At 42.8% G+C, this 142,982-nt stretch overlaps 10 protein-coding genes across 26 annotated transcripts in view; 5 read left to right on the top strand and 5 right to left on the bottom strand.

The window, feature by feature from the left end:
• smarcad1a (SWI/SNF-related, matrix-associated actin-dependent regulator of chromatin, subfamily a, containing DEAD/H box 1 a) overlaps nucleotides 1-20,243 on the top strand; it is a 30,572-nt gene extending 10,329 nt beyond the window's left edge. For 2 of the 3 annotated variants that reach the window (XM_060054672.1, XM_060054670.1), the window contains exons 19-23: nucleotides 1,505-1,693; nucleotides 3,637-3,755; nucleotides 5,298-5,480; nucleotides 5,859-5,968; nucleotides 8,687-9,860. In XM_060054672.1, the coding sequence (XP_059910655.1) occupies nucleotides 1,505-1,693; nucleotides 3,637-3,755; nucleotides 5,298-5,480; nucleotides 5,859-5,968; nucleotides 8,687-8,748 (663 nt within the window). In that variant the 3' untranslated portion in view covers nucleotides 8,749-9,860. Of the gene's footprint in view, nucleotides 1-1,504; nucleotides 1,694-3,636; nucleotides 3,756-5,297; nucleotides 5,481-5,858; nucleotides 5,969-8,686; nucleotides 9,861-19,092 lie in introns of those variants that run through there. The other variant, XM_060054671.1, reaches the window with a different exon arrangement.
• On the bottom strand, nucleotides 11,444-17,442 carry LOC132459849 (perforin-1-like). The gene is made up of 5 exons (XM_060054673.1): nucleotides 17,322-17,442; nucleotides 14,290-14,552; nucleotides 13,767-14,038; nucleotides 13,335-13,476; nucleotides 11,444-13,211 (listed from the first exon to the last, which is right to left on the bottom strand). Exons 2-5 carry the CDS (start codon nucleotides 14,545-14,547, stop codon nucleotides 12,312-12,314), a joined length of 1,572 nt encoding a protein of 523 aa, XP_059910656.1. The 5' UTR covers nucleotides 14,548-14,552; nucleotides 17,322-17,442; the 3' UTR covers nucleotides 11,444-12,311.
• On the bottom strand, nucleotides 19,332-24,252 carry prf1.5 (perforin 1.5). Of its 2 annotated transcripts, none has more exons than XM_060054676.1 (5): nucleotides 24,118-24,252; nucleotides 22,682-22,944; nucleotides 22,159-22,430; nucleotides 21,693-21,834; nucleotides 19,332-21,566 (listed from the first exon to the last, which is right to left on the bottom strand). In XM_060054676.1, the coding sequence occupies exons 2-5, from the start codon at nucleotides 22,937-22,939 to the stop codon at nucleotides 20,679-20,681; spliced, it is 1,560 nt and encodes a 519-aa protein (XP_059910659.1). In that variant the 5' UTR covers nucleotides 22,940-22,944; nucleotides 24,118-24,252; the 3' UTR covers nucleotides 19,332-20,678. The 2 variants fall into 2 exon arrangements, with proteins under 2 accessions (XP_059910659.1, XP_059910658.1); XM_060054675.1 differs by lacking the exon at nucleotides 24,118-24,252 and adding an exon at nucleotides 23,876-24,109.
• A 3,579-nt stretch (nucleotides 24,253-27,831) lies between these two features.
• On the bottom strand, nucleotides 27,832-31,514 carry LOC132459112 (macrophage-expressed gene 1 protein-like; the record flags this gene model as incomplete). Its single annotated transcript, XM_060053489.1, is given in 5 exon segments — nucleotides 27,832-28,048; nucleotides 28,050-29,084; nucleotides 29,086-29,531; nucleotides 31,202-31,253; nucleotides 31,255-31,514. Coding segments are annotated over 5 exon segments (2,010 nt in total), but the record flags the coding sequence as incomplete, so codon positions are not given.
• Nucleotides 31,515-37,518: 6,004 nt separating this feature from the next.
• LOC132459847 (macrophage-expressed gene 1 protein-like) lies at nucleotides 37,519-40,624 on the bottom strand. The gene is made up of 2 exons (XM_060054669.1): nucleotides 40,153-40,624; nucleotides 37,519-39,443 (listed from the first exon to the last, which is right to left on the bottom strand). The coding sequence occupies exons 1-2, from the start codon at nucleotides 40,594-40,596 to the stop codon at nucleotides 37,776-37,778; spliced, it is 2,112 nt and encodes a 703-aa protein (XP_059910652.1). The 5' UTR covers nucleotides 40,597-40,624; the 3' UTR covers nucleotides 37,519-37,775.
• Nucleotides 40,625-52,065: 11,441 nt separating this feature from the next.
• On the top strand, nucleotides 52,066-61,332 carry tspan36 (tetraspanin 36). The gene is made up of 7 exons (XM_060054668.1): nucleotides 52,066-52,367; nucleotides 55,150-55,341; nucleotides 55,478-55,552; nucleotides 55,970-56,065; nucleotides 56,472-56,618; nucleotides 59,542-59,625; nucleotides 60,191-61,332. Exons 1-7 carry the CDS (start codon nucleotides 52,308-52,310, stop codon nucleotides 60,269-60,271), a joined length of 735 nt encoding a protein of 244 aa, XP_059910651.1. The 5' UTR covers nucleotides 52,066-52,307; the 3' UTR covers nucleotides 60,272-61,332.
• A 4,399-nt stretch (nucleotides 61,333-65,731) lies between these two features.
• On the top strand, nucleotides 65,732-80,897 carry mapk4 (mitogen-activated protein kinase 4). 12 transcript variants are annotated; one of them, XM_060054657.1, is made up of 9 exons: nucleotides 65,732-65,960; nucleotides 66,236-66,282; nucleotides 67,799-69,493; nucleotides 69,788-69,963; nucleotides 74,590-74,734; nucleotides 75,240-75,401; nucleotides 76,049-76,271; nucleotides 76,611-76,779; nucleotides 77,251-80,897. In XM_060054657.1, the coding sequence occupies exons 3-9, from the start codon at nucleotides 69,124-69,126 to the stop codon at nucleotides 78,385-78,387; spliced, it is 2,382 nt and encodes a 793-aa protein (XP_059910640.1). In that variant the 5' UTR covers nucleotides 65,732-65,960; nucleotides 66,236-66,282; nucleotides 67,799-69,123; the 3' UTR covers nucleotides 78,388-80,897. The 12 variants fall into 12 exon arrangements, with proteins under 12 accessions (XP_059910640.1, XP_059910636.1, XP_059910643.1 ...); XM_060054653.1 differs by having other exon boundaries at nucleotides 67,796-69,493; XM_060054652.1 differs by lacking the exon at nucleotides 65,732-65,960 and adding an exon at nucleotides 66,541-66,604 and having other exon boundaries at nucleotides 65,983-66,282; nucleotides 67,796-69,493.
• An 887-nt stretch (nucleotides 80,898-81,784) lies between these two features.
• me2 (malic enzyme 2, NAD(+)-dependent, mitochondrial) lies at nucleotides 81,785-95,626 on the top strand. The gene is made up of 15 exons (XM_060054665.1): nucleotides 81,785-81,951; nucleotides 85,225-85,376; nucleotides 88,311-88,444; nucleotides 88,975-89,124; nucleotides 89,494-89,569; nucleotides 89,797-89,958; nucleotides 90,298-90,511; nucleotides 90,798-90,895; nucleotides 91,542-91,655; nucleotides 91,922-92,033; nucleotides 92,825-92,967; nucleotides 93,166-93,265; nucleotides 93,552-93,622; nucleotides 93,943-94,041; nucleotides 94,436-95,626. Exons 2-15 carry the CDS (start codon nucleotides 85,263-85,265, stop codon nucleotides 94,595-94,597), a joined length of 1,749 nt encoding a protein of 582 aa, XP_059910648.1. The 5' UTR covers nucleotides 81,785-81,951; nucleotides 85,225-85,262; the 3' UTR covers nucleotides 94,598-95,626.
• A 599-nt stretch (nucleotides 95,627-96,225) lies between these two features.
• On the top strand, nucleotides 96,226-99,610 carry elac1 (elaC ribonuclease Z 1). Its single transcript, XM_060054667.1, has 5 exons — nucleotides 96,226-96,490; nucleotides 96,650-96,856; nucleotides 97,161-97,219; nucleotides 97,374-97,584; nucleotides 97,915-99,610. The coding sequence occupies exons 1-5, from the start codon at nucleotides 96,334-96,336 to the stop codon at nucleotides 98,385-98,387; spliced, it is 1,107 nt and encodes a 368-aa protein (XP_059910650.1). The 5' UTR covers nucleotides 96,226-96,333; the 3' UTR covers nucleotides 98,388-99,610.
• Nucleotides 98,690-106,884, bottom strand: mier3b (mesoderm induction early response 1, family member 3 b). 3 transcript variants are annotated; one of them, XM_060054662.1, is made up of 14 exons: nucleotides 106,817-106,884; nucleotides 106,011-106,035; nucleotides 105,596-105,741; nucleotides 105,175-105,297; nucleotides 104,936-105,059; nucleotides 104,698-104,768; nucleotides 104,489-104,561; nucleotides 104,042-104,190; nucleotides 103,832-103,913; nucleotides 103,457-103,551; nucleotides 103,222-103,349; nucleotides 102,793-102,894; nucleotides 102,488-102,645; nucleotides 98,690-102,095 (listed from the first exon to the last, which is right to left on the bottom strand). In XM_060054662.1, exons 1-14 carry the CDS (start codon nucleotides 106,823-106,825, stop codon nucleotides 101,623-101,625), a joined length of 1,758 nt encoding a protein of 585 aa, XP_059910645.1. In that variant the 5' UTR covers nucleotides 106,826-106,884; the 3' UTR covers nucleotides 98,690-101,622. The 3 variants fall into 3 exon arrangements, with proteins under 3 accessions (XP_059910645.1, XP_059910646.1, XP_059910647.1); XM_060054663.1 differs by lacking the exon at nucleotides 106,817-106,884 and adding an exon at nucleotides 106,547-106,810; XM_060054664.1 differs by lacking the exon at nucleotides 102,793-102,894.
• Nucleotides 106,885-142,982: the final 36,098 nt, after the last annotated feature.

Genomic DNA, 142,982 nt, shown 5'->3' with positions numbered 1-142,982 from the left:
TTTAGACCTCAGGGGTTGAGACTTAGGTTTCAAAAGCACTTGCCCATTGGGCAAGTACAGGTCATGTTCAACTTGCCCGAATGTGATGTTCACTTGCCCAAATTAAAATGGGCAAGTGAACAGAATCGTGAACAAGCCTCTTTTTGCCAGGCACCCGGCCTGGTTTTTGGGGGCTCGGGAAAATTCATCCTAGCTCAGACTGAAGCTGAATGTTAGCTTACACACGTTGTGTTTAAAAAATAACAAACTTCTCTTCGTTTACTTATTTATCGAACGATCACATCGTGCTATGAAGTGATTTCAGTCCACTGTTGCAACCCATTAAAGCTATCGCCCAGTTATATGTAGACCTGCATGATTTTATGCAATTGTACATAACTAAATGTCCAAGGTAGTCGCAAAGATATGTCTTTTTTAACTTTCACGTTTCTTGTAGGTCTAACTGAATAATCACAATCGCGTTTCTAGTAGTTTTGTCAGTCATGATACTGGATTTTCTAACTTCGATACTATACCTGGAAAAATATCGATATTCTATACCATTTTTGATATCGGGGCGGAAAAGGTTTTTTCAGAAAAGAACGTACCCAAAGTAAATAGAGTATGTCTCCACAACTGCAAGGGAGATAATGTGATCTTGGTGCCAAAAGAAAGACACACCTCCTTGCACTGTTAAGCCACTCCTCCTCTTGCACTGTTAAGCCACTCCTCCACACACTGTTAAGCCACTCCTCCACACACTGTTAAGCCACTCCTCCACACACTGTTAAGCCACTTCTCCACACACTGTTCAGCCACTCTTCACACTGTTAAGCCACTCCTCCTCACACATTTAAGCCACTCCTCCTCACACTGTTAAGCTTATCCTCCTCACACTGTTAAGCCACTCCTCCTCACACTGTTAAGCCCCTCCTCCACACACTGTTAAGCCCCTCCTCCTCACACTGTTAAGCCCCTCCTCCTCACACTGTTAAGCCCCTCCTCCTCACACTGTTAAGCCACTCCTCCTCACACTGTCAAGCCACTCCTCCCCTCACACTGTCAAGCCACTCCTCCCCTCACACTGTTATGCCACTCCTCCCCTCACACTGTCAAGCCACTCCTCCCCTCACACTGTCAAGCCACTCCTCCACACACTGTTAAGCCACTCCTCCTCACACTGTTAAGCCACTCCTCCTCACACTGTCAAGCCACTCCTCCCCTCACACTGTCAAGCCACTCCTCCCCTCACACTGTTATGCCACTCCTCCCCTCACACTGTTATGCCACTCCTCCCCTCACACTGTTATGCCACTCCTCCCCTCACACTGTCAAGCCACTCCTCCCCTCACACTGTCAAGCCACTCCTCCACACACTGTTAAGCCACTCCTCCTCACACTGTTAAGCCACTCCTCCTCACACTGTCAAGCCACTCCTCCCCTCACACTGTCAAGCCACTCCTCCCCTCACACTGTTATGCCACTCCTCCCCTCACACTGTTATGCCACTCCTCCTGTTCCCCAGGAGCCGACCCACTTCGATGCCGATGCGGCGCTGATCCAGGAGGATATGGAGGTGATGTCAGACTTTGAGCTTCACCGGCTCTGCCAGCAGTACTCCTCCATCGGGTGCTACCAGCTAGACAGCCACCTGCTACTGGACTCTGGGAAGTTCAACCTCCTCACAGACCTTCTGGCCTCGCTCAAAGACGCGGTACGCACTACTGGTTCACTACAAGCTACTGGTTCACTATAAGCTACTGGTTCACTATAAGCTACTGGTTCACTATAAGCTACTGGTTCACTACAAGCTACTGGTTCACTACAAGCTACTGGTTCACTATAAGCTACTGGTTCACTATAAGCTACTTGTTCACTATAAGATACTTGTTCACTATAAGCTATGGGTTCACTGTAAGCTACTGGTTCACTATAAGCTGCTTGGCCACAGGTAGAGGGTAGATATCGGGGTTCTAACATTGGAGACTCCCCAGACTTTCAGCTGGGGAGTCAAACACCTCTAACAATTAGACTATCATGCACAGCAAGTTTGTGGACGCGTGTTCTGTTGGCTCGATAATATATGCAAAGTTTAGTACACAACTCTAATACTGATTGATTGGGTATACATTTTTAAGGGCATTTGGCAGCCACTTTTGACCAAAGCGACTTACAAGGGTTCATATACACATTCCAAACCGACGGCTGAGTCAATCATGCAAGGCGACAGCAAGCTCGTCAGGAGCAGTGTTAGGGTTAGGTGTCTAAGGTTAGGCTAAGGGACACCTCGACACTGCAAGGAGGAGCCGGGGATCGAACCAGCAACCTTGCAGTTAAAAGTAGTGATCGACCGATATTTGCGTTTTTTACGTGTATCGGTATCGTCCGATATTTTTTTCAGTATCGGCCGATTCTTATTTTATTTTATTTTTTAGGCGTGATTTACAGACAGTTCAATAAATGTTAATTTTTTTTAATTGAGACGTAACATTTGTTTTAGTCATTGTGTCATTTTTATAATGTAAATTGAGGGAGGCTTTGCCTTCAAATCCAGACCCACATCTAGGAAGCTGTAGGGTCTGGCAACGAGTAATGAAAATGGCCCAACTCGAGGGGCGGCACCAAGCATGCATTTGTAAATATCACTGGATAACACACATTGGATAACATTACTACCAATCAGAATAATAAAAGGGGTGTCGTATCCAGACTAGTGGAGCTAACCAATAGACTCCTGCCGTATCCGGTCGGTAAAACTGCAACGCTTTTGGCCTGCCTATATTGATACATCGATTTGATTGATTAATGTTCTGGGCCAGGGGAGGCCCAGAATATACACGAGTATTGATCGTTTCCAGAGTGACACGCTGAGCAAATTCAAATTGTGCTCTCGCGAGAGCTCTTGATTTCCATGGTATTATTGGCTTCAAATATTGGCTCAAGAAAATCGGCAGCGTAAGAAGTAATAGAGAAAGTCATGATCACTTTGCTAGGTTGATTCAAGGCTTTTTTCACTGTATTATTTTTACTTCACCATAAGTTATCGGCTAAGGCTGAAAAAAAATCGCTATCGGCCCGAAAAAATCCATGTCGGTCGATCCCTAACGCCTCATGCCCACTGCACCGTCAGTCAAAGGACGTCGGAAGGCTTGGCTGACGGATGGGGGAGCTTTCCGGGGTCGTAAGAGCCTGAGACATTGCACACATTTGCATACGCGATCTGATTGGATGACGGATCCGTTGCTGCCGAAAATGTTGAAAATTTTTCAACTTTTTGACGGAGCCGAAGGCTCTAACGGAGCGAACGGATCCACAATGCATCGCTCGTCCGTCCCCATTCAAAGTCAATGGGGATCAGTCAACGGACGGAGGCAGTGGGCCCGAGGCGTAAGTCACCCCACTCGCTCCTGAGCTCAGCCGACACATTCAACCCTCATCTTTCAAATACAATCAATGAATAATCTATTATTGATCACTACTGTTAGAATATCCAGATCTAAAACTTACTATACTGAAGTGGTTCACCATCAGTTATTCCAGGTTCCTCTGCGTCTGGTGGTAAATAAAATGGTGTCATGAGGGAGATGATGTCTCGCACCACGCCTTCCTTGTGGCTCTATGTGAATTTCTAACGTGGCTGTCCTCTCCACCCCTCAGGGAGACAGGGTGGTGTTATTCAGCCAGTTCACCATGATGCTGGACATCGTGGAGATTCTGTTGAGACACCTGAAGCATCGCTACGTCAGGCTGGATGGATCCACACCCATCGCTGACAGGTGTGTGTGTGTGTGTGTGTGTGTGTGTGTGTGTGTGTGTGTGTGTGTGTGTGTGTGTGTGTGTGTGTGTGTGTGTGTGTGTGTGTGTGTGTGTGTGTGTGTGTGTGTGTGTGTGTGTGTGTGTGTGTGTGTGTGTGTGTGTGTGTGTGAATCGAAAGTTTTTATTTTTTTATCTGTGTTGAAAAGTTACAATGGCATTTGTTGGAGATTCTTTTATGTAAATAATCGCGGCCCAGTCCCTATCTATGGCTAAACGAGACTTAACAATTTGATTGAGCCTATGGTCTGCTGTTGAAAGTCCTTGCCTTTAAAGTAGGGATGGGCATAATTAATCGATGCTCGATAATTGATCGTTAAGAAATGCGTCGATCAATTTATATTGTTATCGATTAAAAGGACGTTGTGTTGCATACTGTGAGTCTTGAAGCATTTAATTGAATATAACCCTGCCGACTGGTGGAAAGTGAATGGAAGAAGGTTCCCCAGGCTGTCAAAGTTAGCGCGACAATACCTCTGCATCCCCGCAACTTCGGTCCCGTCAGAGCGGGTGTTTTCTGCTGCTGGACTGACAGTTACAAGGCTGCGTTCGCGTCTGACCCCCGAGCATGTTAACATGCTTATATTCCTAAACAAAAATATGTAGGCTGGAGTTACTGTATGCTATGGACGACAGTCACCACCGTATGTGAGTCGCTCTTTTCTTTCTTAATGTGTTGACTCTCGCTCCGCTTGGTGCCTCTTGGAGTCGTTACATTTTGCCAAAACTGTGATATTTTAGCAACAAGTCCAGCCTTATATATGTTCAATAAGGTATTGCTTTTAGATAGACTAGTTCATGCAATTGTTTGTAAATGGGTGGCTCATCTTTTTGTTGCGAGCCTTTTCCGCGCGCCGGCTGCAGGCATTATATGTCGGCCTTTCCCCCCCCTTTTTTTTCATAACAGTTATACAGTTTAATGCCCACTTTTAGCCTACTGCCTTTGTTTGATTATTGTTGTCCGATAAATTCGCTACTTATTGTAATTGGAATAGGCTACAGATTTAGTCTTGTTGAATCGTTTCCAAACCTTTAAGAGCGCCTGTAGGCGCATTGTTCGGACTTTACGAGCGCCGCATAGGCCTATAACCTATAATGCCTGTATTTATTATTTTAAAACTGTTAAACAGTTGTAGGTCTTCAAGTTAACTGTATTGTATTAATTTTGGCCCATACATTATTGTTGGAATAAAGATTTTATTGATAAAAACATTAGAAAAAAAACATAGAAAAAAGTTAATGATTAATCGATAATTGATCGATAACTCTAGCGATGCTCGATCAAGAAAATTTCTTCAAATGCCCATCCCTACTTTAAAGTATTATGAATGTTGGGGTTCTATGGGAACAATTATGGGACAAACGTGTTGTAAGAGAATGAAACGGAAATCCTTGAGATTTCCACTTCCTCGAATAAAGATGATATTTATCAACACCTGCTTCCATCTAAAAAATGAACAGGTTGTTTCCATATGAAAACCCATGACACCCACTCCGTCCCACAGGATAGTGTTGATAGACGAGTACAACAACGACCAGGACATCTTCGTGTTCCTGCTGTCGACGCGCGCCGGCGGCCTGGGCATCAACCTGACGTCGGCCAACGCCGTCATCCTCCACGACATCGACTGTAACCCGTACAACGACAAGCAGGCGGAGGACCGCTGCCACAGACTGGGCCAAACCAGGTAGCAGGCTGCCCCCGTCACCTCCCCTTTAACAGGACCGAATACATACTGGCCCTGCATGATCAGCACTCACAGGGACTGCAACTCGCTGTCGCATCGAAATTCAATGGTCCTACTTTTGGATGTAAAATTATGAAAGGAATTAAATGATTTATAACCATGGTTTTAGTTTGCTGTTATTAGTTTATTTGACAGATGCTTTAGGATTATTTATTAAACTCATTGCAGATTCAATAGTATTACAAAACACACAAGGAGCACCTTTGTATTGATTGGAAATGAAAGAGAAACACGTAAAACATGAACACGATGCGAGGTCTTGGCTATAAGTTATGCAACATTCTATATTGTGTGTTTGTGTGTGTGTGTGTGATACAGGACGGTGAAGGTCATAAAGCTGATCAGTAAGGACAGTATTGAAGATAACATGCTGAGCCTGGGTCAGAAAAAACTGAAGCTGGAGCAGGACATGACGGCAGCTGACGCAAGTAAGCAAACACAAAATGGCGGTGCCATCTACATGACAGGTCTATTACACAATAGCTATCGTTTAAAGAGCCAGTGAACCCACTGTTTTAGAACGAATTCAAACCCTGTGATTTAAAACTGGGTTTTGGGCTGAGAGTTTTAGGAAAGAGGGGGGGGGTGGGGGAGTTATCCACATGGTTACGACCAACGCCAACTTTATAATACTTTTATAGAACCGCCTTTGTGTAAGTGTTAGAGCATAGCATTGTACTATAGGCGTCTGGGAAGCCTAACCCTCACTCAGACGCGGACATTAAATACATCGCTGCTCAGACAGAGCTCCACACAAACTGTACCACCGGTGCCCCTTGGTACCTCAGAAAAGGTACTCGGACATCCAGAAAGAACACTACCTGCGTTCGCTACAGGGTGGAACGTTCTCAGTGTTTTGGGGAGAATGGCAAAAACATAGGATTTTACCCCCTTTTTTCTCTAAATTGGAGTCAAATCTAAGTAATAATAATAATAATAATAATAATACATTTAATTTAGAGGCGCCTTTCAAGACACCCAAGGTCACCTTACAGAGCATAATGCTGATAAATAGCATAGATTACAATGTTGACGATCATGTAAGACAAATTGCCATGTTTAAAACAACAGTGGGTTCCCTGGCTCGTGGCTCTATATAAACGTTACAATTTCAAAATGAGAACGTTATTTGTATGGTCATGCGCTGAATAAATGCTGTGGTAAATCTGACTTTCGACACGCATTTATATTAATAATAATAATAATATTGGCAACAAAAATGGGGTGTCCTGCTTACGTTGATACTGGACTTAGTGTAGTTTGGGAAATGCACTAGCAGTCATCAGCCGAATAGGGTTTTCGATGATATATTATATATATATATTATCATATATACTAATGTTGCACGATACCATATACTAGTTACGAAATTACGACTTCGATACGATACCTGCCCGAAAATAGCTCGATACTGAACCGATACATGTAGAAAATCTAAAATATCTGGAGAAGAGATGAATAATGGTCCAGTTCGGTTTAACTTTCAGCAGCTTGGACCTTTCCTGCTTTTGGAGCAAATTACGTTAATACATTTATTCTACAGAGCAAGTATGGGCATAATCTCTTCTGATTTTCAACATAATTGCTTTTGCTTAATAAGCCACTTTTCTGTACAATATAAACTTTTGAACAGTGAACACATTAATGTCTGACTTACACATACAATTAAAATACTATTTTCTCCTCTCTATTAAAAACAAAACAAAACATGCCACTACATGGTACCTGCCATTACACTATGGTGGACATACGTCAGTCCGACAATTGCAGTGAAGTATTTAAACTTTAACACTCAGAATAAATAACTCAAAATATACTTGCTACTGAACATGTTTTAACAAAAATAAAATGATTGCTTTCCACCTGCTGAGCTAAAATAAAATGATTGTCCGTCTGTACTTTTATGCACACCGAACTAGACTGCTGTCAAGGAAAGTGAATTTTTTGCCTGATTCACGTCTTTCTTATCACTCCGCATTAAGTAGTCCGGTTACTAAGCGACGTCAACGTCTTTGGCTGACTTTTTCTCTTCTGATCAACACTACCAATGGTAATTGTAAAAAGACACACTGTGTGAAGATATTGTTTCGTTTTGGCAAGGAGCCGTATGATAAGCGGGATAATGTATAGGCCGCTACCGGTCATTATCAGGAAAATAATACCCTTCAGGGCGAAGCAAGACACCTCTGCTTCGCGTCAGGGTCCGGTTCGCCCTGTCGGGGCTCATTTTTCCTGATAATGACCTGCGTTCTGTACAACATTATCCCTTGCATATATCATATATTTCGCCATCTCGTTGTGTCTCACTCGCTCAGTGAACTGCCTGCTGCTGCTGCTGCTGTGGCTTAGTGCGAGATGAAGGCCACGCCCACAGTCTAGCCTCTACGTGCAAGGAGTAGGACAGAGTTGGAGCGGACCGCTGCACAGACACAGAACGTTATTTTAATAATTGCGAATCGTATCGTTTTTTGCATGAGGGTATCATGATACCTTTCTAGTATCGGTATACCGTGCAACACTAATATATACCAATATATATGATCCATGGTTTGATACCCATGGATCATGTATACCAATATATGATCCATGATTTGATACCCATGGATCATGTATACCAATATATGATCCATGGTTTGATACCCATGGATCATGTATACCAATATATGATCCATGGTTTGATACCCATGGATCATGTATACCAATATATGATCCATGGTTTGATACCCATGGATCATGTATACCAATATATGATCCATGGTTTGATACCCATGGATCATGTATACCAATATATGATCCATGGTTTGATACCCATGGATCATGTATACCAATATATGATCCATGGTTTGATACCCATGGATCATGTATACCAATATATGATCCATGGTTTGATACCCATGGATCATGTATACCAATATATGATCCATGGTTTGATACCCATGGATCATGTATACCAATATATGATCCATGGTTTGATACCCATGGCATGCATGCCGTGAAACCCTTGGTGAAATTGATCACCAAGCTGGTCAAATTAAATGATTTACTGGCTGCATTCTGGATTAGGACAAAAATGCAAGATCTCTGACCCAAAGCCCTGCTGCATTAAGAAGGCTAAAGGAGATATTAATTGATAATCCTTCTCTCAGGTGGTGAGGGGATCATTCCTGAGGACATGGCCTCTTTATTGAAGGCCTCACTGGGACTGTGAAACCTATTTGCATACTAACACACTTGACACAGTGTGCACTAAACTCCACACTGGCTGGTAAGGACACTCCAAAACGGGCCCAACTCTTATTGTTCGGACAGTATTCTCACAGAATCGTCATCCTGGGACAGGGTTTGGACCCCTGCTCCATACTTGATCCAGACAGTCATACTGAACAAATATTTCATTATTTTTAGTGTGACCTTTTTACAAATACTTGAAACCAGTACATAGTCGGGAGTGGTCAGGTTGTAAGTGTGGCTTTTCAACTGGACTCGTATGAGAAACTTGAATGCTCTTCCTTAAATACAAAGCTTTTAGATCTTGGGATCCATCCTGAGTTGTGATCCAACCATGGACATGATGCCATAAAGCTCCTCTGATATATATTTTTTTTTAATGGAGAACACGTTTACATGCTCCTGCACAGTAGCTACGTTTCCATACCCGGAGAACTTTAAAATAACCCATAGTATTTCCATGAGCCCCCCCCCCCCCCGCTTAGATTCTAGGGGTTGAGATGCCAACACACTGTTGGCATATATTGGACTATACTGAACATATTTTATGGTTTTGATATGAACCTCCTATCTGTCTAAAGTATAAAAAGCGGCTCAATAGAGTGTACATGGGGGGGATGAGAATAAGGCTTAGTGGGATACTTTGGCAGGTATTTATCCAGTTGGATACTGATGATTGATGACATGAATCGTCTGACCTGTATAAAAACATGATTATGTCTTTTATTGATGATTTGGAACAGTGTCACCACAACCACAATGACGCAACTGAAAGAATGAAAATGTAGACTAAGGGCCAATAAAGAATTAAAATGATCGTAAGCTTTGTTAAGCATTCGGGCGATGGAGTGTTTGGAGGAAACTGTATTAAGTTCTGCTGTCATCTGACTTAAGTTTTGCTGTCAGATGACCTAAAATGAGTAGGCTGTATCCCAGCAGAGCAGCTGTCTGAGGAGGGGTTGTTTCATGTACTGTAGGACTAGCTACTGTGCTGTATCTGTTCAACTGTGTTGCAACTTTTATCACGTCATTTGTATCTTTTTGTATGTTCTTGTTAAAATTTAATAATAAAAAAAACATGGAATATCAGAATTATTTGTCTTTGGTAACCGTTTCTTTTGTGACGTAGAGCATGAATAACCTCTTTTCCAACTCTTGTTTAACCCTCTGCTGGTTATATTTAGTTAAAAAGTAATAGTTTAGACTCATAATTTTTCTAAAATATCTTAAAAAAAATAGGTTTCCACAGAAGATGCTATATTCTGAGAAATGATATGAGGTAGCTTGTAACATCCTGGCATCAGCTTACTGCTCAAATACATCTGCTAGAATCTGCCGTGTCAAATGGTGCACTGGAAATGTTAGTCTTATCTTATCTTACCTTCAGCTCACAGACTCGCACAGCACGCGGAAACGCACACATGCACCGCACGCACGCACATACACACCGCATACACACACACATGTGCGAGCTGACGCAGACGTTTCAAGACAAAGGCAGCGCAGGACACCGCATTCACACGCGATTTGAAAGACAACGGCATGATCGATCCCGCAATGTCTTGCAATATTGATATCCCGCCCTCCCCACTTCCGTCTGTTTTAACGGTGTCGCCGTCGACAAACTCTCACAGGTAAGACGTTCTATCTAAAGACTTTAGCCATTGCGATAAAAGAAGTGTCGAGACAATTTCTCCCCTCGACATGCAATGGTAGGTCGTTCGTTTTGTCATATAAAAACCGTTAAATTCAAACATCCTGCCGACCGGCATATCAACACGCACGTCACGTGATCTTAAAAAGGCAGCGTCCCTATAACACAGAACGAAAACATAAAACAGTATGGTGAATTATGTCTATAGAGTCCACCACAAGACTACACTTTGTTGCTCAAAGTTAATATTACTCCCCTCCTTGAGCCTCCCGAGATGTCTTGCGATATTGATATCCCCCCTCCCCCCTACGGACTGTTTTAGCGGTTTCATTTTTCTCATGTTTTGTGCGTATGCTATGTGTGACTAGGCTACTGCTGCCTGTTTTGACCAGGACACTTGAAGAGATGTTTAATCTAAATGATGATTATTATTTTCAACTAACCAATGGTAGTTGCCATGCATTTTAAAATATCAATGCACTTTTCAGCCCTGAATAAAAGTAAAAGCTATTTAATAATGGATTTGCATGCATAGTATACGACACTTTCCATTGAAAAATCAAGTTATCCATAACTTGACTCATTTTATAATGTAATCAAATGCTCACACACTAGCTGCTTTCAGACACACCTGAAAGGCCTGTTATTCTCCTGATGGGCCGTATGTGTGAAGAACATATCCTGACATTTGTACCATGAAAGTCTCCTTTCATACTACCCCTGAGGTAGTATTTTCTCTGTAGGAAATGTAAATTACCTTATATGTGAATGAGAAGTTGAAAGTCGGTATTTCTCACACCACTTCAGTGGGCGTGTTGATGATGCTTCTACATGTCATTGAATGGCCCCCTAAATGATAATCAGCCTGATGCCTTTTGATTGTTGAATGGTTAAAAAAAAATGTAATGTTGGTACTGCTTTTAAGAGTCATTTGTGGTGAACGCTAAAAGATATGTCTTATCATAACCTTAAAAGTACACATCATACAATAAATGACAACAAATAAGTTCACAGCTGCAAGTGTTTAGAAAATGTTTTTTTTATTATTATTACTGACAACAGTCAGTAATAACTGAACATTATAAGGTCCCGTCCTTGCACTCCCTGTTTTCTCAGATAAACACAGAAATCAACTACATTTGTCTAAGTGTTATATGTGAAATGAAGCAAAAATATACGCTCCCTTTCTCCGGTAACGCAAGGTGTCGTTCGCGACACCTTTCTTCTTTGTCGTTACTTCTATTTGTCTCCAACTCATGCTCCAATCTTTCATCGATCGATGCTTCGGATGTTGTGAATGCAACGGACTATATGATGCATCATTTTAGCAACATTTAAAATGATGGCGATGAGTTCTGCCCGTTCTGCCTCTATTTTGTCTGCGGTCAAACAAACTACAGTGACAGCGGCCACACTTATCCCGCCTCTTGCGAACTTAGACCGTACGTCATATTCCTCTCATTGCAAGCCCACCCCCCTAAACCCCCCGTTGATTCTACTGATGTCTAACGACATCGATGTCCACGTATAAAGCAATCAGTGTCAATCACCCTCAGGGTAGAATCTTCCGATATACTAATGCGGCAAAAATTTGTGAAAACGGCTTATAGGTAGAAAATGATTATGCATGCTTAATAACGTGAGGAGACAATTATTATGCTTGCTTCTTACTTAATAGGTGAATCAAAATATTATGTTTTAACATTATAGCCAAAATGTTATTATATTCTGCGCTCAGAAATTTGTTTCATTATCGACTGGGGTTTCCACATTATTGTTATGGGTTTAATTACAACTTGAGGTTGAGCTTGCAATGCGCGTGCGGAAACTCTAGTATATATAATATACCAATAATCCCATAGATTTAAAAAAAGTACGAGTACATTCATCTACTCTGCATTGGGCGAGTAACGTCCGCACCTGTCGCCGATAAGGTGGGGATCACAAGTTGAAGTGTAGGTGAAGTACAGAACTCCCTTGTTTAATTGACAGCTCAGAGAGTGAGTGCCTCGCTCTGGGAAGACCACGCATCTCCCTGCCTCGTCATCAAAGAACACATCCCTCTCCCACACCTCGAACCGCAGCTGATAGCCCATCTCCACAGAGCCAAAGTCGTACTTGGCGTTCCACACGGGGTCATCGTCGTCCATCACCGTCACCGTCTCCTCATAAATGTTGTTGTAGAAGATCTTCACATAGGCGTCGGCCTGTGTGAATCGGTCCCCAATTAGACCTGCTGCTCGGTGAATCTCCAACTTCAGCGTCCCCCTTCCTGCCCGGAGCGGGCAGCAGTTGTGGTCCAGGTTTGGGCTCGGGGAACAGTTCTTAGGACCCAGGTGTTCTTCCTTAAGCCGGTTTTCCTTGATGTATTCCGTGACAAAACTCTTGAGGTTCTCCTTGACCTCTGGGTCTTCCACCAGATGGTGCAGAGGGAATATGGCATAGGAAACCACATCAGGATTGTCATGGAGGCTGTTGATCCAGCTGTGGTAGGACTCTGATGGATCTTGGTCATAGGGGATGCCTGGGAAATACCTCTCTCCACCAATGACTTCGATCTTGTGGGTCATGAATCCTTGGTAGAAGCCCATGTTCACGTTGCCCTTGATGAGGGTATCACATTTGTTGGAGAAGGTGTTGGAGAAGGAGGTGTTGGGGGGTAGGAAACCCAGGGACATCTTCAGTTCAATATTCAGGCAGTTCTTGATCTCAAACTCTGAGAAACCCTTCAATGTGGCCAGGCAGGTCCTGAAGGCCGTGACTCTCCTTACTGTACCACCGAGTTTCACCTTTTCAAGGGGAACACAACACTCGATTTTAACCATGCTATTTGCTTTTTTGACTAATATAAACATTAAGATGAGAGAATAACCCTTTAAGGTGTTTAGCAAAAAATTTGAAGCATTTCTGACCTGGTGTATGTAGTGTGTTCCGTAGGTGTCTATAAGTCGTCTGTATAGTGCTCTGTTCTTGGGAGAACCAGAGCTCTGTGGGAGGCGTCTCAGATGATTGGAGAACTCTTTGCTGAGCTGAGGGTGGTCAGCAAGTCTGTAGCTAAAATGACGAACAAAAACAGTTCCAAGTTAAGTTCAAAGGTAATGTTGCGTGGCTGGTCCCCTTAATAACATGACTTACGTCAATGATTTCGTTCATGTGCAACCATTCAAATGATTGAATATTTAAGTGACTATTATAATTATAGAGAAATACAATCTCTACATTTTTATTAGTCTATGTAGAGTAAAATAATATTTGTTTTCCCACATCAATTAAATGCATCCCCGGGAAGAACATCCATTGACCAACCCCAAATTTTAATAACCTAGCAACATCCCCTGCAGCACCTGTAGTAGGTACAGCTGATCTCGTGGACAGCGAACGTGGCCTTGTCCAAGCTGTTCTGCGAATGGGCGAACTTGGCCATTTCTGAGCGGCTACCGCCAAGCACGGCCTTGCCCACATCCTCCAGGCTCAGACCTACGCCCCAGGTATTTTTAACCATGGAGCTGGAGCTCTTAATCAGGGAGTCCACTGAGTGGTGCAGGGCGCCGGAGAGCTGCTTCCTGCAGTGTCTGAAATGCCGCCAGTCCAACACCACCGCTGGGAGCTTCTCCACCTGGAGGTGGGCGGAGGGTGCGCGTATCAGGGGAGAGGGTGGATAGGGATGGGGAAATGAAGTAGTGGAAGTGGAAGGAATGTTAGGAGGAGGTTCCAGACAAGGACATTCTAGAGGAACGGGCAGGAAATGAAAGAATTAAAGGTTTGGAGATTAATAGAAAACGCAATGCAAACAATAATAATGGCAGCCGGAGAGGACTGCAGTTTTCACGGGGTAGTTGCAGTTTTTGGCCGTTTTTTTCCTCTCACCTGTCCGGCGTGGAATCGATTGGGACAGAGCGTGCAGGTGCGATTGGCGCTCAGGTGATCTTTGACGTTGATGACGTACGCCCCGGTTCGACGCATCCGCACAACGTCAAAACCTTCACCGGCCAGGTTGTGGCCCGGGACGAAGGGAACCTTTTCACACTCGGACCAGTTGCCAACACGACAGCCCTCAGCCTCCAGGATGAACAGCGCCATCGCCGAAGCCAACAGACAGAATCGCCTGCTTGGTAGTGTGGCCATGGTAACTGAAATGTAAAATTATTCAAACTGATTGATGTACAATTCGAAGTGTACGAATGAGTGAGATAGAGTATAGTGTGATGTGGTTAATGGCTTAACTATGATGATCCCAGTAAGATTTGATCATAAATCAATCTATATGGGAGGTTTGTTTGAAAGTTTGTTCAGTGGTTGGTGTGCACAACATGACTGTAGGACGTGTCTATTTTAGCCTGCCTGTTGCATCCTTATGTGTCTGTTTTACAGTAGATATTTTAGACTTACTAGATAGAGCTGGAAAATACATCAATGCTGTGATATGAGACTAGATATGGTCTTAGATTTTGGGTATAGAGATATGGCATGAATTTACTCTGGGTTTAAAGGCTGCATTACAGTAAAGTGATCTGATTTTCTAAACTTACCCTCATTTTCTAGCTGTCCTATGATTTGCCTTTACCCACTTAGTCATTATATCAACATTATGATGATTACTTGAAAGCACTAATGGTCATCCCTACAATATTGTCGGTATGTCAACATCGAGGTACAGTATATGGTAAGAACATTGGTTTTTGTACATATCCAGCGCTAGATTAAAGATTCAAGAATTTATTTGTCACATGCGTAATTTCTGGAACAAAAAGCAGTGAAAGGGGATTGCGACTGCAACTCCCAGCTGTGGCAAGTTTAATAATAGAAAAGTACTAAGAAAAAAAAGAACGGGGTTGGGGATTAAATAAAATAAAGTTTATGAAGAGAGGGGAATCAGGCATTCATTGTCCGTATGGCTTGGGGGGGAAAAAACTTCTTAGTCTTTCTGTTCTGGCCTTTTGACATCGAAGCCACTTTCCAGGGGGCAACCATTGAAAAATGTTATGGCCAGGGTAATGACAGTCCTTTAAAATTATTTTGGCCCTTGACAGGCAGCGCCTAGTGTAGATGTCCTGAAGTCCAGGGAGTGCAGTGTCTGTGATTTTCTCTGCACACCTGTTAACTATGCAATGCCTTCTTATCCTGAGAGTTGCTATTTCCATACCAGGTTTTGGTATTTCCAGAAATAACCGACTCTATTGTTGCCGAGTATGTTTTCTGCAGCTCTTTGGATATTCTGAATTTGTTCAGCTTTCTAAGATGATACAGACGCTGTCTTGCTTTTTTCAGTTGGTTGGAGATGTGTGATGTCCATGGAAGGTCCTTAGAGATGACTACTCCAAGATATTTAAAGTAGCTGACTGTCTCCACCAGGACACCATGAATGTTCAGTGGTTTGTGATGTAGCCTCTGCTTGTCCCTTCTGAAGTCAACCACAAATTCCTTGGTTTTGGCAATGTTTAGTTCAAGGCTGTTGTCATTGCACCATGATGTCAGCATCTTAATTTCCTTTAGGTAGGCGGGGTGTATAGGGTGACTGTATTTAACATACAGCTCCCAATCTTCACCGCCTGTGGCCTGTCCATCAAAAAGCTGAGAACCCAGGAGCGGAGAGATGTATTAAATCCTAGAAGATTGAGCTTGGTGACTAAAAGGTTTGGCACAATGGTGTTAAAGGTTGAGCTTTATTTAATGAACAGCAGGCGTGCGTAATTCCCCTTCCCTTTTTCCAGGTGGGAGAGAGTGGTTTGGAGGACATGGGATATGGCATCATCATTACTTATATTGGGTCGTTAGGCAAACTGAAGGGGGTCTAATGAGCCAGGTGTTGACGAACATATAAAATCTTTTACCAGTCTCTCAAAACATTTCATCACCACTGATCTCAAGGCTATGGGGCGGTAATCATGTAAGCTTGCTGAGTTGGCTTTCTTGGGCACAGGAATACTGGTGGATGTGTTTAGGCACCTAGGAACTACAGTGTGAGCTAGAGACAGATTGAAGATTGTCTGTCTCAAGCTTGCACACTGGTGCAAGCTTGTCAGCACATGATTTTAACAACCGCCCAGGAATGCCGTCTGGGCCAGCGGGATTTCTGCTGTTCAGTCCTCTAAGTGCTCTTCTCACGTAATGCTCAGAGACTGAGATCAACTGGTCTTTGGGCAGATTGCACGTAGCACCGTTGTTAAAAATGGCTGCAGGGCTAACAGCGTTGTTTTGAAAATAATCATCACTGACCACAAAGCGTGCATAAAATGAGTTCAAGTCAATTACCAGTGAGGGACCACATCTGTTGAGTTGGCCGATCGTCCCTTGTAGTCAGTCATCATCTTCAGTCCCTGCCAAACACTCCTGCTGTTGCGATTGCCTAAGTGCGTCTCCACCTTTTCTCTGTACCGTTTCTTCGCCGCTTTCACTGCTTTACGCATTTGGTAGGAGGCCACTTTGTAGGATGTCATGTCCTACAAAGTTGTATGCAGATGCCATTGTTGTATGCAGATGTTCGTGCGTTCAAAGATTCAGCTATACTTGAAACGGTTTAATGTTTACTTTGATTTCGAACAATTTGCATATTGGAGGCTAGGCCCATATCTTTTCTCGATAGATTCCCATGAAACCTATGTCCATTTTACAGTAAAGGTCTTCGTAACATGAGAAAAAACTCGTAGGCCTAGTCACACAGGAGTAATCAAAAATAGGCTTTACCATGGGGATATTTTACTTTTACTTCATTTATTGAAATACCAGAAAACATGGTATATCCTGATATAAAATCAAGATATTTGATATTGCCCGGCACTATCTCTTATCTTATTTCTCACTCACACTAGTGAGTGCAACCTCTCGCCATAGATGGCTTGCCACAGTGGATGATCTTGGCAAACGTACATGGAATGACCTAAAATCAAAAGAGGTTTTACCTTGAATGGTGTTTTTTCTTAATGCCCTTTTAATGGTCTGTTCTTTCCTTTCGGACAGTATGACATCCTTCGCCGAGAAAATACGACTGGATGTTTTTTCATCGCTGGGCACGCCTCTGGATTTTTTTGTTTTTGTCTTTGCCCTTGTTTGTTTTTCGTCGTTGGGCACACCCTGCTCCAGGGTTCTGCCTATCCTTTCTTCCTTTTCTTATATCTCATCCTCTCTTTCTTTCCGTCTCTCGCTCTGGCTCGTTTTCCGTCTTGCACTACCCTAGCATGAACAGATTTATTGTTTAATTTCGAAACCACACGGTACAAATCCAACGTGTGTGTGTGTGTGTGTGGATTCTGAGGTGTTTTCATAGTCACAAGAGAAGATTCATTTTAGATTTATTTGACAGATGTTTGAGGATTATTTATTAAACTCGTTGCAGATTCAAACGTTTTACAAAAAACACAAGGAGCAGTTTTGTAATGATTGAAAATGAAAGAGTAACACGTAAAACATGCAGACGATGCGAGGCCTTGGCTATAAGTTATGCAGCATTCTATATGGACTGGTGTGTGTGTTGTGTGTGTGTGATACAGGACGGTAAAGGTCATAATGCTGATCAGTAAGGACAGTATTGAAGATAACCTGCTGCGACTTGGTCAGAAAAAACTGAAGCTGGAACAGGACATGACGGCAACTGACGCAATTAAGCAAAGAAAAGATAGCGGTGACATCTACATGATGGGTCTATTACACAATACCTATCGTTTACAGAGCCAGTGAACCCACTGTTTCAGACTGGATTCAAACACTGTGATTTAAAACTATGGGTTTTGGGCTGAGAGTTTTAGGAAAGAGGAGGGGCTGTTATCCCCATGGTTACAACCAACTCCAACTTTATAATACTTTTATAGAACCGCCTTTGTGTAAGTGTTATGAGCATAGCATTATACTATGGGTGTCTGGGAAGCCTAACCCTCACTCAGACGCGGACCACACGTCCACACAAACTGTACCACCGGTGCCCCTTGGTACCTCAGAAAAGGTACGCGGACATCCCGAAAGAACACTACCTGCGTTCGCTACAGGGTGGAATGTTCTCAGTGTCTTGGGGGGAAATGGCAAAAACATAGCATTTTACCCCCTTTTTCTCTAAATGGGGATCTTATATCAGAAATGGTGATAAATAGCATAGATTACAACGTTGACGATCATGTAAGACAAATTACCACGTTTAAAACCGCAGTGGGTTCACTGGCTCTTGGCTCTATCCGTTACAATTTCAAAATGAGAACGTTATTTGTATGGTCATATGTTCAAAGAATATAAATGTATTACTTTTTTTTAACTGTTCACTCTTGACCCTTACTTTATGCAATAAATGCTGTGGTAAATCTGACTTTAGACATGCATTTATATCAATAATAAGATTTGCAAGAAAAATGGGGTGTCCTGTTTACATTGAGCCTGGACTTAGTGTGGTTTGGAGAATGCACAAAAAGGCATTAGCCGCATGAGTTTTCGAATATATATATATGATCATATGATCCATGGTTTGATACCCATGGATCATGTTTACCAATATATCATCCATGGTTTGATACCCATGGCATGCGTGCCGTGAAACCCTTGGTGAAATTGATCACCAAGCTGGTCAAATTAAATGATTTACTGGCTGCATGCTGGATTAGGACAACAATCAAATGCAAGATCTCTGACCCAAAGCCCTGCTGTATTAAGAAGGGTAAAGGAGATCTTAATTGATAATCCTTCTCTCAGGTGGTGAGGGGACCATTCCTGAGGACATGGCCTCTTTATTGAAGGCCTCGCTGGGACTGTGAAACCTATTTGCATACTGACACACTTAACACGGTGTGCACTAAACTCCACCCTGTCTGGTAAGGACACTCCAAAACGGGCCCAACTCTTATTGTTCGAACAGTATTCTCACAGAATCGTCATCCTGGGACAGGGTTTGGACCCCTGCTCCATACTTGATCCAGACAGTCATACTGAACAAATATTTTGTTATTTTTATTGACCTTTTTTACAAATATTTGAAACCAGTACATAGTCGGGAGTGGTCAGGCTGTGGCTTTTCTACTGGACTCGTATGAGAAACTTGAACGCTCTTCCTTAAATACAAAGCTTTTAGATCTTGTGATACAACTATGAACATGACGCCATAAAGCTGCCATAATGCTCCTGCACAGTAGCTACGTTTCCATACCCGGGGCATTTTATAATAACCCATACTATTCCCATGATTCTCAGGGTCGAGATGAAGATGGCCAATTTATCTGCAAACTGTAAGGCTTTGAGATATTTTTGGAGCACTTCCAGTTTTTACATTTGTGCCATTTGAGATCTGGCCAGATGGCCAACACACTGTTAGCATATATATTGGACTATACTGAACATATTTTATGGTTTTGATATAAACTTCTTATCTCATTCTAAAGTATAACAAGCGGCTCAATATAAAGTGTCAAACTCCAAATCAAAACGATTGTTATTATGGGGATATTTTATCGTACCTGCGGTATCAGGAAGCTAAAAGTGTGTCAAATCCACCAATATGGTCTCACTGTTTCAACAATGACGCAACTGAAAGAATGAAAATGTAGACTAAGGGCCAATAAAGAATTCAAATGATCGTAAGCTTTGTTAACCATTTGGGCAATGCAGTGTTTGGAGGTAACTGACTTAAGTTCTGCTGTCACCTGACTTAGGTTCTGCTGTCTCTCCCCCGGGTACCCGGGGCAGCAGCTGTCTGAGGAGGGGGAGGCTGTGCTGTTTCATGTACTGTAGGATTAGCTACTGTGCTGTATCTGTTCAACTGTATCTGTTACGACTTTTATCACATTATTTGTATCTTTTTGTATGTTCTTGTTCATATTTAATAATGAAAAACACATGGAATATCAGAATGATTTGTCTTTGGTAGCCGTTTCTTTTTTGACGTAGAGCATGAATAACCTCTTTTCAATCTCTTGTTTAACCCTCTTATCCTCTTACACATATTTAACTTGGTGTATTTAGGATTTTCCCCACTATTTTTCATGTCTGTTCTTTTATGTATATCAACTGCTGGTTATATTAAGTTAAAAAGTAATAGTTTAGTTAGTCATCACTCATTATTTTTCTAAAATATTTGGATTTAATTAAAATCAGGTTGGATTCCACGGAAGATCCTATTCTGAGAAATGATCTGAGGTAGCTCGTAACATCCTGACGTCAGTTAACTGCTAAAATACATCTGCTAGAATCTGCCAGGTCAAATGGTCCACTGGAAATGTTATTCATATATATATATATAATATACCAGTAATCGCATTGATTTATAGAAGTACGAGTACATTAATCTACTCTGCATTGGGCGAGTACCGTCCACACCTGTAGCCGATAAGGTGGGGATCACACGTTGAACTGTAGGTGAAATACAGAACTCCTTTGTTTAGTTGGCAGCTCAGAGAGTGAGTCCCTCGCTCTGGGAAGACCACGCATCTCCCTGCAACGTCATTATAGAGCACATCCCTGTCCCACACCTCGAACCGCAGCTGATTGCCCATCTCGACAGAGCCAAAGTTGTATGTGGCGTTCCACACGGGGTCATTGTCGTCCATCACCGTCGCCGTCTCCTCATACATGTCATTGTAGAAGATCTTCACGTAGGCGTCGGTCTTTGTGAATGTGTCCGCCCTGAGACCTGCAGCTCGGTGAATCTCCAACTTCAGCGTCCCCCTTCCTGCACGAAGCGGGCAGCAGTTGTGGTCCAGGTTGGGGTTCGGGGAACAGTTCTTAGGACCCAGGTGTTCTTCCTTAAGCCGGTTCTCCTTGATGTATTCCGTGACCATACTCTTGAGGTTCTCCTTGACCTCTGGGTCTTCCACCAGATGGTGCAGAGGGAAGATGGCATAGGAAACCACATCAGGATTGTCATGGAGGCTGTTCATCCAGCTATGGTAGGACTCTGATGGATCTTGGTCATAGAGGATGTCTGGGAAATACCTCTCTCCACCAATGACTTCGATCTTGTGGGTCATGAATCCTTGGTAGAAGCCCATGCTCACATTGCCCTTGATGAGGGCATCACATTTGTTGGAGAAGGAGGTGTTGGCGGGCAGGAAACCCAGGGACATCTTCAGTTCAATATTCAGGCAGTTCTTGATCTCAGACTCTGAGAAACCCCTCAATGTTGCCAGGCAGGTCCTGAAGGCTGTGACTCTCCTTACTGTACCACCGAGTTGCACCTTTTCAAGGGAACACAACCCTAGATTTTAGACATGCTATCTGCCTTTGTGACAAATATTAACATGATGAAGATGAGAGAATAAGCTTTTAAGGTGTATATAATACTAAATTGCAGCATTTCTGACCTGGTGTATGTAGTGTGTTCCGTAGGTGTCTATAAGTCGTCTGTACAGTGCTCTGTTCTTTGGGGAACCAGAGCTCTGCGGGAGGCGTCGCAGATGTTTGGAGAACTCTGTGCTGAGCTGAGGGTGGTCAGCAAGTCTGTAGCTAAAAAGACGAACAAAAACAGTTCATAAAACCGTTTGAAGATAAGTTCAAAGGTAATCTTGAGCGGTTGGTCCCCTTAATAACATCAGACCAACGCCAATGATTTCTATAATTACCACTTTAATGCGCAACCATTCAAATTAATGAATATATAAATTACTATTATAATTAAAGAGAAATGCAAACTTTACGTTTTTATTGTTCTATGTAGACTAATATAATCATTGTTTTCCCATATCAATTAAATGCATCCCGAGAAGAAAATCCGTTGACCAACCCCAAATTATAATAACCTAAAAGCATCCCGTGCAGCACCTTTAGTACCTGTAGTAGGTGCAGCTGATCTTGTGGATAGCGAACGTGGCCTTGTCCACACTGTGCTGCGAATGGGCGAACTTGGCCATTTCTGAGCGGCTACCGCCAAGCACGGCCTTGCCCACATCCTCCAGGCTCAGACCTACGCCCCAGTTATTTTTAACCATGGAGCTGGAGCTCTTAATCAGGGAGTCCACTGAGTGGTGCAGGGCGCCGGAGAGCTGCTTGCTGCAGCGACTGAAAGGGCGCCAGTCCAACACTGCCGCCGGGAGCTTCTCCACCTGGGGGTGGGAGGAGGGCGCGCGTATCAGGGGAGAGGGTGGATAGGAAAGGGGAAATGAAGTAGTGGAAGTGGAAGGAATGTTAGGAGGAGGTTGAGGATGTTCCAGAGGAACAGGGAGGAAATTAAAGAATTAAAGGCTAAGTTATGGAGATTTATAGAAAACGCAATACAAACAATAATAATGGCAGCCGGAGAGGACTGCAGTTTTCACGGGGTAGTTGCAGTTTTTGGCCGTTTTTTTCCTCTCACCTGTCCGGCGTGGAATCGATTGGGACAGAGCGTGCAGGTGCGATTGGCGCTCAGGTAAGCTTTGACGTCGATGACGTATGCCCCGGTTCGACCCATCCGCACAACGTCAAAACCTTCACCGGCCAGGTTGTGGCCCGGGACGAAGGGAACCTTTTCACACTCGGACCAGTTGCCAACTCGACAGCCCTCAGCCTCCAGGATGAACAGCGCCATCGCCGAAGCCAACAGACAGAAACGCCTGCTTGGTAGTGTTTCCATGGTTACTGAAATATAAAATTACTTAAACTGATTGATGTACGATTCGAAGTGTACGAAAGAGTGAGTAGAGTATAGTGTGATAGGGGTCAATGGCATAACGCTGATGATTCCAGTAAGATTTGATTCATAAATCAATCTATAGGTTTGTTTGAATGGTTGTTCAGTGGGTGGTTTGCACAACATGACTGTGGGATGTGTTTATTCTAGCCTGCTTGTTGTTGCATCCTTATGTGTCTGTTTTACAGTAGATATTTTAGACCTAATACAAAGGGCAGGAAAATATATTGATACCGTGATTTGAGACTAGATTTGGTCTTCGATTTTGGGTATCGCAATAGGGCATAAATGTGCTATTTTACTCTGAGTTTAAAGGCTGCATCACAGTAAAGTGATGGGATTTTTCTAAATGTACCCTCACGTTCTAGCTGTCCTATTATTTTGCCTTTACCCACTTGTTCATTAGATCCACATTGCTGATGATTACCAGAAAGCACTAATAGTCATCCCTATAATATTGTCGGTATGTCAACATCGAGGTATTTGATTAAAAATATGAACATTGTTTTTTTACGTATACAGGCCTAGATGCTGCTAAACTTGTAACCGTTTAATATTTACTTTGATTTTGAACAATTTGCATATTGGAGGCTAGGCCCATATTTTTTCTCTATAGATTCAAGTGAAACTTATGTCCATTTTGCACTACAGTTCTTTACTATATGGATATTTAGACTTAATGTATTGAAGTACCAGAAAACATGCTATATCGTGATATAAAATCAAGATATTAGATTTTGCCCAGTACTATTTCTAATCCTTTCTTGCTCACTCTCACTAGTGATGCAATCTCTCACCACAGATGGCGTGTCCACAGTGTATGATCTTGAGAAAGCGTGCATGGAATGACTTATTAATTTAAAAAAAAAGAGGTTTTACCTTGAATGGTGTCTTTTCTTAATATCCTTTTAATGGTCTGTTCTTTCCATTCGGACAGTATAACTTCCCTCTCCGAGAAAATAGGACTGGAAGTTTTTCGTCGTTGGGCACGCCTCTTGATTTTTGTGTTTTAGTTTTTGCTCTGTACAAGAGTGAGCTACAATCTAGAGCTGGCTGGCTATGCTGAAAGCCTGCAGTGTGCACTCTCTTGTGTGTGTGTGTATGTGTGTGTGTGCGTGTACCCTGCTGGTGAAAGGGACCAGCTACCCTGCTCCAGGGCTCTGCCTCTCCTTTCTTCCCTTTCTTCTCTCTCAGCCGCTCTTTCTTTCTGTCTCTCTCGCACGTTCCTGTCTTGCACTACCCCAGCATGAACAGATTTAGTGTTTAGTTCCAAAACCACACCGTACAAATCCAACACTGTGTGTGTGTGTGTGTGTGTGTGTGTGTACAGGGGGATTCCGATGTGTTTTCATAGTCACGAGAGAAGACGTGGGATGGACAGTCTTTAGGCGCTGGGTGTGTGTGCTTTGCATGCTAGTGCTTTCATGTGTGTGACTGTTTGGGTAATGTCTGAGCCAGCCTGTCTGGGTTCTGATAACGGAACCAACCCATGCTTTCAGCCTCCCCATTGTTTATGTACTGAAAGGGTTGACATGTTGGTGGTTTGAGCATGGTGAGGATGGCAGTTCAACATTTATTTTGAGATCCTTCGCTTCAGCTTTCATTTTTTTTAATCATAATTTTTGTATTTATCTCCATTTCAGGCTGTAGTTTGTACCAGTATTGTCGTTCCTTTTGTAGCTCATTAAGGTTACTCTGGATATGTTTATAAAGAAATGTTTTTTTGCTATTTGGTCATAAAAACATTTTGGCAGGGAGGTTGAATGCTATTGCAAGGTACTGTCTGCATGTCACATTGTCATGAGCGGCAGAGCCCGCTTGAGGTCTGATGCTATGATCGCCCCTTCTTACAAATTGGCTCCAAGGCCTCTGGCTAGCAGATGAACCACACTCCCTTCAGAGGTCTACACCAGCGCTCTCCGTTCATCCACACATAACAAACACTAACATTGTTGTCACACAGTACATACCTTCTCAGTGGTTTTTCGTATGTACTCTGATATCCTCAGAGAACCATAGAGGGCTTAACAGACAACTCTCTGTGTATAAATAAACGTATTAAGTGCTGATTCTGGGTCTGTTTTTTCTTATTCAAATCTTAAATTGTTAATGCCTCGACATCTCGACCCCAAGATTTCTAATAGAACAATATGGTGATGGAGAATTTAGATTTTAAACTGCTAATAACTCATTTCAGATTAATCCGGGAATCTCTTTCCTATAATTCTGCAATGTAGAAGCAAATTCTATGCATGATTATCATCCAGTTTCCACAAATTTAAGTTTTATTAGATGGAGAAGTAATTGTTTGCATTATGTAGTCTCCAGCCTGATATAATTAGCTCTAGTATGAAATTGCAATATTATCTTTACATCTGTAAAAGCAATCGAAGAATAATGGTCAATTATAGCTCATTTTTATTTACAAAGAGTATACAGGGTCTATTTGAAGATACAGGCAAACATGGTAGATACAGATAGCATAATAGCATTCATTGATTAATATTGATGGACAATGGAACATTTATAAAACAAGAAATACTTATGATAAGATAATTAGTATTTAGTATTATTGTCAGTGTTCATTTAATCTTCATTTTTCATGTTCCCTATCTTTAATCTATTGTGTGTTACACCCAATAGATTATACTGCTATGTAGTTCAAAACCTTCCGGCAGCTGGAATCATGCTAGGCCCCTATGCGTGTACCTCTTCCTCTGGCAGCAGCACCGCTGTCTCACTCATTTGGCCCAAAATCCCTCACCCGCCCAGGACTTCTTCCTCAATATTGATGGTTCAATTGTCCCCTCCTCCACTTGCGTCCGCAACCTAGGTATCATCCTTGACCCCACACTCTCATTCCTCCCCAATATGAACCAGATTACCAAAAAAGCCTTCTTCCATCTCAAGAACATCCCTCCTGTCTGTCCTTCCCTATCACTCTCAACCGCCGAAACTCTGGTCCACGAATTAATTTCATCCCGCCTTGATTACTCTAACTCCATCCTATACGGCTCATCAAAACACATACTTATTAGACTAAAATATGGTCAAAACCCTGCAGCCCGTTTGCTGTCTTCGACCTGTCGCTCAGACATCACCTGTCCTGCACGACCTCCACTGGCTTCCCATCAAATACCGGATTGGTATCAAAATACAACTCATCTCCTTCAAAGCCAACAAAACAACCTGGCCCCTCCCTACCTCTCTGACCTTCTCCACCACCACACTCCTGCCCATTGTTTCAGGTCAACCTTCTCCACCACATCAGGACCAACCTCTGGTCCTTAGGAGACAGAATCTTTTCTGCAGCCTCCCCCTCCCTCTGGAATGCCCTCCCCAATGACATCCACAATGCCATAACTCTTTCAGCCTTCAGATTAGCCCTCAAAACTCACCTTTTCACCCTTGCTTTTAACCTTTAAACATTCTGTTAAGTTTTCGCGCGTAAGTTGCGCGCGCTCAACCTCTAGTTGTAATTAAACCCATAGCAATAATTTGGAAACCACAATCATAAACATTTTACAACGTATAACATTCGTTCACCACAAATGACTCTTAAAAGCAGTGGCAACATTACATTTTTTTTAATCATTCAGCGAACAAAAGGCTACAGGCTGATTATCATTTAGGGGGCCACTCAATGACATGTAGAAAAGGCATCAACCCGCCCACTGAAGTGGTGTGAAAAATACAGACTTTCTACTCCTCATTCACATATAAGGTAATTTACATTTCTACAGAGGAAATACTACCTGAGGGGGGGTTTTATTCAGGAGATTTTCAGGTTACAAATGTCAGGATATGTTGTTCAAACATACGGCCAATCAGGAGAATATCAGGATTTACTCGAATAATAATCATCATTGAGATTAAACATCTCTTCCAGTGTCCTGGCCATGACAAGCAGGTGTAGCCTACTGTCACACATAGCATACACACAAAACATAAGAAAAATAAAACAACTAAAACAGTCCGCAGGGTGGAGGGGGGGATATTAATATCGCAAGACATTTGGGGAGGCTCAAGGAAGAGGGTAATATTAAGTTTGAGCAACAAAGTGTAAAGAAATTTCGGGAGGCTCAAGGAGCAGAGTAATATTACATTTGAGCGACAAAGTGTAGTCTGGTGGTGGACTCTAGAAATAATTCACCGTACTGTGTTATTGACATGTTTTCGTTCTGCGTTATAGGGACACTGTCTCTTTAAGATCACTTGACTTATGAGTTGATATGCCGGTCGGTTCGATGTTTGAATTTAACGGTTTTTATATGACGAAATGAACGATCAGCCGTTGCTTGTCGAGGTAAGAAATGGTCTCTTCCCTTCTTTTATCTGTCTATAGACAGAACTTGTTACCTGGGAGTTGGCAAAGCCGCTATTTTTAAAAACATAACGTCTTACCTAGGGGAGTGTTAATGCGTTGTGTGCGCGTGCGTCATTACCTGCACGTGTGTCGATGGCGGAGCCGTTATGTTTAAAAACAAAACATCTTAACTGGCCGAGTGCCGCTGCGGTGTGTGCGTGTGTGTTCTAACCTGCGTGTGTGTCGATGGCGGAGCCGTTAAGTTTAAAAACATAACGTCTTAGCTCGGCGAGTGTGTCGCTGCCTTTGCCTTGACGTGCCGTGTGTGCGCGTGCATGTGTGTGTGTTTGTGTTTGCGTTTCCATGTATGTTCGTGCGCATGTGCGTGTGTGTGCGATGTGTGTATGTGCGTGCTTGCGTGTGTGTGTGTGTGAGCTGCAGGCTGATTGGCACATGCGCACATGAGTAACTTGAGTAACTGGTGTGACAGGCCAGCTATTATAGTAGTAAGATTCGTATGATTTAGCTGCTATTGCGAAGCGTCTTTGAGCATTTGGAAAAACACTATAAAAATGTCATGTATTATTATTATTATTTGTGGTTGCCCATCTATTTGCTCATAGCTGTTTCTGCTATAGTCCCTTTTTCTTACCAGGAACATCCCTCTTACAGCCGGAATCCCCAGCAAACCAATGATCTCAAAGGCCAATCCTGCCTTGGATTCTGCTGTCATCTCACAAGTCTCATTGGAGCTTCCGTATAACTGCCATAACGTTCTCTGACCGGACCGGTGTCCACTTCTTGTTCTGGCCCACTCTCACCCAGCTCTGCTCCCCCTCACTAATCACCTCCACCTCCGTACTCATACCCATTGTGCCAATCAACGGAGGCAGAGTGAAGGGAGGCAGGCGGATTGGCAGCAGTTGCCCACCAGTGAACAGTCCCGACTGGACGCAGTAGAGGACCTCGCAGCCGTCGCTGACTGTGGCGAGATGTTGGCTGAACTCTGCAGGGCAATGCCTCTGGTTCCCTGCCAGTGGGTTGGCTGACTCACAGCTGATAAGGCCCCCGAATGGCACAGAGTGTGCAATAGCCATCTCATAGTCGTTACTCACACAGATTATCAGGCCAGCTGACAGAAACCTTTGTGGGATGAAGTACAGAGGGCAGCTCTTGGATTTGGTAATGGGATTCAGAAGGGAGGGGCCGTAGAACCCTCCAAACAGACACCCATAATCCTCAGTGTGCTTTCCATCAAGAGAGCACCAGTCGGTATCGATCTTCGCTTTGCGCAAGTAATGTACGTAGTCACACACCTCGTGGTGGCATGTGAATAACAAATAGCATGTGTAAGGTCATATTTTACACTTGTATTGATTGTAACCCTCCTGCCTGACTTCTGAACGCAGTAGAGTGGGAAAGTATGGCAAAAGGCAGGAGAAGTTCCCTGTATCTATGTTATTCTGGGCTAGGGCCTGACACAGTGGATCTGCGTCATCAGTGAGCGGACTACACTGCTGGTAGAGACCACCGAAGCTGAGGTTTGTGGCCGGACCCTGGCACGACTTGTCATCCACGTTAGCCTGGAAGTTGAAGTTCTTGGAGTCGACGTCGACACAGCCCCGGCGTGTGTTGACTTCGTAGTAACGCTTTATGGCGTGACTCACCAATAGAGCCACCCTGCCGACCGTGGGCTCTGGCATATCAGGGAAGGTTTTGGGTTTTATAAAGCAGTGAAGTTGGAGCTCCGTGCGGTCAACGGCGACCAAGTTGTTTCTGGTGCTCCTGCCACTTCTGCAGGGTCATACCAGGGTAGAAGGGTACACCTCCAAGACTCTGGGTTACAGAATATGAAATGTTGGACTGATACGCCTGGAGCGCAGAGTTCCTTGTGGTGTCTTTGCTGCTCATGTCCAACTTAAGTGTGTCAAAAAAGTTCAAGCCAGCGAGTACTGAGACAGAGGTGGTATGCGACTGACTGTTGGCCACATATGACGACCGGAGGTAGTCCTCTTGGACTAGAGTAGCCCCAGCATCAACATCCGTTATAACATGGGTTCCATAATCAAGCACCATCTTCTCAGAAAGATATGCTGCATGCTTTGTCTGGTTGTTTTCCATGGCGACGGCTATCTGCTCTGCCTTCTGAGCAAAGCTCGAGTCCACAGCAAAATCAGGATAGGCCTTGGCAGTGTAGACCAAGTTGCGGACATATGAGAAACAGAGTTCCTTGCATATGGGTTATGGTTCAGGCAAATCATGTTCAAGTAAATGTGAAAAAAAAATTAGCCCTTACTAGCAGTGGATTTAGAATCTAGGGAATATTTCTGAATTGTTATTTGGTTAATTCTATTATTTGTAATTCAAAAAATGTACTGCTATCATTTAGCCTTAACAACTCCCCACCATTTAGCCTTTTGGGACATTGTCGACAATTTAACCCATTTTTTAACCCTGTAGCAAAAATACTTACTTATTTACTTTGTACAAATAGTTGAGTGATTAAAGGGATAGATCAAAAATGTAAATTATTGGAAAAAAATTGGTTACTTGGCCAAGTTATTCAAACCAACAATGACGCACAATATGTTGTAAAGGTTAGTAATTCATTTACTTTTTGTTGAAAGCCTACATTTGTTTGATAGCCTCAACAAAATGTGTTCAGTATCTAATTATATTAATATTGTTATTATTACAATAATAATATATCAAAAACACAATGATTTGCAATACTTTACAAAAATAATGATAACAAGAAATGTGGGAGGAGTAGCAAAAAGTCAGTTAAGCTGTTTTCGCTATTTTGCGTACATTTTTTACAGACGCAAATGGGCTTGGCCTATGCCAAAAGATGCAGCTGACTCCAGTGAATCTGTGCGTATAAGGTTTTTGACTGTGGGAGGTTCGGTGTGAGAGTTATAGCCCAAAACGCGTTTTCAGAACATTCCATTGGCCAATTAGGAGATATACAATGTCGTCGTTTTTGGCGCCGCCTTGTGGCGTAACTTTCCGAAGAGAATTTTCCTTTTCCAAATAACTCCCGCCCACATTAATAATTCTTGGCCATATTTATTATATAGACTCAAGTTGGCCCCTTGGTGGTTTCCCTTGAGTTTGAAGAACATTCCTTTGGCCAATTAGAAGTTAAACAATTTCCTCGTTTATTGCGCTCCCTTAGTGCGTAATTTTCCGATTTTTTTTCCGAACGCCATTAAGGGTCGCGCTAACATGTGTCTAAAATTTGGACTCGATCCAATGTCTAATTTTGTTTGTTTTTTCCGATTTTTGATTTTCGACTTTAAACGTAGCTAAACAACAAATATTCAAAACGCTACCGTTTCGTCGTCGACGGTCGGATCCAAAAAGTTTTTGTATTTCTTTTTTTGTGTGCGTCCGAAGATGTCGTGTGCGTGTTTGGTGTTGATTGGGCAAGAAATCTGCGAGGATTAGCGAAAAGGCAGTTTAGCGGTTTTCTCCATTTTGCGGAAAATTTTTATGGACGCAAATGGGCGTGGCCTATGCCAAAAGATGCAGCAGACTCCAGTGAATCTGTGCGTATAACATTTTTGACTGCGGGAGGTTGGGTGTGGGAGTTATAGCCCCAAACGTGTTTTCCTTGGTATAGCGCCACCTAGGGATTTTGTCGTCTGCGTAGTCCGAACAGATCTGGATCTAGTCATGCAATTGGCGTGTCTGCACCATTTACGGTTTGGGCTGTGGTTGCACTTTTAGGGGGGTTAGAATAAAAAACAATAGGGATCCAACCTGTTGGCTTGGACCCCTAATAAAATATTGTAACTCCAGAAAGCCAAAAGTGGCTCAATGAGGTCCATCAACTATTTTAGAAAGCTAATAAAAAACATGACATTCTTTTCTTTTTATCTTGACACAAAACCCACCTGTACTCTCGCTATGGTGGATGACTCTTGGATCTGGTGAGTTTTCATTCTTCACAGAAAACTTTGCGTTCAGCACAGACGGGAAAGATGCTTCCATGTTGATAGTATGAGACGTTGTGCTTTTCACCTCCGGCCAGGAGCTGAGGATCTCCGAGTTGGACGCCACACCGGTCTGCTTCTGGGGGATGACAAAGACCTCGTCTGGGAGGAAGTAGAGGCCGTCCTCGGTGGTCTGACACTGGGAGTTGCTGAGATTCATGACCCGACCCATGTCCATGTTCCTCGGGTTGTCCCAGCCTCCACCGGGCAGCAATTTGGTTTATTCAGGTCAAAAAATGTATAAACCAAAAAATGTAATCTGTTCTTAGCAGGAGTTAGCACTAGAACCTGGAAAACAGTTGTGCCAACCTTTTTTGCCACGTGACTCCATTTCAAAACCTTCATTGAGCCACTGAACCCACTGTTTGAGCTGTAATGGAAACACTATCAGATATAAAAATAATTGGTGAAGACAGCAAAAACAAAAATATGTGGTCATAATATTCAAACCCTGCAATTTGACCTTTTCAGAAACAAAGACCAAACCATATGGAATTTAAATGGTTTTATTAAAAATATAGAACAGGGAAAGGCTTGAAAACAGTTGAGACTGCTTGGGTGCAGGGTGAGGGTGCTGTCTCATTGCAGGGACCGGTTTAGCCAAAAGTGTTAATGATTCAATTTGTTTGATCCATGTCTTCTCCCTACGGTTTTGTGATTTAGAATTGTATCTGTTGTATGGTAGAAAAAGAAAAGTAGCAATAGAAGTCACACGCATACGCACACACACACGCACGCGCGCACACAAACACACACACACACACACACACACACAGCTCTGAATTTGTAAATGTGATCCTTTTCGCAGTTACTAAAAGTACATAGCATTCTACTGCAATAATCAAATCATTATAGTACTTTTCAGTATATTTCAGCATTCAGGATGCTTTACACCTAATTCAACATGTGCTTAAATGTACTACCAAAAACAAATGTAAACCCTTCAAATAAGTCTGTGGTTAAACTAAACGTACTGTATCAATTCCAGTCTATGTCTGGGGTCGGATCGTCATTCCTGCTTAGAAAGGTTCCTATACAACTGAAATGACCGGGAATTATTTATGTGGCAACCATGATGAGGGCTGTTTGAATTTTTTTTCATACACCCTCAGGGCCGTGATGGAGAGGTTGGCCTGACACTGGCTCAACCCGTTGGTCGGGCGACCAAGGGCGTGAAGGTAGCACAAGTGAGGAGAGCGAGAAGCAGTGGCGTTGCTCTCCATGCCATAGTTGGATCGGAGATGTTTTTTGGGGCAGTGTTTGTAGGGCATGGCCAGTTTCTCTTTCTGTTTGAGTTCTTAATAAATCATATTAAGGCATCAGGGGACCACAGGCCCGCCGCTCCCTATACGCAGTGTACGCAGAGTGTGTAGGGCACCAAGTACCTGAGGGGGGCACCAAAAATTAAGGTTTGTAAAAAAAAAAAAAAAAAACATTAATGAATTAAAGAAATATGTAAATTAGCTATGAAGAGGCCCACCGTTGTTTGTTCTTAATTGTATACAACCTATCACTCAATTTCGGCAAATTAGATGTTTTTACCTAATATAGAAAAAGGGGCTCTTTTGGGGTTTTATTGGTGTGTTGGGCAGAGATGGACCAAAGGACACAGAAGTTCGGGATTGTGGAAGAGAGAGAGAACAGTGGCAATTCTTCAGTTGTATTCATTAAACATTCAGTAAACATTGGAAAACAAGAGTTAGAATATACTCTTTCCAGCAGCTCAAATAAATTCAACCATAAAAAATAAATACATATAAACCATAGACTAATTAATTAAATACTCTCAATGGTAAAAATATATTCTGGTTCAAATAAAAGAAAAAAGGCTGAAAATACTAAATTAAGCAGTAGACATTCATACAGCACAGTTTTACAGTGTATCGGAATGATCGCCATGCAGGGACGTCGGTAGGCCTATTTTGGGCACCCAAGATGTTCAAAAGCCCCCCCTACAATAGGCCTGGTCGCCTCCACTCTGACCAGGGCAGGAACTTTGAAAGCAACCTCATCCAGCAGCTCTGCCAGATGTACTGCATTGAGAAGAGCCGTACCACACCCTAACTCTGCCCATCACCAAGAAGAGAGACTGGTCCAGCTACCTGCCCTAAATGACCTTTGCATAATACAACAGCACAGTCGACTGGTGAGTCTCAGTTGTTCCTGATGTTTGGCCAAGACCCACAATTACCTGTTGATTTTCTGTTGGGCAGAGTTAAGGAACCTGTACCTGGCCACCCTCATGATTGGATCGTGGAACACCAGACACGGCTACGTCATGCTTTTGAGAGTACTACCAGGCATCTGGAAGCTGCAGCTGCCCGGCGGAAGGAACACTATGACAGGCATGTTCGTGATGTCCCACTGCAAGAAGGTCAGCTGGTCCTCCTCAAAGACACCAGCGTAAGGGGCCGTCACAAACTTCAAGAAATCTGGAGCTCAACAGTGTATAAAGTACTGAAGGCCCCTGGCATGGTAGGGTCTGTGTATACTGTGGCTCCGGTGCATAACCCCCATCAGGTAAAGTATGTTCATTGTTCTCTCATAAAAGGCAAAGTGGATTGTGCTGCTAATTGTCCCACCAGTGAACCCCCTGAACAGATGGGATCCATCTCAGCAGATGAGTCATCGTTTGATAGCGACTGGGCTGTAGTGACCTCTGAAGCCATGGCTGTCCCAAGAAACCACCTATCAGCGCGGCCTGTCATCATCACCTTCTCACCAAAGCAAACTGATGCTGTTGCTACATCTCAGCCAAGCGACGGCCCAGCGTTTTCAACAACTAGCACTGAAATTCCAAGCACCAGTGAGGCCTCCCTGAGAAGAACAATCCGTCCAAACGCAGGCAGACACCCAAAACCTCCACCATCTTCCTCAGGTTGCTGGGAGTAGTGCTATTGGGGCTGCTAACTCTCTGATGCCTGTGCTTAGTGGCTGTGTCGTGTTTAGGCCATGACAGTAAATGTAAATCGTCGAGCCGACGATTAAAAACCCAGGGGGTAGATTGTAGTGAACCTCAGTAGGGGATGCGAATGCAACTCCGTCTTAGCTCCTCCCCCTGCACCGAGGTGCAAGATAAAAGGGCCAAGATGGCTGAACTCAGCCTCTGCTGGTTACCTCCTAGGGTGGTAAGTAGGGTCCCCGTCTTTTAACAGTTTTGAGTTCCCATTTGAACTTTTATTAATTAGTGTCCCTTGTTTTTTTTTAGGATTCCCTGCTGCTGTTTTGTACGGTTTTAGTTTTTGTTTTTCAGATAAAACATTAAGAACAGTTTCTTATTTACAATATTGATCTGGTCCAAGAGGCCCCACCAGGAATAAAAGGTCCAAATAACAAAATCACAAGCATGACTAATTTAGACAAATATAAAACGGATATACAAATACATAACCTATGTACAGAAAGAAAATAGAAAACACCAATGCACTATAAATAATAATAATAATTAAGATGGGTCAATGTTATATTGTGTGTGAAGGGTGTAATGCAAATGAGAAACAGTGGAATCAACAGGAGCAGGGGGGGTCTACTAAGACATAGTTAAGTTTCTGCTTGAAGGCAGACTGTGATATGAAAGCTGTAAGTTTGAGGGTGTCTTGAATTTTGTTCCAGTCAAAAGCTGCTGCAAAATGAAAGGAGTTTCGGCCGAAGGTAGTCCTGGTGAGTGGGTTGATGAGTTTGATAAGCTCAGATGATCTTGTGCGGTAAGTGCTTCTCGAGAGATGGAGAAGGGAGGAAAGGTAATACGGGGTCTTGCCCAGGAGTGTCTTATAAATAAACTGAAGCCAATGTCGGAGTCGACGGGTTTGGAGCGAGGGCCAGTCCACCAGTTTGAAAAGTTCACAGTGGTGTGTATTAAAGGGAGCATTGGTGGCAAAGCGGATAGCTGAATGGTGAAGAACGTCCAGTTTGTGTAGCGCTGTTTTTGAAGCCATTTTATAGATTGTATCACCATAGTCAACGATGGGCAGAATGGTCCTTTTTACAAGTGTAAGTTTAGCAGAGCGTGTGAAGGATGCTTTGTTACGGAAGAGAAAGGCCAATCTGGCTTTCACTTTAATCTAGTTCTGTTTTAGCTGTGCTGTTTTTTTTTGGTTTTGTCTTGGTTCTGTTTTGCTATTTTGTTTTGATTGCTTTAGTTCAGTTTGCTTTTGTGTTATTTCCCCTTTTTATGTTTCATTGTTTGACCATTGGATTGCTGGGTAACATAACTCCTGTTTTGCTGTTTGGTTTGGATTGGTTTTGTTCCAGTTTTCTTTATTTAGTTATGATTATTATTGTAATAAAAGAAACAGTTAGTATATTTATTTTCTCTGCCTCTTTAGTTCTCGAACCTGTGTCATTATTTCTGTAATATCATAGTTTAATTTTCTTTGTTCTATATTTCCTGGGGTGTAATTCCCCAGGTGTTGTCGGTCCCTCTTTAGTTATTTCCCCCTCCCCCCGTTCATATTAACTTTTACACTGAGCCCCGCCACACTTGTATGTATTTTAATCAATGTTGACCTTGTACTTGTATTGTCTTTTATATGGAACTTTGATTTTGGAATGAAGTATTCATTCATTCATATGGACTAAACAAACCGACCAGATGGGTGGTTTTAAATTTCGTTTCAACAAGATTGTGCAAGAAAAGTGAAACACCGCTCACCTTGTAATTCAGCAAAGAGTAAACATTGAAATACAATGGCGCTTTATGGAACAAACTTAAACTACGTTGGCGACATTCCATGCAAATCGCAGGAAAACAGCGATACAACATGGTGGCCTGTCTAGGCAACAACCTTACATGCAAATTTCATTTCCCAGGTGAATTTACTGATTAGATGAAGTTGATAATGGAGAAGAAGCTACAGCCGTGTGATTGTGTTCCTCTAACAAAGCTTGTTCCTCTAACAAAGCTTGTCTACGTCCAGTCTCGCCAGCGGCGTAACTGGACGTAGAAGCGCCACTGTGGATCATATATCTCTATCAGCAATCTCCTGCGACCCCGTATGCATAAAAGGAGACACCAAGTTGGGGAACCACTGCTGCAGAACCTGTTGAAAACCTATTTTGGTCCTCTCTGATAAATAGCAAAATATTACTTGCGTACTTGTATTTATGTATATGCATTATTACTTGCACTGATCATTTTAAAGCAAATATTTTACCTTAAATTATTCACGACATCGATCAACTATTTGATCATATTCTCCACTTGTAGACAAAGATTATTCGTAAATCTGGTTGCAGTGTCGACACCTGAGTGCAAGATTTTGTTGATTATTTTGTTGATTATGTTGTTGGTACTGGGAGATGATTTTGGCATGCGCTAATACATTTTCTTCCATTGTATTGGATGGAAATATTCTGTCAGGGGCGTTGAATGCTATCGAAAGGTACTGTCTGCATGTCACAATGTCATTGGGGGCAGAGCCCCCCTAAGGTCTGATCCTAATCACCCCTTCATACACATGGGCTCTAAGGCCTCTGGCTAGCAGATGAACCACACTCCCTTCATAGGTCCACACCAGCGCTCTCTGTTCATCCACACAGATAACAAACAATAACGTTCTTGTCACACAGTACTTCCCTTTTCAGTGGTTTTTCATACTTGTCTTCTCCTATCCGATATCCTCAGAGAACCATAGAAGGCTTAACAGACACTAATTCTCTGCTTATAAATAATTGTATTAAATGCTGATTCTGGGTCTGCGTTATCTTACTAAAATCGTCTTAAATCTTTAATTCCTCGACATCTCTACATCAAGATTTCTGATAGAACAATATGGTGATGGGGCACTTAGATTTTAAACGGCTTTTCTGATTAATCAGGGAATCTCTTTCCTATAATCCTGCAATCAAGAAGCAAATTCTACATATGGTTATCATCCAGTTTCCACGAAACTGGATGATAACATTTTACTTCTCCAACTAAAAAATTACTTTTTTAGTTGGAGAAGTAATTTTTAGCATTAAATTGTGGGAAAAGTAAACATTTTTAGAGCAGAAGACCGGGGTGAAAAAGATGCATCTGATTTTAGAGATTAATATGGTGAAAGAATTTTGTTTCAAGGTCAATCTCGTGAGTAAATAAACCTAATTCATGATTTTTTTTTTACAATAGCCACCTTTGGGTGCAGTACCACACATTTAAAGCGGCATAGGCTGCAGTATGACTTTTACAGAATTTGAGAAAAAAAAAAAACATTCCAGAAACAATAGGGGACCCCTAATAAGGTTAAATTATAGCTCATTTTTATTTAATTCAATAGGAATTATACAGGCAAACATGGTAGATACAGACAGCATAATGACATTCATTGATAATTATTGATGGACAATTTATAAAGCAAAGTAATAATTATGAAAAGATAATTTGATGGACGGTATTATTGTCAGTATTTATTTAATCTAACACCCAACAGATGATGCTGCTACTATACTTCTATGTGTTTCAAAACCTTCCGGCAGCTGGAGTCATACTAGGCCCCTATTCTTCTACCTCTTCCTCTGGCAGCAGCACCGCTGTCTCACTCATTTGTGGTTGCCCATCTATATGCACATAGCTGTTTCTCCTAGAGGCCCTTTTTCTTACCAGAAACACCCCTCCTACAGCCAGAATCCCCAGCAAACCAATGATCCCAAAGGCCAATCCTGCCTTGGATCCTGCTGTCATCTCACCAGGGTCTACTTGGAGCTCCCGTATAACTGCCATTAGGTTCTCTGACAGGACCGGTGTCCACTTCTTGTTCTGGCCCACTCTCACCCAGCTCTGCTCCCCCTCACTCATCACCGCCACCTCTGTACTCATACCCATTGTGCCAATCAACGGAGGCAGAGTGAAGGGAGGCAGGCGGATTGGCAGCAGTTGCCCACCAGTGAACAGTCCCGACTGGACGCAGTAGAGGACCTCGCAGCCATCGCTGACTGTGGCGAGATGTTGGCTGAACTCTGCAGGGCAATGCCTCTGGTTCCCTGCCAGTGGGTTTGCTGACTCACAGCTGATGAGGCCCCCGAACGGCACAGAGTATGCAGTAGCCATCTCGTAGTCGTTACTCAAACAGATCGTCAGGCCATCTGACAGAAACCTTTGTGGGATGAAGTATAGAGGGCAGCTCTTGGATTTGGTAATGGGATTCAGAAGGGAGGGGCCGTAGATCCCTCCAAACAGGTACCCAGAATATTCAGGGGCCTTTTCATCAACAGAGCACCAGTAGGTATCGATCTTTGCTTTGCGCACGTAATAGACGTTGCCACACACCTCGCGGTGGCATTTGAAAAACAAATAGCAGTTGTGAGATACTGTCTGACACTCGTATTGATTGTAACCCTCCTGCCTGACTTCTGAACGCAGTAGAGTGGAGATGTATGGCGAACGGCAGGAGAAGTCCCCTGTATCTATGTTCTTCTGGGCTAGGGCCTGACACAATGGATCTGCGTCATCAGTGAGCAGACTACACTGCTGGTAGACACCCCCAAAGCTGAGGTTTGTGGCTGGACCCTGGCACGACTTGTCATCCACATTAGCCTGGAAGTTGAAGTTCTTGGAGTCGATGTCGACACAGCCCCGGCGTGTGTTGACTTCATAGTAACGCTTTATGGCGTGACTCACCGATAGAGCCACCCTGCTGACCGTGGGCTCTGGCATATCAGGGAAGGTTTTGGGGTTTATAAAGTACTGTAGTGGAAGCCCTGTGCGGTCAATGGCGACCAAGTTGTTTCTGGTGCCTTCCTGCCACTTCTGCATGGTCATACCAGGGTAGAAGGGTACACCTCCGTGACTCTGGGTTAGAGAGTATGAAATGTTGGACTGATACGCCTGGAGCGCAGAGTTCTGTGTGGTGTCTTTGCTGCTAATATCAAACTTTAGTTTGTCGAAAAAGTTCAAGCCAGCGAGTACTGAGACAGAGGTGGTCTGCGACTGACTGTTGGCAACATATGAGGATCGGAGGTAATCCTCCTGGACTAGAGTAGCCCCAGCATCAACACCCGTGATTACATGGGTTCCATAATCAAGCACCATCTTCTCAGAAAGATATGCTGCATGCTTGGGCTGGTTGTTTTCAATGGCGTCTGCTATCTGCACTGCCTGCTGAGCAAAGCTCGAGTCCACAGCAAAATCAGGATAGGCCTTGGCAGTGTAGACCAAGTTGCGGACCTATGAGAAACAGAGTTCCATGCATACAGGTTAAGGTTCAGGCAAATCACGTTGATTAGGTGTCAAAAAAGGACCCCTTACTAGCAGCGGAATTTGTTTTGTAAGTCGGCTTTAGTGAATATATCTGAATAAGTCTGATACATTTTTATTTGGGTAGTTCAATTATTTTAACCTTTTCAAACAGTTTCAAATATTTTACTGCCATTAAGCTGCTATCGTTTAGCCTAAACACCTACTAATATTTTGCCATAGCACTGTAGCAAAAATACTTTGCTTTTTAATTTGTACAAATAGTTGAGTGTTGACAGGGACTGATACCAAACATTAAATTATAAAAAAAAATCTCTTAACTTGATCAAGTTATTCAAAAAATGGCTTGTGTGATAAGAGACTCACACCAATCTAACCACAATCTTGTGATACAAAGACGCACAATATGTTGTAACGGTTTTTCTCTGTAGTTCCGATTCGAAAAAAGCCTACATTTGTTTGATAACCTCGACAAAATGTGTTTAGTATCTAATTATATTAATATCGTTATTATAATAATAATATATCAAAAACCTAATGATTTACAATAATTTACTTAAGTAGGCCTATTGTAACAACTACTACTACAAAAAAGTTGATCAATGAGGTCCATCAACTATTTTAGAAAGCAAATAAAAAACTTGACATTCTTTTCTTTTTATCGTGACACAAAACCCACCTGTACTCTCGCTGTGGTGGATGACTCTTGGACCTGGTGAGTTTTCATTCTCTGGTTCTCCACAGAAAACTTTGCGTTCAGCACAGAAAGGTAGGATGCGTCCATGTTGATAGTATGTGACGTTGTGCTTTTCACCTCCAGCCAGGAGCTGAGGATCTCCGAGTTGGACTCCACACCGGTCTGCTTCTGGGGGATGACAAAGACCTCGTCTGGGAGGAGGTAGAGGCCGTCCTCGGTGGTCTGACACTGGGAGTAGCTGAGGTTCATGACCCGACCCATGTCCATGTTCCTCAGGTTGTCCCAGCCTCCACCGGGCAGCACCTCCAGGGCCGTGATGGGGAGGGTGGTCCGACACTGGTTCAACCCGTTGGTCGGCCGAGCAAGGGGGTGAAGGTAGCAGGAGTGGAGGAGCGAGAGAAGGAGGAGTGCTGCTCTCATTGCCATGGTTGGATCAGAAATGATACTATCGATGTTTTCGTGAGTATCTGTTTGTTCATTCTCACTTCCACATTCTATTTCAGTTGAGAATAAATCACATGATGTTGACAGAGGCATTAAGGGCCCTTCCTTAATGCCTTACTAGCCGACCTCAAGCTGACTTATCATTCGAACGACGTATTGAAAGTGAAATATGCGTCTCCTATTCATGTGTATTTGCCCTACTTGATAAAATTCCTTCGTCCTATGGTCCAATGTGGTTCCTTCAGGAATTCCGAAAAATATGTTCCAAGATTCAAGAGCATTGGTTATCATTTTGCATCTACAACTCCAGAACTGTAAAACAACAATTTACACAGTAACACAAGTCATACATAAGGCTGATTAGGAGTACATTATGCGTTTAATGTCCAAGGTTAATTTCCAGAATACAGAAAAAAGCTTTCACTTTCACAATCTCCTGCGACTCCATATGCATATAAGGAGACACCAAGTTGGAGAACCACTGCTGTAGAACCTGTTGAAAACCTATTTCAATCTTCCATGAAACCCTTGTGTTCACAATGTTGTATTAATAATTAATAATGGCCCCCCATATTTAAGGCTCTAATGTTAGTGTGTTTATCAAATTAAGGAAACAAATCCAAAAGAGAAGTGGTTTTCTCTGCCTGAAATCCCCTGATTTCCCAGCACATGCATTTGTGAAAAACAAATACATTGTTACGGTTGCTGGAATTTGAGGGAAATAACGTGTGCTGCCCACGCAATGAAAACCACTTCTCTGTGAGGTTTTTATCTGTATATCTATCTGTGAGTGAGGGTCGGGTGGGGGCCTACAACCCATAACACCAGGGCTGAACGGGCCTCTGGCAGCCTACTTTTTTTTTGGGTCGACAACACACGGGCATATTCTTTTGGGGTGTTTTCCTTGGTCTGGCCGGCCCATATAACAGGTAGATCTTCCCATTGTTTTATTTATTTTCTTAATTTACAGGGTCTGGCCCAATCACATCGCAGAGCCTTAAATCCAAGGACATGTGGCCAAGGCCGACGGAAATTGGATGAACAAGGTGAAGGTGAAAGGGCTTGGGGAGACCAAGCCAGAGGGGGGCCCGTGGGAAGTTTAGATTCATTTTTTTCAAGTATTTTTTGGTTGTTGTTCAAATAGTTTAATAACATAACTGAATTTCATGATGATTATCGATCTAAATGCAAGCTTAGCGTATTAGTTTAATAAATTGGTACAATATTGTATTCCAAAAAAGTAAACACTGCTGTGACTACTCTTTTAACGCCCCTTGGAAAAAGCGCAAAATGGTTCATTCCACACCGCTGATTTTACTGCGAATCGCATCTTGCTTACGGTGAGACTTTTTTATCTGGATGGAGTCGCGGCAATATGTTAGCTAGATGAATCTGGTTAAAAACGACTTGAGGTCCAGCATGTCTCTTGATAAACCCTCCATTGAAAGCAAATTTGCAAGAGCATTGGACCTCATCAGTGATTTTGCCAAAAAGAAAGAAGAAAGAAAGAAAAGCAATCAGTGGGCATTTTCTGCTGAGTAAACTTCTGTACTTTGTTAAAACTGGAATGTAAATTATGGATAGAATTGTACTACTATTATTTGAGGAATATTTGCGCAAATCTTTTTCTTTTTGTCTTCATTAACTTTACAGGAAAGTGACTATTGAGTCATACATCAGGGGCCGTATTCACAAAGGATTTTAGGGCTAAAAGTAGGTCCTAACTGGCGAATTTAGGAGTAACTCCTAAAAATAATGGGCGTGTCACTCTTAAATTTAGGACTCCTAACTTTTTTCACTAAGAGCAATTCACAAAGTATTTTAGGCCTAAAAGTAGCACCTAAGTCTAGGAGAGCTTAAAAGTCCTCAAGAGGACTCCTAACTCAGTTAAGACCTATTCACAAAGAATCGTAAATGCCTGCGAGACAAAATGTTAGGGTATGTTAGGACGTGTTCGTCAATAGGAAGAAAGTGCATTCCATCAACACACAGGTTGTTTTTGATGCAACATAGCCTACTGGATGTTGTTGCAAAGTGGCCTGGATCTTCAGCTACCCATGATTCGCGCATTTTAATGGTGAGCGGTCTGAGGCAGCTTTTTGAGATGTACCAGTTGGGTGTCACTTGCTGGGTGACAGTGACTATCCATGCAAGACGTGGCTCTAGACACCCTACCTTAATCCACAACCGGGAGCACAGTTAAAGTGTAACATGTAAGTGATTACGCAGATTACGCTTAGTCCTATGCGTAAAACACATCGTATTGGCTCTTTGCGAGCACACAAACATACACGAAATGTTGTGGAGAGAGGAATTGGGCAGATGAAACGTTGGTTTCATGTCCTCCACGGCGAAATACGCCTCACCCCAGAGAGGGCAAGCACAGTAATCGTATGTGCCATTCTACACAACCTTTGCAAGCGGAGGAACATTCCACAGCCAGACGATGATGATGATGATGATGATGATGATGATGATGATGATGATGGCGATCAACATTACAAGGAATTTGGCCGTGTGGAACCGAGTGGACAGGCATTTAGGGATCACTTTGAAAACACATTTTAGGTAAACACCTTGGCACAAATCAGTCAACACTTGGGTAGTTCGTAACATTTATTTTATTTTAGATTTTACGTATTTTTATTGTTTGCTTTCTCTCTCTCTTGAACGTGCAGGCTACAACGTCATTATCGTGGTCTGCACAAAATTGTCATCATGCGTGTATTCTGCTAACTGCACTATAACTACTTAATAGGAATTCATTTCTAGCCTAGGCTATTTCCTTGTTTTTCGGTGATTCAGTGGGCTCGTCTGAACAACCAATCACCGAACTGACTGCTTCTAAACTCGTGCATGAGAATTGACGTAATCCATAGCAACGGCGCGTCACTCTTAGTTCACTCTTTGTGATTTATCCTTAGTAAGAGTAGGTCTCAGCGGCTTTGTGAATAACTTTTAAGAAAAAACTCCTACGTAAAAGCGCGAGTTTTAGCGCGAGTTAGGAGCACTCCTAGCGGTAAGATAAAATGCTTTGTGAATACGGCCCCAGGATTTCTTGTTTATAGGACCCAGAATTTGGTGCTACGCACCTGCCTGTGGCACCTGATTAGCCTGGCAAAACCGGCGGCACAAATTGATCTTGCCGCGGCCCGAATTCCTGGTACATGCGGATTTTGAGTGATTCTACTCGCAAACAATTCACACAACTTCAACGCAACTCTGTTGTCCGCGGACGCAGACAACAGAGAATGAATTGAAGTAGAAGTTTATTTTAGGGAGGATGTGAGCAGTAGGGAAAAAACAGTAAAAAGTGCTGGGTTATTTTTTTTAACACATTGCTGGGTTATTTATGCTGGGTTAAATTTCTGGGTTGTTTGGGGCACTGCAAACACACTACTGGGTTGTTTGTGCAGGGTAAGGGGCTAATTCGCAGGTGCACATCTTGTTGGGTTATTTTGATCCAGCTGTGGGTTCGTTAATTTTCCCGCGATTCCATCGTTCCACGGTGGTGGTGGAACATTCTGGGTATTTCTTTGTGGTCAGACCAGACAACCGGCTGGCAGCAGGATTTCATGGTAGATTTTATTTATTTTATTGGTTTAGTTCAGGGACATTGCACACTAATCAACATTCAAAATGTAAGTGAGCCAGAGTTAGCCTAAGAGGCTAGTTTTCATCTGTTGTCCCCTGCCAGATATTCAAAAGGCAACCTAAAATTACAGAAATAAAATGCATATAAACAAAGATTAAAAAACAACATAGTCGTAAGAATGAATTGACGGACAATGGCAAACAAACAATAAAATAAGCAGACAATAAAACACAGTGTACATTAAACATTTTAGGAAAGTGCACAAAACAGTAGATTAGAGCAGGACAAACACACCTACAATAAAAACACATACAGCAGCATAGAACACAAACATGCAGCACAAACATATATAGCAGCATAAAGCACAAACATGCAGCACAGACATACAGCAGCCTAAAGCACAAACAAGCAGCACAAACATATACAGCAGCATAAAGCACAAACATGCAGCACAATTAACTTAGACACTAACATGACCAGCACAGGACAGGAGCACACAAGAGACAAGCAAGCAGGACACAGCATTTACCAAGAAGTCGGCAGGAGAAGCAATTGCAGTCCTAGTGTGTACATAATTGATTACCAATAAACCATATTTTCAGCTGTCCTGAAAAGGGACGGTAAGAACTAATTTCTCTAATATGAGCTGGTAGTGAGTTCCATTCCTGTGACGCTGTAACTGAGAATGCTGAGTGGCTAAAGGCACTTTTTCTAAAGGGTACTACACAGTCTCCCCGGGACGAGCCTCTGGTTGTCCGGTTTGTATTTGACCTCTGAGTGACTGTTGAAGTGGTGGGGGGGCTTTGTTGTGCAAAATTTTAAAAATAAGGCAAAGATTTGCATACTTTATTAGGTTGTCCCAGCTCAGAAGTTTATACTTTCTTAAAATTAGACAATGGTGGTAGGTGTTTGACTTCCGGTCCAAGACTTTCAGGGTTCGTTTATACAGTGTTTCAAGTGGTTTAAGTGCTGTCTTATTGGCTTGTGCGAAGCTGGTCAAACAGTATGTGAAATGTGACTAAATGTAATTAAATGTCAATACTTATTTACTTATATTTTCAATGAGTTTTAGTCAGCATTTATTGGCTGGGTTGAAAGACTGAACTGCTTAATCAATAGCTAATCGTTAGGTCTCCTGGTTTAATGTTTGCAAGCTACCCGTAAAGTTAGATCGTGAGTAGCTACGGTTGACTCGCTAGCCAACCGTAGCACTAATAGCTGTGTAAATGGTTGATTCGCGGGCTACCTGTTATGGACCCAAACGCTGGACACACAACCCGGTATCACGCGATTTCATGCTCATGCGCACAAACGTTAATCTATTGAATCGTGTCCAAGGGCACGATTGTCAGACTTTTTTCGTGCTACACAAAACGAAATGTTAACCAATGTATTCAGAATGGGAGCGGTTCTCCGATGTTTACGTGCTACAAAGAACGAAATGTAAACCAATGCATTTTGAATGGGAGTGTTTTTCAGGCGAGAAAGAGTGTGTGCGCAGACAGTACAGTGCACCCTCTAGTAGTCTAGTTATATATTTGTCAATATTTCCGATTTTTTTACGCAGACCTCCTCAAAAACTGAAACGAACGTGCTCCACAGAACCAATTTCTCAAACAATTAACGTGCTCGAAACGAGAGAGAGAGGAAGAGAGAGAGAGAGAGAGGCTTCAAAAGGGGTGTGCGCAGATAGTACAGTGCACCCTCTATTTACATCAATATTTCCATTTTTGCACTAATTTTTTTTGCATTTTTTAACCTAACCCTAACCCAAAAACTGAAAATAAATAAAAAATAACCATGCTCCACAGAACGAAATGTAAACCAATGCATTCTGAACGGGAGCGTTTCTCCGATGTTTTCGTGCTAAACAGAACTAAATGTAAACCAATGCATTTTGATTGGGATCGTTTTCAGACGAGAGAGAGAGAGAGAGAGAGTGAGCAGACAGCACAGTTCACCCTCTAGTTATATATATGTCAATGTTTCCGATTTCTTAAGCAGACCTCCTCAAAAACTGAAACGAACGTGCTCCACAGAATGCGTGTTTCTCAGACAATTATCGTGCTCAACAGAATGAAACGAGAGAGAAAGAGAGAGAGGGAGGGAAAGGGAGAGAGAGGCTTCAGAAGGGGTGTCCGCAGATAGTACAGTGCACCCTCTACTTATGTATGTGTAAAAACAACAAATGCATCAAAGGGTAAATGTAGTGTATTAGGGATACTCTGATTTCCCCGGTTTTTAGAGCAGACCTCCTCATAAACCTTTCGTTCTCACGGAAAGTAATCTATTATTCGTACTAGGGCCCGACCGATTCAATCGGCCTGCCGATTTAATCGGCAGATTATAGCCTTTTTGAAAATAATCGACATCTGCCGAAAAGAAGCCGATTACTTTTTTTTTCTTTTTTTTAATGTTATTGCACTTAGTATCCAGATTACGCTCCTACTCGCCTAGCTAACTAACAACTTTAGCTGGAGTAAAAAAGAAGAGATTGAATTTTACCGTACACAGGGACGCAGGAAGTGGAGGTGCTTAGGGTGCTGCAGCACCACCCCCCCCCTGGCGGCCTCTGGCTGTAACTGCAAGTGAGAAGGTTTTATGAACAATAAAAACTGTCGTTTTTATTGGTCGTCATGAAAAAAAACATAAGGGGTAAGACTGCTGTTTTTTATTGGTCGTCATGAAATAAACATAAGGGGTAACACTGTCGATATTTATCAAATAAAACATAGGGGGTAACACTGTTGTTTTTCTTTGGTCGTCATGAAAAAAACCACAAGGGGTAACACTGTGGTTTTTTATTGGTCGTCATGATGACTGATAAAAAACGACAGTGTTACCCCTTGTTTTTTTCATGATGACTGATAAAAAACGACAGTGTTACCCCTTATATTTTATTTGACAAAGACAACAGTGTTACCCCTTATGTTTTTTTTTCATGACGACCAATAAAAAACAACAGTGTTACCCCTTATGTTTTCTTTCATGACGACCAATAAAAAACAACAGTGTTACCCCTTATGGTTTTTTTCATGACGACCAAAGAAAAACAACAGTGTTACCCCTTATGTTTCATTTGATAAAAACGACAGTGTTACCCCTTGTGTTTTTTTTCATGACCAAAGAAAAACAACAGTGTCACCCCCTATGTTTTATTTGATAAATATCGACAGTGTTTTCCCCTTATATTTATTTCATGACGGCCGATAAAAAACGACAGATTTACCCCTCATGTTTTTTCCATGTTGACCAATATATAACGACAGTGGCACCCCTGTCTACGTTTTTGCTGGGATCGGAACATGAGCTGTTTAGAGTGTTAACCTCCGAACTTAACAATGCACCATCAAGACACTGGTTAAAGTCATCACAAAGGTTATACTTGACTTTATAATTCGCATGAAATAGAGAAAAGATACTTCCAACAGAGGTCATCAACCGGACTTGAACCCCGGTCTCCAGGGGTTTAGGCAGAGTGCACCCCACTGCACCACTGAGGCGATGACAATACACAGTAATCAATCATCAATAAAGAGGATATACATGACATTAAAATGTATGTGTGTATTTCTATTATTTCCCTTATGTTTTTTTTCAAGACGACCAATAAAAAACAACAGTGTTACCCCTTATGTTTTTTTTTATGATATATATATATATATATATATATATATATATATATATACGGAGAGGCCCTCTTAAGCCCATCAGTTACTTGACTCTAATTGGCTATAATTGAATTAAAGCGTGTAAGGAGGAAATTAGGCGATCTATTTGTGGGCCAGCAGAGGCTGAATTTGAACCGAATTCGGCCCATAACCTTATTTTTTTACATCGTTTTTATATTATGAATATTTTAATATTGTCTGTGTAGCCGCCTGAATAATTAAACTCAATAGTGACTTGAAGAATAGTTTATTTTACTGGGTTCTGTAAACATACAGACATTGCGACACATTTGCTAACGACACGTTCTGTCCCCCATGTCTCAACACTGCTCTCCAACATGTGTACGTTTTACTATGTCTGTTTACATCCTAACTAATTATTACACCGTTCACGAAAATACATATTAATGCACATGGTAATTACTAACAATGGAAATACATAAAAGAAAAGCACATTGTGGCTCCTGATAATATCCTCAGTTCTTAACCTTGGTATGCAAAGTAAACAAACACAATCTACATAAATGTACTGCCAGCGAACCCTAATGGCACCGGGAGAAGATTAGCTTAGCTGCTAGTTAAGAAGGTAACCAGCCAACTCTTCCCCACATATCTGTATCCTTGCCAAGCTCATTCTTATGTACATTGATTACTCTTATATTGCTTGCTTACCTGTAAACATACACAGACATTGCAAAACATTTGTTAACGACACGTTCTGTCCGCCATGTCTCAACACTGCTCTACAACATTAGTAGATTTCACCGGACAGAAAGTGCACCAATAGATCAAAGCCACCCTGTGGCGGAAATGGGGTACTTCATGCATTACATTATATGCCTGTGTAAGATGTGTATGTAAGTGGTGCACGATGTCAACTTCATGATGAAACAAATAACAAGAAAAATGACCGTTAAACTAATGATGGCAAAAATAAGGATTTCACACAATAAAATAAAATATGGGGGGTGTACTTATCTAATAGTCACTATTTTCACACCTGAACCACACTTAGACATTGGTGGAAGTGGATTTTCAACGGTCAGATAGGCTACAGATCTTGTTATAGAGTGGCGAAGTCACGCCCCTTCCGGTAGGGCTCATGGGACCTATGAGATCGAAAAATATGAATGGGTGTCAATGGAGAGAAAATAATTATTTTCTGGTCCCGGTCTTTATATGCCCTGGATTACACATATGTTGTTTGTGGATTTAAAGGATAATTTTTCATGCAAAGAGTTCGACAGTTTATTGTGCAATTGTTCAGATAAAGGCTGTAGAGAAAACACAACGAGAAAGACTACGCGGCTCGTATGTGACGTCACGCTCCCTGCGACTGGCGTGGAGAAGACCGACAATCTTCCCATCGGCATAACTGAAACTCTGCACGTGCCCCGACTTATAATGGTTTTCACCTCTTTCGATGCTTTTATCCTCCCCTTGGAAAAAGCGGTGAAGTGGGGCAGAGAGATTGCCATCTCTGTGCCGAGTTCCAAGGGCGGGTGTGGTGACGTATATCATATGCGTCGAGAGCAGCGAAGAGCTGTAGTTCACAAAGCGGCCTCACATAAAACCTAAAATTATCAAACTTCTTCACGAACATTTTTAGTTTTCTTTGCATGAAAAATTATCATTTAAATCCACAAACAACATATGTGTAATCCAGGGCATATAAAGACTGGGACCAGAAAATAATTATTTTCTCTCCATTGACACCCATTCATTTTTTTCGATCTCATAGGTCCCATGAGCCCTACCGGAAGGGGCGTGACTTCGCCACTCTATAACGATAATTGAATAAAAGCTACATGGTCTAAATATTATAACTAAATAATTGTATATTGATTTATATAATATATATTTAAATATTAAATTAATTCAATATTAAACCAATGCATTGCAATCTGGAGATTTTTTTCGACTTCAGAAAGGGGGGGCGGGCTGTGCACGCTCTAGCATACAGATCTTGTGATAACGATAATTGAATTAAAGCTACATGTCTACTTATAATATTATAACTAAATAATTGTATATTTAAAGAAAAGAAAAAAAAAAATATATAATATTTATTTTAATATTTATTTATCTTTTATATCAAAGGGGGTCTCAATGGACACATACGATGATCAACTTGTGGGCTCCACCTTTTTTCTCTAAGGGCTAGAACTCCATCTCGGATATGTCGTTCTCGGGACCCCGGGAAATGTGTGTACAGTACACTTTTTGGCATCTCTCGCTATCTCGAAAAGGCGGGAAAGGGGCGTGACCTCCAACAGTAGAATAAATGTACATAAGACAGAGGTTAGTTTCTATAGTCCCCATTTTTTGTGGGATGGAGGTGTACATTACTGGCTTAGGGTGTGTATACACAGCTGGCCTGTGGCCAAGTTTTTGAAGTCTGGGGTCAAAAGGTCAAAAGGAGCAGCCACCACGCCGCTTATGAGATAACAAAAAGTTAATGTGCATTTCTCTCATAACTTTTTGTCATTATTAAATCCTATGCATGTTGGATGGCTAGGGTGTAGGTCTGGGAAGAACTTTAGGCCCAAATCTTGCAAGCGAGCCGCTGGGTGAGGTGCAACGAGATGGAGCACTTGCTGAGTCATTTCCTGTAGGGCTGGAGTTGATCATCGTAGTCGCATCACTTCCTTTAGGGCTTCGGCCTCCTAATTGATCATTGTAGTTTATTTGAATGCCCTCTTTCATATATATGACACCACCACCACTGGGACGTGGCAACATATCCATATGGAGAGGGGGGGGTGCTTGTGCCCACGTTGATTGATGCATAGTTTAAATTTTCTACGGGACAAGCCCATAAGGTGAAGCCTACAGCTACGCCTACAATCACTAGAGTTATAATATCAACTATCGTTCTGACCGGTTCTGACCTGATTTGCACTGTTTCTTGTTGGTGGGCGTGCCCTTAACCTGCATCCACGTCCCAGTTTGATTGACATGATCGAACAGCCCGCCCCGCCCCCTGATGAAAGCCCTTACTGCTGTCTCCGAACACAGCGATTGGATAAAGTGCAGATTATAAAACACGCATTTCAAAAAAATAAATAAATCGGTTTGACTGGCTTTTTCCGGAACAACGTCTTAATTTGCGGGACGTGTAAAAAGTAATGGAAATGCGTGACAGTCCAGAACAAAGCGGGACATCATTGACCTCTTAAGGAAACATACAAGAAAGCATTAACAATCAACATAGTAGCTTACTACTTTATTATGCATTGACAAAGAAAATGCAAGTGTCAACATTTATGAACAATCAACTTCTTAGAAATGGCTATTAATTATATATGAAAATGTCATTCATTCCTTTGAAAACTGCTCAATGGCGCCCAATTCTTTAATCAGTTGTGGAAACGCGCCATTAGCTAGTCACACCCACTGAGAGGAGGACTTTCCTCCTTTCTCCCATTGCACCCCATGTTAATCACTGGCCGCCAACACTTTCAGGGAAATTAATGGGAGTCAATGGAGGCTGAGGGAGAAACGTGTATATATTTATGTGTGCATTTAATATTTTCTATATTCATGAGAGATGATGCCACACATAGCAAAAGGGATAGATCAGGGAAATCCTCATAGTAGTGAAGACAAAACTCGTTCCTGAGCTATGAACCAGAACCTAGAAATGTTGATGATCCAGTTTTTGTTGATTAATTTCTTCCTCCTTCTGTTGTGAGTAAATATTCACAATGTATCTGTTGTATAGAAAGGTTAAAAAAAAAGTAACAAGATAAGTAGCACACACACACACGAAAACACACACACGCACACACACACACACACACACACACACACACACACACACACACACACACACACACACACACACACACACACACACACACACACACACGCAGTAGTGATTACACACTGAGATTATCTTGAAAATGTGGTCATTTTTTCTCAGGGAGTAAAAGTACATAGTAGCCTACCTACGCCAATAATATCATCGTTGCAGTACTTTCTCAGGCCTCAGGGTATATATCAGTACTCAGAATGCTTCACACGTCATTGAACATTTGCTTAAATGTACAACCAATAACAACCTACAACAATAGGCTTCATAGCCTATTTGCCCTTTCTTCCAATTTAGATACTTCAAATTAATCTGTGGTTAGATTTAAGGACTGATTCTTAACTGTATGTAGCGACCCCAGGGAGCATGACTGTATGACGTAAGAGCGCTCATGCGTCAGGCGATAGGACCGGTCTATCACTGCCAGCTTCCTTTGAACATGTGACTGTTGTGTGTAAGCAAAGAGCAGTCACGCTGGAAGCAGTGCAGTCCGATTCTCCGAACTTGTGATCCAACCTCCGGATCACAACCACACCAGCCGGGACACCTATATATTGAAAGCAGAAGCCGCCCTTTATTCCTTCTCTCCATTCCTCAAAAGATATCGATCAAGATGGACTGCGGAATCATCACGTCGAAAACTGTGCTACTGCTTCTCAGTCTAATATTTTGGGTGAGTCTTCTCCGCCTTGAACGTCGTTATTGTACGTCGCATTTTGACTACCTCGGGGTACGGACGAAAACAAGGCTGACATTACTTCCGTAACCATCCGGATAATAACTTGGATTTTGTTTTTAAATGACATATGATCACTTATTTAGCTGAATCGCTGGGCTCATAGTTTCATTTCATGTCATATGTCGATGTTATGTTTTAAATCACACTGTTTATGTTTTTGCCATTTGGTCGCGTCTGTGTTCTGTTGCATTACTTAGGTTTAAAACTTTGGATTTCAGGGTGAAATGTCAGCTTTCGCTTCTACTGTAACAAAAAACAAGTAGGCATAATTCATAAAGTCCAGTAGCGGTAGGCCTGCGGACTTAACGTCATATTGCGTTTAGTCATAGCCATGCATTGACCTCCCTTGAAATTTAGTTTAATGGTTATTTGACCAGATTTACTGATTACTCATGGGTCGACCATGAACTTTTCGTAGTAGCCTTTGAGGGGCAAATTGAAGATCTTATAATATCAGACCATACCTAATTATATTAGCAGACTGTGTCAACTCTTGTTGTCACAGTCTTATTAGGTTGGACCGACATAGAACTCTCTTTGTATCTGTTAAACAAACTGTCCATGCCCACTGACTTTCAGTTCCTTATTTCTGTTTAAACATACAAATTGCCTATTACTCCCCCGCTCCCCCTGTTATGTTGGCGGGCATTCCCCCTTTCGCTACTAACTCACAACACATTCATATTTCATGAGTTCATTCTGAGTGAAACTCGGTTCATGGTGGAGTTTAACTTTAGTTAGTAAGTAGTTGAAGTTAACTGTGGAGGCCTTGAGCTTTCTGCTCACATTCCAGAGTAGGTGAACGTATGTTCTGTCAGCCACGTGGTCTAATTTCTCAGGCAAAAGATCAGAGTTCCAGGTCCGATTAAGAGGTGGGGGAGGAGATGGGAGGGCTGGAGGGAGGGAGGGGTGTGGATAAGGTGGAACTCGTGACTACTGGGTGATGATACATAAGTCATGCAAGAGATGGGGTTGGCTGGGACACACACACACACACACACACACACACACACACACACACACACACACACACACACACACACACACACACACACACACACACACACACACACACACACACACACACACACACACACACACACACACACACACACACACACACACACAGTGTGCTGAGATTACCTTGAAAAATGTGATCCTTTTCTCAGTGAGTAAAGTACATAGTAGCCTACCCCCCTAATATCATCGTGGAGCTTTATGAAGCTTATGGGATTCAGTACGGCAATGCACATATGGTGAAGAAATGTATAAACGTATACACTTTCCATCTGCTGCGATGTGCATCAATATCAAACACTTAGAAACTAAAAAGGATCAGCATGCCTATTCTTTAAAGTACTATTTGTTATCATAAATATATCTGAGGATTTATTTAGGCATTTTTTTGTCCGGCAGGATTAGACCTGTAATATATCCAACCCCTATCACGTATGATAGTCAAAGGAAAAAGTCGAAGCACAAAGTGACTGAAGCATTTGTATGTTTTGACCTTTGACTGTTCATGACTGTTTCCCAGGATGTCAAGCCCATTCCAAGCCGTCATCTTAGTGCTAATTCTCCATTAATAATAACAATTGTGCAACATGTTCCTTGTTTATTCTAGAATTGTTAGGGTCTTGTTCTTGGTCAAGAAGTACCAAAATGGTGGGCTTGAACTTTGTTATCTGTGGAACATCAGATCACATGATCGTAACCAACCCCCCCCATATGCTAATATTCAGGATATCATTACGTTAGTTCATAGCACTAGGCGTCCCGTTTTAAACATATTTACTCTTCGTATTGAGAAGGAATTAATATTATGTTGATCAGGTGAATGACCCATGATTATCACAATGTATGTTCTTACAAAAACAGCCCCACACTCTCTCCCGCTTAACAGTTGAGCCTGAATTTGAAACCAAGCCGTTATTCTTTCATCGTATATGTCTTTGCTTGGGTTTGTTTGATGTGTCCAAACAACGCTTTTAACGTTGGTTAAAGAGAACCTTAATAAAAAGGCCTGATCAATTCACGCTCCACTTAGAAAATAATGTGTTTCTAAAGAACAGCCCTGGTCTCACATGTCTTGGCCCCACAGCTCCTTGAATCCGTGTGTGAACTGTATTGCTCTACAATGCAAGGATTTTGTTGCTGAAATCTTGTGACCAGCAATGACTGTGATAGAATAGCCCGAAAATCTGATAACAGATGAAAACAGGACATTTGGGAACTAACTATTAAACAACTCTTAAAGATAATACTGTATGTGGTTACAATGCAGTCTATTAGAGATCCACCAATGGTGGTATCTATATAATGGTAACAACACTTGGCCGAAATTTGTGACTAAGTAGTGGGTGTATAACATCCTGAACTTATCTGACTTCTGTCTTCAAATGATTGCATCAGAAATATTTCTTGGCTTCAAGACCAGAGAGAACATGTCTGAAATGCAGCATTTAAGCTTTTTTAAAACAGCCTTTTCCCCCAAAATGCTAGAGCAGGATTGGATTATTTGAAAAATGTCAACACTTCTATCTTATACTGAAGATACCTGAAGATGTCGTAGGGTTGGGCCCTCACATGTGTGTGCCATTGAACCACTGGTAGTCGCACTTGCGGTACTCTCGTACATTTAGCACTCGCACTGATGGGTGCACACAGCTATTGAAAGCTTTAAAATAATACATTTTGCCCCCATATTTCCTTGCAGGCTGCGGGAGCCGCCTTAGCCTATGTGGGGGCCTACATCATCCGGAGCTACACCAACTTCGCGGCCTTCCTGGAGGACCAATATGTCATGATCCCAGCCGTGATCATCATCTGTGTCGGCGTGGCGATGTTCCTTTTGGGCTTGCTGGGATGCTGTGCCACAATCTCAGAGTCCAAAGTCGGCCTTGGCTTGGTGCGTTTGACCAGTGTTTGAGTTTCTGTTATTGATTATCGGTTATTTTGTGTGCGTTTTGTATGTTTTTGTAAGCTGCTATGAAATGTAAGATGCTTATTTGTGTCCTTTTCTCATGTCTGTTTCTTTTCCCCAGTTCCTGGTCGTCATCCTGGCGCTCTTCGCTGGTGAAGTTGCTGCTATGACCTTCTGTTTCATCTACCAGGGCAAGGTGAATCAGGAACCTTCATTCATGTATATCAACATGCTTACTCTTTTGTCTATTTAACCTTCTGTCCAGCAGCTGTGCTGAGATGTGTGTTTGAGTTGCACTGTGTTGATTCGCGAAATACTGTTGACCTTTCTCATTGCAATTAGTAGCCATCCCATCATCCCGGCTTCATATAACTGTTGCTTCTGTTTGTAAATGATACAAACACAACATGGCCTCTGATAATCGGTATTAAGGTGTGTTTCTGTATAGCTTCCCAAGAGGTTTTGCAAAAATACCTCCCTTGTATTTCTGCCATGTTTTTAACAAAGTTAAGTACGGCCTGCAATGCACCAAGGTATTTCCGTCTGTGACGGGTCTTGAGCTGCTTGTGTGAGCAGGGACTGAAGTGGATGGTCCGTCTGTTTGTTGTTTTAGATAACTGAGGACCTGCAGCGTTCGATGACCGACGTCTTCATGAAGTACGACAGCCAGAGCACAGAGAGCATTGCCGTGGATCACCTGCAGTCCCAGGTGAGGGCCTCAACACAGTTGTGCTTACAGCGGTTTTGAACTGGAAATGCTTCACTCCTGTTGCTCTCTACGACTGATATTTTGCATTCTCCCACACTGGTTTGCATGTTTCTTGAAGTTGTTGGGTCTGAAATATGTGTGTTTATCCTTCTCTTTCCTAGTCTTGCAAATGCCTTTGCATGATAAAGTAGAGTATTCATGTTGTAAAATCTGTGAAAGCTTTTGCCAACTGTTGGCACTGTTGATTACAAAGGAGAGAGAACGAGAGCTAAAATAAAAAAACGAGAGCTAAAATGTCTGCACACGGGTCAGGAGAAAGCTAGAGAAAGGCAACAGCAAAGGAGAAAGGGCGAGAGAGAGAGTTGGCCTGCAGTGATAATATCCTCTTCCCTCCCTCCCACGACAGTTGCAGTGCTGTGGAGTGTTTAACCTGAGCAGCTGGGTGTCCACCCCCTGGTACACCAGCCACAACAACACAGTGCCCGTCTCCTGCTGCAAGAACCAGACGGAGTGCACCGGCCAGCTCGACCAGCCTCAGTTCCTCTTCACAAAGGTGGGCTCCAGCCCTATCCCTCCCTGCTTGAGCTGTTGTTGTGAACTAACAATCAGAACGTTTACATGCACAGCTTAAAACGATTCAAAGCCATAGTTCAACTATGCTCCTCAACCGGACAACTGCAATTGTCAGAGTATACATGGCGGTCAGAAAAATTGATTAATTGGCCGAGCATGTCATGCCACGGTACGATAGGTGGCGTTGTACCCATTTCAACTAATAGAGCCACCGGCTGACCTGTTGACGTCGCTAGCAACGACAAACCCCGGCGGCATTCGAGAAAGGTGTTTTCAGTAGACAGCTGTCAGTTCACTACGGGTCCATGCCATTTCTCCGACGCTCCATTGTTCCAAACTCTCGATCGTATGTGGTCGTACACTGCCAGCGGCGGAGCAACTCATATGCAGAAACTCCGGGAGTCTGCATATGGCAACAATCCCTTTCTCCTCCATGTCGCGTTTCAATCTTGACTTCAGAGTGTCAAAGCCAACGTTCCTTTCCCCAATTCCATCGTCACCATGGCCGAGATAACCCCCAATATGAGTCTTTACTTGTTGCTGAAGTACCAGAGAGTTCGAGAACCCGACGCAGTCTTTGGAGGGGACATAATACGAAAACAACACTTTTCCTGGGATTTGGGGTGATTTTTTGGCTCTCTGGTGCTCCCACATGCATACAAACTTTGAAAACAGTCTGTACGTGATTTTTTGAGTGAGATATGCATCTCTGAAAGTACCCTCCCTACAGTTACCAAACGAGCAAGACAGTTTTGGCGCCCCCTCCTACGTAGAAAGGGGGCACAGTTGAATATTATCTCCCACTTCCCCACTCCCCTCCAATCAGAATATATTTACGATTTTGTGAACCAGCGGACGAGCAGCTCCGGCGGGGGGAACTCGGCGGCAGCTCAGCTCCGGGAGTAGGCCTACAATCCCTTTCTCTGCCGGACTGCAGTCCGGAGGAGGAGACATGGAGGAGAAAGGGATTGTTCTCCCGGAGCTGAGCTGCCGGACTGCCGAGCTACCCCAACCAGACTTTTCAGCTCCCGGAGGACACCAGCCGGAGCAGCTGGAAAGCTTCAGCGGTGGCTGGACGGCTTCGACGCCGAAGCTTCGGCGGCAGTTCGGCAGCTCAGCTCCGGGAGTACAATCCCTTTCCCCTCCATGTCGCGTTCATGGACTTCAGAGTCAAGGCCAAAGTTCCTTTCCCCCAATTATTTTCAACCATGGCCGAGATATCCCCCACTACGAGTCTTTACTTGTTGTGAAAGTGCCAGAGACGTCAGACGCAGTCTTTATGATTCATAATTTCATCAGAGGCGCACATAGCTTTTGGCCTTGATATTAGATATAATATTATATAAATACCCATATATAGTATAATTATTATATTATATAGATATAGAGCTCCAGGAGTCCGCAAACCTCAACAATCCCTTCTCCTCCATGCTGCGGTTCAGTCTGACAGCTCATTGGTCTATGGGCAGCAGCTCATTTGCATTAAATCTACAGACTCCAGAAACAGAATCCTGAAGGGACTGAAACTGAGGGGAATAGCGGTAGGCGAGACTTTCTTTCCAAAAAGCTATTTCCAGCAAACAGCTTCAAAAACATGTTTTCTGGAACTCAAATGCTATGTTTACTTGTTGTGAAAACGCCATAATATGTCTCCTTTAAGATTCATAGTATCATAATATCCCTATCAGTTTGGCCGCGGTTCGGGGGTAGCACCCTTCACTTTGACCGGCAGTGGGTCTGCTTATAAGTCGGAATGAAGCGGCCACAGAATCTGGACAGGCTGGGTACTTTTATTCATAGTTCAACTAACTTTACAGTACACGTTTGCACGGACACAACCGGACTCGTTCATTCACTAAACTGACACACGCTACCGCTCGCGCTCATCGCTCACCCACTCACTCGCTGAGGTCACTCAGACACACACTGCCATTCTCGCTTACACACATACGCTTCTCTCGTAACAGAAGCGTAGTGTGTACTGAATGCATGTTGATGATGATACACTTATAGGGGGTAACTACATTGTTACACCGCCTTCCTCAATCTTCTTCTACCTGTTTTAAGAAATCGCTGTTTCCCGTTTTCCGACGGCAACAACAACAAGAATATTGTCGCCTTATACTTACGCCTCACGGCCCCGGGAAAAGAGCTTGAGCATGCGTAGAACACATAATCCGATTCCAATCGAATTGAACATATACATGCACGCTTAATGCGACTATCAATCGAATAATCTAGGGGTCTTAATCCGAATATGAGTAACCCGATTTGATTTTAGTCAGACTAAGGTGTATACATGCATCTTAAAAATCCAATCATAGTTGGACTAAGCCAATAATTCGATTTTCTTGAGTGTCATGTAAACACACTAAGTCTAGATGTGGAGCGTGATGATAAGATCCTTTTGATTTTTATGTGGTTAGAGTATTATTTCAATTGTGTTTTCAGTGTTTATGATCAAATGAATATCAAATTATCCAAATCGGTGTTTGATCCAATGTGCTTGGTATTAATTTATTTTTTTCTTTCTATCACTTTTTGTTTTTGTTATTTTCTGATAGAACATGTCATGATGCCATTAGAGGCTTTGTAGGAGTTTTTGACTGCAACACGTTAAAACCCATAGATAAAAAAAAGAATACTTTATTTGCATTCGTTGTTCCCTGTATTCTAATGTCACTTCACCACCATTGTATGTTTTCGATTTTTGTTACTGGGTATTACCCCGGTCAAAATATAAGCCCCAATCCTTCTTCGTAAGCAGAAACCTGTGCAGGTTAGCATTAGAAGAGTTGAGGTCAGCCTGCCATGCAAAAAGTATATTTGTCGAGCTAGTTATGTGTAGCTTCATTATCATGCACAAACTTTGATAAAAGTAATAATAAAAATGTGTGTTTCAGGGATGCCAAGACCAGGTGGATGTGCTCCTTCAGAATGTGTTGAGTTATGCCATGCTGGTGAATTTGGGCTTCGCCATAATTATGGTAAGATGGTTATGACACTGAGGACCCGCAGACAGGGAGACCCCCATGGAATATTGTCAAAGCTGTATATCGCATTGGGGGGGAATAATACGTGGCACTGCATTTTTTGTTCAGTCCTGACTAACAAAAACGTGTGTGTGTGTGTGTGTGTGTGTGTGTGTGTGTGTGTGTGTGTGTGTGTGTGTGTGTGTGTGTGTGTGTGTGTGTGTGTGTGTGTGTGTGTGTGTGTGTGTGTGTGTGTGTGTGTGTGTGTGTGTGTGTGTGTGTCCCAGCCAACTCCATCTCTTGCGTGACTTATGTATCATCACCCAGTAGTCACGAGATCCACCTTATCTACACCCCTCCCTCCCTCCAGCCCTCCCATCTCCTCCCCCACCTCTGTGTGTGTGTGTGTGTGTGTGTGTGCGTGTGTGAAACTAGAGAAATTTCAGTTTTTTGTTGTCACTTATAAACTGGTCTCTAGAAGATGGACATTGTTTATTAAACAAATCTATACTAACAAGAATCTCAGGAAGCTGATTATGAAGTCCTAAATGTGTGTTTTGGTGTCTGTGTGTGTTTCCAGGTCTTCGGGATGCTGAGCGTGTGTGTGATCACCTGTAGGTGCAACGACAGGAGGAATGGCTACCATCCCATCTATAACTGAGGCAGTTCCTTCTCCACCAGGCATTTAGCTTAGATATTCTTCCTCAGCCTTATCCTTTCTCCTCTTTCTGACACAGTACCTGCTCTACCATGCATTTAGCTGAGTGAAGCTCCGTCAGTCTTAACCTTTCTCCTGTCTCCTCCCATGGCTGCCTGTTACGTCCCTGCGCCTCGCTATAGGAGTTCACACACTTCCCCAGAGTCACCGTTAGACTGCAATCAGAAGGGAAATGTTACCAAACCTTTTAGTATAACAGCCCTTTTTCTGGAACTTTCTTAAAATAATTTGATAATAATTGTAAAATAATTTGATGAATGAGGACACATGTGACATTTTTGCATTTGTCACACGTCTAAAACATGAATGTTTTTAAACGAAAAAACTTTAAAGCAAGGAATCAGTTTCTTTTCCAACTTGGAAAACAATTTTGGACACAATTCACAAAACACTTAACTACTAAGAAGACAATTCACGAAACACTTCACTTTATAAAAGTAACTTCACGAAACACTTAAGTATAAAGAGTTACCTAGGAACATGTGGCTCATCCTCACAAATCTTTTTTCGAACCGTACATTGAACATGCTGTGAAAAGATTTTTGACATTGAGCTTTACATATGCCCGGGCAGGAATGGTTTTCACAAAGCACTGATTCGACTCGTATATCCATATATCTACTGAACACAAAATAAATTGTTATTTTATTTAACACAATACAAGGGGTTAACCATTATTTGTTTTCTTCCTTGGGGTTTTAGTGAACGCCTCTGCGCTGCTTTTACATGACAAAAAGAAACCACTACTCCACCTATAGGGGAGCTAATATGAGGATGAAGTCACTCACATATGAGGTATTATATACGCTGTTTTGTATTGATTTTAAATGGGCATGATTCAGAGGCTAAGATTGTAGTTTGATAAATGTTTATCTATTTTAAGCCTCTTCCATACTAAATGCAAAGTTCTCCCTTATCGTATCTTTTCAAAGTTATGCATTGATGGGATTACTGTTGTGTATAATTGATTGCTAAAGTAATAAATTATACTATGGAAACAATGATGTTTTGTCTTATGTAATGGAATCCTTGCTGGTACATGAGAACTGCAAAGAACAAAAAAACGTAGGCAGAATTATGGAGTGATTCACTACCACAGAACTAGATTTTTTTATTTTCTTTAGTCTGAGCATTTGAATTATTTATTGCTGTCGGGATGTGAAGTATTTAAAAAAATATATATGACAAACGATGCTTATCAAATAAATGGCCTACTCTACCCTTTCAAAACCATCATTGAGACTGTAAGACATAAATGTTTAAGGGCTACCGATGAACCAAACCAAACCATAATTTGCATTAGTTTACAAAGGTTTCTGTTTCTTGTGTAGACTTTCTGACATTAAACAATGGTTAAAAGTTAGAACTCTATTGTTGGTTGCAGTGAATGAAAACAACCAACAGATGGTGCTAGATTTCAGTTATTTGCTAGGGCCATATAATCCCCCCGTGCATTCTGCGGAAATGTGTAAAAAGTTGACAGAGCCCAACAGGGAACTATGGGCTTCAAATAGGGCAGGCCAACCTTAATACTCCAATTAAGGATGAAAATAATTTAATTTGATAATTCATTGCCCAAATAATACTAAAAGCTATGATCGACTGTGTGTATAGCAATCCAGTAAGCACATTTGCTAGATAGGTTCCTGTGTGGTTCTGTTTACAAACATTAACATGAGTTAATAATTGGCGTTGTTACTAGATGCTTTGTTGATATTCAGCCGAACAGCCCAATTTTCTTTTTCATGAAGAGCTGTCTGAACCGGAATGGCCTGAAAAACCACCAGGGATGGACTTCTATCTCCGCTTCTCCTCTCTGGTGTGTGTGTGTGTGTGTGTGTGTGTGTGTGTGTGTGTGTGTGTGTGTGTGTGTGTGTGTGTGTGTGTGTGTGTGTGTGTGTGTGTGTGTGTGTGTGTGTGTGTGTGTGTGTGTGTGTGTGTGTGTGTGTGTGTGTGTGTGTGTGTGTGTGTGTGTGTGTGTGTGCGTGCATGCCTCTGTATGTGCATGTGCATGAGTTTGCATTTTTTTGAGAAGCATTCTTCTCAACTAATGCCTCTCAAACTTTTCCTGGTCCTTTTCTCGTTCTCCACCTTTAGTTTTTTCGCCTGACCTTTCTAGTGTTGAGTTGGTGGGCGGCGGCCAAGCCACCAGGTATCTGTTAGGGGCAGAGGGGTATGGGTCTGGTTAGTAATCAATAAGTTCTCCACTCACTCATTTTCCATAGAACACAGGCCTGCAACATTAATAGATAGGTCATTACATGTCAACGTAAATACGTTTATCCTACGAGAGATCGCTGCGAAATCTGGATTAGTGAACCTTGGGGAATTCAAAATGAATCCCAAGGGAAAGTCAATAGTTGGTGCAAGATAAAATACACCTAGTGACAGGGCCGGATTAACAATTTTCTGTGCCCTGGGCAACAAGGCTCAAGGCCCCCCCCCCCCCCAAACAATCGTAAAGTCGCTATCATCAGAACTTGGTGGCTTGATGAGTACTTATTGAATGTTTCAATTGTCTTGACAGCAAACAGCTAGGTAGGCCTTAACTTAAAACCATAGAACATTTTAAAAATGCAAAAATGTGAAATTATCACCAGCCATGAAGCAGGCAATTAGTGTGTTTTTAGTAAAAAATAAACCATTGGCTACACTTTCATGTAATTTCAAAGTCAAGATCATGTTTATTGTATCACAATTCAACATTTGATGTTGATTACTTCACTACTATATATCCTTATTATTTTATTTAAACAAATGGACCTTACAACACACACACACACACACACACCCACTCACTCTCTCCCTCTCACAAACACCTCCCCAAACCCTCTCGTAATCTGTCCTTGTCCCCGTATAATTCTTTATGTTTTGGTATATGTTACATGTCTGTCGCACGTATCTGGGTTTTGTCGTGTTATGTGGTGTCTGTAGATGTATGTTTGCACTTTGAAAAAAAAAAAACGTTGTCAAGGGCCCCTTTGATGTCACGGGCCCTGGGCAAGTGCCCAGTTGCCCTAATGGTTAATCCGGCCTTGCCTAGTGAATAAAATAATATAACGCTTTCTCTATGACTACATGATTTTAATATTGTGATGCACTGTAGCTAGAGATAAGCATTTTCAGACACACTATGTATACTGTTCTTGACGTATTAATATTTATTTTAACATAAACTAACGCACAAGCAAGCATGCGTGCGTACACACCCTCACACACTGTCAGCAGAGTCCGATGTCCTCAAAGGGAAACTTCAGACCTCTAATTTATTTAGTCTCTTGTGCTCGATAGATATGTTTAGGAGGGGTAATCTGAGGAGGACACACACGCTAACATTCACAAATAAACACTAATACATCAGCACGCAGGCAGACACACACTCGATCAGTCCCTTGTGTATGGCAGCGGGCAGCTGATCCGTCTAGTCTAGTCCATGGTGTGCGCTCGGGAACAGAGATATACACAGAGGGAGAATGAGAAGAGAGGTAGACGCAGATGTTTTTCAATTCTACTCGCTTCCTTTCCTCCGACATACCTACGTATATTCAATATGGCAGCAAGTTTTTTGTGTTTGTGTGCGTTGCTGTAAATAGCAAGCTACCAGAGCCACCAATGTCTCCATTTATCAACGCTAATTAGAGACAATATGGGGGATTGGGGGGTCAGAGATAACAGAAATATAACAGAGAACAGAGGAACCAGGTGAAATAGCTGAAACCATTGCAAGGGATTTTCAAACATACTTGGCTTCACTGATTTACTGTAAACCCTGTTGTTAATCCCTATTCATAAATAGAAGTGTTTATATATAATCACAAGCAGCATGGTAACACCCAAGTTGCTCATATCCTATACCGCCCCCCCAGCCCACCTACAATGCTTGGCTATTTTAGTATTTGGCGGCTTAGCGGATGCCTTTATCCAGAGCGACATACAGTGAGTTGTATATGGACGTCGATCAGGACGTCAGGACAGTTAGGCGGCAGACATAGGGCTTCGAACCCAGAATCTTTGAGTCAAATCCATTAATCATGACGAGATCCTGGTTGTGGTGACATTCTACCCTATGGTGCCACACGTTATACCAATGCTCTGCAGGGATTCCCCTGGCCCGCCACTTAGTTCTGGCTCCCCTGATCCCTGTCATTTGCAGATGCATGAGGAGTGGGTAGTAGGGGAGTCGTGTATTCTTCTTCTCTGATGGCCATTAATGAGGTCATCGTTGAATCATTCAGTGAATCTTAACACACTGTGTTGATTTGGTTGTTTAATCTCTCTCTCTCTCTCTCTCTCTCTCTCTGTCTCTCTGTCTCTCTCTCTCTCTCTCTCTCTCTCTCTCTCTCTCTCTCTCTCTCTGTCTCTCTGTCTCTCTCTCTCTCTCTCTCTCTGTCTCTGTCTCTCTCTCTCTCTCTCTCTCTCTCTCTGTCTCTCTCTGTCTCTGTCTCTGTCTCTCTCTCTCTCTCTCTCTCTCTCTCTCTCTCTCTCTCTCTCTCTCTCTCTCTCTGTCTCTGTCTCTCTCTCTCTGTCTCTGTCTCTGTCTCTGTCTCTGTCTCTGTCTCTCTCTCTCTCTCTCTCTCTCTCTCTCTCTCTCTCTCTCTCTGTCTCTCTCTCCCTCTCTCTCACATTCTCTGTCTCTCTCTTTCACACATTCCCTCCCTCTCTCTCTCTCCGTCCTTTACTCTCTCGTTCTCTCTGTGTGTTTCTGTCTGTGTCTGTCTCTCTCGTTTTTTTTCTCTCTCTCTCTCTCTCTGTCTGTCTGTCTGTCTGTCTGTCTGGATGTCTCTCTCTTTCTCTATTACATTTCCCTAAATCCCTGTAATTACAGGACCTCACCCATGATTATCTCATAACCTGCCAACTGTGCGGTATTCTCTCTCTCTTTGTCTATTGCTCTCTCCAGTTTCTCTCTTGGGTGAATCCTGGGTTCCAAGTTAGTCGTTATTTAGACATGATAAATGTGTGCATTCAGTTTGTTTTCAGCTTTAAATGAGTCTGAATTTGACATTATCAGGATGGTGTATCTGTTGCATGTTTCAATTTGTAAACCACTCCTTTGTCAGTTCTAAAATGTCTACATGTCCTTTATTAATATGGGTACTGTATGTGCTCTTCGTTCTTGGAAAGCATACGTTTTGTTTCTACTTTTCTTCAAGGTCCTGAGATTAAAACAATGACATAATCCAATGTAAATAGGGTTGGAGTTCCAATTTAGGTTTCTGGAATTACCTATAATCAAGTTAAGAGTTCTCAATGTCATTCATTGCCAATATCTAAAGTGACCAGTAACCAAGGGTCCATTCAGCTTCATAAATGACTATAAACGACCGGTCCATAAGGTATCCTGATAAGCAGCAGTATGCTATCAGTAGAACGGCCGGACAGTGGAACAAAAGTGACGTCAGGTCGGGAGTCCACGCGAGTCGAAGTTCCCTTCCAAAGAGGGGTTGAGCGGACAGGAGGGGAAGGGAGATAGACGAGGAGATTGGCACGTATTCATTCAGGGGGGGGGCAACCATCCGGAGAAAAACAGCAACTACGCAAGTACAGCACATGGATCCACATTTCTAAGACTTTGTTTAATCCCTTCAGAATTACGTGATCGCCAGGCGTAGGCATTAAGTGAGCTGTCCGGGTACGTGCACATACACACACAAACACGCACGCACACACACACACACACACACACACACACACACACACACACACACACACACACACACACACACACACACACACACACACACACACGCATACAGACCTGAATCCACCACGGCTTGCTATCTGTGCTTCTCACCCAACTGCCTGCTTCGCTGTTGCCTCGTTATCTCAATCAGATGCACTTTCTTTGTTGCTCGTCCATTGAAACCAGGGATTCTATCAAAAGCACCGATCTTTTTTTTCATTAAGGTGGGTTATTTTTGCGTGACGGGTGGCAGGCTGCGGCATATGCTCCGGTGAGTGTTGGCTGTTGTTGCTGTATCTTGCTTTGTAGTTTTCTCCCTGAACGGGGCGATCGGTTCAAAGATGAATAGATTGCGTTTCTATCACGATGGGTAGGCCTATCTAGATACTGCTGGTATACAGTAGGACTGCGTTGCTACTCCATGCTTTGGATTTGAACTTCACGGAGATATGTATCTCCAGTGTGGTAGCGTTGACTTAATGCGTGTGTACGTGAGGAGGGTTTGTTCCTGACACGGGCGGTTATACAGACACAAAGGCAGCTGGGGGAACCGGGCTGCAACACGACTCCCATCAACTACTGGAGACAGCTGTGTAACGTTGGACAGCTAAAATGCTTTTCATTAAGTGATTTCACATATACTATTGTTCTTTTTTAGGTATAACAAAAGAATGGAAAATTCCATTAATTTATACAATTGTGTGTGATTTCCATGAAGTGATTTCACATATAATATTGTTCTTTTGTAATGATAACAAATGAATGGAAAATTCCATTCATTTATACAATTGTGGAAAAAAACGACAACGGCCTCTCCAATGCCCTGCTTTATCAATCGCAAGTGGTCCATGGCCGTTCTTATTCGTGTTCCATTGCGTTAGAAAATAGACGACAAGGCAGAAGAACAACCAAAGCCCACATCCCAATGGTTATACATTATTTATAAAGTTAGCCCACCTTTGTACCGCCCACTGGCAATGCTCTCTTTCCCTCTCTGTTTCTCTTTTCCCCCCACTCTCTCTCTCAATCCCTCTCTCACTGTGTCTCTCGGTGTGTGTGTGTGTGTGTGTGTGTGTGTGTGTGTGTGTGTGTGTGTGTGTGTGTGTGTGTGTGTGTGTGTGTGTGTGTGTGTGTCTCTCTCTCTCTCTCTCTCTCTCTCTCTCTCTCTCTCTCTCTCTCTCTCTCTCTCTCTCTCTCTCTCTCTCTCTCTCTCTCTCTCTCTCTCTCCCCTCTATTCTCTCTCCCCATCTTTTAGACCAAGACGCACTGATTTGTAGGCTGCAAGGAAGAATGACTGTGTGGAGAGTTCCATGCAATACAGGAATAAACTAATCAATTATTTCTACAGAAAAGTTATCTGTCATCAACAATTACTTTACACACACACACACACACACACACACACACACACACACACACACACACACACACACACACACACACACACACACACACACACACACACACACCTGTAATATTATCGTCTGTTTTTCTAACCAATGCTTTTTACTTCCGTCTCTCCATCTTCTTCCCCAATTTTCTCTCCATTCTTAATTCCCCTCCCTCTCCCCCTCCCCCCCCCTGCCTCCCACACTCCTTCCCCTCTCCCTCCCTTTACCCTCCCTCCTTTCTCTCCCCCTCCCCTGCATCTCCCCTACCTCCCTCTGCCTCCCACACTCCCTTCCCCCACTCTCCCTCCCTCTACCCTGCCTCCCTTCTCTCCCCCTCCCCCTGCCTCCCACCCTTCTCCCCTCCCTCCCTTCTCCCTTCACTTCGGCTGACAGCAGGCAGGCCGCTGTGACAGAGGGTCCGCACGACGCTCCTCTCAGTGTCCCCCCACAGTGACCCACCAGGCTGAGGCCAGAATACCCCAGGTTGGCGAGAGCACAACAGGAGGCAGATTACCGAGGGATTACAAATGCTCAGACACACCAACGTGCGCCCACGCATGCACTCACTATCGATGTCCAGTGAATGGTGGGAATCGGATCCCCTATACTGTGAACGGGCCTTTCCGTCTGAACTGTCTGATTGAATGACTGATTGACTGACTGGCCGAAATCCTCATTGGTCATGGAGGAGGAGGGGAGCCCACAGCCAGCTGTTAGTGATTGAAGTGTATTTAACTCAATAATACCCATCACCACTAACACCCCCACCACCACTAGGCTGAATGAGCACGGAGGTTTTGAAACTTAACTGAGAGAAGGAGACAAAGACTGTGAGAGTTCAAAGAGAGCGAAAGATTAAAAGGAAAGCCTTGGATCAAGAACCACTGTCTGTGGTACCACGGAACGTTTACACGTGTATCTGTGGGATCCCGGCGTGCGAGAGGTCTGTTGTTGCCATGGAGACCGCTGGCCTGTGCCCCGGTAAGGAGCCACTATCGTCTCTGTGGTGTTTTTACAACTTTTAGTGTAGGCGCCTGCTATCTGCCGTGTCAGGTAGTTTAAGAAATCCAAAGAACCAGTGTATAACTAGCCTGAACACGGCGGCGTTGGTACAGCATCAAGAAAAACAATGTTACCCTTGAGACACGGGACCAACTACCTGAACCCACACCGTGGGACTTTTATTGTTAAAGGTCCACCCGCAGCACCATTGACGGAACCAAATGTTTGATTTCTGCCCTACTGGTTTTATTTATTTTGATCCGTTCTGATCATCCTGAGCAGCGAGATACGCTTTTCATCGAGGTTCACTCGAGAGGATGTTGACAATGTAATCCCAGGAAATCCCAGTGTTTTACTGACTTTATGGAATTAAAACAGGGTTAAGCTGGGAGGAAACACATGGCCTACTAAAACATGGCAGTCGGGGAATGAGTGCAGCAGAACCAATAGATGTAGATCGAGTTTCTCTCTTGCCTCCGGAGCACGGTTAAAAGTTAGCTGTATCCGGCTTTACTAAAAGCACTTTTTATTGTAAAACTGTATTTCCTGTGGAAAGCTCCTCTCTGATGTCCCCCCTGGGACCTTACCCTGGGGAGAGAAGGACCTCGGTACAATGCGAGACGGCAACACCAAGTCTGCTCCGTTCTTTTATATGATCACATTGAACCTGAAGTCGAGCAGCAGATCGCCCAACCCACCCGGCCCCCTGAGTGCCTACCATGGCACGATGTCATGACACCCCGCGCCTCCCTCACGGCTTTGACCTCGGGGGCCACTTTGTTGACCTTCGACCCCTGGGCGCCGGCGCCACGGGCCTGGTGCTGTCGGCGGTGGACCAGCGGACTGGTCAGCGGGTGGCGGTGAAGAAGCTGGTGATGCGCGACCCGGTGTCGGTGAAGCACGCCCTGCGCGAGGTCAAGATCACGCGGCGGCTGCGCCACGAGAACGTGGTGTGCGTCTACGAGGTGCTGGCCCCGTACGGCGTGCCGCTGCCCCGGGACCCCGCCCATCTTGGCGCCCTCTACATCGTGCAGGAGTGCATGGAGACGGATCTGGCCCGTCTGCTCGAACAAGCACCGCTACCCACCGGTAAACCGCTTTTTATTTCCTAAACTACTCCCATGATTATGTCCACCTTGAGTTTGATACACCATTGTTAACATGATTGTCTTCACAAGAATTCATGTATTTCTTTATTCTGATTAACCCTCAATTGAAATGAAAACTTTTGAGTTTAGTTGCTTAGTTGTTGAAGTCAAAATATGAATGTCTATGTAAATCAAAACCCCCATGCTCCTGCTTCTTTGCAGTAGACTCCTAATGTACCCGGTTTACCTACGTGGGCTAAAGAGTTTAGGCAGGTTCTCTGCTTCTGTGAACCAGGTCACGCTACTCTGCTGTTCTACCAGCTGCTCCGGGGACTGAAGTTCATCCACTCAGCCAACGTTCTGCACAGGGACCTGAAGCCCGCCAACATCTTCATCAATACGGACCAACTGCTACTGAAGATAGGGGACTTTGGCCTGGCCAGGATAGTCGACCCACATTACTCTCATAAGGTGATAATCAGCCGTAAAGGATAGCTGAAATACTTGTGTTTATTTATTTATTTATTTTTGTTGTTTTCTTTGCTCCGATTTAAACGTGGTCTCAAATCGATTGGTTGCATGGCCAGTGAACAAAGGAGAGAAATATCTCTGACAACTTGTGGAACTGGCCCAAAGTATTCAAAAAGTGCAGCCAAGTCACCTGATCACACTACTTCTGATCAGTGCCCTATGTAGCAAAAATAAATCGGATTTAGAAACTTTGACCGATTATGTGAGGTCCTGAAGACCCTCACACAGCCCTTCAACCTGGTAATCCACAAGAGTGTTAAGAAGTGTTTGTACACTCGTGCTGGACGTTGCAGAAAGACTTGTGTCTTTATAACTCCAATCCCCGTCCATACAATGATTTAGTACCAACAAGGTAAAGGTCGGCAAGGACACAAGCATTGACTGCTGTCACGCTAAGGCTGTTTGCACAGCAAACAGCCTTAAAGGAGATCTGCTCAGGTTTTGCTTTGGGTCAAGATGTGTGTGATTATCTGTGTCTGTGTGACAATATGCATGGGTATGTGTGCGAGAGATGTGTTGCCTTGTTCCAACTGCCTTCACTGTGCATGAATGAATATCAGCACCGGCCCCCGATTCCGGGAGTTTAACAACGGCTTCAAGAGGTCCACTTGGTTCCTCTGACTTCACCTCAGGATGACGTAAGATAGCAGCGCCCTCTGTGCGTCCCGACAGGCCTCCCTTCACACCCTGACCCTGTGTGCCCGGACGGGACGTTCGGTTTCCTCTTTCCTAGCTGTGGTGTCATGTGATGTCTGTATCAGAACGGGCGGTGAGCTCGCCTGTCCGTTGTGGATAATGGTCTCTGAGAGATTAATACAAATCTTCACTGCTCCACTGTACTGCTCTACAGTCTAGTGTGATACTGATACGGCAGCAGGCACTCTGTGTGTGTGTGTGTGTGTGTGTGTGTGTGTGTGTGTGTGTGTGTGTGTGTGTGTGTGTGTGTGTGTGTGTGTGTGTGTTTGTCTGTGTGTGCTTGTGTCTGTCTTTGTGTCTTTGTCTCTGTGTGTGTGTGTGTGTGTGTGTGTGTGTGTGTGTGTGTGTGTGTGTGTGTGTGTGTGTGTGTGTGTGTGTGTGTGTGTGTGTGTGTGTGTGTGTGTGTGTGTGTGTGTGTGTGTGTGTGCATGCGTGTGCGTTTGTGTGTGTGAAAGGATATCTCAGCTCTGAGTGCAGGGCAGTGCATCAGCAGGAAGCAAACACAGGGGGTGATGAAGGGCAGAGTGAGCACAGGGAGAGAGAGAGAGAGAGAGAGAGAGAGAGAGAGAGAGAGAGAGAGAGAGAGAGAGAGAGAGAGAGAGAGAGAGAGAGAGAGAGAGAGAGAGAGAGAGAGAGAGAGAGAGAGAGAGAGAGAGAGAGAGAGAGAGAGAGAGAGAGAGAGAGAGAGAGAGAGAGAGAGAGAGAGAGAGAGAGAGTTAAACAAGGGCAGAGGAAAAAGAGAGAGAGTGTGAAGACATCAGATGTGAGAAAGGAGAGAGAGAATAAAATAGAGGGCACAGTGTACGTGTGTCTCCTGAGAGCACACCGTGTGTGTGTGTGTGTGTGTGTGTGTGTGTGTGTGTGTGTCTGTGTGTGTTGTAGTTGTTGTGAGTGTGTGTGGAGATGTTTGTGTGTGTGTGTGTGTGTGTGTGTGTGTGTGTGTGTGTGTGTGTGTGTGTGTGTGTGTGTGTGTGTGTATGTGTGTGTGTGTGTGTGTGTGTGTGTGTGTGAGAGAGAGGGTTTCTGATTGTGCGTATGTATTTGCGTTTGTGTGCGTGTGTGAGAGAATGAAAACAGAGTATCAGAGCATCTGGGGTTGGTCCAGTACAGAAGAAACAGCGTGTCCTTGGCCAGAGTGTGTTGTTCCAAGACTCTCTCCACTGGTGCTGCCCATCGAGACAACTTGCTTTCGAAGTAGAAATGAAGACAAAGGGATCAGAGAACAAAGTTATTTATTCTATTACGGATCTCTTAATCTTTTTTCATCTCCAAACATGAAATACAAGGATTGTGAGTTTATGTGTGCGTGTGTGTGCATGTGTGTATATCTAGTGGCATATATGCATGTGTACCCTCGCTCATACAAATTGTAATGAGGAAATTTAATAACAAAGAATGTATTCATACACTAAATCTGATGGTATACGAGAAATTGCGCGAAACAAGCAGGAGAGAGAAATATGATCAAAGTAGATTAATTTTCAGGGTTCTCTAACCCTCTCTTTTTCTCTTTCTATCCCTCTCTCTCCATATCCCACCCTCGTTCTCTCTCTCAAGATGCAAGTATTTACAGGAGTGTCCTTAGTCTCTCTATCTCTCTCCCCCTCTCACACCTGGTCCCTGTCTTGCCATCTGAAGCAGAGTGCAGAAGGGGAGGGGTGTTCAGGCATGCTGACCCAGAGATTATAAACACAGGAGGGACTAGAGGGGAAGAGGCAGCACAACAGCTAGAAGTCATATGAGTTCAGCCACTGACACTCAGAGAGGCAAATACAGCTTAGGGAAGAAACATTGTAATATATTGAGTACATTTTATAAATTAAGATGCCGGGGGCCAAACACGTGTGTTTATAAATTATGACGATATGTGACTGCTACTATTTAATCCATTGCTTCTTAAAAAGACAAGTAGTATTATGAACCGTTACTGTAGGTGCAAGACATGATGGACAGGCATAATGGTAAGAAATGTGCGCACTTACAGTATTGTAAGACACTTTGGATAAAAGTGTCCACCAAATGGCATAGTGGTGTGTAATCATAATATAATGAATGCATTTTGCTGAATCCAAAATGAGGCAAAAATTAAATATGCCATTTGGCTGACGCCTTTACCCAAAGCATCCAAGATTAACATGAGTGCTTGCATATTTAAAATGGAGCCCCAGTGGGAATCGCACCATAACCATGCCATGCAAATTGAGGACAGGAAGACAGAATAGGGCTTTTTTATTTTTTTTATGTCATGCTCTGCTACTTATTGACACGTTATGAAAGCATGTGTCTGTGATTAATATGTATGTGTTTCTGATGGTGTTGATGTCAGGGCCAAGGCGAGACAAGGACTTGTTATAATCGCAACAGAGTCGACACGTACGTGTAAGATAACAACACGTTATTTATAAGCATTATTCAATTAGACTATGATATTATCAAACCCACTTCCGGGACTGTTGAACTTCAGCAATGATCAGAACATCAGATTAGATCAGAATTGAGGATTGTCTCCGTACACCAGAATCACAACATCCCCATAAGAACTGACACAGAGCCGAAGAGGACGAAGCTCTGGGGAGGCTGAGGGGAGAGAGGGGGGGCAGAGCGTACAGGTGAAAATTGTCAGAGTAGGTAAAGAACGAGAAAGGGAGGGATGCAGCGAGAGTGTGAAAGGGAGACGAAAATGAAGAGACAGTGAAGGGAGGGAGGATGAGGTGGAAGAGTTGGGAATGGGAACGGGGGGCTTGATGATTCTCCAAGCGGCGACATGGAGAGACGGAGGGTCAGGTGGATGGGGGAAAATAAAAGGTATGTTTGACGGGGATGGGGTGAGAGAGGAATGGAGGGAAGAAGGAGAGGAGGGTGAAAGTGAGTATGTGACGTTTTGCAGAGAGAGAGAGGGAGGGAGGGGGCGAGAGAGAAAATGACTGGGGCAAAATGGAGGATAGGGCAGAAGATGTGCGTGTGTTTTGTCCAGTGCTCATCAAACATTCAACAGTCGTTTCTGCTCTGTCATCCGCTGGCATGCTGTGCCCGATCTGGACCCCAAGAGAGGGAGAGCAGGGAGGAGGGGGAGGAGGAGGAGGAGGAGGAGGAGGAGGGGGAGGAGGAGGGGGAGGAGGAGGAGGAGGAGGGGGAGGAGGGGGAGGAGGAGGGGGAGGAGGAGGGGGAGGAGGAGGGGGAGGAGGAGGAGGAGGAGGGGGAGGAGGAGGAGGAGGAGGGGGAGGAGGGGGAGGAGGAGGGGGAGGAGGAGGAGGAGGAGGGGGAGGAGGAGGGGGAGGAGGGGGAGGAGGGGGAGGAGGGGGAGGAGGGGGAGGAGGAGGAGGAGGGGGAGGAGGGGGAGGAGGAGAGGTTGGGATGTGAAACAGGAAGAGGAGACAGAGAGAGGCCCAAGTGAGCCAGACACGAGGATGACAGCATGAGGTGAGAAAGCAGGAAGGAGGTGGGGTGAGGACGCCAGGCTGAGATCTTGAAATATCCCAGCATGTAATTAAAGGTTATATTTGTATGACTTTGGAAGAGGGCCTTTTACTGCATCAGAGAAGGCGGTCACAGCTGTCTCATAACGAGAGACTATGCTGTGCACTATGTTAATAAACCAGCGTAGTTCAATGTTCATTCGATGGAGGAATTTGGCATATGATGTGTAGTTGTCACTGATGATATAAAACTCTTGTGTGAACGATTATATCAAAAGATATTGAATATAGTCAGCGATGTTCAGAAGCATTCATAGCAAATATGTTAACTTTTTATGATTGTTTTTATCGTGTGTCAACACACAAACACATATACTTTTTATAATCTTCCCTCAAGCTCTCTTCGTTTTGTTTGCCTTATCTCTCTCTATGTTATTTCTCTCTCTCTCTCCAGGGCTACCTCTCTGAAGGCCTGGTGACTAAATGGTACCGCTCTCCTCGACTGCTGCTCTCGCCCAACAACTACACCAAGGCCATCGACATGTGGGCTGCCGGCTGCATACTGGCCGAGATGCTCACTGGTCGCATGCTTTTTGCAGGTAAAAAGTACATGCCTTTCGCTTATCCACTAGATCATGAAGAAGTCCATGGATACTTTAGTTGAACTGTTGTCTTTGCGCCCCCTGTTGGCAATGTGCAATATAATAATATAACGTAAACAGACATTTGAAGCTTTAAGAAAGGGAATTGAACAAGTATATTTCTATAGTGTCCAGTCCCCCCGGTGTTGATTTAATTTATTAGTGCTTGCTTTGTTTTCTCTTCTTATAGCCAATTACACGCTTATAGATCCCGTCCCAGCAACATGTTTCGAAACAAATATGAAGCAGGAAAAAAAGGATTATTATCCAGGACTCTCTTGTTAAAGAGACTACTGTCTCAATGTGACTACCCTGGTAAAACAAAGAATAAAAAAAAGTATTAATCTAAATGAGACTAGACTACTACTTAGATAAATATTTTTTACAGACCTACTGGTATTGTCCTGGTAGAAGTCGTTGACGTGTTTCCATTGTGTCTACATTGGTTTACTGCGGTCTGCAGGAGCTCATGAGTTGGAACAGATGCAGCTGATCCTGGACACAGTGCCCGTTCTGAGGGAGCAGGACCGACTGGACCTCCTGCAGGTGATGCCTTCCTATGTCAGCCGTGGATGGAGGGTCCGGAGGACCTTCGCTCAGCTGCTGCCTAAAGTAGAGGCTGAAGGTCAGTAAGGAACTCGCACTGCTATCCTGCTGTAGTCAGTGTTGAGCGATAGTTATTTTAATAACGTTATCAATACAATCGTATTCTATTACTGATATATTCTACAAATAAAAAATGTCGCTCTTTATTTAAAAAAATCGTAACATGGACACTCCCAAAACCTCTCCCAAATCACGCCACCCAGACAGCCGAGCTACGCATGTTGACGTCACACAGATGGACAGCCAGTTACAACACTTGTTATTGAGAATTTTGAATTCTGAAACCTTCTCGCCTACTCACTGGGAGGGGTCGCTTGTGGAAGCGGCTATGGTCTGTCTTTTATCTAATAGAATTGCATCAGCTCCTCACTAACTTGCCTGATCCAAGATGGACGCACCTCCACGATCTCACTTCCCCTCTGTTTATGGCCTCATACCTCAAACACCGAAGTATAGATAATTGCCTAATGAATACTTCATAATGAATCGTCATTATCATCATCATCGCCCCATATTATGGAATCGGTTCTCCTTCAATTCCACTTTTTGACACATTTGAGTATGTGTCCTCGCTCGATTCTACAGCCCTTTCATTAACAAGATGCTCCCGTCCCCCTCTCCCCTCTCCTCCTTTCTCTCCTCCCCTCTCGGCTCCTTTCTCTCCAGCCGTTGACTTCCTGGAGCGTATCCTGACCTTCAACCCCGCCGACCGGCTGACGGCGGCGGCGGCGCTGTCCCACGCCTTCCTCAAGCAGTACTCGTGCGCCGAGGACGAGCCCACGTCCAAGCAGCCCTTCCGCATCGAGGACGAGCTGGAGGACAGCCTGGTGGCAGAGCACAGCCACAGCGCCAGCAGCACCAGCCAGGCCGACAGCCTCCCCTGGGACAGGTGGGCTGCTCACGGGCCCCCACCAGTTTTCACTGTGTGTCGCCTGGTTGAGGACGTGGTTTGAGTCTTTGTTACTCAACTTCAGTCATTTTCTATGCACGCTTTACATGTACAGCACGGTTTTCATTCCTTTTCAATTCATTCTAGCACAGTTATGTTATTATTTTTTTATTGGTATTATGATTGAATACAATAGCATTATTGTATTCTATTATTGGAGATATTGGATGGATGTTTGGAATTAGAAGTAAGTCCATTTTGACTGTACGTTTCTACGATCCATTGAGCTACATATTGATGGACCAAACCACTGGGACCCCCTACCCCATGGGTCTACAGGTTCGAGAGCAGCCTGTCCACTGAGCTGTGCCTGCGGCAGGTGGGGGAGGGGTGTCGGTGTGCGCCCCCTGGGGGACGCCTCTCCTCCCACCTGGGGGACACCATGGAGGAGGAGGAGGTCCAGCGAGACCCGCGCGCCGGTTCCACCTCCCTGGTGGAAGAGGCCCAGGTGACATGCACCCTTCTTCTCTTAAGGTTCCCAATCTCAAAAGAAGTTCAATTCATGATTATCTGCCAATAGGAGGCATGAACATCCACTCCAGTTTGTATTGTCCACACAGACCCCTGCCTTCCAACCGATGGGTCGGGATTGGGCTTGTACGGCTTCTACCTAGTGTTAATAAATATGGATATGTTGATTCTCTTTTTTTTTTCTATCTCTAACTTGTCAACATTTTAATGATTTAAATAATGTGTTACAATGTGTGGGATGGTACAAAGTTTAAAAAGATGCATTGAATGTTGAGGTCAATTTTGTAAAAAAAAGAAAAAGTATGTTATTCACCATGTTGTGCCGTTTTAATGCTAGTACCAGAGGTTATAGTAAAGCTTATATTTATATTTGTCCCCTCTATTTCTTACGTTGTTTCATTCTTTATTTCCTTCTTCCTCTCTTTTCTTCGTTTGTTTCCGTTTCCAGGTAGACCCACGCAAACACTCCCACAGCAGCTCTGCGGAGCGCTTCCTGGAGCACTCCCACTCGTCTCTGGACCGGGCTGCGGGTGGCGGCTCCAGCTACGGGGAGCTGGACTGCGACCGCTCCTGCGACTACAAGGTGGGCTCCCCGTCCTACCTGGACAAGATCGCCTGGAGGGAGGGAAAGCCCCAGCACTACTCTGAGCCCAAGCTCATCCTGGACCTGTCCCATTGGAAACGCAACACCCTCGCTAACACCAAGCACACTGCTAACGCTAAAGCCCTGTCCGCCCCAGCCGAGCCACTCGCAGGCGGCATGGAGGAGAAGGAGGAAGAGCTAGAGGGGGGCCTGGCAGAGGGAGAGGAGGAGACAGGAGACTTGTTCACGGAGATCTCCCGCTGGGTGGAGACCACCAATTCCGGTCTCCACTCCCCGAGTCTGAGCCCGCCTCCGGGCCAGCTCTCGCCGTCCTGTTACACCTTCTCTCCCCCTCTCCCCCTCTCCCCGACCGACGTCACCACCTCTCTCTTCCACCGGCGCACAGCGCTCGGCGCGCAGCTGTTAGCCGACTGCGACGGGGCCGTGACCCACTGCGGCATGCTAAGCCCTCTTCCTCCCGCGGTGTCTTCCTCAATCTTTCTCCCGTCGCTTTTACCTTCCTCTCCCTCCTCTCCTTTCCCGCTGACGTCCCCAGAGCCTGCCGTCCCCTGGCCCACCTCACCTGCTCCTCATCCTTCTCCTCCCTCGGCTGCTGTGCGGGAGCCTGCCTCTGGTGTTTCCTTCCCTTCTCCCTCTTCTCCTTTGCCACCCACTTTGCCTCCTCCTCCTCCTCCTCCTCCTCCTTCTTTTCCTCCCTCTGCTGCTGTGCGGGAGCCTGCCTCTGGTGTTTCCTCCTCCTGTGCCTCCTCTTCTCCCCTCCTCTACGAGGTCCATAGCGCGGCTGTGGTGGAGGAGGAAGAGGAGGTGCTGCCCGCCAAGCAGGAGGCGAGGCTGTTTGACCTGGACGTCTTCATCTCCCGGGCACTGAAACTGTGCGGGCAGAGCGAGGACAAAGCGGAGGGGAAGAGTGCGAGAGAGGGCAGGGGGACAGGAAAGGAGGGTAAGCAGGTGAGCGTTAACCAAAGGGTCTCCAACTCTTGATGCAGACGGGTCGGTTGCATTCGGACATCCTGAGTTCTGCATTTAAACATTATGCGACACAATAACAACGAGTGAATTAAAGCGCTGACGATGTTTTTCAACGCCAGGGGTTTACTACATGCCGAGTGTTATTTTCCTCTGACAACTCTTACAAGTTTAGTTTCTTTTTTTCTTTTTTTTACTCAAGGGTTGAGGGTTTTATGGTAATATCATCCTCAAACCAGCTTTTTGCTAGGTACTCTCTGGTTCCTCACTGAAAGATCTCCTCAAAATGTAATCACTGAAAGGTTGTTAGTATGGCACTGTTTATGTTACTTGAAAGTCAAACAACGCCTGCTTTTTTGCAGGAACTGGGCTGATGCATGGTGCATAGTAATGACTTAAGAGTTAACATGTTGTCAAAAACACATCCTCTTGGTTTAATGATAAATCCTGTGATAGTAAAATAGTCTTCCAGCCATGAAATTGTGTATGTAAAGGAGCCATTAAGCATAAAGGATCTGATTATACTGACAATATAATCAGTTAATTGAGTTCAAACTCATGAAGTTCGCACCAATGATGTCATTATTTTGATCAGAATGCTCCCACATTGCTCTCAAATTGCAATATGTTGTGTACATTTGTATCATATCAAATTCATTATCATCTTATTTAATGCTCTGTTGTCTAACTATGGTGTTCTATGTCCACTACTGAGTTCAATTTTGTTTTTGATTTGCAACTGTGAATTGTTGTGTTAAGTAAGACATTTTCTTTCTAGCAGCAAAATTTTAAAAGACGTAATCCCATGGTAACCTGTTTTAACAATGACCCACAGATATGCCATTACCTGCTGTACTCTTGGGACATATTGAATTAGATCACTTTGTTATTGGGCAAAACAGCTCATTACAGTAAGCCACTAACATCTATGATCAAAATGGTACATTCATCTCACATCCTCTGGACAATATAGACACTTATAGAAAATATATTGTCAAACAAATGTGAAGTTGTCCGTTGAAAGTCATACATCCTCTCATCATTTGTTCTTTCAGACTTTAAGGAACTATTCCCACATGATTGATAATGTTCTGATATGTAACAGCATACATACATTTTAATGTATTATTATTAGCAACAGGGTTGACCATTATTTTGAACAAGAGTCCTCTGAGTAAGAGGTGAATCTATTGGAGGCAGCAAACCTTTTCTGCTTCTGGGCAAGCCTTAAGCCACAAATAAGACATTTATTAATTCAACAGAATTTGACCAGTATTGTTTATTATTTGCTCACGTCTGTTGACAATATTTCTTCATCTGTGACTCAACTGTGTCATTATTACTTCTGTACATACAGGATCGTAGACTGAAACACTGCCAACACAGAAACATTGCCTGAAAATGGAATCACAATACATTGTTCAATACATCACATGTGACTTCTCAAAATGTGTAATGGCTAGCATCAGTGCTACACCTAATCTATACAAAAAGCTAACAACTAAAAAAAACACCACAGATGTAATGCAGTTGCCTTATAAGCTAGCAAAAACTGCAATGTATGTATGTACAATAATAACTGGACTTTTATTCGACAGTAGATCATCGATCTATATCCTCGATTATAAAACGCTAGCACGTCAACATAGTATTTTCCTCTGTTGCTGCCCTCAACAAATGTATTGAGATCTGAGACAATCCTTCAGGCTGAGTGTCGTGTTAATGCCTACAGTTTATTATCTTGTAGCTAATAAACAGACACACAAAGGATTGTATCACCCTTTAGGAGTTACACAGCTGCTGAAGGGAACTCAGAGTTGTGTTGGCAAATAGCGTCATGAGCTAAAAAGCACATTTTTAGTTCCTAGCACATCCAGGGATCCAGTTTTCCACAAACACAATTAAATAGGCCTACATATTTGTTAGCGAAAGAAGTTTGCACCAATTACAATAATTATCTTGAACTTGGTACAAACTGTTTTTTTTAGCAGTCAATCAACTGAATAAAAACTGCCAAACATACAAATGTGTTCATTTATGATTAACAAAACAGCAACATGGCTTTGCTTTGCTTTAGTTGCATGTGAAAGGAATTGAAAAGGAGGTCTAGCAATCAAAATTGAATGTAACAGTTGATATTTGTCTAGTCATATCAATTTAATCAACAAATTACACGCACACACCTAGCAATAATTTAATTGAGACAGTACGCAGATGTCAACACAAACAGTTGGTTAACGACTTTCTTCTTTTAAGTGTGTAAAGCTATGTGGACATTGTGCCTCAGTATACCCCAATACTTCCAGCTCGCTGAATGTTTAACATGTCCTCGCTGCATGGCTTTATAACTATTACAATGGTGGTTCAGTCTTCAGTCAGACCTGTGTGGGTTGCTCTTCCGGAAAGGCTTTAGGTAGACCTCAGCTTTTATGAGAAACAACATGAGAGCTTTTTAATGCTCATTATTGACTTTTTGTAGGCTTTGTTTTTGCTGACAAATATATAATAAAATTTATAAAACACAATGATTGAGTAAAGTAATTTGGGGTGAGAAGGGAGGCCGATCAGTCTGAGTTGGCAAGCGTGAACACACACGCGCGCGCCCGCGCGCACATTTGCACGCACACACACGCACATGCACAAACAAACAAAACAAATGACCTTCAGCTTAAAGCAGGGCATCTTCTCAGCGCAGCTGTGACACTCAACGATGACGCAATGATGACTATGCATCTGTTGCAGAGGTGTGTTCAGTGTTCTTCTAGGAGCACTATCCTGACCACGTTTGCTATTCAAAGGTAGCAGTAAGCATAACTACTGTGTAAATGTTTTTGCATTGTATTATATATTTTGTCTCTTCTTAAACTACTTCTGTGCTGTTACACAGAATTCCCCTTCCGAGGGATTAACAAAAATGTTATCTATCTATCTAAAGTCGTAGACAGGAATTATTTTTTCAGTTTTACAACGCCCACTCATCACGCTTGCAATTTTTAAGCGGGTAGTCATTCTCACATTCTTTTGCTGCTCTCTAGTGTTTACCTTAAACGTCTACATTGCTCAGTTACACACCTAATATAACAAATTCACTCGCTTACCCTATTTCACTATTCATAAGCAGGTAAGAAAAACCATGGACGTATTATAATGAAATGCCTGTGAGTATTATACTATGAAGAATGCGTAGTTTTTCTTTCCTGGTTTTGCAGTAAGAAGTTGTATATTTTATGTATAAATAATAAATAAATAAAAAATAAAAATTGTACACCAAATATGATGATAGCGATGTTATAATAAAGGATGCCTGTTATTCGGGATTTGTGATCCGACTTCCTGTACATGTGACGCAAACGGAGGCAGTCGCTGAAAAGGAAATCCCGTGCTGTGATTGGTCAAACGGGGACATTCTCCTACACGCGCTCAGCGTCTTCTTACCACAGCCGAACGGTCGCATCTGTCTTGTCTCCAGACGGGCCAACCAAGCCGTCGTACACAAAGCACTCCAATGAATAGTTGACATTTGCGACCTAATCGAAGTCCCAAGGAAGATTTACTTCAAGATATCATCATTTAAGCGAGGTAAGAAACCTCATTATAACCTACGCGGAGACACTTTAAGTTGATTATCTGCTTCTAGAAGTCCGTTAAATCTTTGCTAAACACAGCAGCCGCGTAGGCAATGACTGGGTCTCCTTATCGTCGTTGAAGGACAATGTCACCAACCTGCGATACAGCTTTTTTTATTTATTGATTTGCACAATGCGTACATGTTAACTGAAGGGCAACATAACCAATTACACGATATAGATCCCTTAGCTGTAAGCTAGCGGCTCTTTGCTGGGTAGTCGCTGTAGCGTCTCAGTGGGGTAGGCATGTCGCTGTGTTATTACCCGGTTATATTTCCATACACCGCTCCAGTCCTGCCTGCATACAACCCTCTACCTTGATAGAATTCACTACGGTCATGCATCACAGCATTGTTTACAGAGGTTCTCTAAACATAAAGCCATTATTTTATAAAAACGAAGTATTTTACTGAGATGTCAGGTGGCGAATACAGCTGCAACTAAAGAAACAAAGGTATACCACATGTGTTTGTATAGCTTTTAGTTTACCCATTAATTCGATTGGAAATTAAAAACCTTGCCTTTTGGTTTGTTTTTGATAGCTATTGAATAAGTTGACAGACCAGGCTAAACCGTGTCACATATCATTGTCTCTATTTAACCATTCTGCTTATTGATCTGAAATACAGTGTACTGTATGTGTTTTGATTACCTTCCTTCTCTGCAAGACTTTTTTGTCCTATATCTATAGTTGAACGTGTAGCTTTACCCTGACCTGTGTACTATGACCCTCTTCTCATCGGCTATAAAACATGAATCATGTGAAACTCAACAGTGATATGCTTTCTGTAAGCTTAACAGAGGATGTAGGCCTTAATGAAAAAGGAGTGGCCTTCTGTTTGCACATTTCCTTAGAGAAACCTTGAATTATATGATCAGTGAGGTTCAAATATTTCCATTATTGTTCTGAATATGGAAGGTTATGTATAGATTTATGGCTGAATTCACGGTTGACATATATTTGTGTGCTTGGAATGTAACAACGGCCTTGGAGTTTGGCAGCCACCAATGTTAATTGCCTCTGGAACCGTAGCAAACAATAACTTTCAGTTTGAGTGAGTCACACTTCCTTAAGTCTGACTTTAGAGTTGAGTCATGACTTGGTTGAAGTCACCAGGGTGTACGCCTTAATATGCCTTATATGTCTGTTAGTGTTTTTGGCTTTCTAACTTACACTAATGATTAAAACACTAAGTAACATGTAGACCCCAACATGCTGCCTGCTACTTGTTGTGTTTGCAATTCCAATTGTCTCCTAGACAGCATTTAGCAACGCCTACAGGTGCAGATTCTGAGAAGCTACTAATAAGCCACAACAATTGGATACTTTCATGACAATTATTTTGGTGATGGATGATTGCACTGATGCCCCATTAGTAATATGACCTACCAATTACAGTCTGGGGTTTTGTTAAACTTTTATTGCAGCAATAAAGTAAGAAAGTGCTATAGGTGATAATTGGAAGAGTGAAGGATTTTGAAGCACCTTTGATGAATGATGTAGTGCTTAAATAAGAATGTTGACTGCTTGTCTGTTGTTGTTTTAAGTAGTGTTTCATCACTACCCAAATCTGTATCCATAGACGCAGTGTGGTTAGGTTTCAATATGGCTGCCACTGCTACAAACAGTTAATGTTATTTACACGGTATGATTATAGATATCATATAGAAGATTCTGAAGTTAAGAAAGAAAAAGCTTGTTATATAAAAGCCTCATTGTTATTGTACTAAGACTATTGAATGGAGACATTTTTACTATACCCTCGCTTAATAATATCATGGTAAAATGTGTCCCCCAGCAAACATCCCTTAGTTGGTGCTTTCAGATGTGTTGGGTTACTGCTCCGACACTCCCAGAAAGGCAGTGTTGGACACTTTATTTCCCTGACACTAGTAGCCTATAGCGACAGTTTCATTTCCTCCCGAATGTCACTATCAGCCTTATCAAGCTAGCCTAATACAAAACCAAATGTACACATCCTATCTGAACTTCTTGCCATGCCGCCCAGGTTTATTGAAGGTTATTTGAACAGCTTTAATGAGTGTGTTATGAATCCTGCAAAAACACAGAACTGATGAATGGTCTGATACATGGCAAACTTAGACTGCTGTGATTGGCCTAGTTTTGCTTCTACCACAACCCACCACAGTATTTGCAGGAAACGGAAGCCCTCTGCTCAGAGGGTTCTTACTCCTGACATGCTGGCTACAATGAGGAAGGCCTTGCAAGGCTACCCCTGCTGTAAACAGCATTAAGGACCATTAATGAATCTGCCAAGTTTTTGTTGTGTCTATAAATATACGTTGTATATTAAATACGTACCACCATATATTATGTATGCAGTGCATTATAAGCCCCCTGAAGTCAGAAACAGAAAGAGTTGTGTTGACATGGAACTAGAGCAAAATTAAGGAAGTTGCTGCGGTGCATTGGTGCAGAAAAAGGTTTTTAGAGAATGTTTGTTTGTGTAGTATTATGGGGACAGTTTGGATACCATAGAAAATAACCGAATCGTTTACCATTGAGCACACGAACAATAACAACTGCTTGACAACCTCATTTTTCCTACCCTATTCCTGGAAACTAAATTGAAGGAAGCCACACACTCTTTCCATAGACAGACTCTTCTGTACACAGTCTACTGGCCTACAATGAAACCTAGAATCTCTCGGCTTGTTACTTTGGAAGCAAGAAAAACATCTGTTACTCTGCCTCTCATCTTTCTGCTGGCCTTTACTAGTTCCTTACAGACTGGATTAGTACAATCTATTCTGGGCGTTGTTTTTTCAGGATTAGAAACTCTAAATTACTTGTCTATTTGACTCTAGCAGATTCTCAATTGCGTTCCTCACATGCAAGCCATCTGTGAATGCATTCTTTTATGTGACTCATTGTAGATGCTTTGGCCGTGTTTGCTTTGGCCTCTTTATTGTAGTATGCATATTGTTACAATGAGTGGGTCTTTTCGTGTTTCACCGTGTACTAGTCCTAGTAAAGTGTTAATAAGTGCTTCTTCATGTGTCAACTCAAAAGGCTTATTGGCGACCAATCTTTTTATCCAAAACAACTGGAGGGATTTACCGATACTTCATACATAATTAATTTAGGAGCATATCAGGGTTAGGCATCTTGCTCAAGGAGGCCTTCAGGTTATTCTGCTTATCATTATTATAACCTCTCCTTCTGTGTTGCTTTTTTGTCATGCTCTCTCTCACTCTCTCTCAGAGTATCTCCACCACTTTGTCTGCAGGTGACTGTCCGCCATGTTGTCCAGGTTGAGGACATCGCTGCCCATCCGGCCGTGTGTCTCTGCGTGTCGATGGGCTCACACCAAGGACAAGGGCAAGCCCCTAATGCTCAACCCACGCACCAACAAGGTAAGCCGAGTGGGCCTGGGTTTCCATCAGGGGTTGTATAGGTTCAGGTGCATTGTGTTTGCTGTATTTAACATTGGGGCCCCCTTTGTAAAAGGATTAGAATAGGTGGGACCAAAGCTGGTTGGGCTGGGCAACCTTGTGGTAGAACACACACTCACATACTTGCATACACCTACATACACTTACATCCACATTTTCAGAAACACACACACAAACACTCACATACACACAATAGTTATTACGAAACAAGTTAGTTAACCTGTTGTCCCTGCAGTATTATTGGGCTGAACCATTAGCACAAGCTCCAGCTTCCTGCTCTTTTATGTAGTGCAACCAACCTTGCTCCCCCCACTGTCCCACTTTGTCACATGACTTTACCGCCCCAATCTTAAAACACGAGCCACACGAGTGGTCACTTGAAGATAGGGGAGTGGTCTGACAAGTCAACGTAAACAGGTTGCCTCCAGAAGTATACAGTTTGGAAGGAATGCAAAAGCCAAGTCAAGGGTGGGAGGGGCTGTCATAGAAACCCTAAAATGTATAATTAGAATGCCCTTCAAGGCTCCAATCGGGTCCTCTACATCAGAGCTGTCGGTTCTGTGCCCTTATCGTCACTCCCAGGGCATTCTGTCCCTCTAGAGGTGACAATATTACCCAACTGCCAATAATAGCAGCACAGCTGAAGGCTTCAGGTCTGGTTTTGTTGGGGAGGATTTGACTCCTTTCAACAGAGGCCTGATCTTAATTTCCAGGTTTCTGAAGTAAAGGCGGAGGTCCTGGGGGGGGTAAGAACAAAAACAATAGGACTGTTGAAAATATTAATGCAAATTAATGCTGTCAAGTCAAGCATTTTTTCGCTTAGAGCCTTTATTATTTCTAAGTGGATCCCAATAACACTCCAGCCTGTATCCACTTAAGGTTTGGTTAATGTGAAAAAAAAATCTACTTTACAGAATAAACCTATTAATGCCCTTAAGATTAAAGTGTCATTAGAAGCTGAAGTTGTGCTTCATGTGGACACACTGTGGACGCTATATGCAGAATAGCCATCTGACTAATGAGTTGGCTTTGTTGAAAGGTTTCGTCCACACACACTCACACGCACGCATGCACTCCTGGTTACATATTTTGAAAGCAACTCTACCTTGCATTTCTTTAATGAGAGAAAACAAATTGTAGCAATGAGCAGTTGGTTCTGCTTATAGTTTTCTTACAGAAACAAAGAAAACGGCAGCATGATTGATTTGATTTTTGCCATCAACTAATGACGTAAATTGGCTCTTTAAAAAAGGATGAAGGATATTTAAGAAGAGAGCCAAGGCATGCTGCTTGGTCTAGTCGGCAGTGAAGTGCAGCAGCAAAGCACGTCATCACAAGAAATATATTTATATAAGTGCGTAGAATTGGGTTACTCTAATGCCCCGGCCTCTCAATGACAGTCTCCTATTGTGTAACATCTCCATCTCGTGATTGCCACGAGATTGACCAAATACAATATCCTGTCTAGTATATCAGAGTCTTGTGTACAACAAACCTGCCACAGTGTTGAGGGAACTGGATTTTGACCAGAACATATAATAGGCCCATAACATAAGATTTGTTCAGTAGAATACAAATACTATAAACTGACATATTTTATAGTTGCTATATGTTAGCAATCATTATGTTCTTTGGAAAAAGGGCAATGTCCTTAATCTTGTAGGTTTTTTAAATGTTCTTTGATTGCTTTTTCACATTTAAGTTTCTTCTTACTACACAAACGGAATGACGTTGTTGGAGTTTTTGCTGCAATGAAGTGAAATGAGGCATCAGCATGACTCAGCAAAGGCTGAGTTTGTACCCCTCTCTCCCTTTACATTAACCCATAAAGAATACAATGAGACACAGACACACTCACACACAGACACACGCACACACACAGACACATACACGCACGCACATACACACGCACAGAGACTCACACATACACGTGGGTTAAAGCAAGACTGTTATAACATCCACGTGTTGACTGGTCTAGCTCATATTTCACCCATGCCTGTACCATTTTACACATACACACGCAAGCACACACACACACACAAGCTCACGACATGCATGAACTTTAAATATGGCTTGCATCGTATGTCTTCGCCATCTTCCCTGCTCTCTCTTTGCCATGTTTTATACTCATCGTTGTATTATAGCACACATTTCCATTTCTCTTAGCCCTTTGTAGGATACAACGATTCCTTTCTTACTGTTAACACCCCTGCCAAGCCCTGCTCTGGGGTTAAACTGCTTCTCCCAGGCTACGCTTCTACTTCAGATTTTCTCTTAATGTATGGAGTGTGTCTATATTGGCCTTGTGACCCGGTTCCCAAAGGTTATGTGTCTATATTGGCCTGCTGACCGGGTTCCGGTCAACTGTGAAGACTACCTTAGGCATGTCCTTGTTAATGTATAGAGGAAACATGAAAATGTATTATAATATATTTTGGTCTCTTGTGCTGAATAAAACCCATGATTTATTTGAAAACATTTAAAAAATGTATAGATATTTTGTATAATAAGGCTATTTTGCCCTATTTTACATACATTTGTGTTAGGTAATGGAATGCAGGAGTTACTATCTTATCCACACTACATGAAGTTAATAGATAAATTATAAATTATTGTTCATATTATTAATGTGCGTTTCAATTCAAGTAAAGTAAGCATTATTTTAAAACATCCAGCATTGCTTAAAGACCTTATTTATGACCTTATGACTCAAGGACCACTTGAGTCGCGAGCAAGCAAGTGAGCTAATGTTCACAATGCTAACTGACAAACGATGAATGTTGTGTGCAGTTCAAAAATCAAATTTAAATGAGGTTATTTTCTGTAGTCGATCGTAGTGCAGACAGGACGCTTCTCTTTTCCTAACCGTTCTCCGTCTCTGTGTGTCTCCTCCAGGGCATGGCTTTCTCCCTCCAGGAACGCCAGATTTTGGGCATTCAGGGTCTCCTCCCTCCCAAAGTGGAGACCCAGGACATTCAGGCCTTGCGCTTCCAGAATAACCTAAAGAAAATGTCGGATCCTCTGCAGAAGTAAGACGTAGCTTTCAAACCTTGCTAGTGTGTGTTGTTTTATTCCAAAAAAAAACAAGGCCCAAAAGCACCAGGTCTAGGGGACTTCAAAAACATAAACCAGGTTCCCAGTTGATCAGTGTATCGTTAAATGCCCAGTCCGGTTTTTAAACCAAACTTTGACCCTAAACCTTCATAATAACCCAGGGCGGACTGGTTAAAGGAATCTGGTTGCTTTCTCACAATGTCACTGAACAGGACCAACAGGCACACGCACACGCACACTCAAACAGCCATATTTTTGTGCTTTTGTTGTCCTTGTAGCAGATACATTTTTACATTTTGTCACCGTTTCACATGAAACGGGGGTAGTCTATTTGAACACAAAAAATGACTCTGAGGGTGCTTTCCTTAGTATTTCTATTCATTTTCATTCAAAACGTTCCTCTTTCAGTTCTTTCCTCCGACTTGTGCCTTTCCCCTCCTACCCCGTTCTGCCGTCTTGATACCCACCTGCACTCATTGATCCCTGTCTTGGCTGCCGTCCGCAGGTACATCTATCTGATGGGCATCCAGGAGAGGAACGAGAGGTTGTTCTACCGAGTGCTGATGGAGGACATAGAGGAGCTCATGCCCATAGTGTACACGCCCACAGTGGGCCTGGCCTGCACGCAGTACGGACACATCTTCAGGAGACCCAAGTAAGACCCTAGGGGAGTCCCTTCAGGACCGGCAACACTCACGCATGTTTCCATGGAGACGGGTAACCCGGTTACCGGGAATCCGTTTAGGGCCAGGTGAAACCGGTTGTAGCGCTGGCTACACTAGAGTAATTTGATAAGGGGTAAGCTCATTTCCAAATCATAATTTGATATCAATGCAACAGTGCATTTTGGCTGTTTATCCACTTTTCTTCAAATCATACAGGATTGTAACCGGGGGTTTACAAAGCACCACAAAGAGATGATGTCATGATTTCTTTATACTGGATTTAATCAAAAATCAAAGCCGCTCAAATGAAAACCAAATAAAGGCATGACGGCTAACAACACTGCTGTCTATTCCAACAGAGGCTTGTTCATCTCCATTCTGGATCGCGGACACGTCCGCTCCATTCTGGACAACTGGCCTGAGACCAACGTTGCCGTGAGTACATTAGAAGATGAACACATTATTGACTCATTTTGATTGTTTTCTGTCATTGTAGAGTAATTGTTGTGTTTTCATCCCCTCCCTCCTCTTTGTGTGTGTGTGTGTGTGTGTGTGTGTGTGTGTGTGTGTGTGTGTGTGTGTGTATGTGTGTGTGTGTGTGTGTGTGTGTGTGTGTGTGTGTGTGTGTGTGTGTGTGTGTGTGTGTGTGTGTGTGTGTGTAGGCAGTAGTAGTGACGGACGGAGAGCGTATCCTGGGCCTGGGGGACCTGGGTGTGTTTGGTATGGGGATCCCGGTGGGCAAGCTGTGCCTGTACACGGCCTGCGCTGGCATCAGGCCTGAGAGGTGTCTGCCCGTGGTGATCGACGTGGGCACAGACAACGAGGTGGGGATACCACACCCGTTACGGACTGTACAGGGAGATTGACACCCACAGTGGGGAGGAAATGATATAATCCGCTATTGCTATTTTTAAAACGAGCTGTACGCTACACTCAAAACATATGTTTATGGGGTTTCTCTATTAAAGTTGCTGTAGGTGAGATTTAACAGGTGTAAAGAGAGCAGAAAAACTATTTTTTATTACAAACCAATGCGTTACACAACGTTGCGGCACGTGTATTTCATAAAGCCGTTACATCTTCCAATGGCTAGTGGGAAGCCCACATAGCACAGTCTTAATGAGCAGCCCTTACCGGATTTCATCCAACCCTTTCTATTTCAGACCCTGCTGCGGGACCCGTTCTACATGGGCCTGTACCAGAAGAGGGACCGCACGCAGGCCTACGAGGACTTGCTGGATGAGTTCATGGAGGCCGTGGTGGATAAATACGGCCAGGACACACTGATCCAGTTTGAGGACTTTGGGAACCACAACGCCTTCCGCCTAATGAGGAAGTACAAGGAGAAGTACTGCACATTCAACGATGACATCCAGGGTAAGCATCCCTACTGTTGGGGGGGGGGGGACACCTAGTGGCCAACGTGAAGGCCCGCAAGCCAAATCCACAAAAACTAATGTTGGGGATGCAATGTTGATACAGTGTCAACTTACCCCAAGCCTACATATTTTTTCAGAATGATATCTCTAATCACTCTTAAAACCATCTAAGATTCCTCTTGGGAAGGAGAAAGTCAATGTCCTTTGTCTTTTTCCCTGCATTAGCAGAGACTGTTTAATCCTAATGTGTACGAATGGCTCAACGTTTGGCTCTATCCTGACAGGCACCGCAGCGGTGGCCCTGGCTGGTCTCTTGGCAGCTCAAAGAGCCATCGGCAAACCAATCACGGAGCACCGGGTGCTGTTTCTGGGAGCTGGAGAGGTAGGCTATATGTTCACACTGTGATTCGATACCACATTCGGGATAGTCATCATTAATAGAATCTCTTAAATAAATGTACAAATGAGCCAGGTGCTGCTATCCTGAAAGCATTATGTGTATTCATTGTGTAAGTGTCACACAGTGATCTGTGTGTCAGAGGGACAGGGTTCCCTGTTTCAAGACATGTCACAAGGAGGGTTGGATACTCTAGATTAGAGACGCACACACATGCACACACACACATACAGGCTTTGTAAAGATAACAATATGGGCAGTGTGCACCTATCACAATCGCAGCCTAAACTGCCGTTTGCAATGACTCCCTAAGGCTTATGATAACCCGAGGCCAATCAAAAGGGCCGGTTAACCTAGTAGGATGAATCCCTAGAAGGTAGTTAAAAGAAGGATCCCTCCTTCCAGTGTTGGCTAGGATTGCAGTGTACCACAGTTGCGAGCAGAATTATTGGTTTAGAAATGGTGACAGCAGATAAACATCTTCACAAGGTGTGGACATTTCCAATCGATCTCTAATAGAGAAATACAGAATGAAATCCAGATTGTTGGTCCTTTTCAAATATCTTTACGTGCTAGATATTCAACTTTTGGCTGTTTTTTGATTGTTGTCTTCCGACGTTTGTCTCCACAGGCTGCCCTGGGCATCGCTAACCTGATTGTCATGGCGATGATGGAGAAAGGGCTGACTCAGGCCGAAGCCAGGGACAAAATCTGGATGTTCGACAAGCATGGATTGTTAGTAAAGGTGTGTGTATGGGTGTTTGAGTCCCTTATCTTCACCGTCCCTTATCGACATCTGAACACATATATGTGTGTGCTGAATTAAACATAATTGAATTGATTTGAGGTAGCTAAAAGGAAATACGATTGTGTATCTGATTTTCTTCTGTCTATGTTTCAACTTATATCAGCTTACATCATGTCATACATATTAGTGGATAAGACAAATTATGCTAAACTAATGGGTCTCTCTGAGTTATTATTGAAACTCTACTGTGTTTCTGTGTCCAGGGCAGACCTCAGGAGACCGATGGCAACCAGGAGGCGTTTGTCCATAACAGCCCAGGGACGGTAAACAACTTCTTGGATGCTGTCAACACCCTCCAACCCACAGCCATCATAGGTACCACACTCCCTACCTCTCTGTGGCTATCTAAGCTACAACACTCCCATCCTCTGTGGCCATCATAGGTACCACGATCCTTAACCTTTCTGGCCATCATAGGTACCACACTCCCTACCTCTCTGGCTATCATAGGTACCACACTCCCTACCTCTCTGGCTATCATAGCTACCACACTCCCTCCTTCTCTGACTATCATAGCTACCACACTCCCATCCTCTCTGGCCATAATAGCTACCACACTCCCATCCTCTCTGGCTAACATAGCTACCACAATCCCATCCTCTCTGTGGCCATCGTAGGTACCACAATCCCATCCTCTCTGTGGCCATCATAAGTACCACACTCCCATCCTCTCTGCAGCTCATCGGTACCAGACTCCCATCCTCTGTGTCCGTGCACCGTACCAGAACACTGAATGGATGGCACCTGTCATAGTGGAAGGGATCCTTTTAAATTCTATAGTCCTGTCAAGGACTGTATCGAGATAATCACAATGTCTTTCATCTCTTCTTTTGGATCATCTTATTCATGAATTATAAATGACAACAAAGCGATGCTTTCCCAAATGCAAACCTGAGGCAGCAACATATATTGTAGTAAATACTATTTAAAGGATTTTTCCTTTTTAGCCATAAGCAATTGACTGACATTAACTTTCAATTCAGCCTCTAGTGCCGGCATAAAACTGAACTCATGCAGTTCTTGTAAAAGCAGAAGTTTGCGATGTAAACAGAAAACTTCCTGTATTCCTCCTCCTCCTCCTCCTCCTCCTCTTCCTCCTCCCCCAGGTGTGTCGGGAGCGGGGCGGCTGTTCACGCATGATGTCATCAAAGCCATGGGTACCCTGAACGAGCGACCAATCATCTTCGCCCTGAGTAACCCCACCACCAAAGCAGAGTGCACTGCGGAGGACGCCTACACGCTCACCAACGTATGACTCACCTCTCCTCCTTTTCTCCTTGTGGAGCAGACTTTACTTTAAAGTTGGCCGAGTTGTTCATAAAGTGGGTGTGCACTCAAAAGTCCTGCTTACTCCTGGATGTGTTTCGGTGCTTTTTCTGACCAACTAGCCATGACTATTATTATTCTTGTGTATTTTGATGAAATCCTTGTTTGCGTCCCTCTGTAGGGAAGATGTCTGTTTGCTAGTGGGAGTCCCTTTGACGCGGTGACCCTGAACGATCGGGTGTACATACCAGGACAGGGAAACAACGCCTACATCTTCCCAGGTGGGGCGTGGGAAAGTTATTTTACATTTGAAGTGCACGGTTTATGAAGAACACTTTTTCGTACAACAAGCATGTTGTACAAATCAAACCACTTTAAATTATGTTGTTTGATTAACGGAGTCCCTCTGTCTTTGTAAATACAATTTCTCTGTTTGCTGGAGCCCATTAGAAAACGTATTGATTGGGTGCATGTAAATACAGACAAACAATGTGTCACCGACTAAAAATGTATTCATACAAACAGGTGATGGCTAGCTGATGTTTTGGCTCAATCCATGTGTTTCAGGAGTTGCCCTGGCGGTGATTCTGAGTGGCGTAAGGCATATCAGTGATTCAGTGTTCCTGGAAGCTGCCAAGGTAGTACGGCTTTCGCTGAACTGTTGAGCCGCCATTGATCAATTGCTTTTAATTTATTTATACTAAAATTAACACGAAACACCAAGAGTACTTAATTTAGAGTATTTTATGTAATTTTTGTGTGTCTTAAGCACTTTATTTAAATGTTTTTAAATGTACAATACCATATCAATTATTATTTGAGGTGGGTAACAGCTGTGGTTTCAGTATTATCTAAGTCTGTTTCTATGGGACAACTTGGCTTCACACCAGTAGTGGCATCTTGAAGGGTTTTAACAGAAGGTTGAGAGGTTCAACACTGTGTTTGACCTTCCTCTTAGACCCTGGCAGAGCAGGTGTCCGATAACGAGCTGCAGGAGGGGAGACTCTACCCTCCTCTCTCCGAAATCAGAGAGGTGTCTCTCCAGATGGCTGTTAAGGTAAGCGCTCTTGGGACCCCAATCTCTTGGATTCCATCATTACTACCAGTAAAAAGGGACAATAGTTGGATAGAGTTTAGTGTTGGACTAGTACATAGTGTTAAGGGTGTGTGTATGTGAGACGCGTATCCTTTTTCCTCTCTGTTGCAGCTAATGTTAGCTCATGTTATCACTATTTAGTCGTTCAGCAGATTCACATAAGAGACTCAAAGTGAATGTGGATGCATGTCATTCAGGAGCATGTGGTTGGGGTAAGGGCATCTGGCTCAAGGACGCCTACCCTTAGGTTGTGGAGACCAGGAAATCTAACAACAGTACTTTTTGGGCTGGGAGTAGAACCCTGTAACCCCTGTTCTCTCCTGTATGATGGTGACGGCTCCTCTCTGGCCTACAGGTGGTGGAGTATGTGTACGCTAACGGCATGGCGTTCCGCTACCCCGAACCCGCGGACAAGGACGCCTTCGTACGAGCCACCGTCTGGGACACAAACTACGACTCCTTCCTGCCCGACATCTACGAGTGGGAGGGCGTCGACTTCAACCCCAAGAAGGACTGAACGGAAGAGGCCCTGAGGGCGGCCCATCACGCCCTCACACGTCCTCACACTTCCTCACACACTCGCCCTGCTCTGCTCTCCTTTCATCTCAGATCCTGGAACACAGTGGGAATCAAAAGGCAGTTGACGTTATTTGACATGTCCTTCTCAATTGCCATCTTTAAATATAAGATATTTTGTTATTCTAGATTTGTTTTAGATTGGCAAGCTCATTAGGTTTTGGAAAACGTTATATATTTTTTGAAAAAGATTAAGCTCCATGGAACCAATGCTTTGATCTGACCACAGTTCGTTTTTTATGGTCCAGATGAGAAACTCCGCTGGGGGCCAGGAGTTGCTATTGGCAGAGAAAGAGTGTGAATGGATTTGATTGAGGATGTTCGGGACCCAGAGATGAAATTTACCTTTTTGTTTGTGGGCGGGACCCTATTTTCAAGGACAGATAATGAACAAATAGACACTCCGTTGAGATAACTCCAAATGAAAAGCCAACATGCTGCAAAAGGGATTTCAGTTCAGTGCATTGTTTTATTGTTGTTTCTCCGAATGTTGTTCTACAGTGTTTGTTTTTTTGTCTTGAATATCAACCCTTGTTTTAGCATTGTGCTATGTTAGTTATGTAATCTCTCCTTTATTCATAATGTTCCACTATATGTGTAACAAACACTCCTTGTGTAGGTTCTGGTTAAGAGTGCAGCTAAATGGATAACGCATATAAGTATAATAAAAAAATATTTTAAACGTTTTGGATGACATTTATGTTCTGAATATGGAAACCATTTTCAGGGACAGATAACGGACTCTTGAAATTAATTGATGAAATCTTCTTGAACCTCAGCTTGTTTTGGTAGTCTTGTGTGTTTATTATGTAATCCCTCCTTGTTCATAATGTTCAACTATATGTGTTACAAACACATATAGTGTGTGAATGCAGCTAAATGGAAATATATATAGATGTATATACACAAACATACACACTATCCAAGTGGAAAATCCACAAAGTAAAATAAAAATGTATTTTAAACGTTATGGATGACATTTATGTTCTGAATATGAAAACTAGAAGGTTCACTAAGATGTATTTGCTAACAGTTAAGCTTATATCCTAGTTCATCGTCTCATTAGCTTTGGTATATATGGAGTGTATTTGCATTTCACTTAAATATTCCCGGCTCGCCAGTGAGGACGCTCGTGTTCCCGACAGCGACCGTTCATATGCACTCGGGAAACAGCCGGTTGGGAATCTAAAAGTTCTTCAGCGCAGGTTTTTTTTATCCGATATAAAACAGTAAGAACAAACAGAACTTAGTTGGATCAGTTTCATGTTTGCATGCCTTTATTTCCTTGATGCCTATCACGTATTATCCTTTTGCTTTAGTTTTAAGTATGAGAAGCAAATGCAGTATTCCCACTCACTGTATGGAAGGCAACACTTGCCCTTATCTAGAGCTGGTTTACCAGTACACAACGTTTAAACTGAGCAAATAAGTCATGCCAACAGACGTTACAACGTCTATCAATTTCCACCGTGTGTAAAGCCTGGACCTATTGAAGAAGGTATGACGCGTGGATGGGATGACGTCGCGTCGCCCGCATCTCGCTCCCTCGTCTGTCAGCACGTCGCCTGTAGATGACGTCACAGCAACGTGATTGGTTACCTACTACAGCAACCCCGTTGTTGCTGGTTGATGAAAATGTCCGATTCTATTTGTATTTGTATATAATTTCTGTAAACAATGACAATGGATCTGACTTTCTTGGGGACTGGATCTGCATATCCGTCCCCCCATCGCGGTGCTTCAGCGCTGGTTCTCAGGACGGAAGGAGAATGTTGGCTGTTTGACTGTGGTGAAGGAACTCAAACCCAACTCATGAAAAGTCAACTAAGAGCAAGTGAGTAACGTTAGTACTTTAGGTCAAGAAATCTTGCAATTTCTGTTTGATCAATTTGATCATGTCGCTAGGGCTCCAAGTCCCGAAAGTTACTCGCTTCTGATACATTGATCACTGAAAACATGTGTACACTAACAATAGAACGTTGTACTTCTCCAGGTCGCATCACCAAAGTTTTCATCTCACATTTGCACGGGGACCACCTATTTGGTTTACCCGGTCTCCTGTGCACCGTGAGCCTACAGACAAACCCTAACCCCACTCAGGCTCTTCCCTGCTTGGATATCTATGGCCCCACGGGCCTCAGGAAGTACCTCAGGGTGACTCTGGGTCTCACGGGCTCACAACTCATCTTCCCTTATGCAGGCAGGTACCAAATATCAATACACACCCGTTGCATCTATAAACTTTCCCGTGCCCGTCTAATAGTGATACTGGGAGAAAATACTGCAGTAGTAGAAGTAAATGTCAGTAAACATTCATGTCAGTAAAGCTTATATAAAACACCTGATGTACCCTTAAACACAGAATCTTATGATTTTCCCGAAAAATCATATGAAGCCTATTATTAAGAATATCAAACTACTACTATCTCTTAAGTATTTTATATTTAACGTTATGGTGATCTGATTAAGGTGTATGTTTACTGTGATACTTTCTTTCAATGTAGTTCATGAGCTTGAAACTCTGCCTGACCAGAGTCCACCCGAAGGTCAGCTGAGCTTTGAGGTTTGTGTCACATTTTGAAATATAAATGTTGCAATGTGCAACCTGTAAACAACACAAAACAAGACTTAAAGTAAATTGAGATGCACGTCATCCCATAATAAACTAGCATGCCACCTGCTTCTGAGTTTTTCCTCGATGTTTCCCGTCTTTGAAGATGACTTCAGAGTCTGGTGCGCTGCATCCTCAAGAGCAGCTGGGGAGGCGCGTCTCCCTGGACGTGTCCACCGACTGCTACATGCTTTTTCAAGACAAGAGGTTTGTGGTGAAGGCCTTCAGGTTGTTCCACCGCGTACCCTCCTTTGGCTTCTGCGTTCAGGAGCATGACCGACCTGGCAGACTCAACACAGAGCTGTTGAAAGAGTTAGGTAAAGCAGCTTTTTTTTTAATGACGTTTAATGCATTTTCTATAAATTGTTATTCTAATGTGAGGGACAAGTTGACGTTTGCTTGGCTAAGTGCATGGCTGAGTACTACTATTAATCTCAATAACAACAGTGCATCAAAGAGAATTTCACATACACATACCATCCAAACACAGCAGGGCCTGGACTTGGATCTGTTAATGTTGACACAAGTAAAAAAATGTATGATTTTTCAGAACCTAGCGGTACAGTGGACCAAAATGATGACATAACTAACAGTGACACGGTCTGTGCAGCGCTGCTTGTAACGTGAATAATCCTTAACGCCTCTAGGCCTCAACCCCGGACCCCAGTATGGCCGTCTGAAGGCTGGGGAACCCGTGACCCTGGAGAACGGCCGTGTGCTACTGTCTGGGGAAGTCATGGAAGAAGCTATTCCAGGGAGGAAAATCTGTATTTTAGGGGACTGCAGTGCCATTGTTGGAGAAGGACCGCTGAAGGCATGCCACAGAGCAGACATTTTAGTGCACGAAGCCACACTTGCAGATGAGCAGCAGGAAAAAGCAGTGGAACACGGGCACAGCACCCCAAAGATGGCTGCCGCAGTAGCCTTGGCTTGCGTTGCGCAAAAGCTGGTTTTGTATCATTTCAGTCAAAGGTACAAGCCTTGTGCCCTGCAGAAGGAAGGGGATGACGATGACATTCTCCTGCTCAAAAGACAGGCTGAAGACGCCCTCCAAGGTAGCGGTGTAGATGTTACTCTGGCTGAGGACTTCCTTACTCTGGCAATACCCCTAAAAAGGTAGTTTTTAATATTATATGTGCATTTTATATGCATTTATGATTCAAAATTGCTAAAAGGCCACCCTTTTCAGAAGTTAACTTAAAGATGTAGACAAACCAATTACAATATACTTGTAATCTCCCTATAAAAAGGTTATCCCTAAGGTACCCCATTAACAGATTGCATGACATTGAACATTGAAACCCACAGCATCACAGCATGATTCTGTGGGGGTTATGAACAATAATTGTAATATTTGTCATGCCAGTTTCTATGCAGATATAGCTCATCATTGCAGCGGTTTAATGAGTAAAGCAAGAACAGAACCTTTTCCAGAGCTTTATTTCTGGATCTGTACACAAGTTATTAAAGTACAACAGAAAATACAAAATAATGTTTAACAAAAGAAAATAACATGACTATGTACAATTTTTTATAAACAATAAAGATAGATTTTTGAACATTTTCTGATAGTGAATGTTTTGATTGTCTATATTTCTGGATATACATAAGTTTTGTAGTTTTTTATTCACAAAAAAGGTATTTTTCTTTATCACCAAAGGACTTAAATGTATTCTTAAAACCACAACTGCTATACCTTTTCCTTGTTTAACTCCAAAAACAAAAATGTGTTAGTGCTTGCGTACACACACAATTCCGATACCAGTTATCAATAAAAGGTCACATTTTTCGAGATGGGTGGTAAAATAAAAAATAGCCTACTTTTAAGTCAATGGCCTTTACATTCGGACAGTTTGTCTGTATTTGTACAAAAAGGACAGGCAAAATAAATTATCACTGCACTGCTAACGCTAGAAGAGCCGAGAGGATCTACTAGGGCTGGGCAATTAATCGAATTTTGATCACGATTTCGATTTCAGCGTCAAAACGATCACAAAATTAACATAATCAAATATGTTTATCATTTTAGATTGGAACATTACATTTTTGATCATTTTGTGTATTTTAAGGCGAAAGTTGTTACAAAAAAAGAATTCGGAGACATGCTGAATAAATACATGTTTTTAAACTCAAAAATAATCGTTTGAATAATCGTGATTTCAATGTTGACCAAAGTAATCGTGATTATGATTTATTCCCATAATCGAGCAGCCCTAGGATCTACTGCATTTTACTGCACATTGCATTTTTCAAAGAGAAACTAGCTCTCCACAGACAGCGGCTACAGCCATCTAAACCATCGAGGCTAAACAGAGACACTTTACTGTTTTTTCTTTTCGTTTCGTTGTAAAAAGGGAAGATGAGTCTTTTACACATGACTTAAAAGATTAACACAAAGAAAATGCAACATTGAGTAATAATACCAATGATAATCAGTGTAGCAGTTACTTCAGAATTGGGAAGAGAAGACAGCGGTCATGCGTGGTTAAGCAGTCTCTTGGTATCTGGGTGTAAATTCTTTCTAAAATGGAAGATCTAAAATAAATCCAAAAAACGAACAAAACTATGTTCAATTGGGGAGAGACAAAATAAATCTGTACATATCTACAAATTATTGCCTTTTGACAAAATGAAATTACAAGCTTTGTTTTTCAGCACTGATTCACAAGTGTTAAGAGGTCAGGTAATAGACTTTAAAGGCTATTTGCTAATCAATTTACAAGAAAGACAGAAGTGAATGTCTCCTATGATGCTGGACATTAAGTTTTACTAATTCTGATTTCACAAACTAATGATGGTTCAAATAGGCAAGAATCCTGTCTGTACACACAAAATTGTGGATTAAACTGCAGATTTATGGACATGAAGAAACATTCAGCCCAATGTACCCCTGAAACAAACTACTTATATCACAATGCATAGATAAATTAACACTACTACTGCATCCATTCAACTGACAAAACGACTTCACCTTACAACTGCTTGATTCAGTCTATAAGAAAATAGCTTCATTTCTGCTACAAGATGCCGACTGGACACAAAACAAAAATAACAAAACAATGCAAAAGCATACTCTCTAACAGTGCAGAGATTCAAAAACCCAAGAGTGGCTTATAATGAAGAAATAATACTGATAGCAGGTAAATGCAAACTGCCAAAGTGGTTTATAACTGGCGCTACTTACAAAAGAAAAGAAAGCATTATTAGAACTGTCAATGATAAAAAATTAAATTAATTGACTTTGGATTAACATTGCGCCTACTTTTTTTCCGTCAAATTAAAGCTAGAAATATTAACTAGGACGACCATAATGCTTTCTGGTAACTTCTATTTTCATATTGCCTCTGTTATGCTTTAGAAGTGTAATGATTGCTACCTTACTATGAAAAATAAAAGGATTCCTGTAATGTTACTGTAAACAAGTGCTGTACAGCCACCCAGGTTAGTGAATATATGGAATTAATACATTTCTTAAATAAATCAAAGATCAATCGAAGGAGAGCATTAAAAGGTCAATTGGGATTCCTAGAACACGATTCCTTTTGGCAACTTTGGATTGTTAAACTGAAATGACAAACAAACTATGAAACAAGCTTCCACAGGAGAGGAGAACAAAATAGTAAAAAGTAACAGACCGCTCAGACAGGAGACCGTAGCAACTTAAGTGCTTCTTCCTGTGACCGTCTAGGTCTCCGTGCTAAGTTAAGGATGCCTTTCACTTAAAGCCAAGCTAACCGTGAAAGGTAAAAACAAACCAAACAATACAAATGAATCCAACCGGGCTTCAATCAAAGAACCTGTAAACCAAAACACTGAATTAACAAATGTACCGATTCAAAAAATAAACACAAAACACTATTAAGCGTATGCAACTGAAAACGATTAATATAGGCTGAAACATAGGCTGTTTTTGGCAGCTGAATACAATGGCAGGATTACGTGTGGATGTGTGAGGGGAAGGAGGAAGATACACAACGCTCCTCAAACTGCAGCCTCTGGGGCCCAATGTACATGGACGTTCACACACACACACACACACACACACACGCGCACGCACACACACACGCACGCACGCACACACACACACCTCAGGTCCACCAAAACAAATAAAATAAATGGCTATATAAACTCTTGAGAGAAAATCAAGATTTTAGTACTATATGATAGACATCACTGATGTCATATTACACAAAAAGAACAAACAAAGTATATTCATTTACATATATATAGATATATGTATATATATTTATATAATAGAATTTAAACAAATCCGAGTCTCCAGTGGGTCAAGTCTTATGTACAAGTGAGAGGTTGGTTTTTAAAAGGGATGGAAGGGGGGGCGTGGCCGAGGACGATCACTCTGACTGCAGTGCGGCGCTGTGCTGTGTGTGGTGTCGCGCGTGCGCCCCCAGAAAGCCGTTGGGCTCGCCGCTGCCGGCCAAGCTCCCGAAGTCTGTGACGGAGACCGCCATTTTAGCGCCCGTGATGCGGCGGTGGTGCGTTGTGGTGCGCCGCGCCTCAAAGTCCACGCCGAGGTTACCCACCGAGACGTCGCCGATGTAGGAGTCGGGCAACGCCATCTTGAGTCTCTTGGAGGGCCGCTCACAGTCCTTGCCCCCGCACCCCCCGCCCAGGTGGTCCGAGTGGTAGAAGCCGGCGTCCAGCATGTCCAGGCGACCGGGGTCGCCGCCGGTGGCCGAGAAGCCCATGGGCTCGTCGTGGCTCAGGGATCCCCGATGGAGGCCCTCCAGGGGGGGCAGGCCGTAGCCGTCCATGCAGCCCCCGCCCTCTGCGGGACTGCACACCGTGGCCACGCTGTTGCTCAAGGCTGCAGAGCACACGACTCGGGGTCAACACAGGGGCGCCGGCTGGCTGGTATGCTAGCTAAATAATATCTTTCTATAGCGAGTTAAAATGTACAAATATGAGGTTGACTCTAATATTATAAATGTTAAAAAAAATAAATAAAAATAGCGGGACCGTGTAATCCGTCCTTTCAACAAACAGGGGAAGAATAGTAAAACCAACAAAAATATCTGAAGTAGTTCATTCGAATTGAAAAATGTACCTAGTATTAGATTATGAACAAAAACGAGATATATCTTGATCAATCCATCCATCTTCACAAACCAAATGAACTCCAACTTTAGGCTCTTGCTAAACCTGCTAGGGGCCCCAGTGTTGACGCCCGCCCCAAGAGGGAGGAGGCGGTCCACTCACCGGTGAGGTCGCTGGCGGTGATGGAGTTGAGCAGGCTGAGCTGCTGGTCAGTCGCCTGCTCCATCCTTCCCCCGCCTCCGCCTCCCCCAGACGCCACGGAGGAGGAGCTCTCCACGGCCAGGCCCTCCGCCTCGTCCACCAGCCTGTCCATCAGGTCCCTGGAAGACAGACACAGGTCAGGACCAGCCCACTGGGAGTCAAGCCTTCAAGAATAAAAGGGTCAGTTTAGATAGTACGATGGAGATGCGTTCTCCAACACAGGGAAGTGTGCAATACGACTCTGACACCGCTAAGAATTCACAAACCTTCTGCATTCGCCCCACATGGGGGAACAATGTGTTTTCTGGTGGCGCAAGGAAAGTGGGTGCTGGGATGATATTCGAGGCGTTGAGATCTTTGGGGTGGCGCTATAACGCCAAATAACAGCATAAGATTTTTGTATCCTCCTTCGAAATCCATCCAACATAAATTTGTGGGAGGCCAAATAAGCTCTACAGACCCTCCCATATAATCTGATGTAGGCAATAATCAAAATAAATACATTTAATTAATTCTGTTATGTTCGGTTCTGAATATTCAAGTTCAATCTCAACATTCAACGACCGGCAGCTAAACCAACAGTTATACATTTTTTTTTAAATCTTATCTAGATAGTCAGACCACTCTAGCTTGAAAAACAGTCTAACTTTTGAAACGTGAACTTTGAGAGGCTTTCCTCACTCTTTGTTACTTACGTCACACCAGGATAGCTGTTATACTTTTTCTTCCCGAATCGGTTCTGCTGCACAAAAAAGTCAAACCGCTCCGACTTCTTCCACATGTAGTAGAACGCCACACACTGTGCTACAGACCGCGTCGGCACCTTGGAAAACCAGAGCAAAAGGACATTTAGAAAACATGTTCAATCCCACACAGTGTGGATGAATCCACTAAGGGATCCCAGGGGCAGGGAACGGAGCAAAAGGTCACCTTGTGTTTCTGTATGAGGTGAAAGTTTTTGTCGTACATCTGTAGAGCGTGTTCAAAACTTCGGCACTCCTCTTCTGTCCAGGGAGGGGATTCATCTATAATGAAATACAGAGACGTGCTATAAGCTTATCGGATATGTTGAGCGTATTGGTGTGATTTACAAATGACTTAACCAAGGACACCATCACTAACAATGATAAGACTATATGAAAAACTTGATTTTATTTCTGTATTCCATGAGCCATTTATTAACGTATCCATGTAATGTAAAGCTTTATAACAAAACTATTATTATCATTACAAGTGAATTGACATAACATTTAATTTGTAACAGGATCTTAAGTTCAAGGCAATAATAATGTTTCTAACGCTTACCCATTGTGGATTTAACGTGACTGCAATATCGTTCTAGTGCTTCATGAGGGTTAAATTTGCAGTTTAAAAGTTCAAATAACGCCTGTAGGGAAAAGAGAATTCACAATAAAACATTACACACAGCATTAGACAGGCCATTTGAGTATTGGTCGTGTCCAAGGCAATACACTTTTTTTGGTTTAAAAGACGAGAGAAAACTATGAGGCTGACCTTCTCGTCGTCCCGGACCGACAGCCCTGGTTTGTCACATCCCGTCTTTTCCTCAGCAATCCGTGACAAGACGTCCACCAGAAACGCCCTAACCTTGTTTTCTGCCAGCATGTTTGGACTCCAGAGCAGCTCGTCGTCGTCTTCATAAACTGTTGAGACAACTCGGCAATGAGATTTAGCCTTGTACACCCTGTGTGTTCTTTAAAGCCAGCACCAAACAAAACTCTTCCTCTCCCCTCTGGCCCAACAAATAATATTGGTAGCCGGCCATTTAAAAAGATGAAGCATCAATATACTCCCCTTCTTGTCCCTTTACATTTAGTCCCTCGTCAACAGCCTGTTTTCAACTCGGAAGTTGCAAATCTTTTGTTTTAGTCTTTAACTGGTTAGGGGGACATTAGACAGGAATGGGCTCAAGTTGTAGTATAGTGCAATGGGACGGATTACCTTTCTCTCCATCTTCATAGTGACAGATACAGGCTGGGACATCAGCTTGATACTGACTCCCCACCATGATTTCCTATAATCAAAAGCATAATTATATCATTACAAATATGAATGTATAATTATGATTAGTTTCTTTACATCCAACAAGTCAAAGGATATATATGCAAGAGTAACATTTCTCTTTTTTCAAATGCAGAAATCATGTTTACCTTTCTCGAGTCCTCTGGACTGGGGCCATCTTCATCACACTCAGATTCCTTATCGCCGTCCATCGCATTCGCTGAGAAAGACAATAAACAACTTGTCAATAGCTACTCTTTCATAAAGAACACAGAGCAACTACTGGACTGACAGCTATATCATGCTGAATCAAACAACTCAGCGCCACCTTGCTGGACTCTTATTTTGAAAATCTCACTTTGAGAACCAAAACGCTAGTTAACTTACATCGGAGGGTTCTGGGGAAGAAGTCTGTGGCCTCGTGGGATGTGACTGAAGGAGTTAGATCATCGGCTGAAGACTGGGTCTCCTCCTCATAATCACCCGACAGCAGGTCTTTAGCGATCTCCTCCTGAACACACAAAAACACAGAAGTCATTTATTATGAGAGTATTTCATCTATTGCTGCAGTTTTAATGAATAGGACTGGACATGATTGTGAAACTGCTTTACAGTTAGCCAGTTACCTTATCGAGCGTCATATCTGGCAGCTCGTCTGTCAGGTCACCAGAGGAGCTGTCTATACTGGAGCCTGCTGACCCCTCATAGCGGTAGATGGCCAGCAGCTCCTCCAAAGGCATATTACCCTCCTGTTTTAACAAGGGAATGTAAACAGAGCACATATTTAACAAGGCTTCCATTTACTGTTATAATCTCTTTTGAAGAGATGCACTTAAACACCAACTTTATTTTCTCGTAAACATAATGTTTAGCTTTTTAGTCTACGTCATCTTGAACAAGATATGCTGCGTGTTGCCATTATCCATACATATAGACACGGCAGCGTTTATCATATACCCTATGAGTCAAACAAATCCTTGTGGATGCACCACAAAATGCATACATCCAATTCTTAAGTCACGTCATTAACTTTGCATTCATTCATACCTTCTCCAAATCTGCAATTTCAGAATTGAAGTTCCGCTCTCCTTCCAGCGACTCTTCCTCCTCTAAGGTCCTCTCATCATCGTACTCATGAACTAACATCTCTGCCGTGGGGTCAAAGTCATGGTCTTCTGATGATAAAGAGCCAACTGAGGGGACAAATCATAGGCATCTTATTTCTCTTCACAAATAGTCACCTCTACTTTACAGGTCACAATACCACCATTAGTAATTACTAGTGCCAACATAAATCCAGGGTTAGCAAAGTGTTAATTTAGGACTAAATTGAATACATGTTTGAGCATAGCATGATCGATTGTTTCATGCAAACCCCATAACCCTACAAGGGTGAAAGAGTATGTTTAGCAGTACAGCCCAAAGCCGTGCCGTTTGGCTCCATTTTCAAAACGTTTCTTACCTGGACTCGAACTCCCAAAGGAAGCCTACAGAAAAGGAGCCATAGCACAGTTAGGACTTGAGTTTATAACATTGGACATAGTGCTTTCAGAGCATTCGGCATAGTATATCGGTACAGTTAGTGGTTCGTATTACGTTCAGCGACCATAGCTCGACACTGAAAAAAATATTTTACCGCTAACATTACCTGGAATAGGTAGCCATCGTTAGCCATACCGCTAGATACACACCGGGCTTAACATTGCAATAAAAGCTGCGACATGGTTAAAAGCTATTGTTGCGACAGCATGTAGAAGAGGTTAGATGTTCGACTAAAAATACAAATTATTAAGATTCGGTTTCCAACCTTAAGCTAGCGATCAGGCTAATATGTCCAAAGTAGCGCTATGCCTCGAAAAATGTAAACACTAAATGTATTTTACGCGCTTCTTTGATCGCTTGTGTTATTCAAGGTTTAGAATTATATTTTGATACGTTTAAACCAGACAGAAAAATACACAATTCCATTCATTAGAAACACGACAATATTGCCTTTACCAGCGGGCTAACATTAAATTGACGTATCAATTTCCACGGTCGCTGTACCAGCTGAGAGCGGAGGCGCAGCGGCCTGGTAGTAGTGGATCAATCTATATATTCAATCGTATTTTAGACCCACAAACACCACAATTTTTATACAAAATATTCTATATAGCAAGAAAAATACATTAATCATCCAGTCGATGCAATACAAGTCCAAAATCTAACATGTACATTTAAAAAATATCGATTTAAAATACACTGCTTCTCCCCTGTTTTCCCTCTTACCTCCGCCATATTGGTACCTTTAGCTAATGGGCTCGTTCCAGCCCAGTACCCGGATAACGGCTCTCAGCCAATCACAGCTCCAGGTACCACTCTCAGCCAATCACAGCTCCAGGTAACATTATGAGTCGTGAGGCCTTTCAAATTGTAAATGTATAGATCTAACCTATAATAATTTATCATTTTCTTATGTTCTAACATATTTTAGATCGATTGTCATGAAACAAGTAGTCTGTATAGCAAAAGTATTGCATTTATGTAATCTAGCACGTCTTGTTTCAGCACAAGTTGCTTTGTTAATTGCATATTCATTCATACATAACATAAACATGATCATCATGTCTTCTTAATATGTTTTACAGCTTTTCGTCACGCTTACTTTAGATTAATTTATCGTCTCTTAATCTATTTAATTAAACAAATTCGATTTGTTCAGCAATTTCAGAACCACTGTGCAAGGATTTAAAAAGTACCTTTAAAATGTCAGAATATGCCTCATTTTCAAAACACCCCAAGAGAATGACCAATAGGGGGCAAACAACGCCCCTGTATTACACCTTCCAATTTACTTGGAAATTGTTATAGAAGTACAATACTATGTTGGACGAATAACAATGTAATCAATATATCACCCACACTACCCCTCGTTCTGCCTTCTTCTGCAACACTCACTATTATTAATAATAAAAGGCATTGGTTACAGAAGGCCTATTGTATTTCATCAGTAATGCCTAAAATATTTTAGATGCCAATAAATACGGTATGTATGTTTATGTATAAACTAATAAGGGTAAGAAATTTAACTGGAAATATCCCTTTCCCTCTTTTTAATTTAGTTATTTGGACAAATAAGGATCAGCCGGAAGAGTTTTGCCGAATAGAAAAGGGCTCAGATTGACAACCCCGTTATCGACAAAAAGAGAGGAAGTATATATTGCTGGATTACAAATTAAATGCCTCTCTTCACAAGCGTACGCCCACTCTGTGCTTCTCTGGGCACTGCCAACCGGAAGTTCAATTAGATGAGTAAGAAACAGCGAACAGAGACAAACAACAACAATTTGAATGGGTGAGCTTCATTAAGTACTATTCACCTTCACACGCTATGGTGTCCAATCCTCATTTGGCACAGTTGTTCCCACGTAAAGATATGAACTTTAATGTTTGTTAAAGGGACCGAGTTTGGTCAGTTTGGTTATTTTTGCACCATGATTGCAGTACCTACTTTTAGATGTTTACATTGATATTATGTCATGTTGGTAATGAGGATATGACGATGATGATGCTCAAAATGACAGTGTAGCATGAGCAATAGATGTTTTTCAGTAAATGTGTTTCTTTCGGGAAAGGAGAAAAAATATGTTTATCATTGTCACTCGTTAAACAAACAACTTTGAAGCAACACCGGAAAGGTGTTTTTATGTATTATTATTTTTACCGGATAATGTGGGGGCCACTTCATCGCTGTATTTGTAATTCTCTGTTTACAGTTTGGGTTGTTACTTCCACACGTTTGAGAAACAGGGTTTGGGACAATAATGCATTTGAGGGGGTTGTGCTTATCGTCCAATGACTGGCTGACCAAACGAAACCTTAAAAAATTGCAAGGATATCATTTAAATCTAAAAATAAACTTTAGATCTTTCATATAGAAAGCTATTCACCTTAATAATTTGTCTCTGTGATTTGACAACATAATTGAGCATAATGTATTTGTGTATTCAAGCCAATACAAATGAAAATGCTGGAGGCCACCAGGTGGCGATGTGTGATTGCAATCCCTGCAGATGAGTGATATTTCTCTGCATTTGTATTCTGCAATGGTTACATTCACCTCCCACAAAACTAGGACTTGTGCTGATAATGAAAGTCAAATTAGTTTGTGTGTGTGTGTGTGTGTGTGTGTGTGTGTGTGTGTGTGTGTGTGTGTGTGTGTGTGTGTGTGTGTGTGTGTGTGTGTGTGTGTGTGTGTGTGTGTGTGTGTGTGTGCGCGTGTGTCGGTCTATGCTTGGGCACTATAGAGCATATCTTTATCTGGTATCGGACCAGACCAAATACATTAATTAAATTGGCGGTTTACACAATTTCTCACCAACAACAAATCAATATGCAATGCAATATTAGCTTTTGGAAAATCCTTGAAATCATAAAGAGATGTCTTGATGCATGTAAACCCACAGTGTTCTTATCAAGCTGTATGGTGCATAGCATTAGGGACAGCATGAGTGTGCTATGAGTATTTAGTATTTTCTTATGATCTAATTTGTGAGTCAAATTGCTGAATCACAATTGAATCCTTCAAGATGCCAATGATAGAGCGATCGAAAAGCATTCAATGCACATTTTTGTTTTCTTTACAGATTGGGTATAATACTTGTTAAGAGCTTCCTGATTATTCATGAAAACACTAAACCTTGACACCCTTTCAAGAAAAAAGTACATCGCTATAACAATGATATCATGGGCCATGGTCATGGAATAGAGAGTATCTATATAGCTTTGGTGTTACATGCTTATTTGAGACGCTAAATGTTATCAACTTGTAATAGGAGTCCCCAGGCACGGAACAGACATTCTCGATTTGGTGCCTCTTGTGTATTTCCAGCTATTCTTGGCAATACATGGCTCTACCTAGTGACCATTTAAATCCCAGAATATATTTAAGATCATAATTTCAAATTTAACATAATTTTTTTCTAATGTTTTCTGTATAACTAGGTTTGCCAAGTTCCTAATGCAGTCCAAAAAGAGAGCAAAACACATGGGCCAGCCTGTTCAAGTGAAAGTGAAACTCTTCAATTCTGCATCTAAAAGGTTCACCAGAGCACTATTGATGCAGGCATTATGTGTTAACAGAGGCTACTCTGTAACCCAAGAGGGCCAGCTGTGGCTTGATATTCACTGGGCATGCTATTGCCGAGAGTTGGCGGATTAGCCATGTTCCCACTCACTTAGGGCACACACTGAGGCTCCATCAGAGCTCAGTGGGGCTCACCTTTAGCTTGGCGTAGCATAGAGTTCGTGTGTGTGTGTGTGTGTGTGTGTGTGTGTGTGTGTGTGTGTGTGTGTGTGTGTGTGTGTGTGTGTGTGTGTGTGTGTGTGTGTGTGTGTGTGTGTGTGTGTGGGCGCAGACAGACAGACAGACAGACAACACACTATGTGCTTCTTTGTCCTTAGTTAAACGTTTAGAGTGGAGATATTGGCTCTACTTCAAGGAGCACTAACAGTGAGTGGGCACAGCAGTGTCGTCATTGATTGGGGTTTTTTTCAGACGCAGTGTAGGTGTGGATGTATATTTCTGTCAACTTGCGTCATACTGTAGACGCACACCTCTAATGAAATCTTGTGAGCAGAGAGCACAGTTGGGATTTCCGTTCAGTCTAAAGAGTGTAACGTGGGCACGGGTTTGTCTTCAACACGTTGGATGACACAATCCTCTATACAAAATAAAGATTCTTCATAAAACTGTTAATATTTTTGTCTTTGCTAGTAACACTACAGACCAACACTATGAAGCTGTTTTTCTGTAGTTGTTATAGTGAGCAGCAGACCAGTTAAATAAATGTGTGGGCAGTTGTTATGAATAAGAGGCTCATGAGAAGACATGTGGGTACAACTCATCTCCATAATGAGATGGCATCCTATCGGCAGCAGCAGTAGCAGAGGATTTGGAAGAAGAGGGACAACGTTTACTGAAAAACAAAGCATTCTCCAAAGAATCCCCTTTTCACAGAGACTCCAAACATGTGGACCTATCTTAACCCACAATGCAGTTGTAAGACGGCTTTACAAAACTGAACTTAGAGCTTTGATCAACATGACATTACTGAACCTCCTGTGGATCATTTGGCCAGGTGGCATTAAACCGAGGAAGGATTAAGGACACATTAAGGAGAAACATTTTCTAGGCAGGCATGGGACACATCAAAGCCTTACATTGTCTCAAACCAGAAGTGGCTGGAGATATGTTCTGGTTATGTTCAACAAACTAACTACAGGAGGAAAATCTAAACACGTTAAAAGGAGATATAACAATTTGTTGTGGTGAATCAATGTGGAAAGAACCGAACATAGTAAGGATATTAGCCTATAGTTATCAAGATTTAAATGGTTGAACCTTGAGCTTTACAATACAGTATACCGTTCCATAAATCCATTTCAGAGTCATACATTCATAATCTTTCTAAAACAAACTCCACTGCCGTTTCAGAACAGCAGTCCCGTTTCAGGAGCAGTGTCTTCCATATTCCTAACTTCCCTCTCTCATTAGTATTCTCTTTGCATGCTTCAGCCTCCAGTTGAATGAGAAAACTATATGGTAACGCTTAGGTAAGGAAATAATTTAATTATCTAGAACACAGATCAGGAACCAAGAACATTATCTGCAGAGCTCGAGCATTTTCCAATGCAATTTTCCATGGAGCGGTGGAGGTTGTACAGTTAGTCAGGGACAATTACCCAGAGATAGAAAATAGGAAAGTCCTTGCTCATCACTTTATACATCCCTGTGATTTCCCTCCCAATTCCCACAATCTTTATCTTGCAATACTGTGCACATTACTGATGACAGCCAGCACAACTTTAATCCCAATCGCACATTCTAGAGAATCCAACCGGTCTCCAAATGGGTTCTGCTCTGAATGGATCATAAGAGTGATGTGAATTTGATCTCTGTAGTGAAAATAATTAGGTTTCTACTTAAATTGCTCTTTACAACAACACCATGACAAGGTTTCCAATAAAATGCCCTCTCGAAGGAAACAATTCCTTCTGGTTTTATTTAACCTGAACAGAGGAGAAACCGCAGGCTTTCTTTGACTTCAATCGTAAGATTTTCTTATTACCTGAGCAGGATTATGTAAATACTTGTCTGCATCGGGGTCTACATCGAAAGACGCAGGGGCCTTGTGACTCATGTGCCCTTTGATGCCTCTAATCTAACAAACAAGGAGGGAGCCTCCTGGAAACACTGCCGGGCTCAGGAACACAACAGTATATTGGCACCACAGCTCCCGCTGAAAGCTGGTTATATGTAATAGGCACCACAGCTCCCATTTAAAGCTGGTTACATGCATGTCTGTGTGTTTTTGGGTGTATGTGCAGGTCACAATATATATTTTTTTATTGGATTAAGCTATTTAAAATGAGCATAACACATTTATAATACTGTATATTTTATAAGGGTCCTCCAAAAAGCACAGACGATCAGAAGGTTCAATGAAATGATGGCTAATGCTAGATAGAAAAGCATGTATATTTTTCTTGGCTTTGAGGATAATATGATAATAAAATTGACCAACCACAACGGAAAAGAGTTGAAGAGAACTACAGGGAGCGATGCTCTGTCTTCCTCCGCTTTTGTTGTAGTAGTAGAAGTATAGTCTATGGGAGTGTGTGGGTGGATGATGGCTGGTTTAAGCAGCCTCACCTGCTTAAACTAGGTCTGATTGGATCCTGGGGCTTGGTGAGGCTGCACACTGAGTAATCAGTGTGCACAGGTTAAACCAGCCATCCCCACACACAAAGAGAAGAACTCCTGCATGGCAACATGGAGCACCGGATATGGATCCTTATCTACTTCTTAACAATAAACCGGCTTCAACATCACCACACTGCGTCCAGTGTTTGGACGAGCCCGACATAAGTAGTCTGTAGAATTGCCGTTGCTAGATAGTAGTGTAAAGACAGAGTAGTTATATTGGTAGTAGTGGCACATTGGGATTTGAAACCAGAACAGCTTTGCTTGGAGTCAACACCCTAAGCACTAGAGAATCCTAGTAGTAGGTGCAGTAGTTGTAGTTGTGTAGTAATAGGTGTACAAGGAATAGAATAGTAACATCATTGACTCATACAGCTAACCACTGCTTTCTGCTTAGCAGAGACCTTCCCTCTAAATTTTCCAATCATGCCTCATGGCGTACCTCCCTGTTGAACACCATTATCACAAGCTGGTGGGCGGCAATGGAAATGAAACATTATTTAAGGATATCCCTGGTGGAGCCCTGTGTTATGGCATTACATCACTGCTCAGTGTTCCCTGGCAGAGTAGCTCTGGCTAGCAATACAATTGCCATTGTTGGAGAATTCCCACGGTTTAGTCGCAGTTAAAGCATGCCGTGTAACATGAAAACACAGTATGTTGGTAGTTTTAGAATAGAGACCCCCAGATAACCAAGTGTTGCTTTGAGATTATATGGGGGAGTATGCGAAGATGACTCATGCAACATTGTGTGTGTGTGTGTGTGTGTGTGTGTGTGTGTGTGTGTGTGTGTGTGTGTGTGTGTGTGTGTGTGTGTGTGTGTGTGTGTGTGTGTGTGTGTGTGTGTGTGTGTGTGTGTGTGTGTGTGTGTGTACGTAAAGAGAGAGAGCGAGGCACATTTGCAATCCAAATAGGTATTGTGAACAATGCAGAGAGGGGTAAATATAGTCATAGTCAACATCCTAAAATCATGGAAGTAGTCTTCCTCCATCCGCCTTTCTATTTTTATCAAGCAGTGACGCTTGAAAACGTGAGAATACTTTCAATCCTTTCTATCCTATTTGTTTGGCTGCTCAAAACGCTGCCCAAAACACCCAGGACGTGTCTACACTGTTCTGCAAAACCACAAGTCTCCCACTGAAGTTGTACGGTTCTCTGTGACTAATTGCCACATAGTACCATGGTTGTGCGGCCAAATTGAATTTGAGCATACGTTGAAGTAGCTTTTTTGTGTTTTTATTTTTTTAATGTTTGATTAAGAATGCAGCTTACATACACAAACAATACCAAAAGACACGCGTAACTTAAAGCCTTTAAAATTTGACAAAAATCCAGTCTGATGTCCTACTATACAATGTGCTCTCCCGTAGGGCTGCTGGGAGTGGGAACGCCACCAGACCCAGCTCAAACCCATCCTAGTGAACTAGCAAACTTTTTATCTGCCACAATAACAATACTTAATTATTACAATGATGTTAATTACAATGAACATTAAGTAAGGAAAAAAAACACGACGCATTGTCCCGTTATTGGACAATAATGAACTCCGGACACCACAGAGTGGTTATTCTGTCTATGTTACCCACAGTGATTAAATATTAGTGACATCAATCTATGACATAAGGGCCTTTTTATCGACTTTAGTCCGATGAAAATGTAATATTCTTCTGGATGCTTGAGCATATATATATTCATTTTTTGTATTATCAAGGAAACATCTCTGTTTGATAGTTGCATCTGGCCATTGGGCCAAATAATGCACACCCTTGGAAAGCCTTAGACCCATCAGGATCAAGTAGTTCACAATGCTCTGGTATAATGAGAAATAACTTGCATTTCAATATCTTTAGGCTACAGCATTGTTAGAGAATGCCTTGGATTCTGTACAAAGGCCCAGAGAGGAAAGTGTTCCAGTACGTGGTTCCTCTCTCAATAATGCAATGTGCTTGGATCAGCCCCCTTACCCCTACCTTCATGACCTGGGTGGTGGCGGATTTTCACAGCATTGTTCCTAGCTCCCATACTACGCCATCTTGTTTCCTGTTCAGAACAGGAAGTCCTGCCTGCAGCTGTTCCCAGCTCTGTTAACTCTGAAACGTGCATTTGTATTTATGTGAGTGTGTTATATTTGTTTAACACACACAAACATACACACTGGAGTGTGCACACCCACACACACATGCATTGTACACACACCAACGATCAAGCATAGGCTCTCTTGAACACCAACACACACACACACACACACACACACACACACATCCTTTTCCTTTTGGCTTCCACTCCTTGGTGCAGATGACCCCCAGGAGAAGGACGGCCAAGGGAGAAGCACGTATGCTCACCTAGCCAGGATATTACATTTATCTTGAGACTTCCAAGTGCTCACGTCACTTGCAAGAACTGGTGTTAGTAGTATGTTAATGGATACAGCATACAGGACTGGAATGGAACGATTTATAATGCTGTGAAGTATTACTCAGGTAATATTAGACTATTGAAAATATAAACATAGGGACAGAAATTATTACAGAAACATTGAACAAGCTCAAATCATGTTAGAAATGATTGGGGAAAATAACATTTACATCTTATTTATTTCGTTTTTTTTAATCACAAATAGATAATGGAGTGGAACGGTATGTACAAATCTAAACCTTCTGTGTGTGTGGTTTCCCAGTCAGTGAGGATCAGATCTATCCTCATTACGCTGACAGGGATAGATGGGTGGATGGAGGCAGACACGAGCCTAAATGGATTCTGCTTATCACTATTTTCCGGTTCTGCAACCCCCTGGCTTTCCAAAGGCTGTCTAAACAGAATCAAATCACTCCTATAGAAAAACACACAAGATAAAAAATGCCACCCGCAGCCCACTATCGGAATATCTCACCTTTTTAAAGTTTCCAAACTTACGGTGGAAAGTCTACCAACTCATACACTATACTTTGTATAGTAGAAGTTTGAATCCTCACATCACCTCCAAAAGAAAAAGCTGAACTTTTGATCTGTGTAAGGGTGTGTTTGAATGATGGCTGGTTTAAGCAGCCTCACTGGGCCTGAGTCTGACTGATTGGACTCTGGTGCTGGTTGGGGCTGCACACCTGTTGTGCATTCAGTAATCAACGTGCACAAGTCATACCTGCCATCCCCACGCACACTCAGAAGGAGATCTCCGGCATGGCAACTCGGAGCACAGGGTCATGCATCATTCTTTGCAAACCGCACATTAAACTGGCTTTCAGCTCCATCACCCTATTTTCCAGGAAGATGCCAAGAAAATTCCACCTGGGTGGAGTGTAGACACAGACATTGCTACAATTTCATGGTGATGATTTCTGTTATTTCTCAATATTTCATTTAGATAGTAGTGGAAACGCAAGAAGTCCCTCAGTATACAGTTCATTAAAATGCCTCAGTACAGCAGTTGAATGAACTTATGTCCCACGACTCAACATGTCTGTCGAGCTTACGGCCCACTTAAACAGGCCTCTAAGGTTATCTTCCGGCGCCGCCTCCCCATCTATCCCGCACTGTGGATGGCGTCAGCACCATCAGACGACTCATAAATCTGTGTAAGCCCTTCACACTAAGCACTTAACGTCTCCCCGCATCTCCCGCACCCACGCCAGTAATTAGCAGAAGAGAACTCTCCTGCCTTGACCTGTAAAGATACAGGGTTTTCCTGGCGTTCAGCGTCCATATGCTTCCTCTGAGGAAGGAGCTTGCCTTACCTCCCGCCCCATTGGAGCGCCATCCCCCTTTCCACCTTGACCTCCAACCTGACAAGGTGATGCTGCGAGGCGTCAGTGGCTGTATCCAGAGCAGGGTGTGGGTGGCGTGTAGGAGGCACATTGTGTCTAGAACATGGGAGAGAGAGAGCAGGGGGGCCATGTGGTGACGTCATCTGTTCATAGGGTATCACTTGTAACGGAAGAAGTCTCATTAAGAGTTTGTTATGGTTTGATGGTTTGTTGTTGTTACTTTAAGTACAGGCATGTTCTCCCCCCAGTAAAATTCATGCTATGCAATCCAGCACGGGGATTTTATATATTTATGTAGTCCTCTGTGTCATGTTGAAATAAATGTATTCCCCATTAATGTCCTGTCTGCTAGTGATCTAGTATTCCTCGTTGACAAGTAGAATAACTAGATGCATAGCTTGCAGTTTATATTGATGTTTCTCACAGGACTTTTGGAACAACAGTGGTTCTTTCAGATGAAGAGCCGTGTGTGATGAACAACTCCCAGCTGCAGTAGCAGCATTTGAGCACAGGGGGCAGCTTCCACCCACACGGGCCATCTAAATATGTGGAATTGCTTGTGAGTCAGCGTGGAAAAGCGGCAGATGACGAAGGTCAGGCTGAGGAGGAGTGCAAAGTCTTTTGATTCTGCCGGAAAAGCAGCCAGCTTAATTTATTTGAATATCGAGTGAGCAAAATGAATCACAGCTGGGATCACTCGGTGGGCACGCGGCCGGTAAAGGCTGTCTCTGCTGGCTCAACAGGAACCCGCTCCCACTGGGTGGATGAAGAGGTGAGAGCCAGGGGAAGCGCCTCCTACCTGGCAGCAGCACACGCCCCGAGGAAGAGGAAATACTGTATGCAAAAGGTGTGGTTGAAATGTTCACAGCAGCCCAGGCAGCGATCTGAATCATCAGTGCTTGTCAAATCCCTTGTCGGGAGACTAAAGCATTGCTTAAAGCCCTGCGGATTTGGCTTCATTAAAGATGATTAACACAGGCAGGTTCACGTCAGAGCAGTCGTGCTGATTAGCACGGTAGAGAAAATAAGCTTAAAGTAGGCCTAATAGTCATCCGTAATTATCTGCTTCTCAACCGAAGTTCCAATATCTGAATGCACCATTTAGTTGTTGTGCTGTGAAATTTTGATGTAATTCATATTTGCAGCGTCACTCCACACAACCACACGCGGTGCGTGGGAATATCCCTTTGAACGAGTCTAGCAGTTGTGTCCCCCTCCGTGTGTGTGGCTACGGCGCAGAAAGCCAGCGCTTGTGGCAGCATTTACGTCCCTGGCAACTCCTGCGGCAGCTGACAGCAGAGAGGCTCCGCGGGGGGGGGGGGGGGGAATCTTCCTTGGCAGCTCGCTCGGCTCTTCCTGAGAAAGCCGCCAAGATGCTAGCTCTAAATGTCCTTGAAATTAGCAGTTACCTCATATCTGAGAGGAAAAAGATGCCACAGAACACTGCTGTTTGGTGAGATGCAGTCATGATGACGTGAAACCCTCGTCACAGCAAGCAGTAAACTGTACTGGTCTGGATCTACAACACCACATGATCAGCATCTCCTCACTTTCTCTGTCACAAGGAGTTTGCAACAAGAACCGACTTAACTGGTTCTTGTGATTAAAAGGTCAGCACAGTAAAAAGATTGGCGAAAGTAGGAGTCGGCAAAATTTATCAGGGAATTGCAATGTAATGGTGGCATTACAATGCAGTGTGTGGAATGGCTGAACCGGTATTTTTAAATCTTAGGAATGCAGATTCACCTGCAGCCCAACAGACTTCTGGAGATCGTGAGTTTGATGTTGTCGTCCTGTTAGAATGTGCAATGATCAGCCCATCTAAGTAGGTTGCATGTTCTGGCCTGCTGACAAAGCCAAGATGTTAACATATATACAATTACAGAGTAATAGGGTACTTTAATACAATTAACAAAAGTGAGCTACTTCTACTATACTTTATATTTCAGCGTACTTCATACTTTTACTCCACCACATTCCAAAGCAAATATTCAACCCTTTCTTAATATTGTACCTTTAAGGCTTACAGTGGATTTTCTTATAGTACTTCATAATACAGTGTCTTTGTAACGGTGTAATTAACCAGCCATAAGAATTGTAATTACCTGCAACAGGATGATCTTAGGTTTTTTTTGGAACTGCCTGCTACTACACAGTGTGGTTAGGGTTAGTTTGGAATTTGAATTTCAACTAACCTCGACCCCTAACCTAACCATATTTTGCATGTCCCTAACGTTAATGTTTCACTTCATCAGATTTAATTGCATTGTTTCAGAACTTCGGGTGCAACACTGAAAAAGGTCTGCCATATCCTTTGCACTGAATAACACGGGGTTCTACAGAGCTGTTTACGGTGTGATCTACATGTAGTATAGCAGAACAAGAAAAGAGCTGTATTTGCGCCCTGAAAACATGTTGCATGAAAAGGCTTGCGTCATCTGTTGTGTGGGGATATCAGTCTCTGAACGTGAGGCGGCAAAACAATGGCGGTGGTAACTGTTCAAGGGCAATTAGGTTTTATTCTTTTTCCTGAACACCAACGAATACAGAGTTTATGGCTGGTTTATGGGTAAGCTCACAGGGACAGAGATTGAACTGCTGTAGCCTGCAGTTAGTGTCTAACATTTAGCAACAGATTTGCTCATTCACACATAAAGGTGTCAACTGACCAAGCAAGCTGACAACCAGATGCCTTCAGGAGTCAGGCTATCATGCCTAACGCCATCCTTTGACTTTTCTTTCAGTCATGTGAAGCTGTAACTACATTTTCTCAACACTTTTTGAAACATCGTAATAATAGCCCAAATAAGTGCTGTGTCCCCTCGAGAAGCAACACTGGTGGCAAAGACGCTCTGTAACATCGCACAAGCTTCACTTCTCTTCCCATTTGGTCCCATGTGTTCCATGATTTCATCATGGGGTTCTCTGAGGTCCACCAGGCTGAGTCATAGAGGGTATTTTTGTTGCCTTGAGATTACCGATTTCGGTTAAAATACTACCATATGAAAATATAACTAAATCACCTGTATCCAAAATTAGCAACAGTCCCTTCTTTGTTGTTTACTTTTTCAAATTGTCCCACAGTTGTTATGTTCTGATTGTAATGAAACAGGATTTGGTCCTATCATTTACTTTTTATCTTAAGGGCAGATCAGAGTAAACTGAACTGGGCAAAGAGTGATTGTCTAACAATAAAGTTACACAGATACTCAACTTGACTGGTCAAATAAACATTTCCGCTCCCAATTAAGAGATCTACTGCAGGTAAACTGAACTACACTCAGCCAACTCTGAGCCGTGGTCCACTGTTTACAGAGCTTGCATGAGCTCATTAGAGCGCTGCGTGCAGCTGGCGCTAACATACAGCGCGTGGTCGTAAAACCCCCCCTCTGTTATTCCGGTGGCAGAGTTCCCATCAGGAAGAAACACATCTGGCTTACGTAAAAGGTAAACAGAGATTAGTGGGGAGGTAAATATTGTGAAGCAAAGCGAGGGGGCGGCGGCTCTTTCCAAGAACAGCGTCCATCCCGGCCGTGTCACCGCCACGTCACCACCACCTGCGCGCTACACGCCACAAGCTAGCAGGGAAAAACAAAGAGGACGCAGTGGGCGGCCTTGTGAGGCACGTTTGTATTTTGAGCAGCCTGTTCTCTGACCTCAACGACAGAATAGGTTGTTTGGCTAAATTACTCAAATTGACCAATTCAAGGGTTCGCTGGTTACAGTTCCCCCCTCCCCCACAATTGATAGGTCGAGATTGAAACCCACGTATATCAAGGTACTGTCTGCCAAACGCTAAAATAGGACCTTCTGGCTCATTTAAAAAACGTATTATTTTATGATGGAGATCACGTTGGTTTTGAAATTGAACTGGATTGATGATGAAAGGTTGTGTGGGAGAGAGCAAGGCAGATTAAAGAGTCACAAGAGGTCTTAGACGATAACCTTTAGCCTCTCTGGAGAGTGCCGTGAGTCCCCGTCAGGCTGACGTAAAGACCCAGGGAGACAAGACCAGACCAGACAAACTAACGCCTCCAAATGCATGCCACTCCAGCTGGATGAACAGAGAGTGCTCGGCAAGGGCATGGAGAGCCTGGTAGTGTGTTCCTCTTAGTGTTCCTGTTTGTGTGAGTAAGAGAGAGAGTGAGAGAGCAATATAATGTGGGGAAAACAAGTGTGCTAATGAGACTGCAGCACACAACCCTTTTTGCTTTTGTGTGTGTGTGTGTGTGTGTGTGTGTGTGTGTGTGTGTGTGTGTGTGTGTGTGTGTGTGTGTGTGTGTGTGTGTGTGTGTGTGTGTGTGTGTGTGTGTGTGTGTGTGTGTGTGTGTGTCACCATTTGGCTCTTCAGATATGATTTGGTGCAGGGAGGCAGAGAGAGACAGAAAACGTTTTACTCTCTGAAGTCAAACTGCCACGTCTGTTTGCCATCGCCATCTTCTTTTCATCTTCATATGACCCACATCAAACCCCATTAACACAACCCTGGTGTAATAAAAAAATATATATTTGACAATTTAACAATTTTTTTTTAGTATTACACCAATAAACATCAGCAAGACGTTTAAAATCGCACATCATTAGGTGTTATTAAAGATAAAATAAACATGAGGCCCACATACTGGAGTAAGATCAATATTAAAGTTTGCTGTGCATGAATACTCTGTCCGCCCCAGGTGTTTGATCGAACACATACAGGGCTGACTCAGTCCCTCACAGGGGGCCTGACCTCCATCAATAAAGAGATGAGAGATGACATATGCCCTACCTGTGACCTGCCCTCCAGAAACATTACTGGTCCATCAATTATAAGATCTCAACGATAATATTCAACAATGTATTGTTATTAATAGAGTTAATAACTCTAATAACTCTATGGAGTCCTACCTCACTGGAAGAAAACAATGCACCAGAGTTGGGGATAGGACTTCATCTTTCATTGGCTGCTCTGTTGGTGTCCCGCAGGGCTCAATTTTAGGACCTTTGTTGTTTAGCTTGCATGTAAATGATCTGCCACTTGTATGTCCAGAAGTGGACATACAAATGTATGCAGATGACACGGTCATCCTCGCACATGGAAAGAACAGATGTGAGGTGGCCGCCAAATTAACAGAAGCAATGGCCAAAGTTTCTGATTGGCTCTCAAAGTCCTGCCTGACACTCAACATCAGTAAAACAGCATGCATGTACTTTTATAATAGTAAAAATTTAAATCTGCCTGATATTATTGTTAATGGAGAAAGGATCCAGACTGTTTCACATTTTAAATATTTAGGAATAACTGTTGACTCACAGCTCTCATTTAAGAAACATGTGAAGCAGGTGTGTAATAGAGTCAAATTCAATTTAAGGAATTTTAGGTACATCAGGAACCAGCTCCTTCTAGATGCAGCAAAACTTTACATGCACTCCATGATCTTTTCACACATCTCATACTGTATTACAAGCTGGTCACAAAATGGAAAAACAACACTTGCTCCACTGCAAACACTTTGCAAACAAACACTCAAAGTACTGGACAAAAAGCCATTAAGATATCACCACTGTAACATAATTCAAAGACATAATCTTATGACCTTTGAAAGTTTTGTGTTTCTTGCTGATGTATGTTTAGTTTATAAAATAATGCACGATTTGGCCGTGCCTCTGTTGAATGAGTTTGTGTCACTGCGCTCAGACAATGGAAGGAGAACTAGAACGTCCAACAGAGGGGAATGTGTGTAGTACAGCACAGATCCACTGAGTTTGGCATGTCAGTTTTTTCAGTTAGAGCCACAAAGTCTTGGGACTCAGTACCAAGCGAGATAAGAGAGTGGAACACCTTTGCTGGTTTTAAATGTATGAAATCATGGCTGAAATTGACCCAAGCATTTACCCATCATAGACTTTTGTCTTAATGTTGTGATGTCCCGTTTTCTTGTTGTGCAGTTGTTGCTGTTGTTGTTGTTGTGGTGTCCCAATGTTGTGATTTTATTGTTCGTATTGTGTTGTTGTGTTTTACTGTTGTAAAATTGTGTGTTATTGTTTTTATACTTCAGTGTTAGGTTTCCCTTTTGACAGAGATGTTATCCTCTGTTTCCTGCCCAGGGACTACAGATGAAAATAGCTTATAGCTAACTATGGTACTGCTAATGAGCTGTGCATTGTCCCTGCTAAATAAATCAATAAATAACAGAGTTAATAAGAACACACTGTTAATAATTAACTGTTAATAATTAATATGCCTATTGACTAAAGGCTCAAGTGACCATGATGATGGTGTAGTGCTCCCTGTTTAAAATGTTGATATGTACTGTGTCTGACATGTCATTCTTTAAATCCTACAGCAGGGAGCACCCTTAAGAAAGTGGCCCCATACCGCCAAACCAAAGCATAACCATGTCATGCAATAAACGGTCTCATCTAAGACATGAGTGTTTTCTGACTGAAGTGACGTGGTGGTTTGCCTCAGTTTGCTTCAAGGTTAACAAAAGATGAATCCCCGTGAGATTTGACCCACCGTTCAAGTGGATTCGCTTCAGTGTTGATAGCGAAGCGAATCACTTCACAGGGTTCCGCTCTGAGTACGGGAGGGAGAAGGGGTGCAGTCAGCAGAGATGAGCTTATGTCTGGGCTGCTGAACGGCATCATGTATACTGCAAGCGACTACGGGCAATGAATACTGAAAAAACCCTTACGCGGTGTTCACTCAAAACGTACTGGGGATAAGACGAGGCTCACTAGCAGTCTGTGTGGATATTAAAGTCTCGCCATCAATAGACGCGGTTTGAAGCGTCTCACATTTAGCAATGGATGACACTGATGCTGATGTGGAGTGGCAGCTGGGATGAGAGTGAGAGAGGCCGTTCGGAATATCAAAGACTCTGTTCTTGTGAAGATGGAGAGACTCTTGGTTAATGTCCCCCTTTTGATATTGCTGGACTTGTATAGCCACACATATGAACAATCTTTACACATGTTGTTACAGCAACGGTAATGATTACATTGCCACAAAAAACTATATTATTGGATATGCCTAATTTAAAAAATAATATTGAAATAGTGAAAGGTTCTTTCGGATAATCTTTCAGAACGAAAAGTAAATCTCTGACATGCTTTGTAGTTCAACTTTGCTTGTTAACATGATTTGAATGGCTGAGTGTTCCTTAGGAAGGCTCTCGAACAAAAGGAGATTATAAACAGCTTGTTAAACAGCTTTCTTATTATAAATAATTACTTTTCCCCCCTTTTGGGATTGCATAATGTGGGCGGATGCTGCGTGAGTCGCAGGATGCAGGGACCAAGAGAAGACCCAATCATGAAGCCCATGCTTAGCAGGTAAAATTGATTCATTCAGATAGGGAGCCATGTTTGAAACAAATTGGGTAAGTGGTTAACTCATTTAATGACTTTGGAGCACACCAAGAATGAACAGATCTGGCTGTTCTAAAAATATATAAGGGCTTGGTTGAAGGAATGGACAGGAATGTTGTGTTTATGAAAGAAATTAGGTATTGGAAAAATGCGTCCACAGAAAAAACTAAAAAGGAATTTTCACGGTGTTGAAATCGGGTGTGCAATGCTTGTTGAAATACCAGCGAATGGATTAGAGCTGAGGTTACTTCCTTCTTGATAATTATGTGAAAAGGATTATACATCACCTCAATTACACTCACAATTTGCAATCATTTAATGCCAATTCATCATCTCCCTCTCTCAGGTGCAGGTATTTAGGTAGGTGCTTTCCCTCAGTCTAGTCAATATCCACCATTTTGTCCTTCAGGAGGTTCAGGATTGGTGTGTGTGATTTTCTTTCAACCATCTTTTTTTAGGGGGGGGGGGGGGGGGTTCTCATCATTTTCCTTTCTGGTCACACTTATTCGCCTTCATTTTCCATCTCTTCATTTTGCCCCTCTCTCTCTGCTCCCTGACTCTGTATGTCCGCCCCGCTCCTATCTGTGCATTGGGTTTCTGTCTACCTAGTTGGTGAGCATTAGTATTCTGTTCATCCTCAGCCAGTCTGAGCCAAAAAGCCTGTGGCTTTCTTGCTTCCCCAGTTTTAACTGCTCCACTGTGAAGGAACACAGCTGCATGGTGAAAAGCTCAATTTATCAATTTAAAGCACAGAAAATACACAGAAACACACCACACACGTGGACACACTAACACACAGACACACACACACACATACACACACACACACACACACATACTCGCATGTACTCATACGGATATACCCCCGCCTACCACCACCGATGATTAGTCAAACAAAGAACAGATCCTGCAGAGCAACACATTTGACCCACACACACACACACACACACACACACACACACACACACACACACACACACACACACACACACACACACACACACACACACACACACTCCCACCACTGCATTAAGACACACACCACCACACACCACAAATCCACAGCGCAAACACAACCTGGAGGCAAGCAGGTTCGACGCACGAGTACAAAGGAGCGCACCAAAACACACACATGGTCTGCCTCTGTAACCAGAACACGTTGTCTACGCCTCCCGCCTCCTTCTCTCTCTCTCTCTCTCCTGCACTTGCCTGTACTGTGTGCCAGTGTTGTATTCTCCCTAGTGCTGCTGCTGCTGCTCTACTCCAACATGCAGTCACAGCTGACAGGTTTCATTACAGCTGAGATGCAGCATGTCTCCACGTCTGGCGCCCTAAGCCCCTCAGGACACCTCCACACCCAGACACGACGCGTCAGGGCGCCGCACAGCAGCGCACATCATGAAAGAGCCAAGCGGAGAGGAGCACAGTGCCAAAACACGGGCAACAGTGCTCTGTTGTGAGCAGCATAAAAGAGTCTCCTAAAATATGATCCAAAAAACAACACGTCTCATTTGCAATTTATTAAGTATTAATTCCGAAATGGATGACTTCATGCTGCAATCCTTTACATTTTTCTAATCTGAAGTGCTTTTTTTTTATCAAAGCGGGATTTATATTTCGTATTTCTTTAAGTTTGCCCTTGATATTTGTAGGTTATGTGTTGTGTAAAAAACAGCACCTGCTGGAATGATTGACCTTAATATTCTCACGGGATGATGGTCTGAAGCCCCACCGACGCATCAATATTCATTCCCTTAGTCATAAAGCCTCATACTGATTTTACACCACAAAAACATATTCCAAACTGTTGTTGACTGAAACCTGTTGTAGCCTAGTACAAGCCAGATGGTTGCATCTGCATCTTAAGCAAGTGGAACCTAATGAATTCACACCAACAACACAGTATGTATGGAACGAGTTATTGATGCGTCACGATTTGCTTTGAACAGACTTTCAAAGTGGGATTACTGCCGACTCTCAGTCTGCCCAGAAACTCACTTTCCTTGAACATGTCCATGTATGGGAAAAGGGGTCGCAGGTTTATTTCAGAAAGAGAAGGATAAGAAGGGTGGGGAGGGGAGATTGACATCAGACCCACCCCAGGCCTAGGTTAGTAACAAGATCAAAGGTTGTGCTGATGATATCATTGAGGCAGGTGCTGACAGGGGGGTGGGGGGTAAACTGTGTCTACCTGTATGTACACACACTCACACACACGCACTCACACAAACACAGAAAGATGGACATGTGCATGCATGAACATACAGACACCTGTAAACCCACACCCAATCACACGCACACATACGGTGTGTACATCTGTCATGCTTTTCCCCACACCAAAAGCATTGTTAGTCAGAAAGTAAGTACATAAAAAGATATGTCCACTTGCCCCACGCACGCACGCACACACACATACCATTCGAAGTAATCAGACTCGCTTCTCACGAAGACACCAAGTGCTACTGCCTGAGGCTGGAATTTTCTTTCAATATTAAGTCTTCTTTGGCACCAAGGAACACCTAATGAATGGTTGTACAGATACCAGGGGCACTGTTTATTAGAAAGTCTCTACTGCAAGCAGATCTCATTACAACTGAGCTACTTCAAATGATCTGCTGTTACAGACACAAAAGCATTAATAGCTTAAAATATATATTAATGATTAATGATCACTATTAGGTTACTACCACTATCACATTTTCCTATTAGTGTGACTCTACTACAGAGTCACACAACCACAAATGCAGCACCATTCATTCACTGAAAATAGGCTTTAAGGTACAACGCGAATGCAACGGTTCAGACAACTGAGCAGGATTCTTTGGTGGGACTTATAGAAAACCTTTAAAGGGCGCTAATATAACAACAAGTTGTAGCCATTACAAGCCGTTTGAATATCTGCCCTTCCCTGAGCCTTAGTAACATCACAAGTGTCCACCTGTATGCTGGATAGATCTACCAGCCTACTCAGTGGACTGTTGCAAATGTTGCTTATTTGCTCATACATCTAGGTCAGGGGTGCTCAATACATTGATCGCAAAGGTCATGCAGGCAGATCTTCTGATATTCTGATAATTAAGTATCATCTCTATTACATTTACCACTTGATTGACGCAAATTGTCTGTCAGACTTTGACAAACGGTTTTAAGACTTTGCTTTACTCAAGTCAACCGCTACATTTATATGCTGTCCATTTAGGGAAGATGTTGAGCTTGATTCACTCTCACTGTTTCACCTGAACAAGTCTGCAGTGGAGGATGAGATTTTGATAGTACAAGCTGATATTGAGCTTAGTTAGTCCAGGGCTCATGGACAATTTAGGAACTTATTCTCAAAGGAAAAGTATAGTAAGGAAATGTGCTACCTCCTTGACTGCATTATTTGGCTCTAATTATTTATGTCAGTCAGCCTTTTCCCACATGAAGATTATTAAGTGCAAATACCATTGCACCATGACTGATGGTCATTTCGAAGCCTGCTTGAGAATAGCTACCAGCAGCTTATGTCCAGAATATGCAACCCTGTCTGACTTCTTTCAGTGCAGGTCATGAGAGTATGTACTTATGTAAGTATATATAAATAAATATATGTTTAGCATTGTTTGGTCATTTTGAAAGTAGCTCGCAAGCCGAAAATGTGTGGGCACCCCTGATCTAGGTGGACACTCCCACTTGTCACTCAAACATCGATTTTCAAACGGCTTGTAATGGATAATCACACTCATACCTGGTGGTAAAAAAAAAAAAGGGCTGTGTTTATGAGGGAATTATTTCAAAAGGATAAGTCGTCTTCTATTTATTTATTTATTCAGTCCCCTCCAAATTATTTGGGGGGACAACTTCCTGTTCTTCAGAAGTTGGAGGGGACCCGTCCCCTCTGAGCCCTTGGGATCAGCGCCCATGCTCAACTGGTGTTCCAACGTCCATGTTATCCTGAATCCTTATCCTATGCTTCATTCCCTTTGTATGCAGCATGCCTGTAGAACACATAGTGTTAGTGTTTTCAGATCGCCAGCCAGTTCTGCTCACACATCAATCAGACATTTTGGCCATTCTTCTCTTTTTGCACGGCAGACAGAAATAAATGAAAGATAACATGATTTGCATGATGAAGATGATATTGAAAGCCCAGTGTATCCTGAATAAATCAACACAGTCTATCAGAAGCGTTGCACTTTAAAAGATAGGACCGTTGGTGTAGAGCTGGCCAGCTGAACCCAGCGAAGGTTACCCATGCCCTGAAGAGCTCCACATTTATCACTCCCTCTAAAAGCTTTTTAAAATCAGCCCCCAACTCTGAGGTGAGAACGCAGCTCCATGGAGCCTTCCACCAATCCAATTCAGCAGAGTATGTTTTGTTGTTAAACACCACGGATAAGGGTTACAGATGTTAATAATATAATGAAAAGGGTTACATGAATAAAAAGGCATGGCATGGCACTACTTTACATGTTCAAATTTCCATGTGCATTCTTTACATTTTTGAATATACATGAATCATCCTTCCTTGTGGTGAAATAATGAAATGTATGGCATGGTGCAACTCTTTTGTACTATATCATGGAGGCCATTAACGCACTAAATAAATACAAATGAAAAACTATCCCACCCTCAGTTCTTCTCTTTCAACAGTTTTGTTGAGTCATTGTTTAAAGCCCACTCTAAACTCCAGTTAGATGAACACAATGCACTGACAGAAAACCTTTTCCTGCCTATCTGCTTCTCCTTCTGTTTCTCTCTGCACTCCTACCCACACAACTGACTATATAATAGTCATTTCACACCAGCACTGTGGCAGAAGTGTACTAGCAGCAATATCACACCCGTTCTGTTCATCTCAGCCTTAGGGGGGGCAACACTTTCAAATTGAATTTCTTATTAGGTCATCAATGCCAGAGGTTTATTATTAATGCTGCTGTTTTCACAAAACTAGAAGCAAATCAAACACATCCTTACTGACATAAATAAATAAGCATACAATGAAATAAATAATACAATCTGTCCCCAGATAAATAAAAATAATAAGATACACCATCATAATGAAACACAAAACAAAAAGCATCCTGCCATAAAATTTTGGCATTGACTTGGCATTCTTGAGCGGCGCTGCAGACATGCCCGGGCGTTTTGTGAAGCCACAGCCAAGCCACACCGCATGCCTCCAGTCAAGGACTGGAGCTATTCTTTCATAGCGGAACTGAGATGAACTGGCAGGGCCCGTGCCTTGCTCTGTTCACACCAGCCACCCAGGGACAGGACACCTCCAACGGAAACCCACGAAAAACAAAACCACTCGGTTATTTCAGCTCCGGAATCGGATACGGTCCATGTCCGTCTGGGAGTTGAACACCCAAGACACTGCACTATGCTCTCTCTCTCTCTCTCTCTCTCTCTCTCTCTCTCTCTCTCTCTCTTTCCCCTGACACACACACAAAACAACGCAACCTCTTCTCATCTGTCCGCACTGATCCTCCGTATTTTGGCGTGGAGTACATTGAAATGCTAGTCTGTACCCTTACACTTATAGCTATCTGGGTGCTTTGTGGTTCATCTATTTATTTTCATGTTTTTAATATGTGAGTCTCAGTGCGACAAATTACTTGCAATAGGCCACACGTGTCAGTGCATGTTGTGACATAGTTGGCAAAATATCTTGTGCAATGAAAATTCTTGTACTAAGCCTGAATAGAAGATTGGTTTTCTGACAGGTACTGGCTTGCCCACACATTCAAAGCCATGCAAATGAATAGGTTGAAAGGAGACTCAAAATTGTTGTAGATGTAAATGTGTGGTATTTGGTTGCGCGCGAGTGTGCATCTCGGTGTGCTTGTAATAACACATAAGAAAATGTTTATCATTATTGTTGTGTATATTGGGGAAAATATACGAAAAATATAAGAATAAAGTAGAGAAAAGAAACAAAACTATGTTGCAGTTCTGACTTCAAGAGCTGCACTTGAGAACCACTCAGCTCTCCGGCCTTCTCTCATGCACCTTCTATGGAATAGAAGAGTGGTCGTTGAGTGGGCGATGTACCAATCAGATGTACCTTACTTTGACTACACAGTATGTTCTTTTTCACTAATTAGAATTCAAGTGCACTCTTTCTTTCACCACAAGATCCGGGGTCAATGACCGGAAGGGACGGAGATAACGCACTCTAACGCTGTTTGTTTTCCTTCTTCGTAGAGGGCCTACTGCACCTGCAGAGGAAACCACAGACAATGGAGCTAAATAATCAGATCCCTTCTCTCGCCCTGGTCACAGCTTCCTGTTGTGAAGGAAGTGCAGGAAGCTCACCCCGCCCACCGCCAGCGAGATAGGGCCAACGTCATTTGATCCCTACCAAGTGAGGCAGAGAGTGAGAAAGAGAGAGTGAAGAAGAGAGAGAGGGAGAGAAACATAAGGAGGTCCAAATAATTTTTTTAGAACAACATAGTATTAGATATAAAATAAATAATGTCTCGTATCTACAGGATCCACAGGTACTGTATTGTGCCAGCAGGTTTATAAATATTAATACACAGATCGTGCGGCCATTTGAACCGTATCAGAACATCTATCTATGGCTTTCTGAGCTGCAACCACTAATTGATGTTCGGTTTTTCTATGGCTAATGTAGCATTGTGTCAAATGACATGTCGTAGTACAATCTAGCCACAACTATTACTGAGCTATTACTAACGCTTGAGCGGTACCACAAAAGAAAGAGCCTGAACAAGTTTCATGGCACAACAAGCCAAAAACCACAGGAACACAATTCTAGTGTTCATAGTGAGAGACAACCGGTGGTCCATTAACCAAGGAAGTGGCAAGAGGAGGAAAGCTGCAGTGTTGAATTAGACAGCAGGAAGGCCATTGCTTGGATAGTCATCTACTTCCTGTGGGAAGGAAAGGTGCAATACCACACTTGTGCATGTTGGCCACACAGACACACACGCATGCACACACACACACACACACACACACACACACACACACACACACACACACACACACACACACACACACACACACACACACACACACACACACACACACAGAAACACAGACAGAAACACACACAGAATACACACACACAACCACACAGAAACACACGCACACATACAAACACCTAAAATAGTGAAACTAGTAGTGAAGGGAGGCTGTTGAAATGCTATTCAATGATATCTTGGCTTTGTACCACTGTAAACAACATTGTTTGATTTAACATTGCTACTGCTAGCTACGTTATAACTAGTAATTAGCAGGCATTTCTAATATTTTATTAGAACTTGCTATTCAGGCCATTCACTCCCTCTCAAAAACTTTTCTGCAGTTGCATTGCATTACTATGCTGAAGATTTGGCAAGCAAATAGCAGCTCCGTGGGCATTTGGTTGTATTTTCCTACCAGCAATCTGCAGCCCAATATGTTGCCTGCGAATCTTGCAGATAGAGTTCACGATACATTGGCTATGATATTACTTTATCTATCTAGATCCGGTTGCCATGTATTCAATAAATATAAAATTTTTTATTGATAGACGTGAACTTTATGCACGTCATGCAATAATAATAATAATGCACACTCGCTTCCAGGTTAATTCACTTACTCTTTCACACCCACACACACACACACACACACACACACACACACACACACACACACACACACACACACACACACACACACAAATACACACCCACGCAGACACACACGCAGACACACTGAGATCAGATTGGTTGTAAAGTTACTCTGATACGTAGCTGATGCTGATAGCCTGTTACAGGAAGTCATTTTCTGGTCTTCCTGCATACGTAGTTCCAGGGGCTGGCCGGTGACCCCGGGCTGCCCACCCGGATAGACGTCCACCCCAGCAACGGAAACCTTAAAACCTCACATCCCTCCACCTCTTCCACCTCACCCCCACCTATTCTCTAACCCCTCCCTCCGCGCGGTGAGAAGTGAGCTTCCCTCTGCGTTGGGGCGTGGATGAGTGTCATGTGCCAGGGGCTATTAAAGGCTTCTCCCCCTGTCTCCTGTGCGGCTAGCAGGTAAACATCTCAGCCCGCGCCTTGAAGACCACTAGCACCAGGTCAGAGAGCTTCGCCACCGAACTCCATGCCCCACACAGATCCTGACTCACCGGGGGAGATTATGTGCCTTTGCGGGTTTTTCTCTCTCCGTCTGTCCTTCCGTCTGGCTCTTCGCCTGTCCCTGTTCCCCTATCTTTCTGATTAGCAGTACTTTATTTCTGTCCATCAGTCTTTCTGTCATTCACGCTGTGTTTATCCGTCAGTCACTTTCTATGTGTGCGTGTTTCTGTCTGTCGGTCTGCCTCTGTGTGTGTCTAATCTATCTCTCTGATGTTTAAACATCTTTTTGTGTCTGTATTACAGGCAGAGGACATGAAATCATTGCAAACACACATGCCGGTCATTAGTCACTTGGAATGCAACAGTTGACAACAAAGCCTGAATATTGGCCCCCTGATTTTCATGTCTGTGACAGATGGGCGCATAGTGTTGCCTTTTATCTAATTTCTGTTTGTCTTGTGATTAGGCTGCAGAGGAACTGGGGTACAGATCACACTACACACACACATCACTGCATCTATTATGTTCCTCTTTCTTCTCTGATCAAACCTTTTATTCCGGTCGAATCTGTATTGCTTGACCTTTTACAGTAATACATTTTGCAGACAACCTTCTGTTTTTCGCCTTTTGTCAGGTGTCTGTCGATTCGTCATTTATTTTAACGAGATTCTTCACTGCATATGGAGAGAGGAAAATTCACCTTGGGACAATATAAATGTGTGATGTAACGTTGTGCTCTCAGCAAATGACAAGATGAAATAAATGAAATAAGGTAATTGCAGCTCTTCACAAATGCAATAGAACAGTACAAATATGAAGAAGGAAGTTTAGCATTTAAATGAAAAGCACTCTGCCTCGTGACAGCTTCCATTCCCAGGTATGAAAGTACAGATATCATGTTATCGCCTTCATGTATTCACTACTTTAATTGCCCTCCTTTTCCTATTCTTGGAACCATGTTTGAATTTCTATTTCATAGAGGGATGACATAGACATTTTTAATGTGTGTGTCTGTGTGTAATGTGCGTGCATGTGTAACTGGGGTACTACAGATGTGTGCTTGTGTGTGTACTGTACGACGTTGTGTATGTATATGTGTGGGTGTATAATGTGTGTGTAAGTCAGTTTATGTGTGTTTATGATGTGTGTGTATGTGGATGTGTGTGTGTGTGTATAATGCGTGTGAGTGAGTGTGTGTAACGTGTTTGTCAGTGTGTATAATGTGTGTGATTGTGTGTGTGTGTGTGCATAAAGTCTGCGAGTGTGTGCGTAGTGTGTGTGTGTGTGTGTTCCCCGCAGAGATGGCTACACAGTGAGAAAGACACAAGGAGGATAGAGTGAAAAGGTATCCAATGGCTCACAGGGTTTGTGCACATAACTGGCGCCCCCCCCCCCCCTCCCTCTCTCGCCTAACAGAACAACAACATACTATTCTGTTCTAACCCTTGGCAATGGACAGTGCAACCATATACCATGGAAATGTGGAATAAATAAAAAACGCATAAAGATGCAGGTATTCAAAGGAGTGCCCGACAGGCACGTTGAGAAGATAGAAGAGGTGTAAGGTGGATGCTTTTACATGTCTGGGCGTGTCGCACGCCAAGGGCCAAGGACATGCTTGTATCATGTTGTTGGGGTTTCCCAAAGTCCTACTGGGACTACGAGGAAAACAGGCCGTTGAGAAAAGGGAGCACACCAATAGATATCAATGGAAAACAATAACACTTCAACACAAGAGTAGAAATGCAGAACATATTGCTTAATTATTAATTTATTATTATGAATAAAAAATATGTGTAAGTAACTAGTATCGGCAAAATAAACACTCAAATCAATCCAATTGTATATACTGAGTAGGTTTGAAGCAAAAACCCTGGGGGATACTGAGTGCAATAATACTGCACTGTATTGAAAATGAACAAACATATTAATGCACACAAACATAAACAAACCTACATTACACACACACACACACACACACACACACACACACACACACACACACACACACACACACACACACACACACACACACACACACACACACACACACACACAGATGCCATCACTGTGGACCATGGTGAATTACCTTGTTTGTCCTGACACACATTAATCTGTCATGTGTGGATGGGGGGGGCTCAGCCTGGGGGCATCCCCGCAGACAGATACTCTGGTGAACAGGTGCGCACCTCCACCATGAGACACAATCATCCCTCACACACACACACACTAACATTACGCTGTACCAAATGACAAAAGCCCTTATAAGGACACTGATAGAGACGGTGCATCTCTCTGACACAAACCATAACCAAAGTGACTTGTACAAAGGTGTTAGTTCGACTTTGCTTACTGAGTATGAGGGTTTGAATTATGGTGCAGTTTAAGTGTTGGATATTCATGTGAGGAAGCCGTCTGTGATGTGACATCAGCACCTGCACCTCTCTTGCTGTCACCTCGTCACAAATTCCAGAATTTTAACAATCCATTCCTGGATACTTGTAGCAATTTTCCTCTTTCACCTCTCCTCCTATCTTCTCTCTCTCTCTCTCTCTCTCTCTCTCTCTCTCTCTCTCTCTCTCTCTCTCTCTCTCTCTCTCTCTCTCTCTCTCTCTCTCTCTCTCTCTCTCTCTCTCTCTCTCTCTCTCTCTCTCTCTCTCTCTCTCTCTCTCTCTCTCTCTCTCTCTCTCTCTCTCTCTCTCTCTCTCTCTCTCTCTCTCTCTCTCTCATGCTCCGATGGTGACGGTGATGGTTCCTATCCCAGGGCTTCCTCACGGGGCTGAACAGAGGACATCCAGGAGGATGTGTTTTGGTTACACCCCAGCTACCCACCACACCCTCCCCCAAAACACCCTGGCACAACATCCCTTGCCAGAAAAAAAACGCCCAATGTTAGCAATCCTTCTCCTGAGTCTAAAGGAGCAAGATAAATCAACATCCTTCCGCTCATTAATTTCTTTAGAGGAGGGAAAATCAACTATTCCACCACATTGCCCCTGGTCGATATGTAAACATTGGGATTCAAATGTCATTCTGTGTGCCTTTATGTACCTTGAAGAACATTAATTTATTTAATGCTGCAACAACTTTGAAAGACTCATGTTCTCAAAACACAACCCGTATTGAAATTCAAATCCTAACCACCAGACTCTGATGACCAATAAAAGTTCTTGACAATCTATCTACTTAAAATTCAGGGGTAGGTCAATTACAAATGAAATGAAGAACACGACTACTTCATATTTTCAGTGCCAACATCTCTGTCCCTATTGATTTGAAATGTAAGTGAGTAAGGCAAATGGGTATTCTCTTAATCGAAGCTGATTTACTGTTGCAGCGACCTGATGGTAATATAAACACCTAGGGTAACGCAGGTTGGGTACTAGCTTTTGTTCCCAGCCACAAACAGCGAAAACACCAAATCGAAAAGATGCTGATCTGCAGTAAATATCGACTACAACTTTATATTTCACATTCATCAGGACTATGACAATGCGTAACTGGTTTATATTTGTTTGTTATCAGGTATTCCAAGGGGCGCCGCAGGGAATGTGATCCAGCAGGCTGATCCTCCCCAGTGTATGTTTGTTTAATATAGTCACGGTTAACTCTATCAATCTATTATTATTATTATTATTAATGTGTGGACAATGGGGTTGAAACGAGTCATTGTTATATGATAGGTCTGTTTGATACGGTGACGCAGAGAATAAGCCAAGACCAGCTCTTGGTGATCTGACCAACGTGGGGGTCACGCCTAACTGTGGTAAGCTACCAAAAATATGTATGAAGAATAAGGTCTTTTTTGGTTTTTTACTTAGATGCTCTACCCCATCACCACTTGGGAGCAGTATCAAATCTGGTGCTGTCGCAGCTAGGGGCCCTCCAAAATGATCCCTCAAAAGACCTAGAAGGTTGTTAGATCCTGAAACTATAACGCATCCAGTCAAAAAGCAAGATACATGACGGATGATGAGCAACGGCACATATATAGAATCAGACCCTGTGTGTGTCTGTCTGTGTGTCTGTGTGTCTGTCTGTCTGTCTGTCTGTCTGTCTGTCTGTCTGTCTGTCTGTCTGTCTGTCTGACTGACTGACTGACTGACTGACTGACTGACTGACTGACTGACTGACTGACTGACTGACAGTGAGTAGGTGTGCGTTGCACTTTCTGTCAGGCTTTGGGCTTCATGAAGTGTAAACCAACCAACTAGGAATTTGAGAACAAAGAAATAAATAAATACATTATTTAAATATAAAAACATCTTGATTCCACCTATTTCCTGTATGGGGACACAGCATCAACATATGTATGTCGATGATGATGTAAAACAAAACTGGCAATGATGGAAAAGTATTACCAGTGAGGAGGAAAAAACGCAGGTTGCCATGGAAACAGCAGTGAATGTCTCGTACCCGGATAAGTGGAGTCTGCCGGTCTCTATAATCAGAAACGATGCTTTGATTGGTTCATTCAAGCTGGCTGTTTTCAGACAAATGACAGGAAGCGTGTGCCTTGAACGAACTCACATAACACAGTTGTCCCTCTCGTGTCCCCTCCCCCCTCCTTTCATATTCGTCACATCATGAATGGAGGTGCACAGGCAGGGACATTGCTTATGCGCTGAAGCGTAAAGCGCTGTGACCAAAAAGCCAATCGACAATACAATGTGTAACCTCGGATTCCTGAACTCGTCTATGCCCGGCTGAGTCTCTTACTTTCTCATTGGTTGAGACGAGGAAAAAAAACTCTTCACATAGTTTTAACATGTGTGTCTCTGTGTCTATCGGAGTGACGTATTCTTGAGAGCGTTTTTCTGTACGTCTGGGTATATGCAGGTTGTCGCACGCTGGTGTCGTCATCTGAAATGCCAGCTCTGTAAACCATCAAGTGGCGTTCAGGAAACCTGCTGTGCAGATACTCTTGTTGATCCGTCTGACCTCGGGCGCCCGGCACCCTCTCCCTCAGCCCTGAGGCGCTGCTCAGCCAGTCAGGCCTTGTGTCAATCACAAGCACGCTCAACCTTCCTATTAATGAGGTTCTGGTTTGTATTTTCCAGGACCGGGCTTGGGCCTGTTGGCCTTGAGAAATACCAAAGGGGAACGGTCTGTCTCAGAGACATTTTGGCCAGCATTTCTTGCAAAACCAGTGTCTGTGTGTGAGACATTCTTTCAAAAAGGGCTTAGATTCACAGATCCTTTGTAATACAAATAAAATGCTGGATTTTGCTTGTGAAATGTGTCTAGATTCCTGTGTAACTCTAAACTACAAGAACAAGTTTTGACAATGTGGAAAAGAGGTTTGAGACGGTTCCAAACAAAAAGGGATAGGCTCATTTTGATCATATTCAGCGAGGTCCATTCCATCCAGAGCAGCGACAAAGACTCTAAAGGCTAACCATAAAGGAAGGCCATTACCAATAATTGTTACCTATGTGAAAACAAAAGAGGGAATGTGTGTGAAGGCTGGATGTGTTTTAAGACACAAGATCAGCAGTGACTCACAGGAATGACACGTTGCTTTGAAGCTGCAGGAGTTACCTCCCTCTAGCAATGGAAGGGTGTATTTAGAAATCTCCCAGTGCTTCATGCACCACTGCCTGAAAGTGGGTGCTCCATCGAGCCACCCACAACAGTATCATTCTGCTCTGCCAGAATCGTTTTTGAACCAATGGTCTTCGGATTCGCCCTGTTGATGACTCAACCATTAAAGGGAATAGAGTCGTAGGAGTGTGTTCATTTGTTATGTTTTGGTCATTTAAAAAAAGGTTGGTATCCGACTGAAATATTATTCGGATCTGATAAGATGATCAGAGTTCCCAACTTTGTCACAGGTTTCTCTGGTGTACACCTGGTTTCAAAGCTGTTCTTGACTTTGATGTGTTTGAGTTGGTTTGGCTTTCTTTACCTTTTCTCCGTTCGGTGAGATCAGAAAAAAAGATCTTTTACAAAAGAGCTCACACACAGCCTACTCTACGGGCGACCAAGTATAATGATGCACATGTTTGCGTCAAGCTCTGAGGTAATGTGTTTTCAACCATTCTTTAGGTCATTTCAACTGTCACATTTAGCCTGAATCCTGCTGGCAACGACACGTACCTCATATTTTTAAGCTCAAGCTTACCCATGCTGTTGTTAACATCCATCAACATTTAGATGATCTAAAGGCATTATGTTTAAGGCCTTGACGGAAATGCAATTCAATGGTGTCGAAACATATCGGTTCTCACTCCCTCGGCGGAGAGACAAGCTAGCCCCTGGGATAGTGTTATGTTTGTGATGATGGAGGTCTAACAGGAAGCTACTTCCATTTGAAGGGAGTCACACGCTAGAATGACATCACTGAGCAAGAGGGTGGCGGAAGAGGAAATGTCAAACAACCATTATTATTTGAAGGAGAAATTTATAAAAAATGTGATCACCCTGTAATCATTATTCACCACATCAGCCCCCTTTTAAAGCGTGAGGTTAACACCACGCAGCAGTCGCACTGACAAAGTATGCTGTGTTTGTCCCTGTTTGAGGGGTCTGACACACGGTAACGATCAGGAAAATTTAAATGTTATCATGCTTATTGTGTTCAGTAGTAGCAGCCATTTCATTCTACAACCAGTTGGAGCAGTCCTACATCCAATGTACGCAGCACTGAGGCTTAACCAAATGGATGCCTTTCTTTGCCTTTCTAACTAAAGAATGGAATTGGACTGTGTCGTGGTCGCTGTCCCCAGCTGATCTCAGAATGTACCTAGGCTATTCAGAGGGTCACATAAATAAACCTGCTGCTAATCGAAATGGAAAAACATGTATTTTTTTGCATGCCCATGTATGAGTCTTGATTGTGAGTGTGGCAATCAGACCGGGTGGCCAACTACGTCATCACATAATGCTGACTCATTTTATTCATGTTGGTACTGCTATCTTTATGCTGGTGTCCTCCTGGTTCTGTTGAAGCAGCACGTTTTATTGCACCGAAAATGTCAGTGCTTGAAAAATAGGATATTAACCTAACCAAGAATATTTCTTTACTTCACACTTCCTGTGACCTTAAATTTCACAGTGACGCACAGTGTGGCCATGATCTGGGCTTTCTTGGATGTGTGATTCTCTTAGATTGACATTCACACACACTAACTTCTCGACTTCCTGAGGTACTGCTGATGTAATAAACAATGCAGGCAAACGTAAGAGCAAGCACAGCGAAATCCTGTCATTATTTATTATTGTATTGATATATTTATTATATAGGCCTAGTTCGAACATCCACATACTCATTACTAATAATCACAGGAAATCCGCTTGCAGGAAGAACTCAATGTAAAATCAATACAACGGGTCATCCCTTTAAATCCTTACTGCTAATTGGCCTTACTTCACATGTTTATGCAGATCACACACTGCCTACGCATGTTCTCAAACTCTCTGCGATTCTCGGACAAGTGTATCTTTTTAGTTGAGGCAGTTGAGACTAAGGGTGAAATCGCCTTGGCAACCAAGAAACCTCCACGTCACTGCTGGAATCTATTTCTGCCTGTCTGACTAAAGTATGGCATCCACGTTGCAAGCCATTATTTTCAAAGCATACGAGTCATGTGGATTGGAGGAGGCGGTGTCATGAATAATTCCGGTTCCATCCGGTCGGGCTTCCTGTTCCGGGGGTGCGACCATGTTAATGTGTGAAGCAGCTCAGGCATTCTAAGGGAATACCTTGTTTGACGTCAGGCGTCAAGCGGGTGTTAAAGGCACCCAGTGCAACTTTATGTAAACATTCAATGAAAAATAAACATTCAATTTCTAGTCTTTTTTACACGTAGTAAGTTTCAATAACTCCATACCATTACATATCGACATTCAAGGAGCAAAGATGAGACGTCGTTGTGTGGTGAGAACTGATAGAAAATCGTAAACAACAATAATCGCCGATGGGGAGAAGCCATTTTTCCATTGACTGGAAGCCTGCTTTATTTATTGTAGGTTACAAAAAATAAAGAAAATGGCGGCATTGTTGTTGTTATCGATTTTGTATCAGTTCTCACCACACAACGACGTCTCATCTTTGCTGCTTAAATGTCGGTATGTAATGGTATGGAGTTATTGAAACTTACTACGTGTAAAAAAGACTAGAAATTGAATGTTCATTTTTAAGCCTCGAAAGTTGCACTGGGTGCCTTTAAGTAACGCCCGTAAAGGAGGCGAGAAGTAGATATGTGTGTTGTTATGAATGGCTTTCCTGTTGAACTGCAAATGAATGACTCTGGTTCTGGTTCAGTGTGTCCGGCTGACAGCACATGTTTCTGCCCTTAATGTTTTTTACATTAAAGATGGTTATGCATTGCATTGTTAATTACTTTATCTTGATGGTCAAAATATTGATGTGCTTTATTTTTCAATAACGGTATACCTCTGCCTTTAGACATTTCCAAGCAACGCGCTACAAATACAACATTAATACGGTAGAATACCTGCATAGTAGAAGTTTCCTTGTTAATGCAAAAGCAATATTCCTTAAGCACTGCCGAAGAATAATAACATTTCGGCTAATTAGGGCAATAAAAGTCCAATAACGCCATAGATTAACGTAACTCATCTCTTATCATCGTTGAAAATTGTGGTATAAGGGGAATAAACTGCTTCGGGTTACCCCTTATTGGATAATTATTGGAAAATAATATCCCATCAACGTTCACTGTATGCTTGCTCTTATTTGCATACAGAGCCAACAGGTCAGTTGAAGACACCGTCATCTTAGCAACTCATCACATTCTGAACCACCTGGAGTCCGCCAACACATATGCCTGCATCCTGTTCATGGATTTCAGCTCTGCATTCAACACAATAAACCCGGCCAAACTATTCAATACATTACTGGACATGAACATCGACCCATGCATCTGTCACTGGATTCACAGCTTTCTCTGGAACAGGCAACAAAAGGTGAAGATCAAAAATACCACATCCTCCCCTCTCTTCCTCAGTACAGGCACACCCCAAGGCTGTGTTCTCTCACCCTGGCTATTCTCCCTTTACACAAACAAGCTCACACCCCACCACAGCTCTGTCAACCTGTACAAGTACGCGGACGACTCAACCATCATAGGACTCATCACCAACAACCAAGAAACAGAATACCGCGCAGAGATCAACCAAGCAGTGACCTGGTGTACAGACCATGATCTCATACTCAACTCATCACAAACAACGGAACTCATCATCGACCCAAGACGCCAACCATCCCCCAAAACTCCTGTGCTCATTAAAGGTGAATCCATCTCCATCACTGACACATTCAAACTCCTTGGAACCCACATCAGCAATAACCTCTAATGGAAAATAAACGCAGACCACATCCACAAAAAAGCCCAGCAAAGAATGTTCCATCTGCGTCAGCTCAAGATGTTCAGGGTAAGGTCCCATCTTCTGCTCCACTTCTACAAAGCCATCGTAGAAAGCATCCTCACCTTCTCCATCACAGTCTGGTTCGGCAGTCTGGACTCACTCTCCCGGAAGAAACTACAACGCATCATAAATAGAGCATCCAAAATTATTGGCACACCCCTTCCATCCCTTGATTCACTCTACCACAAACGGACACTAGCACGGAAAATCATCTCCGACCCCACTCACCCTGCACACTATGCCTTCCAGCTACTGCCCTCTGGGAGGCGTTACAGGACAATTGCCTCCAGAACAACCCGGTTAAAAAACAGTTTCATCCCAACGGCAATAAACTTTCTGAACCCTGAACGTTAAGGATTAAGCATGGCCCTTATGTATTGTGTAGTGTGTATGTCTGTATGTATATCTGTGTTATATGTTTTGTAAGTTGGAACCTGTACCAAGCTGACAACAAATTCCACCAGCCTGGCTGTGTGGTCATTAAAAAAAAAAAAGAATCAATCAATCGTACATTATTTTACAATAACATGACACCCTGTCATGGTTTATTAAAGCATTAAGCCCTGAGAGGCCCTGGTCTAGAGTGACTTGAGAGAATCAATAAACTGAACTATCCTTTTTATAATCCTTACTTGTAACTTATATATATATATATATTATTTGAAATTTTACAGATCACAACAACCAGCTGTTCAAATTCCCCTTAAACGCACCGAGAGATGCTCAATTCAACTAAACAAATAGTCTTATGCTTTGAGATATTCTCTTCAACTTTAGAATGATTGGCCATGCCATGCATCTTTTATTACATAACTTCTATTGACTTCTATTTTCTGATGGTCACTGACAAGCAGTTGCCATGGTGACATGGTGGTCATTCAATATTTAGTAACGCATCCTACCATTTATCAGTTCATTTTTTACCTTCTTATGTCATCCATTGTGAGGCTGATTCCAGTTGACCATGAATGCATCACACACACGCACGCACGCACGCACGCACACACACACACACACACACACACACACACACACACACACACACACACACACACACACGCGCACACACACACACATTGTGGGATATATTTTATGATGTGTTCAATGATTATGTTATTGCCATCACAGGGGTAATAGATGTGGTAGTCATTGACATTGATTAAAGTCAATCACAAAGAGGAGTTGCTCATTTAATGGTTCTAATGGGTCTTACTGGGCCTACTTTTGCCTCTCTATTTTTCATTCAACCCAGTCAGTCAATCTTTGCTTAGAAGAGTTAGTTTCTCTCTCTCTCTCTCTCTCTCTCTCTCTCTCTCTCTCTCTCTCTCTCTCTCTCTCTCTCTCTCTCTCTCTCTCTCTCTCTCTCTCTCTCTTAGTGTGTCAGTATTCAAAGCCATCCTCCTGTCTATCTGGCTTTGCCCATCGGTCCATCTGTCTGTGTAGTCCTTCCATCAGCCTGTCAGCCTGCTTGTGATGAGCTCTGATCTTTCCAAACTAGGCCATTCTTTCAGCTCAGTCCTGGAACATTGCACAGATATATTGTTGATAACAACCAGGTCAATAGAAAGGCCTTCAAACACCCCGTCACTTTATCTCAAAAGACATTGTTTAATCCATTTAGATATTTTCCTTTTTATATTAGAGAGGGTTTCTTTCAGTATGATTTGTTTATAGGAATGTAAAACTTATTTCTTAATAGTGCACTAAACAAATCTAATAGAACACGTTGTAAATAATACTAATTTCAACATTCCTCCAAGAGAAAATAGTAACCAAAAGTACCTTGTGTTGACTTGGTCATAATAGCATCTCAGGTGGGGCTGGCCTTTGAGGCAACACAGGGTGGTAAAGCACACTGCGAATTCAACAAGAAGGAGGAAGCTCTTTTTCTAAACGTATGAGGCGAAGATCGACTGAAGCGCGCAATACGTTGCATGATGAGAACTAGCTTACTTATTAGTGACTATAAGGCCATTGAACTGCAAAGCTCAGCCCCATTCACGATCAACTAGACTAGATAATAGCAGGACTGCATTCAATATTGGTTCGGACTGTACAACACTCAAGCAATATATATATATATATATATATATATATAGCATAGT

This window comes from Gadus macrocephalus, chromosome 6, assembly GCF_031168955.1.
Source record: "Gadus macrocephalus chromosome 6, ASM3116895v1".
Lineage (NCBI taxonomy): Eukaryota > Metazoa > Chordata > Actinopteri > Gadiformes > Gadidae > Gadus > Gadus macrocephalus.
This window is presented reverse-complemented; position numbering and strand designations above follow the sequence as displayed.

Coding starts and splice junctions, on each gene's coding strand:
- LOC132459849 (XM_060054673.1), bottom strand. CDS start 14,547: ATGGCCACACTACCAAGCAGGCGATTCTGTCTGTTGGCTTCGGCGATG. Junction 14,039..14,289: donor ATCGATTCCACGCCGGACAG/GTGAGAGGAAAA, acceptor GCCCACCTCCAG/GTGGAGAAGCTCCCAGCGGT. Junction 13,477..13,766: donor ATCAGCTGTACCTACTACAG/GTGCTGCAGGGG, acceptor TCGTCATTTTAG/CTACAGACTTGCTGACCACC.
- prf1.5 (XM_060054676.1), bottom strand. CDS start 22,939: ATGGAAACACTACCAAGCAGGCGTTTCTGTCTGTTGGCTTCGGCGATG. Junction 22,431..22,681: donor ATCGATTCCACGCCGGACAG/GTGAGAGGAAAA, acceptor TCCCACCCCCAG/GTGGAGAAGCTCCCGGCGGC. Junction 21,567..21,692: donor GAACACACTACATACACCAG/GTCAGAAATGCT, acceptor TCCCTTGAAAAG/GTGCAACTCGGTGGTACAGT.
- LOC132459847 (XM_060054669.1), bottom strand. CDS start 40,596: ATGGCAATGAGAGCAGCACTCCTCCTTCTCTCGCTCCTCCACTCCTGC. Junction 39,444..40,152: donor CCACCACAGCGAGAGTACAG/GTGGGTTTTGTG, acceptor TGTTTCTCATAG/GTCCGCAACTTGGTCTACAC.
- tspan36 (XM_060054668.1), top strand. CDS start 52,308: ATGGACTGCGGAATCATCACGTCGAAAACTGTGCTACTGCTTCTCAGT. Junction 52,368..55,149: donor TTCTCAGTCTAATATTTTGG/GTGAGTCTTCTC, acceptor ATTTCCTTGCAG/GCTGCGGGAGCCGCCTTAGC. Junction 55,342..55,477: donor CCAAAGTCGGCCTTGGCTTG/GTGCGTTTGACC, acceptor TCTTTTCCCCAG/TTCCTGGTCGTCATCCTGGC.
- mapk4 (XM_060054660.1), top strand. CDS start 69,124: ATGGCACGATGTCATGACACCCCGCGCCTCCCTCACGGCTTTGACCTC. Junction 69,494..69,787: donor ACAAGCACCGCTACCCACCG/GTAAACCGCTTT, acceptor TCTGTGAACCAG/GTCACGCTACTCTGCTGTTC. Junction 74,735..75,239: donor TGGTCGCATGCTTTTTGCAG/GTAAAAAGTACA, acceptor TGCGGTCTGCAG/GAGCTCATGAGTTGGAACAG.
- me2 (XM_060054665.1), top strand. CDS start 85,263: ATGTTGTCCAGGTTGAGGACATCGCTGCCCATCCGGCCGTGTGTCTCT. Junction 88,445..88,974: donor ATGTCGGATCCTCTGCAGAA/GTAAGACGTAGC, acceptor TGCCGTCCGCAG/GTACATCTATCTGATGGGCA. Junction 92,034..92,824: donor CCAACCCACAGCCATCATAG/GTACCACACTCC, acceptor CTCCTCCCCCAG/GTGTGTCGGGAGCGGGGCGG.
- elac1 (XM_060054667.1), top strand. CDS start 96,334: ATGACAATGGATCTGACTTTCTTGGGGACTGGATCTGCATATCCGTCC. Junction 96,857..97,160: donor ACTCATCTTCCCTTATGCAG/GCAGGTACCAAA, acceptor CTTTCAATGTAG/TTCATGAGCTTGAAACTCTG. Junction 97,585..97,914: donor AGAGCTGTTGAAAGAGTTAG/GTAAAGCAGCTT, acceptor TAACGCCTCTAG/GCCTCAACCCCGGACCCCAG.
- mier3b (XM_060054662.1), bottom strand. Junction 105,298..105,595: donor AAATTGCAGATTTGGAGAAG/GTATGAATGAAT, acceptor TTGTTAAAACAG/GAGGGTAATATGCCTTTGGA. Junction 102,895..103,221: donor AACAGCTATCCTGGTGTGAC/GTAAGTAACAAA, acceptor TTGGCGTTATAG/CGCCACCCCAAAGATCTCAA.